The 144,179-nt window shown below is 42.4% G+C and overlaps 2 protein-coding genes across 2 annotated transcripts; one reads left to right on the top strand and one right to left on the bottom strand.

Annotated features, from left to right (window-relative positions):
• Positions 1-48,637: 48,637 nt before the first annotated feature.
• On the top strand, positions 48,638-121,592 carry LOC138358982 (neurofilament heavy polypeptide-like). The gene is made up of 11 exons (XM_069317471.1): positions 48,638-48,718; positions 69,442-69,616; positions 69,704-70,072; positions 70,232-70,336; positions 70,472-70,576; positions 70,880-71,008; positions 72,080-72,184; positions 72,416-72,707; positions 119,720-120,284; positions 120,387-121,301; positions 121,389-121,592. Exons 1-11 carry the CDS (start codon positions 48,638-48,640, stop codon positions 121,590-121,592), a joined length of 3,045 nt encoding a protein of 1,014 aa, XP_069173572.1.
• A 2,721-nt stretch (positions 121,593-124,313) lies between these two features.
• Positions 124,314-125,306, bottom strand: LOC138358981 (DNA-directed RNA polymerase subunit beta''-like). Its single transcript, XM_069317470.1, has one exon. The coding sequence runs from the start codon at positions 125,304-125,306 to the stop codon at positions 124,314-124,316; it is 993 nt and encodes a 330-aa protein (XP_069173571.1).
• Positions 125,307-144,179: the final 18,873 nt, after the last annotated feature.

The following is a 144,179-nucleotide window of genomic DNA, read 5'->3' as shown; positions in this document are numbered from 1 at the left end:
AAGTAAATAAAAAAATAAATAAATAAATAAAATAAATAGGGAAATAGGACCGGGGTCATTACTCTAAACAACCGATGACTCGAAAGGCGGGATCCAGGAGTCAATACTCGTTCCTGCAGACACATGAACACAGGTGAGTACACACACACACACACACACACACACACACAATCACACACACACACACACACACACACACACACACATACACACACACACACACACACACACACACACACTCAGACACACACACACATACACACACACACACACACACACACACACACACACATACACACACACACACACACACACACACACACACACACACACACACACACACACACACACACACACACACACACACGCACACGCAGACACACTAAACCTGTCTCCTGAAGCCCACATAAAAAGAATAACGTCTGCGGCATATGCGAGGCTGGCTAACATCAGAACAGCGTTCAGGAACCTGTGTAAGGAATCATTCAGAATCTTGTACACCACATATGTAAGACCAATCCTGGAGTATGCGGCCCCAGCATGGAGCCCGTACCTTGTCAAGCACAAGACGAAGCTGGAAAAAGTCCAAAGGTATGCCACTAGACTAGTCCCAGAACAAAGAGGCATGAGTTATGAGGAAAGGCTGCGGGAAATGCATCTTACAGCACTGGAAGACAGAAGAGTAAATGGAGACATGATCCCAACCTACAAAATCCTCAGGGGACTCGACCGGGTAAACAAGGATTAACTATTCAACACTGGTGGTAAGCGAACAATGGGACACAGGTGGAAACTGAGTACCCACATGAGCCACATGGACGTTAGAAGGAACTTTTTCAGTGTCAAAAGTAGTTAACGGATGGAATGCATTAGGCAGTGATGTGGTGGAGGCTGACTCCATACACAGTTTTAAATGTAGATATGATAGAGCCCAGCCCAGCAAACACAAATCATCTACACAACGTTCGCCTATCTGTTCCCATAGGTGTGGGAATGATTTGCATTGAGAATGGTGCAGGAGAGCCTTTGAGAAACTTTTACTCAAAAAATCCAAACACAAAGGTTTAATTATAAATTGTTTTTCTACAATTATTTTCTTCCAAATGTAAAACAAATAGTTTTTACATGTTTAAATATAAAATTTATGGTGTTTTTTTGTAAAATTCATTAATAAATTGTGAATGATATATATTGGCTGAGTGAAACCTTTAAAATCCATTTAGTTATAATATGAACAGAAAAAAGTAGTTTTGCAAATTTTCTAAAAATCGCTCTTTTTAACACAATTTGACTCCTTATGCATTCCACTAAACACTAATATCATGTTTAAATATATAATTTATGTATTATTCCCTAAGATAATTTATATAAATTTTAAAAGTTGCTGGAAAGTGGTGAGAAAGAATCTGAAAACGTTTTGTTGTCTTATATTGGCGTGTTCTTATTAACTAGAGTGAGTAAGAGTGAGCGAGAGTGGGTAAGAGTGAGTAAGAGTGACTGAAGGTGAGTGAGAGTGCCAGAGAGTGTGTAAGTGTGAGTAAGAGTGAGTATAAGTAAGAGTGACTGAGAGTGAGTAAGAGTGACAGAGTGAGTAAGAGTGAAAGTAAGAGTGACAGAATGAGTAAGAGTGAGAGTAAAGTGATTGAGAGTAAGGGTGAGTATGAGAGTAAGAGTGATTGAGAGTTAGAGTGAGAGTAAGAGTGATTGAGAGTTAGTGAGAGTAAGAGTGATTGAGAGTAAGAGTGATTGAGAGTAAGAGTGATTGAGAGTAAGAGTGATTGAGAGTAAGAGTGATTGGGAGTAAGAGTGATTGAGAGTAAGAGTGATTGGGAGTAAGAGTGATTGGGAGTAGGAGTTAGAGTGAGAGTAGGAGTAAGAATGAGAATAAGAGTGATTGAGAGTAAGAGTGAGTAAGAGTAAGAATGAGAGTAAGAGTGATTGAGAGTAAGAGTGATTGAGAGTAAGAGTGATTGGGAGTAAGAGTGATTGGGAGTAAGAGTAAGAGTGAGAGTAAGAATGAGAATAAGAGTGATTGAGAGTAAGAGTGATTGGGAGTAAGAGTAAGAGTAAGAATGAGAGTAGGAGTGATTGAGAGTAGGAGTGATTGGGAGTAGGAGTGATTGGGAGTAAGAGTGATTGAGAGTAAGAGTAATTGAGAGTAAGAGAATGAGAGTAAGAGTGAGAGAGTGAGTATGAATGGGTAAGGGTGACTGAGAGTGAGTAAGAATGACAGAGTAAGAGTGAGAGAGTGAGTATGAATGGGTAAGGGTGACTGAGAGTGAGTAAGAATGACAGAGTAAGAGTGACAGAGAGTAAGAGTGACAGAGAGTAAGAGTGACAGAGAGTAAGAGTGACAGAGAGTAAGAGTGACAGAGTAAGAGTGACAGAGAGTAAGAGTGACAGAGAGTAAGAGTGACAGAGAGTAAGAGTGACAGAGTAAGAGTGACAGAGTAAGAGTGACAGAGAGTAAGAGTGACAGAGTAAGAGTGACAGAGAGTAAGAGTGACAGAGAGTAAGAGTGACAGAGTAAGAGTGACAGAGAGTAAGAGTGACAGAGAGTAAGAGTGACAGAGAGTAAGAGTGACAGAGTAAGAGTGACAGAGAGTAAGAATGACAGAGAGTAAGAGTGACAGAGAGTAAGAGTGACAGAGAGTAAGAGTGACAGAGTAAGAGTGACAGAGTAAGAGTGACAGAGAGTAAGAGTGACAGAGAGTAAGAGTGACAGAGTAAGAGTGACAGAGAGTAAGAGTGACAGAGAGTAAGAGTGACAGAGTAAGAGTGACAGAGTGTAAGAGTGACAGAGTAAGAGTGACAGAGAGTAAGAGTGACAGAGAGTAAGAGTGACAGAGTAAGAGTGACAGAGAGTAAGAGTGACAGAGTAAGAGTGACAGAGTAAGAATGACAGAGAGTAAGAGTGACAGAGAGTAAGATTGAGAGAGAGTATGAGTGACAGAGAGTAAGAGTGACAGAGTAAGAGTGACAGAGTAAGAGTGACAGAGAGTAAGAGTGACAGAGAGTAAGAGTGAAAGAGAGTAAGAGTGACAGAGTAAGAGTGACAGAGAGTAGGAGTGACAGAGTGTAAGAGTGACAGTAAGAGTGACAGAGAAAGAGTGACAGAGAGTAAGAGTGACAGAGTGTAAGAGTGACAGAGAGTAAGAGTGACAGAGAGTAAGAGTGACAGAGAGTAAGAGTGACAGAGAGTAAGAGTGACAGAGTAAGAGAGTGAGAGTGATTATGAGAGAGTTAAGAATGTGAGGTGTGAGAGGGTAGCAGGCCAGGGAGGCAGGATGTGTGGTCACAGGCGAGGCCTAGGCCTCGTGATCTCTAATGTTGGTTTTTATATATATGTGGGATTTTTTGTCCTGTTTCAAATTATAATTATTTAGCAGGAATGTAATAAGATATTGCACAGTATTAATGTGACAATAATATATGCATTATTTCCTTGATAATCAAACTTGTTGTTCAAAGATAATATACAATCTTCGAAGGAAACATTTTGAGAGCGCAAGCTGGCAACACTGTTCTGGTGGGTGAGAGAGACATATGGTTAGTTGTACTCAGACCTACAGTGGAGAAGGGTGTGTCCCAGCTGGCCGCCACCAGCCGCCACCCGCCGCCCACCACCAGCCGCCACCACCCGCCACCACCCACCACCAGCCGCCACCCACCACCAGCCGCCACCCGCCGCCACCCGCCACCCACCACCAGCCGCCACCCGCCGCCACCCACCGCCACCCACCACCAGCCGCCACCTGCCACCACCCACCACCAGCCGCCACCCGCCGCCACCCGCCGCCACCCGCCACCACCCACCACCAGCCGCCACCCGCCACCACCCACCACCAGCCGCCACCCGCCACCACCCACCACCAGCCGCCACCCGCCACCAGCCACCGCCACCCACCACCGCCACTCACCACCCGCCGCCACCACCCACCACCAGCCGCCACCCGCCACCACCCACCACCAGCCGCCAGCCGCCACCCACCACCAGCCGCCACCCGCCGCCACCCGCCGCCACCCACCACCCGCCGCCACCCACCACCAGCCGCCACCCGCCGCCACCCACCACCCGCCGCCACCCACCACCAGCCGCCACCCGCCGCCACCCACCACCAGCCGCCACCCGCCACCACCCACCACCAGCCGCCACCCGCCACCACCCACCACCAGCCGCCACCCGCCACCACCCACCACCAGCCGCCACCCGCCACCCGCCACCACCCACCACCAGCCGCCACCACCCACCACCAGCCGCCACCCGCCACCAGCCACCGCCACCCGCCACCAGCCACCGCCACCCACCACCACCCGCCACCAGCCACCGCCACCCACCACCGCCACTCACCACCCGCCGCCACCACCCACCACCAGCCGCCACCCGCCACCCACCACCGCCACCCGCCGCCACCACCCACCACCACCACCCACCACCACCAGCCGCCGCCGCCACCACCACCCACCTCCACCGCCGCCACCACCCATCACCGCCGCCGCCACCACCACCCATCACCGCCGCCGCCGCCACCACCCACCACAGCCGCCGCCGACACCACCGCCACCACCCACCACAGCCGGCACCACCACCCACCGCCGCCACCACCAGCCGCCACAAGCCGCCACCACCAGCCGCCACAAGCCGCCACCGCCCGCCACCGCCCGCCACCAGCCGCCATCACCACCACCACCACCACCAGCCGCCATCACCGCCACCAGCTGCCACCACCACCAGCCGCCACCACCACCACCACCAGCCGCCATCACCGCCACCAGCTGCCACCACCACCAGCCGCCATCACCGCCACCAGCTGCCACCACCACCAGCCGCCACCACCAGCCGCCACCACCGCCACCACCACCTGCCACCAGCCGCCACCACCGCCCGCTATCAGCAGTCACCGCCCGTTGCCACAGTCGCCACCGCAAGCCGCCACCGCCAGCCGCCACCAGCCCCCCCCCACCGCCGATCGTCACCACCCACCACAGCCGCCGCCGCCCGCCACCGCCCGCCACCACCCACCACAGCCGCCACCACCCACCACCACCCGCCGCCACCACCCACCACCACCAGCCGCCGCCACCACCCGCCGCCGCCACCACCCACCACCACCAGCCGCCGCCGCCACCACCACCACCCACCACCACCGCCGCCACCACCAGCCGCCGCCACCGCCACCACCACCCACCACCACCGCCGCCACCACCCACCACCGCCAGCCGCCACCACTCATCACAGACCCCGCCACCGCCCGCCAGACACAGCCGCCAGTGTCCGCCACCGCCCGCCAGACACAGCCGCCAGTGTCCGCCACCGCCGCCACTGTCCGCCACCGCCGCCACTGTCCGCCACCGCCGCCACTGTCCGCCACCGCCGCCACTGTCCGCCACCGCCACCACTGTCCGCCCGCCGCCACCACTGTCCGCCCGCCGCCACCACTGTCCGCCCGCCGCCACCACTGTCCGCCCGCCGCCACTGTCCGCCCGCCGCCTCCACTGTCCGCCCGCCGCCTCCACTGTCCGCCCGCCGCCTCCACTGTCCGCCCGCCGCCGCCACTGTCCGCCCGCCGCCGCCACTGTCCGCCCGCCGCCGCCACTGTCCGCCCGCCGCCGCCACTGTCCGCCCGCCGCCTCCACTGTCCGCCCGCCGCCTCCACTGTCCGCCCGCCGCCTCCACTGTCCGCCCGCCGCCTTTACTGTCCGCCCGCCGCCTCCACTGTCCGCCCGCCGCCTCCACTGTCCGCCCGCCGCCGCCACTGTTCGCCCGCCGCCGCCACTGTCCGCCCGCCGCCGCCACTGTCCGCCCGCCGCCACTGTCCACCACCGCCGCCACGGTCCGCCCGCCGCCACTATCCGCCACAGCCGCCACTGTCCGCCCGCCGCCACTGTCCTCCCGCCGCCACTGTCCGCCCGCCGCCGCCCTGTCCGCCCGCCGCCACTATCCGCCACCGCCGCCACTGTCCGCCCGCCGCCACTGTCCGCCCGCCGCCACTATCCGCCACCGCCGCCACTGTCCGCCCGACGCCACTGTCCGCCACCGCCACCACTGTCCGCCCGCCGCCACCACTGTCCGCCCGCCGCCACCACTGTCCGCCCGCCGCCACCACTGTCCGCCCGCCGCCACCACTGTCCGCCCGCCGCCTCCACTGTCCGCCCGCCGCCTCCACTGTCCGCCCGCCGCCTCCACTGTCCGCCCGCCGCCTCCACTGTCCGCCCGCCGCCTCCACTGTCCGCCCGCCGCCGCCACTGTCAGCCCGCCGCCGCCACTGTCCGCCCGCCGCCGCCACTGTCCGCCCGCCGCCGCCACTGTCCGCCCGCCGCCTCCACTGTCCGCCCGCCGCCTCCACTGTCCGCCCGCCGCCTCCACTGTCCGCCCGCCGCCTCCACTGTCCGCCCGCCGCCTCCACTGTCCGCCCGCCGCCTCCACTGTCCGCCCGCCGCCGCCACTGTTCGCCCGCCGCCGCCACTGTCCGCCCGCCGCCGCCACTGTCCGCCCGCCGCCACTGTCCACCACCGCCGCCACGGTCCGCCCGCCGCCACTATCCGCCACAGCCGCCACTGTCCGCCCGCCGCCACTGTCCTCCCGCCGCCACTGTCCGCCCGCCGCCGCCCTGTCCGCCCGCCGCCACTATCCGCCACTGTCCGCCCGCCGCCACTGTCCGCCCGCCGCCACTATCCGCCACCGCCGCCACTGTCCGCCCGACGCCACTGTCCGCCCGCCGCCACTGTCTGCCCGCCGCCACTGTCCGCCCGCCGCCACTGTCCGCCCGCCGCCACTGTCCTCCCGCCGCCACTGTCCGCCCGCCGCCGCCCTGTCCGCCCGCCGCCACTATCCGCCACCGCCGCCACTGTCCGCCCGCCGCCACTGTCCGCCCGGCGCCACTATCCGCCACCGCCGCCACTGTCCGCCCGACGCCACTGTCCGCCCGCCGCCACTGTCCGCCCGCCGCCACTGTCCGCCCGCCGCCACTGTCAACCCGCCGCCACTGTCCGCCACCGCCGCCACTGTCCGCCACCGCCGCCAATGTCCGCCCGCCGCCACTGTCCGCCACCGCCGCTACTGTCCGCCCGCCGCCACTGTCCGCCCGCCGCCGCCACTGTCCGCCCGACGCCACTGTCCGCCACCGCCGCTACTGTCCGCCCGCCGCCACTGTCCGCCCGCCGCCACCGCCGCCACCGCCGCTACTGTCCGCCCGCCGCCACTGTCCGCCCGCCGCCACTGTCCGCCCGCCGCCACTATCCGCCACCGCCGCCACTGTCCGCCACAGCCGCCACTCTCTGCCGTACAGCCTCCCCTCTCTCCGATAGTAAATAATTATAATTGTTAGTAAATAATAAAAGAAATACAAATTATTAGATTTTTTTACCCTTAAATTGGTTTTAATATTTAAATTGAAAATAATAATATAATATAAAATATAATAACAATAATATAATATAAAATATAATTTAATTTCAAGAAATTTAACTTTAAACACAAAGATGTAAAAAGGGTTCAGATTATTGGCTCAAACCTTTCATAAGAGATTCATATTGGTATATGAATGGATTATGAATGACTCATGTTAGGAGTGTAAAGTTGCCACAACATCTCAAATTAGTGTTAGATACATATGTCTTGGTTATAAGTTTTGGAAACCTATTTAAGTCCACACACAATATCGTATCTGATACGATAAAACAAACGTTTCCAATACTTTCAAATACTTTCCAGATATGTTGTGGCAACCTAAAATTGTTTGCTGGGAGTAGGCTCAGGAATCTGTACACCAGTTGATTGACAGTGGAGAGGCGGAACCAAAGAGCCAAAGCTCAACCCCCGCAAGCACAAATAGGTAAGTACAAATAGGTAAGTACAAATAGCTGAGTACACACACACACACACACACACACACACACACACACACACAGCAAGGCCTTCAGAAACCTAAATGAGGAGGCTTTTAGGGCGCTTTACACTGCCTACGTGAGACCCGTCTTAGAGTATGCTGCGCCATCATGGAGCCCCCACCTGAAGAAACACATAAAGAAACTGGAGAAGGTTCAGAGGTTTGCGACGAGGCTGGTCCCAGAGTTACGAGGGATGGGATATGAAGAGCGTCTGAAGGAACTGAACCTTACGACACTAGAGAAAAGAAGGGAGAGAGGAGATATGATAGGGACATATAAAATACTCAGGGGAATTGACAAAGTGGAAATAGATGAAATGTTCACACGTAATAATAACAGAACGAGGGGACATGGGTGGAAACTGGAAACTCAGATGAGTCACGGAGATGTTAGGAAGTTTTCTTTTAGCGTGAGAGTAGTGGAAATATGGAATGCACTTGGGGAACAGGTTGTGGAAGCAAATACTATTCGTACTTTTAAAACTAGATATGATATGGAAATTGGACAGGAGTCATTGCTGTAAACAACCGATAGCTGGAAAGTCGGGATCCAAGAGTCAATGCTCGATCCTGCAAGCACAAATAGGTGAGTACAAATAGGTGAGTACAGCAAGGCCTACTTATCACCCACCTTTGATATTTAGTGTGACGCTCTGGGTCCAGGAGGGCGAGGCCTTGAAGTGCACCTTGCACCTGTAGGTACCTTCGTCCCGGCCTCCCACGTCCCTCACCAGTAGATGAGCTGGCGTGGTTGACGTGTCAAACCACGCCCTCTGCTCTACACCCCACGCCTCCTCGTCCCCCCACTGCTGAGGTCGACCTCCAGCCTTCATGTTCTCCCCCTCTCGCCCTCTCGAGTCGTAGCTGAGGAAGAAACATTATGGGTGAGTGTATCGGTGAGAGATATAATAATTGTATGTAATAATACGAAAAGTTGGTATAGAGAGTGAGAGAGAGAGAGAGAGAGAGAGAGAGAGAGAGAGAGAGAGAGAGAGAGAGAGAGAGAGAGAGAGAGAGAGAGAGAGAGAGAGAGAGAGAGAGAGAGAGAGAGAGAGAAAGAGAGAGAGATTTCGAATTATGAGCGAAATCCACTAGATCTGTTACACATGAATTTGTATGTGAAAATCTATGAAAAATGGTTTGAATAAAATCCTTCTAAACCATGAAATATTCCATGGCTTAGATGGAATAAAGACAGTCCCTCTTAAAGAATTGATATTACATAATGATAAAGATATTGGTTCGCCATTTCCTTTTAACATAAATCACAAGTAAAATTGTCCTCATACGATCAGTTTATACTAAATTACAAGAACATTAATTGTCATATATACATTATTTCTCTAGTTACATATATAAAGTTGAACAGTCTCTCTCTTAATTAGGACCTTTGTACTTAGGATCTTTTTATATTCTTATTATTGAGGTTTTAAATATTTTGAAAATGTTGACTTAATTGGATAGATGACTATATTACCCAGCCGAGCTTCGGAAGGCATGCCTCAGAAAAGTTCAATATTCGTTTTACAGGAAAATCAGCAGTGAAAATTCATGTTAAAACTGTATTTGGTTTGACATTTTTCTGACTTCAAAAATCATGTTAAATATTGGCAAAATTTGTATATACATTTTTAGTTTAACTATGAGAAAACTATTAGCAAATTTCAAGATAGTAACAGTCCGCATTGAGTTTAGTACGTCATTCGTAAACACAATGTAACGCTTGTCATACATATTGTATCGGACAAAAGTTTGATCAAATACGAGCAGGAAATAATATTTTTGGTTTTGCTAAAAGAATACCAACGTTTAGAGGGCTCACAAGGCCAGCATGAGAGTATAATGACCATCAAGCAGATATATTTTTGTGCAGAACATAGCTCTGGACTAAAGGTAAAACTCCATGTGTATATTCACATAGTATATTCAGTGTGTATATTCAACGGGGATGCCCCGGTTGGATATCCGGTCCTCAAGCAATAATGACTAAACATATGTTGAAGTAAATTTGCCAAAAAGAGTTAAATGTAATTTATTTACATTTTTAATTATATATAAAATTCCTTAAATAACGTTCTTCCACGTGTTACCATTTGCTAACAGTATGCGTTAATTCCACATAAATACCGATGTAAAATATAGCAGCTGACCATGATCATTAATTTCCTGGTAAATATTCAAGGAAGTTAAAGTTAAAATCAGTATTCCTTTCAAAATGTTTCAGAATAAGTAACTCGAAACATGAACTATTCCTCAAGAGGAGAAATTTGTAAATGAACCAATTAATAAAGTGAAGGTTTCTACTACAATTAGCTGCCACTCTAACAACCCAATTAACACCTCCCCATCACCTCCAATCAAAACTCACCTCCATCAAGGGTGGACGTATCACCGCTCCATATAGCATATCCTCCCAACGTCAACTACTTATTTTTAGCTCACTGTCTTAATAAAATATCTATTCTACATACACATATGTTCACAATGATTGCTGGGCACATAATCAAACACTAGTGGCTAAATTAACAACTGATTAAACTGGCTTACCACCAAAATCTCTGACGTTAGGACACTCACTTCCTGGAGCTTAAACATGGTGCTCACATAGGCCACTCATAAAAATGCTTCACAAGGCTTCCTCCAATCTACGACTTGAATTCACAACGTCGCCTGGCAGGCTCCACAACAGAAACGCCTGCTTCCTTCCTCTTGAAGGCACAACAATTAGAGTTTCACCAAGGTGCGACCAACACTCACTTGCAGGTCGCCCCTGATTTACCAAAATCACAGAGAAATCTGTGTACTTTGTCCCCCAACAGCCTCCTCACACTTGTAGCCAAGTAGTCTTCACTCCAGCACTAACACAGGGAACTATATTCTTCTTTTTTCCGGGAGAAACAACGAGGTGCAACCATCTCTGACGACAGTTGCGACCCAAGTGAGGTCACGACCTCCTGCTAGCTTCACTTCACGTCTCCAAAGTATCGACATCTCATTTCATGTCACTTATTACCAACGCCCATCCTCTGCTAGTATCACGAGATGACTCACTGACGTTTATTCAATTATTTATTATATACATCTTTTCTCTGACCCCTCAATCAGATCCGGAAGGCAGAATAACTCTCGCTGAACAATAACTCGTTCCACCCAGGCTACATGGGGGTCATAACACTTCTCACAGACAAAATAACATAGAATAAATACCCACACGGATGTATTTGAGAATTTTATGTAAACAATTACACTAAGACATTTGCTCTCTTCTGAGTGTTTTGTCAAGGTCTGAGTGTGGTTAGGACGAGACTTACATCTCAATGTCTAGTGAGGCTTCTATCTGTTTGTTGTTGTTGTTTAACATTCAGCTACTAGGAACAAAAAGTTCCAAGTAGAATGAATAAGCACCAAAGCAAGTTAAGTTAAAAGAACCTCGTTTAAATAAACCTATATATATAGTGGTATCTCGATACGTCCTATAATACTTTTCTTTCTGAAATACGGGTCATGTTAGTCACACCGCTATAAATCTTGATGTCACATATCTAGTCAACGAACTCCTTTCATCAGGTAAATGACAGGACAACAATCTTACGGTATTCCCCATTGTTCCAATGTTCAAGATGTCCCTGGGGTTGAATCCTGCATATTGAAGTAGATTTCAGCTTGCCTATAGTTAACACAGTGCTTTGACAATTAAATATTTATTCCCGCTAGCTTCCTACAGAACAGTTCCAGTAACGTGAACACTCTGGTGTTTATACTGGAGTAGTGATACCGTTGGAGTAGCTTATACCGTTGCTCATGGTTGCAACGAGAGCAGGACAGGATTGCACGTACACAAGTTATACAAGTAGCAGCCGTCTTGTACAAATCAATCAATACAGACGGAGAGGAAAGACCGTATTTACCTGCAATCACTTTAACTACTCAGGGAAAGAGACAGGAAGTGCCCCTCCAAACGGATACAGTTCCTAGTGAGCAAAAGACTGTACCTGTATACGGGGGTGACGGAAGCGTTCTTGTACCAGAGGACCAGGAGCACCGGGTCCTCGGGGTTGAGGGAGTTAATGTTGCAGGGAAGTTTGACTGTGGACCCTCTGACAGCTGTCACCGCCACCAGAGTACCTGCTGAATACACACACCACACAATTACCCTCTTGCCCAAACATCTGTAACTAATACACTCACACACATATTATTTATATTATATATATATATATATATATATATATATATATATATATATATATATATATATATATATATATATATATATATATATATATATATATATATATATATATATATATATATATATATATATATATATATATATATATATATATATATATATATATATATATATATATATATATGTCGTACCTAATAGCCAGAACGCACTTCTCAGCCTACTATGCAAGGCCCGATTTGCCTAATAAGCCAAGTTTTCATGAATTAATTGTTTTTCGTCTACCTAACCTACCTAACCTAACCTAACCTAACGTTTTCGGCTACCTAACCTAACCTAACCTATAAAGATAGGTTAGGTTAGGTTAGGTAGGGTTGGTTAGGTTCGGTCATATATCTACATTAATTTTACCTCCAATAAAAAGAAATTGACCTCATACATAATGAAATGGGTAGCTTTATCATTTCATAAGAAAAAAAATAGAGAAATATATTAATTCAGTAAAACTTGGCTTATTAGGCAAATCGGGCCTAGCATAGTAGGCTGAAAAGTGCGTTCTGGCTACTAGGTACGACATATATATATATATATATATATATATATATATATATATATATATATATATATATATATATATATATATATATATATATATATATATATATATATATATATATATATATATATATATATATATATATCCGGAAGTACCGGCACTTGATTCAATCGTGGGAAGAGTAACGTCATTTTAGAATAACGTAAATGTGGTGATTAGCGTCCTTAATCACCTGAATTGGTCTGAGTATGGAAGGCTCAGACGGAATCCATATCTTAATGTAAACTGCTGAGCCAGTGTCAAAGGTTGCATATTTAATTGTTTAATTATTGATCTTGAGGATAGTAATTAATTACTCTAAAAGTAATTATGAGTGATTACCTTTCTCTTAGCACTTTGGACATTGTAAAATCAGATTTTACCATCGTTGAGTGATAGTAACCGATAACGTAAATTAACGTAACTAGTAACGAGAATAATCAGCTGTCTGGCAGTACAGGAATTAATGGTATTTACTCACTGAATGCTCGACGGGTAGAGCGTGTTGTGTAATTTCCACGTTACTATTGACAGTTGTAAGAGTTATTAAATCAACGTAAATGTTACCTTGTTATCAACGTAAATGTTACTTTGTTATTATCGTAAATGTTACTTTGTTATTAACGTAAATCAATTGTTATTGATTGTTGATCATCCCTGGGACAGAGTGTTAACGTAAAGCTAAATTTGTGGAAGGGGTTGTTTGCCAGGTTTGGCCGTTTGGGGGCGTGTGTCTCTCTGCCCGCCTGTGCTGACGTGGAGTTCACGATGGGGGTCCCCCTCCCCCCGGTACTGCGGGCTCAGTCTGTGGGCCTCGAATTTTCCGGCCGGGCTGGGTACCCAGAGATAGCGCTGGTGTGTGAGTTGCTTCATATCCCTGTGATAAACATTTATGGAGTTGAGCTAGTGACGGCACGTCGAGCGATATTGAAGTTCATGGAGGAATTGGCGTATCGTGACTTTCTCCGTTGATACGTGGGGCAGACATTACCCCTGCCGGATGGTGCGGGCACTGTATCGCTCTCTGATCGGAGTGGTGCCCTCACTTACGTCAGTGTGCATGGGGCTCCATTGGAGTTTCCGGAGGGTCTGCTATGGCGGTACTTCGGCTGGTTTGGCGCAGTGGTTAGTGTGCGGGTGAACGTGGTGTCTTCCAGTCCACTTAAGGGTGTGAGGACTAACATTCGCACCCTGGGCATGAGGCTCCGGGAAGATATTCCATCCTCTGTGCGTCTTCTGGGTTACAACGTTCGGGTGTTTTACGCCCGCCAGCCTAGGACGTGTTATCGTTGTGGCCTCTTGGGCCATCAGGCTGCTGACTGTTCTGCGCCTGCCATTGCACCCATGAACCTCTTCTTCTTCTTCTTGAGAATAGGTGCAGTTTGCATGAAGGGGTAACCCTCCCGATGACTGCACCAGGACAGATGTAAGAAGACGCGTTGATGGTAAAGAGGAGAAGAAAGTCAAAAGCGGTAGACGTGATGGGCCGTAGAGAGAGGAGTGGCGACGAAAACAGAGGCGAACGTCAGAGGGAGACTCCCCGCACCGGGGGGCGGGGCGTCATGGTCACGGTGGCAGCTGATCCAGGCACGGCGTAGCTTTGCGCGCAAGACGGGAACTAATATTTCTCCGGAAACTTACGGTACGGAAAGCGCAAGCGGTACGCTTCCCAAACCACCCACAGGTCGGCGGGCAGCCGGCCATCAGGCTGTACCCTCGGCTGAGACATCCTATCCGGCACCCTATAAACAAACTCCTTCTTTGACGACACCCAGATGGTTGACGAGCACCACGGGATCGGAAGCACCCGGGCATCCCGATAAGGGCCCAACTCCGGACCCTCACAGGGCACGACCCCAGCAGACGGGACTAGGCAACCCCCAGACCGGGGCAAGGAAGGAGGGGGAACTGCAGGCGCGGCAGCGACCCCACCACAGGGCACAGGAGCCGAGGCTCCCTGGCGCACATCTTTCCGCAACTTCACGACGAGGTCCCGACCATCAGGGACAACCCCCCACTGCGGGGACCCAACAGCAGGAGACGCAGGAGGGGGGGCACAGGGAGCAACGTCGGAGCCCCTCACAGCACCATCATCCTCGGCGGGGGACGCCAGCTGAGCACCATACTCCCCCACCTCCTCCCAAGGCACACCACGAAGGGGGAAGACACTCCGAGCCCGCCGCGAACGCTTCGAGACAGGCCGCACCACACCACGCCCAGCAGGCCCCGCCGCAGGCACAGCCTCCACCGTCATATCCACACAGGCCACACCCGCACCGTCCGAAGAGTCCACAGAGGCCACATCACCCACACTGTCTACATCATCCACGGAAACAGTCTCAGAACACCGACGCGCGCACTTCTGCAAAGGAATGGGAAGAGCAGAACTACAGGAGGCAACACACTCAGGCACGGCAGGCACCTCACCACGAAGCACCCCCCTCCAAAACGGCAGAACCCGCGTCCCCGGGAGCCGGTAACACATCCACAGGCGGGGGCGGAACATGAACCTCCACCGGGACACCTTTCACTACACACAGCTCAGGCGACAGCCCGACACCCTCACACACCGGCGGAACAACCCCAGGGGCCACAGCTGGCACTAGACGTGTCGCACAGGCCGGAGAGCTCTCCTCAACAGGCGGAGCAGCAGACAGGCAGGCAGGCGCCTCAGGCACAGCACCCACACCGCCCGAACGCAACAGGGGCGGAAAATCCTCCGCACGAAGAACATGCACACGACCAGTCGCTCCCACGTCGCACGCAGCAGCCAGATGACCCTCGTGACCACACCGATAACAGGTGCGCGGTTGACCCCGGTACTGGCAGCGGAGCGTGTATCCCAACACGGACATCGACGACGGTACACTACCCTTCAGCGACATCGTCAGGGTGCGGGAGCCGTCAAGCATACCAACACAGTGCCCGGCAACGACCTTGTTCCAACGAACACTCAACACTGTCCCAAACCGTTCGAAACAGGAGGTTAAAAAGTCGTCCTGAAATTCGAAGGGGGCACCATGCACCGTCACAGACGTCAAGGTGACACTAAGATTCACTACCTTAACTGAGCCAGCTGAATCAGGGAGAGGGTAAACACGCCCCTCACACCGCTCGAGAAACGCCTGAAAGGCAGCCTGGAGGCGGAACTTGACCACAGCACGGTGGCCCTGAAGCAGCTGGATGCCCACCAGGTCAGACAGCTGCACATGCAGCACGTCCACTAGGGCGACACCAACCAATGGATGGTCCACCGGCACCGTAAACGCCAGACCAGCTGACAGCGTCCTCTGCAATGGAGGGCGAAACGTCCCCATGGCGAAGCAAACGTCACCCCGTCAGTGGCAAACCACCACCAGCAGGGCAAACAAACGATCACCCAACGTAAACACTAGCCAGTGCGGAGAGACCTCAGGAACGTCCGACCCGGCCGGCGGTCACCACGCAACCTGAACCTCTTCAGTGAGGAGGATTTTCCGCCGCTTCTTGTGGAGGAGGATTCGGTGGATGTGGACATCTCTTCAGCCGCGAATGTGCCCCCTGTGTCGCCTGGTGCGCCCCCTGTTGTTGTCGCCTCTCCTCCAGAGGTTGTGTCGTCACCTGGTGATCGTCCTGCTCCGTCTAGTGTCCCTGGGGTTCTTCAGACTACCTTCTGCTCGCATCCCTCTTCTTCCAGTTCGTCCTCTGCTGCGTCTGACCCTGTCCCTGCACCCTAGCCGTCTGTTCCGGCTGTGCTGGGTGATGGGGTGGATCCGGCACTTCCTTCTGCGTCTGGCCTGGTGCCCATGTGGTTGAGGATGCTGCCGTTCTGCGACGTGCATTGGTTCGCCCGGCTTGTGTTGCGCGTGTCTCTGAGTCAGCCTCCGGGTCTGATGATGTACGGCCAGAGCCTAAGCGTTCCCGCCGTTCGTCTTCAGCATGGGCAGAAGTTGGCGACTTCGACGCTTGTGGATCTGCCGGCGACGGAGGGGTGGCTCCGGTTGCGTTGCATACTACAGTGACGGCGCAGGTGCATTTGCCTGAGGATGCCAGTGCCGGTGTTTCGGCCTCCACTTCAGATATGGTGTCTGCGGTTCCTGCTTCGGGTGCGTCGCCTGCCTCGGATGGCTCCGGTTCTTCGTGGGGGGTGGTTCCCCCTGCTGAGGTTCGTGGTGAGCGGGGTGGCCTGGTGATGGTGTTGAAAAAGGTTGCTCGCTCTGGGGGTTCTGTAACCCCTTCCTCGGTTCCCGTTTCATCGACTGCGGTCTCGACGCCTCTTCCGTCTCCTGCCATCTCTTCAGTGTCTCCTGCGGTCTCGGTGGAAGCGTTACCATCTCGTCGATTGACCCCTGCTCCTGTGCGTACGGCGACGCGGCCGTCTCGGCAGTCCTCGTATGCTTCTTCGGTGTCGTCTGCTACCTCGAAGGATGTGGTTTGCACTCCCCAGCCTCATTATGCGACTTGCCTTGATGAGCTTAAGGAATGGCCGTTTCCACCTGATCTGGAGGTTCCTGAGTTTATGAGTGGCCCATGGCGGCAGGGGGATCGTCCCCCTACCGACAGGGAATATTTAATTTGGGAGGCCTACAAGCGAAGGTATCCTTGGGCTTCGGAGACGTTTGGTCCTGTCTCTCAGAAATGTATTCCTCTCACTCATGATTCCTTTGTGTATTGTGTGTTGTGGGTTGTTTCCATTTGTGTGCATGGTTGTGGGGTGCGGGTCGGGTGTGTGAGAGTGGGTGGGGCTGGTTTGTTTCCCGGTTCCTGCGTGCTCCAGTTTGGGGTTGTGGGTTTATTTGTGTGGTTTGTGTGTGTGTGTGTGTGTGTCCGGTTCCTGTGCGGTCCGGGGTTTGGTTATTGTGTGTGTCTGGTTGTGGGTGTCATGTTCTTATGTTATGCTTTGTGGTTCTATGGTTTTATGATGCTGTTTGTGCGCTCGTTTGTGTAGTGTTGAGTGCCCTTCAGGCTGTTGGCGTGACCCAGTCTGGGGTTATGATTTTTGTCTTATTTTGTCATTGTGATTTTCTTTTTGTTTGTTGTATGCTTGTATTCCTTTCTTGTTGTTGTTATTATTATTATTATTATTATTATTACTATTATTATTATTTTCGGTTTGTGTTGGTGCCTCTCCGTGTGTTTTTGCGGTGCTGGTAGCTTTGTTCTGTATATTTAATGTTTTGGTGTGTTATTTCTGTATCGTATTCCGCTTTGTTTAACTTAATTGTTGTATTTTGTTTGTAATTATTGTTGTTTTGTGGTCGGCCCTTCCGGAAGGCATTTTTGTGTTTAGTACATTTGTTCCTTTATATTTTTGCACGTTTGTGCTTTGTCATTTTGTTCTGTTCTATGTTGTATTTGTTTACTTTTATTGTACTTATAAGCATGCTTGCATGTAAAAATAAAAAAAAAAAAAAAATTGTGGAAGGGTTGCTGGAGTTGCCAGTGAACCCATTAGTCATTGATGTGTCATTGACAGACTACTGATTTGATTGCATTGCAACTGCTATTGCAGGTGTCGACTGCACAGAGGCGTAGAGCAGTTAGGAGGTTACTGGAGATGTGTTTCAGAACCTACTGTGTCATAGTTGCCAGTGTGACTATAGATCTTGCTTGCTTGTTGATTCCTCTGTGGTCACGCTTATGTTCGAGTTAGTTCATTATGCAGTCCGAGGGGCTGGTGTCTAGCTGTCATTGATAGTGTCACAGGAAGGATTTTGAGTAACGTCATTGATATTTGTTTTGTTTTGTTTTGTTGTAGTAGTTAGTATTTTATTGAATAAACCAAGTTGTTATGTTTAACACCGTTTTTCGTTACACCCAACACATTATTATTGCCCTGTAAGTTATTCTTCACACTCGACTATTAAATTGAGACTGATTCTTGAGTTTTGGACTAAACATACGGCACCACACAACAATAAATTATTGTTGCGAGAGCCCAGGACCTATTCACTAGATTCGCTTCGACGAATGACGAAGATTGATTGCCTAGTAGAAGGGATTTCAACTTTTTTGGGGGTCTCAGCATTTGCTCGCGCCTAGTCAATTGTTCATAAATGGTCCCAGAGTGAAGAATAAGCTGCTTACTACACTGGAGTGTTAGCTAAGCAAGTCCTTCCTCAGGCGACCTAATAGAATATCATGACAGGAATAAAGGTTAAAAGCATTAAAGAATTTTTTTAGAAATTTTCCGAGCTCAATTCCTCAACCATTCCATTATTCTATTCTCGAAACTCTCACAGCCTTACTGCTAGGTGTAAGATTGGCTCATTATCTGATCAAGGCCTTAAGCAACATCCACTTTGAAGAAACAGTGATATGGTCAGATAATGAGGCAGTGCTACAGTGGGATAAAACAATAATAGTAAAAATTCTTAATTGATAATTGAGTAACCGCGTTAAGGAAATACTAGAGTTGTCGGCAGGGTACAAATTGAGATATGTACTCACCAAAGAAAATCCAGCTGACTATCTCTCCCGAGGCCTGACTTTACGACAATTAACAAAGGCAGGGATGTGGTTCAATGGACCTCAGTGGCTAATCAGCGACCAGTGGCCTAAACAAAAGTCACAAGTCATTGTGACCAATGTCACTGTTCTCACTGAGAACCCGGAACTACCTCGGACTTTGGTAATTGATCCTACTCGGTACTCTGAACTGAACAAACTAATAGGTGTCACCCAAGTAGCGTTTGATTTTCTAAAGAAAATAGGAATGAAGCATAAATTCCTTAGTGCCCTAAGGTACTGGGTCAAAAAGAGCTCAGACAGACACATTCGGGACAGAATTTGACAATGTTCCAAAGAAGCTACAAAATGATCTGGGTCTCTGGTTAGACACCAACAATTATAACATAATCAGATGCGGAGGCTGCTTACAGCATGCTGACATAGATCTGGAATAAAAAAAATCCAATATTGCTTCCTCATCACCACATAGTAAGAAACTAATTGTGTTATGCATACACAAATACAACACTGCATGGTGAGGTATTAGATACTCTCACAGACTTAAGACAACAGTACTGGCTACCCCAAGGTAGGCAGACAGTAAAATCCATAATTAAATCTTGTGTTATTTGCCGGAGATACGATGCCAGAGTGTGTCCATATCCAAGCTCTCCTCCACTTCCAAAGGAACGAGTTGTACATATTCGTCCCTTTGAGACTACACGAGTCGATTTCAGAGGAACACTAACACTAACAGGCACCAAGGACAAAATAACAGTAAAGGCATATATCTGTCTTTTCACTTGTGCCACAACAAGGGCAGTCCATCTAGCAGTGACTTCCGATATGAGTTCCGAGGCATTCTTACAGGCTCTTCGCAGGTTTGCTTTGCATAGATCCTGTCCTAAGTTAATGATTTCAGATAATGGGTTCCACTTAGTGGCAGAAGAAGCATGTCTGAGGAAAATCTGGACACACCCGAAGGTGTGCACGGCCCTAAATCAACGGCAGTGCCACTGGAAATTCATACCTCCCAGAGCACCATGGCACGGAGGCTTCTATGAACGCATGATTGGTACGATGAAACGTTCTCTATGGAAAACCGCCAAAAGATTGACCTACAGGAGCTCCAAACCGAAGCTATAGAGATAGAAGCACGAGTTAATAACTGACCACTTATCTACCTTTCTGATAATGTTTTGTAGCGTGAACCATTAAGTCCAGCTCATCTGATGTATGGGAGACCTTTCAGCACCCTTGTGTCCCTTACAGACGAGGAACCAGAGGATCCTTCATATGTCCGAGAGAGTTATTTGGTTCAGCGTTTCAAACATCTATCAGGGGTGATAAGTCGGTGGAATGACGTATGGACTCGAGAATACCTTACAGCTCTGAGGGAGTATCATTATGGGGCAAACAACCCCTATAACAGAATTAACTTGAACCCTGGTGACATAGTTCTGGTGGACAGTGATGGGCCACACTCAGAGTGGCCTATAGGCCAAAGAGTCACTGTTCATCCAGACAGCCAGGGCATCTTGAGAATAGTGAAAGTAAAATGTCGAGGCAACACTAATCTCAAAACATTAGAGAAATTAGTTCCTCTTGAACTGGCAGGAAAAGAAGACGTTCAACGACTTCCAGCACCCGAAGAGCCAATAAGTGACGTCCGTCCCGAGTGGACTGCTGCACAATGATGGAAACTCAAATTATAGCAACACTATGATTCTGAAGGAGAGGAATAAAGTGTTTATAGTCCTTACCGGGACTACAACCTTTGTTCCTCCCTCCCTCCCTCCCGGAATTATGTCGAATATTCAACACACATAATAACATAAGTTACCCCATAAAGAAAAAGAGAATGGGTGTTCCGTGACGTCATCGACGCCACGTATTTATATCAACTCTAATTTCTGATAACAACAGTCTAGTGTTTAAACTTAATAAAAAAGTGTTCACTAGGACTGAATATAATTAAATACAACAGGAATATAGCTAAACTCACTATTCCTTAATCATAAATAGAACCACCAAATATTTTAGGACGTCTCCTCTAGAGGCGTCGGCACGTACACCACGACAGAATCATAACAAACAACACGCTGTAGAGGTGGCTATTTCCATACGAGTTGGTATAACTTGTTAGACACCCAGATTACATGTCAACAAGCGAGCAACAACCACTACAGCACCTCTACAACCACAGGAACACCAGTATCCGTCTTACGAAGTATTTTGTGTATATTTTGGCCATTTTATAACATAATAGGTTAGGCGGTCATGCTGTGAGATTTATATCCCAACAAAGTACGTACTCAGCTTTATACATTCCCTCTTATTACATGTCACACCTGTATCTCATAGGTTAATGTACAACCACTAATGTTAAACATTCCAAACAGGTAATTGTGAGGGAAGTTACTGAAGCAGACAGTTGCCCCCCCCCACAATATATCCGTGATTTTACCGTGTTGTACACCAACTTTGCAGGCCTCCAGATAGCCGCCATTTTATATACTCTGAGGCACAGGGCCACACCCTAATCTGATACTGAAGAACATGCCAGCTTTAGCAGGCCCCACCTACAGTATCAGATAAGGCCCCCCTTTTATTTGATACAGTAGATAGAGTAGTATACATAATTAAATTAAATATAAGATAGTAGATTAGACCACCGTATGTGGTATGATTTATAATTCATATATTAAAGATTAGGTAATCAATTTGTGGTTTATGAAAGATCCACTTCAAAGTGGTTTAAGCTACAAATTGTCCCCCCCCCCCCCAACTGTGTGTGATAAGTTCTAGCAACTGAATCAGAATATACAGTCCACTAAATAAGAACTAACTTAGAACTAAGAACAATAATTCAATATTGAGGTTTAACTTAAAAATAATCAAATAATAACAATATTTCAAGTAAGTATTTAGTTTTGTTTCAAGTAACAAAACTAAAAATTAAAGTAAATATTTGAGTATTTATATAAAGAAAAAGAATAAAACTGCTAGGATTTTCCCACCATTATTATTATTTATATTTTGACTTGAAATCTCTTATTATAATAGAGATATTAACAACTCAGGTTATTATTGCCATATGGTATTAAGATTATATTTTCAAAAAGAAACTGTTGGTCTTAGAAGACTACGAGAATTTCATATTTATGTCCTAGTGATTAAAAAAATAAATCCGTTAAGCCAGCATAATTATTATTTATGAAGTAATTGTCATATATAACATTTTATCATATATAACATTTTATCATATATAACAAGATATTGGTTGGGTACAAAGACTTATCTTCATTTGGTGACTAAATATTGTAGAAAATCTCTTTTGAGTAATTTGCTTTCTGTGCGTCAGGTGGGATGTAATGTATGTGTGTATGTGTGTGTGTGTGTGTGTACTTACCTAGCTGTGCTTGAGGGGGTTGGGCTCTGGCTCTTTGGTCTCGCCTCTCAACGAGTGTGTGTGTGTGTATACTTACCTAGTTGTGCTTGCGGGGGTTGAGCTTTGCCTCTTTGGTCTCGCCTCTCAACCATCAATCTACTGGTGTACAGATTCCTGAGCTTCTTGAGCTCTATCGTATATAAATTTGAAACTGTGTATGGGGTCAGCCTCCATCCACCACATCACTTCCTAATGCATTCCATTTACTAACTTCCATTTACTACTGAAAAGGCCTTTCTAATGTGTCTGTGGCTCATTTGGGTACTCAGCTTTCACCTGTGTCCCCTCGTCCGTGTACCACCAGTGTTACATAATTCACCAATGTCTACCCCTGTCAATTCCCCTGAGAACTTTGTATGTGGTGATCATGTTTTCCCGAGCTCTACTGTCTTCCAACGACATAAGGTTCAGTTCCATCAGCCGTTTTTCGTAGCTCATGCCTCTTAGTTCTGGGACTAGCCTAGAGGAATACCGCTGAACTTTTTGCCAGCTTTGTCTTGTGCTAGACAAGGTACGGGCTCCATGCTGGGGCTGCATACTCCAGGATTTGTCTTACATATGTGGAATACAAGGTTCTGAAAGATTCTTTATACAGGTTTCTGAAGGCAGTGTTGATGTTAGTCAGCCTTGCATACGCCACCGATGTTATTATTTTGATGTGGGCTTCAGAAGACAGGTTTGGAGTGATATCAACTCCCAGATATTTCTCTCTGTCCGTTTCGTGAAGGACTTCCTTTCCCATTCGGTATCCAGTGTCTGGTTTCCTATTTCCTCCCCCCTAGTTTCATTACCTTTCAATTACTTGGGTTGAACTTTAGTAGCCATTCGGTGCACCATTTCTTCAGTTTGGGTCATCTTGTAGCCTCATACTATCTTTCTCTGTCTTAATCCTTCTTATAATTTTTGAATCATCAGCAAAATTTGAGAGGATGTATGTCTTTGTTGTATGGCTGTGTGTTCTCACCTAGCTGTACTCCTCTAGTAGTGCTTGCGTGGGTTGTGTTTCATCTGTTTGATCTCGCTTCTGGTATATCAACTGATATACAGGATCCTGAGCCTGGTCTCTATCATATCTACAGTTGAAACGGTGTATTAAGTCTGCCTCCACTAAATCACTTCCTAATGCATTCCATTTGTTAACTACTCCCATACTGAAAAAAATCTTTCTGACGTCTCTAAGGATCGTTTGGGTAGTACGTTTACACATGTGTTTCGTTATTCGTGTACCACAAGTGTTAAATAGTCTATCTTTATCAACCTTGTTAATTCCTCTGAGAATTTTGAAGGTGGTAATCATGTGTCCCCTTACTCTTCGGTCATCCAGTCTTAGTTGAATGAACTGACTCCGTTTTCATCATGATGTACCTTGTAGGATTCTCGGCAGCACCCGGGTCTATCTCCCACCTCCTTTTTAAATTACCCTCTCCCACCACTATTCCCATCTCACCTCTCTTCTCCCATCTCTTATCTCCCTTTCTCAGTCAGGGTGAGTGAAAAAGGGAGATTGGAGATCGGAGAAGTGCCTTCTACTTTCTCTCTTCCGCTCTTCTTGCCTTTTCCTTCTTTCCCACTCAACCAACAAACCCCTCATCTTCTTCCCTTTATCCCCCCCTCTCTTTCTCTCTCTCTCTCTCCCTTTCTCTCTCTCCCTTTCTCTCTCTCTCTCTCTCTCTCTCTCTCTCTCTCTCTCTCTCTCTCTCTCTCTCTCTCTCTCTCTCTCTCTCTCTCTCTCTCTCTTTCTCTCTCTCTCTCTCTCTCTCTCTCTCTCTCTCTCTCTCTCTCTCTCTCTCTCTCTCTCTCTCTCTCTCTCTCTCTCTCTCTCTCTCTCTCTCTCTCTCTCTCTCTCTCTCTCTCTCTCTCTCTCTCTCTCTCTCTCTCTCTCTCTCTCTCTCTCTCTCTCTCAGAAGACGTAATACTGAATGTAAGTTTATCTTATATTCAGTCTCGGCCGCAACTGGATCTATCACCTTCCTCCCTTCTCTTGTCCACTCCCACCTCCCTCCTAATCATATCCCCTCCCCGCTCTCTTTTGTCCGATTTCCTTTCTCCTCCATATTCCCCCTCTCTCTTTCTATCTTCCATCGCCTCCCTTCTCGTTCTCTCGGCCCCCCCTCTCCCCTCTCTATCTCTGTCTTAGAAAAGAAAATTTGTACATATTTTTTTTATTAACACATTTAGGTACATCTGCATTTGTGCAACTGCCCTAGACTATATGAAGGGAAGTACAGTGTCACAACACTAGCTACGTGATGCTCCTAATCCCCATCACACAGGATGGTTAATCATACAGAGGCACGTGATAAGTAGTCTGCACTGGCAGACTCTGGGTGCAGAACGAGGATATCATCAACATAAGAGTGAATAAGGTAGCAGTGATACTAAAAGTCCCCATCTAGCAGGATAGCTAGTCATTCAGGGTCATGTGTTCAGTAGCCTACACTGGCAAATGTTGGGTACAATATGATGATATCTTCAAGAACACGAGAGTGAATAAAGTAATTGCAAAGCTACAGGAACCTCATGGCAACAGGTCCCTAGCTTAGAGTGAGCTAGGGAACGGTGATCATAAAGAAATGAGATTTAGCATAGAATGGAATAGATCTGTAGGGGAAAATTCTGTTAAAGTGCCTGATTTTCGAAAAGCTGATTTCAATAGTCTAAGATTTTTTTGGGGGTCAAATAGATTGGAATGTCTTAGGGATGCGGTGTGGGCTAGACGTGAACCCAGCGACAGGAGATGGAAAAGGGGATTTCGTTGTGGATTCAAAATATAACCTATATAAAAATATTCTATGCAAAGCCCAGGAATGTAGTATACCATATAAATTGAATAGATCGAATACTAATGATCCAAAGTGGATAACAAAGGACCTGAAGAACCTTATAGGTAAAAAGAGAGCTTGGTACAAAAGGATTAAGAATGGGGAAGTCAGTTTAGAACAGGAATTCGTACAACTGGTTAAAAATTTTAAAAAAGAGATAAGGAAAGCAAAAATGAACTACGAAGTTCGCATAGCAGGGTAAGCGAAGACAAAGCCTAAAGGGTTTTTTCAGTTATATCGAACTAAGACTAGGGAAAGGATAGGTCCATTAAAAACTGAGTCAGGTCAAATAACGGATAATGACGAGGAGATGAGTAGTATTTTTAATAAATATTTTATATCTGTATTTACTAAAGAGGAACTAAACAATATGCCTTCAGCTGAACAAATAAGTGTGGGTGGGGACGAGGACAGGTTGACTAGTTTAACAGTTACCAGGGAGTATGTAATTAAACAAATAGTAAAACTAAAACCAAACAAATCCCCAGGGCCGGATGAAGTGTTTGCTAGGGTGCTTAAAGAATGCAAAGAGGAGCTTTGTGACCCACTGTCAACCATATTTAATAAATCAATAGAGTCAGGCAGAGTGCCAGAGTTTTGGAAAGTTGCTAATGTGATACCAGTTTTTAAGAAAGGAGATAGATCACTTGCGTCTAACTATCGACCAATTAGCCTAACGTCTATTGTGGGAAAGTTACTCGAATCTATAATAGCAAATAAAATTCGTCTTCATCTTGAAAAACATAAATTAATAATTGAGTCGCAACATGGTTTTATAAATGGCCGTTCATGTTTAACAAATTTGTTATCTTTTTATTCTAGCATTGTTGAGGCAGTTGATAGTGGTAAGGATTGCGATGTTGTGGATATTTCCAACATCGAATACAGCATTGTTGTATTCTCATTACTTATTACTAACCATATTAATATTGTAGTAAGTAAAATTAACAACTCGTAGAATTCTCCTGTACTAATAATTCATCTGTGCATTAGGCTAGAATTCTCACGTCATCTGACGCCAGTATTGCGTCAGATTTCTTTACAGTAAAACACATTATATTCAATTTGTGTGAGAATTAAATACGATTCTCCATAATTAAAGCATTCTGTATGACAACTGATTGCAGACGAATTGTTCTCTAACTAAAAGCCGAATAGAGCGTTAGAATTATACCGTCTACCTCGCGATAGTGTTAACGTCATCAATGAATGCTATGGGGAGACATTAATTCCTCTCCCTTGTATCTTTACTATTCTTAAATAGTTAAATAATAATATTTCGTTCCTCTAAATAATAAACCCGTCCAGTCTTTAGAGTTTCAAGCGCGAATGCGAGAAATATTAATGTTCATGCCAATAATTTGTGTAATGAACGTCGACTCGGCGTGGGGGGAGGGACGCGACGCCATGCTCAGTCGGTGACGGTGTCGGGAAGCGGACACGTGCAAGCCAGAAGGAGGCAAACCACGCTTACCGTACTCACAAAAGACGCCATTGTCCAGCAAATAGGACACGTGTGTCTATCCACAGATGAAAGCCGCCACTGTGAGGCGTGAACGACCTTGCAGATAATATCTTCAACTAGTGCTGGTGTTAAATAAGGGACCCCTAGACTTGGTTCCTGACGACACGTGATCAGCCAGCTTGAAACGCATCAATCCAGGATAGGTTCACCGGAGCCTGGGATGCGAAATTACGGCAATCTTAATACTTACACAGTGCCCACAGCTAAGTACCTTTTATTTGATGCATCATTTACAGGTTTAATAATAGCGGGGTGATTGCGCGTCACGCGGCACGACAACACCTAATAACAGGTGATTAGAATTTCTCTGTAGATATCAATAATCTTGAATATGTATTGAGTAGTTAAATCAATTGCTACTGGTAGTTATTTATTTTGCAGCTCGAGAGACGAATTCCTCATGCTGTCTTCTCCATGTTAACCGTGTCAGACGTCGGTGTACCAGACTTGGAGATTAAGAGGACTGCCAGGGTTATCTAAAGGAATCTATTACCAGCTAAGGCTTATTTCTTTTACTCATAACATTGCAATTTGATACATTCAGAATGTTTTCAACATAATGTGTGATTTACTGTAATTCATTATTATGCTCATATTCATGTTCTTCTTTGTATGAATAATATTATATTCACATTAATTATAGGATTAGATTATTATTAATAGAATTAGTGAACGAACCACACTGATTCCTGGACGTACTGACCTCCAGTAATAACCCCCCAATGTAGGTGTTTGAGGTTTGGTTTTAATAATACAGCCCATTAATTATTCTTATGATCATACTTTCTAGTCATATCCATAGTCACTGGTTTTCTCTAGAATTTTATCTAATGATCTGAAATTCTCAGTTTCCCTCTTTACTTTAAAAGCGGGTGGTCCTTCGTAATTTAATTTACTACTTTAATTATTAATTAATCAGAATCAAACCCAAATATCCCACATTATGGTCCTTTCGAACCGGATAGGCATTAAATTTATAATTAAAATATTAACCATTAATAACTAATCCTTGTGTGATAGAAGCTAGACTAACTATTTAATTAATTGTGTCAACTAACAGTGTAACACATCAGTTAGCCTAGATCACACTAACAGCTACCTTATACATAGCTTTAGTGGGTCATAACCAATTACCCACAACATTTAGACCTACACTTCATACTGAAGTAGAACCCTTAGGTCACCAAGAGCAACAGCTCATAACCTTATATTAATCACTAACACCAATTAAGTGTTAACCATTTAGGCTATACCAATGTTTCAATATGGCTGTCAGCAGACTGTCCATTATAGCCTGAATCCATGTTAAATTACTGCTTCACTCAAGTCAGTGGATCATTAACATTTAGGGATCCAGTATACTAATATAAATTACTGATCTCATACTAGTTAATCATTACTAACCCTGATAACATTTTATTCCACAATTAGGAGTACATTCAGGAGTTAGATAATATTTACGGCAGTAGAATACTTGCCAAACACAATTAATTCCTTTGTGTTCATTTAATTTCTTATACACATAATTACACAAGTGTATATTATATAAAATACAAAAAACCCAAAAACACAGCACAATTATTTGCACATTACTGCACCATAATATAATCTTTGCCAACCTTTGTAGGTAGCAATTTAGGCTGTGATTGTGTTGAATTGGCACAAGCACAGACTAAATATAGTTGTAGTTTCTCAAGTAGAAATTCTCACGACTAGGCTTGAGCTAGTTAGTGACACATATATTATTCTTTTGTGCTGACCCTATCAAGGGTGGGATTAACCATTTATTGTGTAATTATTTTATTGCATATTTCTATGTATGTCTTTGAGTGTTACTGTAAGTCCACTACCCATCCGAGGCTGATTTAGAAGAGCTAAGCTGAGGAACACCTGTAGTGAGACCAAGGTACCACTCAAATCTTAGTTGCTTATTATTAGGTAGGTAGCTAACCTCTAAATGAGGTAAATTACAACCAGCCTCAAGAAATATTAGGCTGTCAATACTTATACCTGCTCTACATCAAGGAGCAGACACATAGCTATACCACTAGCTACATAAGCCCTATCAGGCTGTCAATATTATACCTGCTCTGCATCAAGGAGCAGACTATAGCTATACCACTAGCTACATAAGCCCTATCAGGCTCAATTTACCGCAAGAATGAATCCTTTAGAAAGGAATGCAAGATTCTTGACAGCTCTTCAAGCTCCTTTAGGAAAACTGCTTTGAAATGTCATTTCTGTGTCGAAACTGACCCAGGTGACGTCTACAGACTAGCAAGTTCCATAAGGATCGCCAGCCAAAAATATGACTATATCAAGACTGTAATCGAGACCCACAGGAATTTACTCCAAGCCGGTCATACTGTCTCAGACCACTTACGTCTAACAGAATCTGATCTCGATAACTATGAACATTCTGTTCAAACCAGTTTAGACCGATATAAGGAGGTGCTTGCGAAGCAAGATATTCCCGAGTGGGTGGATCAGATCATTAATAGACCTGTATCCAAGCTAACACTCAGCTCAGATGAAATACTTGAGCTAAATCAAGACGAGGAGAATCCTCTAATCAATGCTGATCACTATACAGGATCAACAACTGGAGATCAACCTTCATTTTCTAACCTTCATCTAATACAGCTTCATGTGATGATTTGTTTACAGAGTCTGATCAAATTTCAGACCACTCTTCTCAATGTTCCCTGGATTCTATAAGTTCAATACATAATGCTACTGAATTAACTAGCTTATCACCAGAACCCAGAGAAACAAGTGAAGCTGCAGATGAAACAAGTGAAGCTGCAATGATCAGTGAATCTGAACCAGAAAATGATAAAGCTAATGCTGCAGCAGCAGCCGAAGCTGTAATCAAAGCTGAGGCTAAGCAAGAAGCCTTAAGCAACACAAGTAATGGTCACAATTGCTCACAACAGCCTTCTAAAGTAAGTGCTACAATGAGAAGACTATTATAAACCTTGTACACCAATTATTAAATTTATCTTCACCAGAACAATCAGTGACTCTTTACAAGCTTTAGTTTTCAGCTTGAGTCACTGATAAATTCTTTCAGTAAAGAGGTGGATCACCCAACTACTGAGTGGATGACTAAAATTATCATCCAAAGAAAATTGTCTGGTGACACACTTAATAAATTATATGTATGCCAGAATGGTAATACCCTGTCAATGCAGGATATATTTACAGGTTTGCGTAATATGAGCAATCATACAGCAGACCAAGCAATTAATGCTAAATCTGAATGCACCAAAACTGTACCTACATCAGTTTCCTTGCCTGAAACTCCTAAAGTGACACTGTCACTAGGTAACCAAGGTGCTAATACTCAATGTAACAACAATCAGTCAAATACTGATTCATCAGTGAGGCCTAAGAGTCCCACAGGTGCTCCTAAGAGACCTAATAGTCCAAAGAGCACTCCCAAGAGCCTGTTAATGGTTCCCCAGAGTACACCAAGTACTCACAAGAGAATAAATAACAAGCAAATGCAAGCAGCAAAACCATCACCACCTGCAAATACTGTTTTACCTAAACCGGTAACCCTAAACGATCTGTAGGATGGGGAATGTGCTTGTTTTGCAATCAAAAACATTCTCTGTACAAATGTACTAATTATCCTAATAGAGACACAAGAGTCAGACGACTCAAACATTACACAAATGTACTAGGTGTCTCAAACCACATAATGTTAACAGCTGTGACACCCCACTGAACACCTGCAATAGGTGTAGAAGGGGCAAGCATCATGCTGCACTGTGCAAATTAGTTAGGACTAATTATGTCAATCCTAGAATAGGACGTAGAGAATCTACACCAGTACAGTGCTGCAAGGTGCGAGATGTGTACAGCGTAACTTCCCAAGCATCTCAAGTGGATGCTGCTTTGCCTACTGCCCAACTTCAAGTGAAGAACAGAGGAACCAAGATCACCATACGTGGACTATTTGATCAAGGTTCCCAGAGAACTTTCATTACTCAAAGGGCAGCAGAGGCACTTAATTTACAACCAATAGGACAGGTAAAATTAAACTTGTCAGGGTCCATGATAAATCGAGGAACCCATGAATACACAGTAGTTCAACCGCTTGTACGACTAGGTAGTCAAGCCAAGGCTGTCCAAGCCATTGTTGTAGATCAAATACCTTTAGACTTAAATATTAAGGGTCTGGGGTACACAGCCCACTTCCTGCAGGAACGTGAAATTAATTGGCTGACAACAAATTAATGTCTGACCGCCTTAATAATGTAGATGTACTAGTAGGAGCCGACTACTATTACCAGTTCATAACTGGACATGTTAAACGATTGGGAATGAATATGCTCCAATCTGCAGGAGGCTACTTACTTACTGGTAAAGTTCTGAATGTGAACAAGCCTAAGCCTGCCAATAATAAATTAGTCAGCAGTAAATCAATTCTCCAGCAGCAAGCTAAAAGGAGAAACACAGCTGAGTAATAAACTCAGATTGAATGTAGTGCAATTGATACTCGCCGAGATGTTTCATAGCTCTCAGTGAAAACAATGGTCCGTACTCAAACAAGTACAAGTCACAGCGACCAAACTATTGAATTCACTGCAGAGCTAGAATTATTCTCGACAAGTAGTAATTGACCACACTCAGTCTTCCTAGTTAAATTGTAATGTTAGGCTAGAGAAACTAGTACTCCCTAGGAATTAATCATGTTAGGCTAGAGAATCTAGCACTCAATGCCACTGGCATTTCCTGAATTTAATTATAAATTCACTAGGACCACTGGTCCACTATACTTGCGCTTAAAGGTTTGCCAAGAAAACCTTCTTAATACCATGTTTTCTGCACTAAGAGTTAGTGATAAATACTTGCATTAATTGTTTGAGTTGTTTTTCTTTCGTTTCTGCTTATTTAGTGTAGGAGCGCAACACGAACAAACTTGCACACTTACTAATAGGTAAGTGAATTTCAGAGAACTAATATGTTTAATGCATTACCGTTAAACATTAGCATTGTTAATTAACATGCTTCATGAGCTTAACATAGCTCACCTTAGAATTAACGTAATAATATGAGTGCTCGTTCACCATGCGCACGAGCTTAATATTGCTCGCCATGATAACTGAATGACAAAGCTCCACCTCGTTAATTCGAGTTCACTGAACTCACCCTGTTAACTGTTAACGAGCTCCATGTAGCTCACCCTGTCAGCACTGCTGACGAGATCACTGTATCTCACCCTGTCAACACTGTTGACGAGTTCACTGAACTCACCCTGTTAACTGTTAACGAGCTCATGTAGCTCACCTGTCAGCACTGCTGACGAGCTCAATGTAGCTCACCCTGTCAACACTGTTGACGAGTTCACTGTAACTCACCCTGTTAGCACTGCTAACGAGCTCACTGTAGCTCACCCTGTCAACACTGTTGACGAGTTCACTGCAACTCACCCTGTTAGCACTGCTAACGAGCTCACTGTAGCTCACCCTGTCAGCACTGCTGACGAGCTCACTGCAGCTCACCCTGTCAACACTGTTGACGAGTTCAATGTAACTCACCCTGTTAGCACTGCTACGAGCTCACTGTAGCTCACCCTGTCAACACTGTTGACGAGTTCATGTAACTCACCCTGTTAGCACTGCTAACGAGCTCACTGTAGCTCACCCTGTCAGCACTGCTGACGAGCTCACTGCAGCTCACCCTGTCAACACTGTTGACGAGTTCCATGTAACTCACCCTGTTAGCACTGCTAACGGCTCACTGTAGCTCACCCTGTCAGCACTGCTGACGAGCTCACTGCAGCTCACCCTGTCAACACTGTTGACGAGTTCCCTGTAACTCACCCTGTCAGCACTGCTGCACGAGCTCACTGTAGCTCACCATGTTCAAGAGTTTAATATAACTCGACCTGTTAATGAGCTTAATACTGCTCACCATGTTAATTCGAGTACATTTTTGCTCACAATTAGCTTAGTCCCTTACTTAGGTAGGTTAGAAATTCAAACCATTTATTTAGGTAGGCTTAGGGACTTTAGTTAGTGTCAACTGAGTACTAGCCTAATCTGTACTCACCATTATTACAGTTGACTATACTTATAGAGACTGATTTAATAAACTCAAATTCATGTAAAGGTGATTTCGTCCTAACCAGTTTACAGTGTCAAGCCTATGAGCTGCCATTTAATTGGCTCATAAGTCAGAATGACTAGGCTACTAATCTCACTGTCGACTCAGAATTTTCATTGATTTTAATGAATAAACTTTCAGTTCTCTACTTTCTATTATTTAGCTAGTTAGCAAATTATTTGTACCATCAGTCAGCATGACTACTGGCACGGCAGTGCACATTAAATTCAGCTTCCTCATTTGAATTTGAGGTGATCGTGATGCTGCGTGATGTTATTGTCTAGTAACTCAATAGTTACAAGTCACAGCGACCCTGGACAGTGACCTCATTGTAGTGTCATAGTCTCCTTGATCTTGAATGACTAATAATACTTTACTGTATAATCATACAATAGTGTTATCAGTTCTTAGGAACTTATTCTGAGTTTACCTACGATTCAGCAGCTACGTAATACACCATTACATGTCACTGCGACCCTAGTTGTTGAGTATATTGTGAGCTTTAGAGTGTTCCTGATTACCGATAACTTAATCATTTAATGTTTCAATATTTCATGCATGTTTCCACTAAGGGAAACTGCAAGCCTATTACAACTCTGGGGAAGAATAATTTCTTTCACATCCCACTGAGAGATACTTTGATGATGCTTCGATGTGATATCACGTAACGAAACCTTACACGTCACTATGACCCAGGATATCGCATCACCGTAGATTCTGTTAGTTTAAATTGGGAGAGTTAAATTCTATAATATTGTGTAGGCTACAAACAACATGTTTCATTTGACATGTAAATAGCAAGACTCAAATTCTTGTAAGGTCCTTGATAAATCCGGGACGTTCGTTATGTGTGTACTAACATACTAACCTACTAACATACTAATGTATTAATCTTAATATCACTTCGGATAAGTCAGTACAACACAGTACACTGCGACCCTGGGAACCCCCCCCCCCCCGGAGTTTATGTTGGATATTTCCAACATCGAATACAGCATTGTTGTATTCTCATTACTTATTACTAAACCATACTTAATACTGTAGTAAGTAAAATTAACAACTCGTAGAATTCTCCTGTACTAATAATTCATCTGTGCATTAGGCTAGAATTCTCACGTCAATCTGACGCCAGTATTGCGTCAGATTTCTTTACAGTAAAACACATTATATTCAATTGTGTGAGAATTAAATACGATTCTCCATAATTAAGGCATTCTGTATGACACATGATTGCAGACGAATTGTTCTCTAACTAAAAGCCGAATAGAGCGTTAGAATTATACCGTCTACCTCGCGATAGTGTTAACGTCATCAATGAATGCTATGGGGAGACATTAATTCCTCTCCCTTGTATCTTTACTATTCTTAAATAGTTAAATAATAATATTTCGTTCCTCTAAATAATAAACCCGTCCAGTCTTTAGAGTTTCAAGGCGCGAATGCGAGAAATATTAATGTTCATGCCAATAATTTGTGTAATGAACGTCGACTCGGCGTGGGGGGAGGGACGCGACGCCATGCTCAGTCGGTGACGGTGTCGGGAAGCGGACACGTGCAAAGCCAGAAGGAGGCAAAACCACGCTTACCGTACTCACAAAAAGACACCATTGTCCAGCAAATAGGACACGTGTGTCTATCCACAGATGAAAGCCGCCACTGTGAGGCGTGAACGACCTTGCAGATAATATCTTCAACTAGTGCTGGTGTTAAATAAGGGACCCCTAGACTTGGTTCCTGACGACACGTGATCAGCCAGCTTGAAACGCATCAATCCAGGATAGGTTCACCGGAGCCTGGGATGCGAAATTACGGCAATCTTAATACTTACACAGTGCCCACAGCTAAGTACCTTTTATTTGATGCATCATTTACAGGTTTAATAATAGCGGGGTGATTGCGCGTCACGCGGCACGACAACACCTAATAACAGGTGATTAGAAATTTCTCTGTAGATATCAATAATCTTGAATATGTATTGAGCAGTTAAATCAATTGCTACTGGTAGTTATTTATTTTGCAGCTCGAGAGACGAATTCCTCATGCTGTCTTCTCCATGTTAACCGTGTCAGACGTCGGTGTACCAGACTTGGAGATTAAGAGGACTGCCAGGTTATCTAAAGGAATCTATTACCAGCTAAGGCTTATTTCTTTTACTCATAACATTGCAATTTGATACATTCAGAATGTTTTCAACATAATGTGTGATTTACTGTAATTCATTATTATGCTCATATTCATGTTCTTCTTTGTATGAATAATATTATATTCTACATTAATTATAGGATTAGATTATTATTAATAGAATTAGTGAACGAACCACACTGATTCCTGGACGTACTGACCTCCAGTAATAACCCCCCAATGTAGGTGTTTGAGGTTTGGTTTTAATAATACAGCCCATTAATTATTCTTATGATCATACTTTCTAGTCATATCCATAGTCACTGGTTTTCTCTAGAATTTTATCTAATGATCTGAAATTCTCAGTTTCCCTCTTTACTTTAAAAGCGGGTGGTCCTTCGTAATTTAATTTACTACTTTAATTATTAATTAATCAGAAATCAAACCCAAATATCCCACATTATGGTCCTCTTCGAACCGGATAGGCATTAAATTTATAATTAAATATTAACCATTAATAACTAATCCTTGTGTGATAGTAGCTAGACTAACTATTTAATTAATCGTGTCAACTAACAGTGTAACACATCAGTTAGCCTAGATCACACTAACAGCTACCTTATACATAGCTTTAGTGGGTTATAACTAATTACCCACAACATTTAGACCTACACTTCATACTGAAGTAGAACCCTTAGGTCACCAAGAGCAACAGCTCATAACCTTATATTAATCACTAACACCAATTAAGTGTTAACCATTTAGGCTATACCAATGTTTCAATATATGGCTGTCAGCAGACTGTCCATTATAGCCTGAATCCATGTTATAATTATTGGTTCACTCAAGTCAGTGGATCATTAACATTTAGGGATCCAGTATACTAATATAAATTACTGATCTCATACTAGTTAATCATTACTAACCCTGATAACATTTTATTCCACAATTAGGAGTACATTCAGGAGTTAGGTAATATTTACGGCAGTAGAATACTTGCCAAACACAATTAATTCCTTTGTGTTCATTTAATTTCTTATGCACATAATTACACAAGTGTATATTATATAAAATACAAAAAACCCAAAAACACAGCACAATTATTTGCACATTACTGCACCATAATATAATCTTTGCCAACCTTTGTTAGGTAGCAATTTAGGCTGTGATTGTGTTGAATTTGGCACAAGCACAGACTAAATATAGTTGTAGTTTCTCAAGTAGAAATTCTCACGACTAGGCTTAAGCTAGATAGTGACACATATATTATTCTTTTGTGCTGACCCTAGCAAGGGTGGGATTAACCATTTATTGTGTAATTATTTTATTGCATATTTCTATGTATGTCTTTGAGTGTTACTGTAAGTCCACTACCCATCCGAGGCTGATTTGGAAGAGCTAAGCTGAGGAACACCTGTAGTGAGACCAAGGTACCACTCAAATCTTAGTTGCTTATTATTAGGTAGGTAGCTAACCTCCAAATGAGGTAAATTACAACCAGCCTCAAGAAACATTAGGCTGTCAATACTTATACCTGCTCTACATCAAGGAGCAGAGACTATAGCTATACCACTAGCTACATAAGCCCTATCAGGCTGTCAATACTTATACCTGCTCTACATCAAGGAGCAGATTATAGCTATACCACTAGCTACATAAGCCCTATCAGGCTCAATTTACCGCAAGAATGAATCCTTTAGAAAGGAATGCAAGATTCTTGACAGCTCTTCAAGCTCCTTTAGGAAAACTGCTTGTGAAATGTCATTTCTGTGTCGAAACTGACCCAGGTGACGTCTACAGACTAGCAAGTTCCATAAGGATCGCCAGCCAAAAATATGACTACATCAAGACTGTAATCGAGACCCACAGGAATTTACTCCAAGCCGGTCATACTGTCTCAGACCACTTACGTCTAACAGAATCTGATCTCGATAACTATGAACATTCTGTTCAAACCAGTTTAGACCGATATAAGGAGGTGCTTGCGAAGCAAGATATTCCCGAGTGGGTGGATCAGATCATTAATAGACCTGTATCCAAGCTAACACTCAGCTCAGATGAAAGACTTGAGCTAAATCAAGACGAGGAGAATCCTCTAATCAATGCTGATCACTATACAGGATCAACAACTGGAGATCAACCTTCATTTTCTAACCTTTCATCTAATACAGCTTCATGTGATGATTTGTTTACAGAGTCTGATCAAATTTCAGACCACTCTTCTCAATGTTCCCTGGATTCTATAAGTTCAATACATAATGCTACTGAATTAACTAGCTTATCACCAGAACCCAGAGAAACAAGTGAAGCTGCAGATGAAACAAGTGAAGCTGCAATGATCAGTGAATCTGAACCAGAAAATGATAAAGCTAATGCTGCAGCAGCAGCCGAAGCTGTAATCAAAGCTGAGGCTAAACAAGAAGCCTTAAGCAACACAAGTAATGGTCACAATTGCTCACAACAGCCTTCTAAAGTAAGTGCTAACAATGAGAAGACTATTATAAACCTTGTACACCAATTATTAAATTTATCTTCACCAGAGCAATCAGTTGACTCTTTACAAGCCTTTAGTTTTCAGCTTGAGTCACTGATAAATTCTTTCAGTAAAGAGGTGGATCACCCAACTACTGAGTGGATGACTAAAATTATCATCCAAAGAAAATTGTCTGGTGACACACTTAATAAATTATATGTATGCCAGAATGGTAATACCCTGTCAATGCAGGATATATTTACAGGTTTGCGTAATATGAGCAATCATACAGCAGACCAAGCAATTAATGCTGAATCTGAATGCACCAAAACTGTACCTACATCAGTTTCCTTGCCTGAAACTCCCAAAGTGACACTGTCACTAGGTAACAAAGGTGCTAATACTCAATGTAACAACAATCAGTTAAATACTGATTCATCAGTGAGACCTAAGAGTCCCACAGGTGCTCCTAAGAGACCTAATAGTCCAAAGAGCACTCCCAAGAGCCTGTTAATGGTTCCCCAGAGTACACCAAGTACTCACAAGAGAATAAATAACAAGCAAATGCAAGCAGCAAAACCATCACCACCTGCAAATACTGTTTTACCTAAACCGGTAACCCCTAAACGATCTGTAGGATGGGAATATGCTTGTTTTGCAATCAAAAACATTCTCTGTACAAATGTACTAATTATCCTAATAGAGACACAAGAGTCAGACGACTCAAACATTTACACAAATGTACTAGGTGTCTCAAACCACATAATGTTAACAGCTGTGACACCCCACTGAACACCTGCAATAGGTGTAGAAGGGGCAAGCATCATGCTGCACTGTGCAAATTAGTTAGGACTAATTATGTCAATCCTAGAATAGGACGTAGAGAATCTACACCAGTACAGTGCTGCAAGGTGCGAGATGTGTACAGCGTAACTTCCCAAGCATCTCAAGTGGATGCTGCTCTGCCTACTGCCCAACTTCAAGTGAAGAACAGAGGAACCAAGATCACCATACGTGGACTATTTGATCAAGGTTCCCAGAGAACTTTCATTACTCAAAGGGCAGCAGAGGCACTTAATTTACAACCAATAGGACAGGTAAAACTAAACTTGTCAGGGTCCATGATAAATCGAGGAACCCATGAATACACAGTAGTTCAACCGCTTGTACGACTAGGTAGTCAAGCCAAGGCTGTCCAAGCCATTGTTGTAGATCAAATACCTTTAGACTTAAATATTAAGGGTCTGGGGTACACAGCCCACTTCCTGCAGGAACGTGAAATTAAATTGGCTGACAACAAATTAATGTCTGACCGCCTTAATAATGTAGATGTACTAGTAGGAGCCGACTACTATTACCAGTTCATAACTGGACATGTTAAACGATTGGGAATGAATATGCTCCAATCTGCAGGAGGCTACTTACTTACTGGTAAAGTTCTGAATGTGAACAAGCCTAAGCCTGCCAATAATAAATTAGTCAGCAGAAAATCAATTCTCCAGCAGCAAGCTAAAAGGAGAAACACAGCTGAGTAATAAACTCAGATTGAATGTAGTGCAATTGATACTCGCTGAGATGTTTCATAGCTCTCAGTGAAAATCAATGGTCCGTACTCAAACAAGTACAAGTCACAGCGACCAAACTATTGAATTCACTGCAGAGCTAGAATTATTCTCGACAAGTAGTAGTTGACCACACTCAGTCTTCCTAGTTAAATTGTAATGTTAGGCTAGAGAAACTAGTACTCCCTAGGAATTAATCATGTTAGGCTAGAGAATCTAGCACTCAATGCCACTGGCATTTCCTGAATTTAATTATAAATTCACTAGGACCACTGGTCCACTATACTTGCGCTTAAAGGTTTGCCAAGAAAACCTTCTTAATACCATGTTTTCTGCACTAAGAGTTAGTGATAAATACTTGCATTAATTGTTTGAGTTGTTTTTCTTTCGTTTCTGCTTATTTAGTGTAGGAGCGCAGCACGAACAAACTTGCACACTTACTAATAGGTAAGTGAATTTTCAGAGAACTAATATGTTTAATGCATTACCGTTAAACATTAGCATTGTTAATTAACATGCTTCATGAGCTTAACATAGCTCACCTTAGAATTAACGTAATAATATGAGTGCTCGTTCACCATGCGCACGAGCTTAATATTGCTCGCCATGATAACTGAATGACAAAGCTCCACCTCGTTAATTCGAGTTCACTGAACTCACCCTGTTAACTGTTAACGAGCTCCATGTAGCTCAACCTGTCAGCACTGCTGACGAGATCACTGTATCTCACCCTGTCAACACTGTTGACGAGTTCACTGAACTCACCCTGTTAACTGTTAACGAGCTCAATGCAGCTCAACCTGTCAGCACTGCTGACGAGCTCAATGTAGCTCACCCTGTCAACACTGTTGACGAGTTCAATGCAACTCACCCTGTTAGCACTAGCTAACGAGCTCACTGTAGCTCACCCTGTCAACACTGTTGACGAGTTCACTGCAACTCACCCTGTTAGCACTGCTAACGAGCTCACTGTAGCTCACCCTGTCAGCACTGCTGACGAGCTCACTGCAGCTCACCCTGTCAACACTGTTGACGAGTTCAATGCAACTCACCCTGTTAGCACTAGCTAACGAGCTCACTGTAGCTCACCCTGTCAACACTGTTGACGAGTTCACTGCAACTCACCCTGTTAGCACTGCTAACGAGCTCACTGTAGCTCACCCTGTCAGCACTGCTGACGAGCTCACTGCAGCTCACCCTGTCAACACTGTTGACGAGTTCCATGTAACTCACCCTGTTAGCACTGCTAACGAGCTCACTGTAGCTCACCCTGTCAGCACTGCTGACGAGCTCACTGCAGCTCACCCTGTCAACACTGTTGACGAGTTCCCTGTAACTCACCCTGTCAGCACTGCTGACGAGCTCACTGTAGCTCACCATGTTCAAGAGTTTAATATAACTCGACCTGTTAATGAGCTTAATACTGCTCACCATGTTAATTCGAGTACATTTTTGCTCACAATTAGCTTAGTCCCTTACTTAGGTAGGTTAGAAATTCAAACCATTTATTTAGGTAGGCTTAGGGACTTTAGTTAGTGTCAACTGAGTACTAGCCTAATCTGTACTCACCATTAATTACAGTTGACTATACTTATAGAGACTGATTTAATAAACTCAAATTCATGTAAAGGTGATTTCGTCCTAACCAGTTTACAGTGTCAAGCCTATGAGCTGCCATTTAATTGGCTCATAAGTCAGAATGACTAGGCTACTAATCTCACTGTCGACTCAGAATTTTCATTGATTTTAATGAATAAACTTTTCAGTTCTCTACTTTCTATTATTTAGCTAGTTAGCAAATTATTTGTACCATCAGTCAGCATGACTACTGCACGGCAGTGCACATTAAATTCAACTTCCTCATTTGAATTTGAGGTGATCGTGATGCTGCGTGATGTTATTGTCTAGTAACTCAATAGTTACAAGTCACAGCGACCCTGGACAGTGACCTCATTGTAGTGTCATAGTCTCCTTGATCTTGAATGACTAATAATACTTTACTGTATAATCATACAATAGTGTTATCAGTTCTTAGGAACTTATTCTGAGTTTACCTACGATTCAGCAGCTACGTAATACACCATTACATGTCACTGCGACCCTAGTTGTTGAGTATATTGTGAGCTTTAGAGTGTTCCTGATTACCGATAACTTAATCATTTAATGTTTCAATATTTCATGCATGTTTCCACTAAGGGAAACTGCAAGCCTATTACAACTCTGGGGAAGAATAATTTCTTTCACATCCCACTGAGATAACTTTGATGATGCTTCGATGTGATATCACGTAACGAAACCTTACACGTCACTATGACCCAGGATATCGCATCACCGTAGATTCTGTTAGTTTAAATTGGGAGAGTTAAATTCTATAAATATTGTGTAGGCTACAAACAACATGTTTCATTTGACATGTAAATAGCAAGACTCAAATTCTTGTAAGTCCTTGATAAATCCGGGACGTTCGTTATGTGTGTACTAACATACTAACCTACTAACATACTAATGTATTAATCTTAATATCACTTCGGGATAAGTCAGTACAACACAGTACACTGCGACCCTGGGAACCCCCCCCCCCCGGAGTTATGTTGGATATTTCCAACATCGAATACAGCATTGTTGTATTCTCATTACTTATTACTAACCATACTTAATACTGTAGTAAGTAAAATTAACAACTCGTAGAATTCTCCTGTACTAATAATTCATCTGTGCATTAGGCTAGAATTCTCACGTCATCTGACGCCAGTATTGCGTCAGATTTCTTTACAGTAAAACACATTATATTCAATTTGTGTGAGAATTAAATACGATTCTCCATAATTAAGGCATTCTGTATGACAACTGATTGCAGACGAATTGTTCTCTAACTAAAAGCCGAATAGAGCGTTAGAATTATACCGTCTACCTCGCGATAGTGTTAACGTCATCAATGAATGCTATGGGGAGACATTAATTCCTCTCCCTTGTATCTTTACTATTCTTAAATAGTTAAATAATAATATTTCGTTCCTCTAAATAATAAACCCGTCCAGTCTTTAGAGTTTCAAGCGCGAATGCGAGAAATATTAATGTTCATGCCAATAATTTGTGTAATGAACGTCGACTCGGCGTGGGGGGAGGGACGCGACGCCATGCTCAGTCGGTGACGGTGTCGGGAAGCGGACACGTGCAAAGCCAGAAGGAGGCAAAACCACGCTTACCGTACTCACAAAAGACACCATTGTCCAGCAAATAGGACACGTGTGTCTATCCACAGATGAAAGCCGCCACTGTGAGGCGTGAACGACCTTGCAGATAATATCTTCAACTAGTGCTGGTGTTAAATAAGGGACCCCTAGACTTGGTTCCTGACGACACGTGATCAGCCAGCTTGAAACGCATCAATCCAGGATAGGTTCACCGGAGCCTGGGATGCGAAATTACGGCAATCTTAATACTTACACAGTGCCCACAGCTAAGTACCTTTTATTTGATGCATCATTTACAGGTTTAATAATAGCGGGGTGATTGCGCGTCACGCGGCACGACAACACCTAATAACAGGTGATTAGAAATTTCTCTGTAGATATCAATAATCTTGAATATGTATTGAGCAGTTAAATCAATTGCTACTGGTAGTTATTTATTTTGCAGCTCGAGAGACGAATTCCTCATGCTGTCTTCTCCATGTTAACCGTGTCAGACGTCGGTGTACCAGACTTGGAGATTAAGAGGACTGCCAGGGTTATCTAAAGGAATCTATTACCAGCTAAGGCTTATTTCTTTTACTCATAACATTGCAATTTGATACATTCAGAATGTTTTCAACATAATGTGTGATTTACTGTAATTCATTATTATGCTCATATTCATGTTCTTCTTTGTATGAATAATATTATATTCTACATTAATTATAGGATTAGATTATTATTAATAGAATTAGTGAACGAACCACACTGATTCCTGGACGTACTGACCTCCAGTAATAACCCCCCAATGTAGGTGTTTGAGGTTTGGTTTTAATAATACAGCCCATTAATTATTCTTATGATCATACTTTCTAGTCATATCCATAGTCACTGGTTTTCTCTAGAATTTTATCTAATGATCTGAAATTCTCAGTTTCCCTCTTTACTTTAAAAGCGGGTGGTCCTTCGTAATTTAATTTACTACTTTAATTATTAATTAATCAGAATCAAACCCAAATATCCCACATGTGATGTTGTGTACCTTGACTTTAGGAAAGCTTTTGATACAGTGCCACATGAGAGACTGATTAAAAAAATAGAGGCTCATGGTATTCGGGGTGCTATATGAAGTTGGATTAGGGCATAGCTATTCCAAAGGAAACAGAGAGTTAGTATAAATGGGGTTAAGTCAGAGTGGGATAATGTTGTTAGTGGAGTACCTCAGGGCTCTGTCCTGGGACCTCTATTGTTTATAATATATATAAATGATTTAGATTCAGGTTTTAGTAGCAACATTTGCAAAATTGCCGTTGATACAAAAATCGGTAGGGGAAATTAACACGGAAAAAGACTCACTATCACTTCAAGTTGATCTAAATAGGGTTTTGAAATGGTCAAAAGATTGGCAGATGCAGTTTAATGCTGAAAAATGTAAAGTTCCGATGCTAGATAATGATGATAGAGTTACAAGATACGAGCTAGATGGTGTTGAGATTGCGAAGTCGGATTGCGAAAGGGATCTGGGAGTTATGATTAGTAAGAATTTAAAGCAAAAGGATCAATGCATGAATGTTCGTAATAAGACAAATAGGACACTGGGATTTATTAATCGAAGCGTTAGTAAAAAGACACCTGGTGTGGTTCTTCAGCAATATCTTGCTCTGGTTAGGCCCCATTTAGATTATGCAGTCCAGTTTTGGTTGCCGTACAATAGAATGGATATAAATTCACTTAAGAACATAAGAACGAAGGCAACTGCAGAAGGCCTATTGGCCCATACGAGGCAGCTCCTATTTATAACCACCCAATCCCACTCATATACTTGTCCAACCCGAGCTTGAAACAATCGAGGGACCCCACCTCCACAATGTTACGCGGCAATTGGTTCCACAAATCAACAACCCTGTTACTGAACCAGTATTTACCCAAGTCTTTCCTAAATCTAAACTTATCCAATTTATACCCATTGTTTCGTGTTCTGTCTTGTGTTGATACTTTTAATACCCTATTAATATCCCCTTTGTTATGTCCATTCACCCACTTGTAAACCTCTATCATGTCACCCCTAACTCTTTGCCTTTCCAGTGAATGCAACTTAAGCTTTGTTAATCTTTCTTCATATGAAAGATTTCTAATTTGGGGAATTAACTTAGTCATCCTACGCTGGACACGTTCAAGTGAATTTATATCCATTCTATAATATGGCGACCAAAACTGAACTGCATAATCTAAATGGGGCCTAACTAGAGCAAGATATAGCTTGAGAACCACACCAGGTGTCTTGTTACTAACGCTGCGATTAATAAATCCAAGTGTCCGATTTGCCTTATTACGAACATTTATGCATTGATCCTTTTGTTTTAAATTCTTACTAATCATAACTCCCAGATCCCTTTCGCAATCCGACTTCGCAACCTCAACTCCATCTAGCTCGTATCTTGTAACTCTATCATCATTACCTAGCCTCAGAACTTTACATTTATCAGCATTAAACTGCATTTGCCAATCCTTTGACCATTTCAAAACCCTATCTAGATCAACTTGAAGTGATAGTGAGTCCTCCTCCGAATTAGTTTCCCTGCCGATTTTCGTATCATCGGCAAATTTGGAAATGTTGCTACTCAAACCTGAATCTAAATCATTTATATATATTATAAACAACAGAGGTCCCAGGGCAGAGCCCTGAGGTACTCCACTAACAACATTATCCTACTCTGACTTAACCCCATTTATACTAACTCTCTGTTTCCTTTGGAAGAGCCATGCCCTAATCCAAGTTAATATAGCACCCCCAATACCATGAGCTTCTATTTTTTTAATCAGTCTTTCATGTGGCACTGTATCAAAAGCTTTGCTAAAGTCAAGGTACACAACATCACAATCCTTACCACTATCAACTGCCTCAACTATGCTAGAATAAAAAGACAACAAATTTTTTAAACATGAACGGCCATTTATAAAACCATGTTGCGACTCAATTATTAATTTATGTTTTTCAAGATGAAGACGAATTTTATTTGCTATTATAGATTCGAGTAACTTTCCCACAATAGACGTTAGGCTAATTGGTCGATAGTTAGATGCAAGTGATCTATCTCCTTTCTTAAAAACTGGTATCACATTAGCAACTTTCCAAAACTCTGGCACTCTGCCTGACTCTATTGATTTATTAAATATGGTTGACAGTGGGTCACAAAGCTCCTCTTTGCATTCTTTAAGCACCCTGGCAAACACTTCATCCGGCCCTGGGGATTTGTTTGGTTTGAGTTTTACTATTTGTTTAAGAACATCCTCCCTGGTAACTGCAAAACTCGTCAACCTGTCCTCGTCCCCACCCACATAGACTTGTTCGGCTGAAGACATATTGTTAAGTTCCTCTTTAGTAAATTCAGATATAAAATATTTATTAAAAATACTATTCATCTCTTCATCACTATCTGTTATTTGACCTGTCTCAGTTTTTAATGGACCTATCCTTTCCCTAGTCTTAGTACGATATAACTGAAAAAAACCTTTAGGATTTGTCTTTGCTTGCCCTGCTATGCGAACTTCATAGTTTCTTTTTGCTTTCCTTATCTCTTTTTTAACATTTCTAACCAGTTGTACGAATTCCTGTTCTAAAGTGGCCTCTCCATTTTTAATCCTTTTGTACCAAGCTCTCTTTTTACCTATAAGGTTCTTCAAATTCTTTGTTATCCACTTTGGGTCATTAGTATTCGATCTATTCAATTTGTATGGTATACTACGTTCCTGTGCTTTGTTTAGAATATTCTTAAATAAGTTATATATTGAATCCACATCGAAATCCCCATTTAAGTCACCTATCGCTGGGTTCATGTCTCGCTCCAAGACCGGCCCACACCCCATACCCAAGACTTTCCAATCAATTTGTCTCAAAAAATTTCTTAGGCTATTAAAATCAGCTTTTCGAAAATCTGGCACTTTAACAGAATTTTCTCCTACAGGTCTATTCCATTCTATGCTAAATCTGATTTCTTTGTGATCACTGTTCCCTAGCTCACTCCCTATTTCGATGTCATTAATTTGTGTTTCCTTGTTAGTTAACACTAAATCTAAAATATTATATTCCCGTGTTGGTTCCTTAATGTGTTGCGTAAGAAAGCAATCGTCAATTAATTCTAGAAAATCTTCTTCTTTACTATTCCCTGTTTTGTTCAGCCAGTTTATTCCACTAAAATTAAAGTCACCCATGACATAAATACTGTTAGATCTAGATGCTCTAGATATTTCATCCCATAGATGCTTTGCTTCCCTTCTGTATAAATTTGGTGGCCTATATATAACTCCTATTATAATATGATTTGCTTTTTCGTTTAATTCTATCCAAATAGTTTCTGTGTGTGGCTCAGTTTTGATTCCCTCTTTGAGACTACATTTCAAATTGTCCCTAACATATATGGCTACTCCACCTCCTCGTCTAATATATCTGTCTGTGTGAAATAGTTTAAATCCATTTATTTGATATTCAGCTAATAGTTCTCTATTTTCTACATTCATCCACGTTTCGGTAAGTGCAATAATATCTATTTTTTCTGTGCAGACAAGAGCATTTAATTCGTTAATTTTATTTCTTAGACTTCTACTGTTAGTGTAATATACCCTAAGTGAATTGTTATTTTGAGGCCCTTCTCTTTCCCTGATCATTTTGCCAATTCCTTTCTCCCACAAACACATACTTTTATTACCTCCTTCCTCCAAATCAATTCCCATACCTCTATCTACTAACAGTTTAAACCCAAACAAACACCTCTAACCACTTCTTCCAACGAGTTCGCAACAGCAACAACCCCAGCCCTCGATAGATGCACCCCATCACGAGCATACATTTCATTTCTTCCATAGAAGTGTTCCCAGTTGTCTATGAAAGATATTGCATTTGATTTGCAATATCTTTCCAGCCGGCAATTGACACCAAGTGCCCTCGACATCCATTCATTTCCCACTCCTTTTCTTGGAAGAATGCCACATATGATCGGGATTCCTCCCTTGCTCCTAACTAATTCAATGGCTGTCCTGAATCTCTGTATTAGTTCCTTACTCCTAACTCGCCCAACATCATTACCCCCTGCACTAATACAAATAATGGGCTTGTTTCCATTTCCCGTCATAATATCATTCATGTTTCCAACAATATCACCAATTCCAGCTCCAGGATAGCAAACCCTTAATCTGTTCCCCCTATCTCTGGCACAAAACGACCTGTCTAAATACCTCACCTGGGAATCTCCCACAACCAAAATTCGCTTCGATTCTCCCTTTTCCTTTCAAGCAGTTTGAGGGACCTGCGCTTCAATGCTCCTCGTTGCTTTGCCTCCTCTTTGAACAACAGGTTCACCACAGCACTCGTCCTCTAATACGTCAAATGCGTTAAAAGTCCTTAGGTGTAGGCTATTAGTTGTCGGTTTTGCCAAGGTCTTCTTAAGACCCCTGTCTTTCACAACTTGCCAAGACGAGGTCTCCTTATTACTGGTCCTGTCAGTCCTACTTAATGAGGTCCCGTCAACACTGGCCTCCTCCTTCGTTTCCTCCCGAAGTCTCAGCCGTCGTACCTCCTCCCGCAGGGAATCCATCTCTGCTCTCAGAGCTCCAACCAGACTCACCAAATCCCTCACTAATCCTTCCATTATTGCAATAATAATGTTACTAGAATCGGAGCTCCAGCTAACACAATCTCTCACTGTGACTGCACCTGACTGGTGCATTCTACGCTGGTGCATCCTTCGCTGGTGCATCCTACGCTGGTGCATCCTACGCTGATGCATCCTACGCTGGACACTTGAACGTGTCCAGCGTAGGATGACTAAGTTAATTCCCCAAATTAGAAGTCTTTCATATGAAGAAAGATTAACAAAGCTTAAGTTGCATTCACTGGAAAGGCGAAGAGTTAGGGGTGACATGATAGAGGTTTATAAGTGGATGAATGGACACAACAAAGGGGATATTAATAGGGTATTAAAGTATCAACACAAGACAGAACACGAAACAATGGGTATAAATTGGATAAATTTAAATTTAGGAAAGACTTGGGTAAATACTGGTTTGGTAACAGGGTTGTTGATTTGTGGAACCAATTACCGCGTAACGTGGTGGAGGTGGGGTCCCTTGATTGTTTCAAACGCGGGTTGGACATGTATATGAGTGGGATTGGGTGGTTATAGATAGGAGCTGCCTCGTATGGGCCAATAGGCCTTCTGCAGTTTCCTTCGTTCTTATGTTCTTAGGTCTGAGTGGTCTAATAACTGGGCATTCGGTGATGTAGTGTGGGACATCATGCCGCAGTTCCTGCTCACCGAGTTTGCACCGGGAGTGCTCAGGATTGGGAGATCTGTCACCTGCAGCCACCTGCCACAGGTAACGGTAACCCAACCTGATCCTTGCAACCACTGTGTCGCACAGTCTGGTGGAAGTTTTGTGCTGCCCATAGATATAAGTTTTAGATCTGGACAAATCATAGCTTTTTATACTAGTGCTTTCAGGTCGTTGGGAGTCAGTAATTTATTTCCTATCAGACCTGAGTGTTTGGAACAATATAGTTTTGACAGTAGAGATGGGGATTCCTAGACCTAATTCAACTTTATCTTTATTACACGCTAATTTGGCTGCAGAATCTGTCTCATTATAATGTGTTATATTTATGTGTGATGGTATCCATACAAAGGAGATTCGAAACCATTTATTCTGTGCACCGATTAGCTCATTTATAATTGGTAGTATAAGGTTCTTGCGGTCGATCTTCCAGAAGTTTTTGACTGCTTGATGTTCCTACGTTACGTTCAAATGAAGTAATCTAGGAACTATGCCAGCCACATTTCAATATGTGTGGTGGGTCTTTATTAGGCCCCACCCAGTATTTAATAGGGCCAGTAGAACTGACCCTGACCAGCCTTTGTCCGTGCAATAACGCCAGACCAATCACCCTGCAAAGCTGGGTGAGACTAGTCTCTGGGCTTCAAATATGAATAAACAGAAAAACAGAAAGACATACTCAACGTAATGACAGACAATCCAGTCCACTCCATACAAGGTATCCCCCCCCCCCCTCACGTTCCATCACTACCACTTAGAGTACGTATTGTTATGTTTGTACATAACTGTACACCTTCCCTCTGCTTCTAAATATGCTGAAAGTACCTTGGCGAAATGCGTCAGCCTCATTATAAGTGAAGATGAATTTTAAAGAATAATATTGTCAATATTCCTCACAAGTAATTTATTCAACGAATATAGATATTAGTTATGCTAGAATTATTAATCAGAAATATTTGGAATGTGCATATCTCTTCTAATTTGGAATGTGCTAAAATCTCTTTCCAGGCAATTAACAATGCATAAGCAACAGGGCTCCATCAAGGAACATATAATCTCTTCCCACAACCAGACCATCACCAGAGAAGTCTTAACGAACAAAACAGAAATCATCGATAGATACAGCGATAGCAGGCGGCTTGACATCACCGAGGCACTACACATCAAAAAGTCAACACCAGCAAACAACAACCAATTAATGCACAACTATATTATACCCACTTCAAGATTCCGAACGAATATACAAGCATCAAGAGGAAGTATGGGCCAATAGACCCTTTGCAGTTACTTCCATTCTTCCCTCTCATTTATCCAATTAATACCCAATGTTCCGTGGTCTGTCTTTTGATGGTCAAAAGTTTGTTCACCTCATCCGAAACTGTTGCAACATATCACCTTACCCAAATGCGAGTAAATAAGACAAGCTGTTTAAGTATTAGAATAAGTAAAACTCTGTTTAGTGTTTTTAGGTTACAGTTGTGTGTGTGTGTAAACTGAAGTCTTTGAAAATGTAATAAGTTATTACGAAACGCGTTCAAGCGTCGCGTCAGACTAGAAATGAAATTGAATTTTGGAGAATTGATTTTTCAATTACCTTCGAAAGTAAAAAGAAACAAGAAATATTGAGAAAATTCGTATTAGAACTATTAATTTTACTTTTTCGGTCATATTTAACAACATGTTTTCAAGAAAGACAGCTACCAAAATATACTAATATATATATATATATATATATATATATATATATATATATATATATATATATATATATATATATATATATATATATATATATATATGTTTTGTAACCTTTAAATACTCAATAAAGGAAAAAAAAAAAAAAAAGGGCAGGGGGTGGTAGGAGAAAAGCACACAGAAACTGTATTGGAGGGGACCCACATTCCCTCCAATGCGTTATGTGTGGTTTCCTCCGAGGTTATGGGTCCCCCTTCTTCCAGCCAGAGGTGGTACTCCCTTCCCTATTAAAAAAAAAAAAAAAAAAAAATATATATATATATATATATTTATATCAACAACACCACTGTTGATTGCTGGTCAACACCAGCAATCAACAGCCAATTAATGCACAACTATATTCTACCCACCTCACGACTTCGCTCCAGTATAGAAGCATCAAGAAATATGGACCAATAGGCTTTCTACAAACACTTCTATTCAATACCCATTGTTTCGTGTTCTGTCTTGTGTTGATGAAATTAATACCCTATTAATGCCACCTCTTGTTCTGTCTTGTGTTGATGAAATTAATACCCTATATATATATATATATATATATATATATATTAGTATATTTTGGTAGCAGTCTTTCCTGTAGACATATTTTATTAAATATGACCGAAAAAGTAAGATTAATAATTCTAACACGAATTTTCTCAATCTTTCGTACATTATGCTTCACTGTTGGAGGTAAATCAAAAATCACTTCTCCAAAATTCATTTTTATTTCTAGTCTGACGCGACACGGGCGCGTTTCGTAAAACTTATTACATTTTCAAAGACTTCACAAATACACAACTGATTAGAACTTGCGTTTCCCTGATTTTATATCTACATTTGAGTGAGGTGGGAAGGGTGATGTGGCATTACATTTGAGTAAGGTGGGAAGGATGATGTGGCATTAGAGGATATTAATAGGGTATTAAAAGTATCAACACAAGACAGAACACGAAACAATGGATATTGAATAGAAGTGTTTGTAGAAAGCCTATTGGTCCATATTTCTTGATGCTTCTATATTGGAGCGGAGTCTTGAGGTGGGTAGAATATAGTTGTGCAATAATTGGCTGTTGATTGCTGGTGTTGACTTCTTGATGTGTAGTGCCTCGCAAACGTCGAGCCGCCTGCTATCGCTGTATCTATCGATGATTTCTGTGTTGTTTACTAGGATTTCTCTGGCGATGGTTTGGTTATGGGAAGAGATTACATGTTCCTTAATGGAGCCCTGTTGTTTATGCATCGTTAAACGCCTAGAAAGAGATGTTGTTGTCTTGCCTATATACTGGGTTTTTTGGAGCTTACAGTCCCCAAGTGGGCATTTGAAGGCATAGACGACGTTAGTCTCTTTTAAAGCGTTCTGTTTCGTGTCTGGAGAGTTTCTCATGAGTAGGCTGGCCGTTTTTCTGGTTTTATAGTAAATCGTCAGTTGTATCCTCTGATTTTTGTCTGTAGGGATAACGTTTCTATTAACAATATCTTTCAGGACCCTTTCCTCTGTTTTATGAGCTGTGGAAAAGAAGTTCCTGTAAAATAGTCTAATAGGGGGTATAGGTGTTGTGTTAGTTGTCTCTTCGGAGGTTGCATGGCTTTTCACTTTCCTTCTTATGATGTCTTCGATGAAACCATTGGAGAAGCCGTTATTGACTAGAACCTGCCTTACCCTACAGAGTTCTTGTCGAGGTGAACAACACCTCGACATCCTCACAGACCAACATCACCTCAGCACTGAAACAAGGATTATCAAGAAACTAACAACATTATATGGAGGACCTATGGCAATTCCACGACCAAGAGATGGCTTCCTGAACCTTGCAGGAATTAACCTCACTGAGGACCAAGTCACTCTCCTAAATCTGGGCATAAACTGTCATGTTATGTCCAGACCGAGTGAAATGGCCCGGAAAGTGGAGTTGGAAATTCTGTTGGACGACATATTCGACCTCGAGACACAAAAGAAGGTCACTACCAAAGATACCTTACAAGCAGAACTTATTGCAGAAGGAGGAAAGAATCGAGGCAACTACAGAAGCACCATACTGTCCCCCGAGCTTAGAGCGGCAGCTAAAAGCCTTCGTGAGAACAAGGAGATAGTTGTCAGGAGAGGTGACAAGTCGCCAATATATGTCATTCTTAAAAAAGACGAATATCTGGCGAAAATGAACATCATACTCTCTGACCAAACTAAGTTCCAAAGGGTAACGAAGGACACTACAGCCGAATTAAAAGCAAAGGTCAACAAACTGATCGAAACTGTGAACGCCAAGAAATCCGGACTCCACCTGCCAAAGATCATTGGGGAATATAAACCTGGATATGCGTATGGAAATGTCAAGACGCACAAGCCTGGAAACCCACTTCGGCCAATCATTAGCCAGATACCCACACCCACGTACAGATTGGCGAAGCGACTCAACGGCCTGCTGACTCCTTATGTTCCTTGCGCCTTCAGCCTGAAGTCTCCAAAGGAATTTGTGGACTTACTGCGGGGCGCACGGGCCACAGGGATAAGAGCCTCGTTGGACGTAGAATCGCTGTTTACCAACGTACCTGTGGACGAGACAATCGGAATGATAGCCGACAGAGTGTATCGTGATCCAGCCTGTACTCCTCTTGACATGCCAGAAAGTATTCTGAGGAAACTACTCCAAGCTTGTACTAAAGAGGCACCCTTCTTGAGCCCGGATGGGCACATGTATAAGCAAGTAGATGGGGTCGCTATGGGTTCTCCCCTAGGTGTCCTGTTTGCAAACTTCTACATGGGTACCATCGAGCAAAAAGTCTTAGTCGACATGAACTTGAAACCGGCCATATACTGCAGGTATGTTGACGACATTTTTACACAGGTACCTGATGTCAGACATCTGCAGGAGCTGAAGGAGGCATTTGAGCAGAGTTCCGTGCTGCGTTTCACTTACGAGACGGAAAAGGATGGGAAGCTGCCTTTTCTAGATGTAACAGTCATGGAAAAGGGCGGAGGTTTCCACACTGCAGTCTACACAAAGGAAACAAACATAGGAATGTGCCTAAATGCCAACAGCGACTGCCCTGACAGGTACAAGAGGAGTGTTGTTAACGCATACGTCGACCGTGCTCTCAGCCACAGCTCAGAATGGAAGCAAGTCGACGAAGAACTCTGTAGGGTAAGGCAGGTTCTAGTCAATAACGGCTTCTCCAATGGTTTCATCGAAGACATCATAAGAAGGAAAGTGAAAAGCCATGCAACCTCCGAAGAGACAACTAACACAACACCTATACCCCCTATTAGACTATTTTACAGGAACTTCTTTTCCACAGCTCATAAAACAGAGGAAAGGGTCCTGAAAGATATTGTTAATAGAAACGTTATCCCTACAGACAAAAATCAGAGGATACAACTGACGATTTACTATAAAACCAGAAAAACGGCCAGCCTACTCATGAGAAACTCTCCAGACACGAAACAGAACGCTTTAAAAGAGACTAACGCCGTCTATGCCTTCAAATGCCCACTTGGGGACTGTAAGCTCCAAAAAACCCAGTATATAGGCAAGACAACAACATCTCTTTCTAGGCGTTTAACGATGCATAAACAACAGGGCTCCATTAAGGAACATGTAATCTCTTCCCATAACCAAACCATCGCCAGAGAAATCCTAGTAAACAACACAGAAATCATCGATAGATACAGCGATAGCAGGCGGCTCGACGTTTGCGAGGCACTACACATCAAGAAGTCAACACCAGCAATCAACAGCCAATTATTGCACAACTATATTCTACCCACCTCAAGACTCCGCTCCAATATAGAAGCATCAAGAAATATGGACCAATAGGCTTTCTACAAACACTTCTATTCAATATCCATTGTTTCGTGTTCTGTCTTGTGTTGATACTTTTAATACCCTATTAATATCCTCTAATGCCACATCATCCTTCCCACCTTACTCAAATGTAATGCCACATCACCCTTCCCACCTCACTCAAATGTAGATATAAAATCAGGGAAACGCAAGTTCTAATCAGTTGTGTATTTGTGAAGTCTTTGAAAATGTAATAAGTTTTACGAAACGCGCCCGTGTCGCGTCAGACTAGAAATAAAAATGAATTTTGGAGAAGTGATTTTTGATTTACCTCCAACAGTGAAGCATAATGTACGAAAGATTGAGAAAATTCGTGTTAGAATTATTAATCTTACTTTTTCGGTCATATTTAATAAAATATATATATATATATATATATATATATATATATATATATATATATATATATATATATATATATATATATATATATATATATATATATATTAGTATATTTTGGTAGCAGTCTTTCCTGTAGTAGTTTCCTGTTTGGAAGCAGTCTTTCCTGTTTCGTGTTCTGTCTTGTGTTGATGAAATTAATACCCTATTAATACTCTTGTTCTGTCTTGTGTTGATGAAATTAATACCCTATTAATACCACATCTTGTTCTGTCTTGTGTTAAGGCCCCTCACTCCGGGAGGGGCCTCCGCCGTCGGGAGCTCTCAGTCACCTGCCAGCGCTCAGAGGGGACGGACGTCGCTCCATGTTTCTCCCTCTCCACTCTTATTTTAGGCTTTCTGCCTTATCAAAACATGTCTAACATATAAATAAACATTGCTACTGTCGCTGGGTCCATGACCAACTACAAGCAATCACTATGAACTGGCTTAAATCGTGCTTACCACAGATTGTCTAGTCGAGGGCGCTCCTCCCTCTGACGGAGCTTGCTCAGGGCGCTGCCACGGCCCACGATAATGCCTCTGGGCGGTTTAATAAACACTCCTCGTCGCCCAGGACTTGAGACCACACCTCCACAGCTGGTACGTCTGCACACTTCTCTTCTCTTCGAGATATATCACTAGGGTTTCCTTTCTGACGGGAGCTCAACAGAGCGCGGCTTTTCCCCTGCGATGTCTGGCCTCAAGTGAGGTCAAAGCCCTCCAGAGGCGAGCCTCACGCCTCCAGCAAAATGTCCACATCTCCTAGCCAGTCATTTATCTGTTTTCTTCTTCACTGCCCATAATCTTAAATTGTTCATCATATCCAACCAGCTATTTTACATCTGTGTTATCGCCTCTATATATCCTAGACCTTCTGGTTAGGTCAGGCTTGCTGAATAACTCTCAAGGGGGAAGACTCGTTTCTCCTGCAGGCTGAGATCATAACACTCCCCTCCCCTTATTTTTGAGAGTTATTCCAGTGGCAAAGCTCGGGATAATACATCCGCCACCACACTGTCTCGTTCTTCAACCAATATTTTCGACCGGTTGATCTGCTTATGTACTCCCTTAGGAGTCTACAATTAGTTCGTTGCTCCTTGTAACATCTGGCTCACAACTCGCCAGAAACATGATCCTCTCACAAACGATCTGGCTCCTCTTGCACCTCTTGGCTAGGCTGTCCTCCTTGGACGCCTGCACTCCATCGGTCCAATCTACTTACTGTTTCCACCCTCCGTTTCCTCGTCTTCTTCTCTTTACGTCCAGAGTCAGACATCTAGTTTCTGTACCTCCTCTGTCGTCTTCACACTACCATCTACTGCCATTATACTTCCGTCTCCTGTCATCATACTTCACTCCCTTGTCTTCACCGACGATCCTCCCTTTCGTCTTCTTATTTATCCGAGACCTCATCCTGTTTGACTTCCATCGAGTTCTCGGCTTTCGTCTACTCCTCCATGCTTGTATCATCATCCTCTTCCCACACTTCTCACTTCTATACAACTCCATTTCTTCTCCTTCAACTCTTCTTCGTTCCCTTAAAGTTTCTTCGAGCACTGTACTACATCCAACAGCACTCGACCGTACATGTCGCTTTACCTCTCCTAGAGTGCTCATAAGCCTCTCTCCACACATACTGACTCTTCTCCTTTCATTTTCTCGGCTATTACTCTTCTTCACTATCTCTCCTCCACGTTTTCCGTGAAACATGTCAACTCTTGACATCTCCCACAACTTAACTCCACTATCCATATGCCTCTGTGCTCGTTGACAACTTGACGCTCTACTCCCGTCCTCAGTCTGTCCACATCCTTTCTCATTTCTACTCAGCACAGTTGCATTCGCCTTCCGACTCTTAATTTCAGCGGACTGGGCTCTGTTCAGGTTCGCTCTCTTTACATGATTCTTCTTCGGCTGGGTCATCTTCACTTTTGACCTCACCGAGACTTCATTTTCCTGGGCTGGACCTTCATCAAACAGCCATGCTATATCTACATCGATATCTTCTACCGGTTTAATCGACACTGTCTCATCTTCTCCAGCGTCTTCCTTGTCGGCCACCTCTGTCTTCATCACTACCGAGACAGGGTACTCAATGGCTTGGTGGTCTCCTGACTCATCTCCTCGGATGTCAGTCAGGTTCACACTCTCAGGTGTCCCACCCGTGCCATGGCCTCCTGGGCACTCCTCTGGCACAGTCTCCACCATGACTCTTGGCAACACCTTTCTCCCGCACAAGTCATTCCCCAGGATCACTTGGACTCCTGGAACAGGTATGTCGGGGCATACCCCCAACATCATCTCTGCCGACACATATTCCGACCTTAGCTGGACAGTACAAACGGGCATGTCACTCTCAGACAACAACCCATATACTCTCATCTTACTCCTGCCAGCTAACCGTCGAACATTCCCAATCAGGCTTCTCGTAATCAAGCTCTGATTAGCTCCGGTATCTCTTAAGATACCAACTTCTACCTCAGGATGGCCTCCTATACTGATCCAACCTTTGCTCATGAACGGCCTATACCTCTCGTTCACTAAGTTCACCTTCTGTGGTTTGTCTTGGAACACATTAGTATATCTACTTCGGGGGTCACACATGGCCAGGGTCACAACTCTTTTGCCCTGCCGACAATCTCGCATCACGTGACCCAATCCGTTACAATTGTAACACCTCACCTGGGAAAAGTCTCTTCAATATGTACCAGAGTGGCTCTGACTTTGTCCACTCGCATGAGAGTTCCTCGGGCCAGGCACACTACCTGCACTCTGTGGGGCTTTACTGGGCTCTTGACTTCCTGGATAATGATCAGTTTCTCGTTTAGCTCCTCCATCTTCACTTTCAGACGAAGTGCGCGACCTACTCTTCTGAGTTTTAGGGTACTTACTTTTATCTGCCCATTTATAAAAATTCTTTTCACCCCAGACTCTTCTGGGTCTTTCATAATTTCTTCCTCCCCAGACTCCACTAGGTCTGCTATTGCTGCGTCTCACCTCATTCTTCACTCTGTTCTCCCTCAAGCTCTTATATGCTTCGGTAATCATATCCGCCCTATCTGCGGCATCTTTCACCTCCTTTATCCCTGCTTCTTGGATCTTGAACTTTGTTTCGGGATGCATCATCTCCAAGAACTTCTCCATGACCATCAGTTGCTTCAGGTCAGCGTAAGATCCAACTCCAGCAGCCTCAATCCACTTTTGGAATCGTCTTTCCAGATCCCTTGCTGTCTCAGCAAACGTACATGCTCCAACTTTGATCATTTCTCTGAAGCGCTTCCTATAAGCTTCTGGGGTTAACTGAAACGAGCGCAATATGCTGCTCTTTACCGTGGCATAATCCTGGCACTCTTCCAGTGACAATTGGGTGTATGCCTCCCTGGCTGCACCGGTCAATCTTAACTGGACCAACTGGGCCCATTCCTCCTGTGGCCACTCCTTGATGCTGGCTACTTTTTCAAAATGCTCGAAGAAGCTCTCTGCCTCTTCGGGAACAAACAAGGGAATGTCCTTCTCCCTAATCCTAACATCTGGTGAGTGTGATACCGGGGCGGTGCCCTCTGGCAACCCATGTTCAATCCTTTGCTCAGCCAAGGTTCTGTTCGCTTCATTTGTTTGGTTCTCTCTTTTTCTTTTTCGACCTGGGCTTTTTCTTTTTCCACCTCTAGTCTTGCTTTCTCCTTTTCTATTTCCAGTCTAGTTTTCTCTTTTTCTTTCTCGGCTTCATTTTTTATCTGGAGTTCTAATTTCAGCTTTTCCAGCTGGAACTGTCTCTCCTTGTCCTCTCGTTGTTGCTGCATCTGGAGCTCTAACTGGAATCTCTCCAAGCTCCTATTTCGGCTACTCCTGCTACTGCAGCTACTCTTGCTGCTCCTACTTGATCCCTGGGATCTCACTTCATCCAGCCCATCATCCTCCTTTCCACTTTCAGCTCCTTTCTGGGCTCCTTGTTCTACCACTTCATTTTTGGCTCTTAACTGCCTCAGGGTCTCATCCTTCATCCCAGCTACTTTAGATGCTTTCAACCTAATGCCACATTTTTCTGCTATTTGTTTCAATTGATCCCTCGTGCAACCTTCCAAGTCCTCAGGCTTGCCTGACTCCACAAACGCTTGCACCTTATCCATCTTGTCCTGTGAGTCTTCCCAAGAGAGAAAATATACACCTGCAGTCACACAGTGTATCTATTCCAGCAAGGGGTATACAAATCCACTCTTGGACAGGGTGTGGGTGTGTCAGTTCACTCTCCCGGACACAGGCCCCCAATTTATTATAGTGTAGGTTGGTGTTGTTGTCGTCGTTGATCCTTCTCTACGGACAACCCAACCCACAACTCGCTTATGAGTGCTTATACCTCTCTAGGAGATCACCCTTGGGCGCTTCTGGCTCTTGGAGAGGGGTTCAACGTCACACGTTTAGGGGATGCGGCTCCAACACTCAGCCTCGTTGTCACGTGCACACACCCACTCGAGCCGCTGTGACTCCCCACTCTCTCCTTATGTGATATGATCTCCTCAATCCCCTTTTGACTTATTAGTATTACCTTCAACCCTGTCCACAGCAGTGGTTCTTGGTTCTTTCTCTCTCTCTCTTCTTCTGTACTCAAGAGAATATATCTATAAACATGTACAAGGAAAATCAGCATTGAATGCAATAACATATATATATATATCAGTATAAATGTTCCTTGATACACAACAATGATCAATCGATCACTCTATCATTCCTAGAACACATACATCTGTAGGTAATCCAGCCTACGACTGGAACTCTAAACTTCAGTATAAAACACTCCTTGACATAAGAATGCAAACAATCACTCACCTCTCATTGCGTCTTGCACGCTAATGACAAACAAACACTATCACTTCCTTACAAGTAATCCACCAGATCTTCCCTTCCACCTCTAGAAGTTCACTACCCTGATCTTTTGGTTCTTCTGGGCTTAACTACCAGGATCCTCTGCAGCTCCTCCAGGCTGCTACCATGAAGTTTTCCTTGAGCAACTACGGTGCTTCACCCTTCTGCTAGGGTCCTCCACAGCTCTCCTGGCTGCTACACCATGAAGTTTCCTCGAGCAATTATGGTGCTTCACCACCTCTACAGAAGCACGTGACACTCCTCTTCACTGCTTCTCCTCACAGCTTGAGGTCCTCTGCTCCACTACCTTGGAGTCTCATTAATTCATCTGTTCTGGCTTCGAAGTTCTCAGCAACTTCTTCCCCAAAGACAAACCTGCAACCCATCGACACTCCAATAAAAATGTTTCCCCTTTAACACATAAACAAAAATAATCACACAATATGTTTGCCTCGAACCTCTATCTGTCCTCTACATACTGTGAGAGTGGACTCCCCCGTTGGGCGGGTCCATGCTCCATGTTGCCCGGTGGGTCTCACTCACTCCGGGAGGGGCCTCCGCCGTCGGGAGCTCTCAGTCACCTGCCAGCGCTCAGAGGGGACGGACGTCGCTCCATGTTTCTCCCTCTCCACTCTTATTTTAGGCTTTCTGCCTTATCAAAACATGTCTAACATATAAATAAACATTGCTACTGTCGCTGGGTACATGACCAACTACAAGCAATCACTATGAACTGGCTTAAATCGTGCTTACCACAGATTGTCTAGTCGAGGGCGCTCCTCCCTCTGACGGAGCTTGCTCAGGGCGCTGCCACGGCCCACGATAATGCCTCTGGGCGGTTTAATAAACACTCCTCGTCGCCCAGGACTTGAGACCACACCTCCACAGCTGGTACGTCTGCACACTTCTCTTCTCTTCGAGATATATCACTAGGGTTTCCTTTCTGACGGGAGCTCAACAGAGCGCGGCTTTTCCCCTGCGATGTCTGGCCTCAAGTGAGGTCAAAGCCCTCCAGAGGCGAGCCTCACGCCTCCAGCAAAATGTCCACATCTCCTAGCCAGTCATTTATCTGTTTTCTTCTTCACTGCCCATAATCTTAAATTGTTCATCATATCCAACCAGCTATTTTACATCTGTGTTATCGCCTCTATATATCCTAGACCTTCTGGTTAGGTCAGGCTTGCTGAATAACTCTCAAGGGGGAAGACTCGTTTCTCCTGCAGGCTGAGATCATAACACTCCCCTCCCCTTATTTTTGAGAGTTATTCCAGTGGCAAAGCTCGGGATAATACATCCGCCACCACACTGTCTCGTTCTTCAACCAATATTTTCGACCGGTTGATCTGCTTATGTACTCCCTTAGGAGTCTACAATTAGTTCGTTGCTCCTTGTAACATCTGGCTCACAACTCGCCAGAAACATGATCCTCTCACAAACGATCTGGCTCCTCTTGCACCTTTTGGCTAGGCTGTCCTCCTTGGACGCCTGCACTCCATCGGTCCAATCTACTTACTGTTTCCACCCTCCGTTTCCTCGTCTTCTTCTCTTTACGTCCAGAGTCAGACATCTAGTTTCTGTACCTCCTCTGTCGTCTTCACACTACCATCTACTGCCATTATACTTCCGTCTCCTGTCATCATACTTCACTCCCTTGTCTTCACCGACGATCCTCCCTTTCGTCTTCTTATTTATCCGAGACCTCATCCTGTTTGACTTCCATCGAGTTCTCGGCTTTCGTCTACTCCTCCATGCTTGTATCATCATCCTCTTCCCACACTTCTCACTTCTATACAACTCCATTTCTTCTCCTTCAACTCTTCTTCGTTCCCTTAAAGTTTCTTCGAGCACTGTACTACATCCAACAGCACTCGACCGTACATGTCGCTTTACCTCTCCTAGAGTGCTCATAAGCCTCTCTCCACACATACTGACTCTTCTCCTTTCATTTTCTCGGCTATTACTCTTCTTCACTATCTCTCCTCCACGTTTTCCGTGAAACATGTCAACTCTTGACATCTCCCACAACTTAACTCCACTACCCATATGCCTCTGTGCTCGTTGACAACTTGACGCTCTACTCCCGTCCTCAGTCTGTCCACATCCTTTCTCATTTCTACTCAGCACAGTTGCATTCGCCTTCCGACTCTTAATTTCAGCGGACTGGGCTCTGTTCAGGTTCGCTCTCTTTACATGATTCTTCTTCGGCTGGGTCATCTTCACTTTTGACCTCACCGAGACTTCATTTTCCTGGGCTGGACCTTCATCAAACAGCCATGCTATATCTACATCGATATCTTCTACCGGTTTAATCGACACTGTCTCATCTTCTCCAGCGTCTTCCTTGTCGGCCACCTCTGTCTTCATCACTACCGAGACAGGGTACTCAATGGCTTGGTGGTCTCCTGACTCATCTCCTCGGATGTCAGTCAGGTTCACACTCTCAGGTGTCCCACCCGTGCCATGGCCTCCTGGGCACTCCTCTGGCACAGTCTCCACCATGACTCTTGGCAACACCTTTCTCCCGCACAAGTCATTCCCCAGGATCACTTGGACTCCTGGAACAGGTATGTCGGGGCATACCCCCAACATCATCTCTGCCGACACATATTCCGACCTTAGCTGGACAGTACAAACGGGCATGTCACTCTCAGACAACAACCCATATACTCTCATCTTACTCCTGCCAGCTAACCGTCGAACATTCCCAATCAGGCTTCTCGTAATCAAGCTCTGATTAGCTCCGGTATCTCTTAAGATACCAACTTCTACCTCAGGATGGCCTCCTATACTGATCCAACCTTTGCTCATGAACGGCCTATACCTCTCGTTCACTAAGTTCACCTTCTGTGGTTTGTCTTTGAACACATTAGTATATCTACTTCGGGGGTCACACATGGCCAGGGTCACAACTCTTTTGCCCTGCCGACAATCTCGCATCACGTGACCCAATCCGTTACAATTGTAACACCTCACCTGGGAAAAGTCTCTTCAATATGTACCAGAGTGGCTCTGACTTTGTCCACTCGCATGAGAGTTCCTCGGGCCAGGCACACTACCTGCACTCTGTGGGGCTTTACTGGGCTCTTGACTTCCTGGATAATGATCAGTTTCTCGTTTAGCTCCTCCATCTTCACTTTCAGACGAAGTGCGCGATCTACTCTTCTGAGTTTTAGGGTACTTACTTTTATCTGCCCATTTATAAAAATTCTTTTCACCCCAGACTCTTCTGGGTCTTTCATAATTTCTTCCTCCCCAGACTCCACTAGGTCTGCTATTGCTGCGTCTCACCTCATTCTTCACTCTGTTCTCCCTCAAGCTCTTATATGCTTCGGTAATCATATCCGCCCTATCTGCGGCATCTTTCACCTCCTTTATCCCTGCTTCTTGGATCTTGAACTTTGTTTCGGGATGCATCATCTCCAAGAACTTCTCCATGACCATCAGTTGCTTCAGGTCAGCGTAAGATCCAACTCCAGCAGCCTCAATCCACTTTTGGAATCGTCTTTCCAGATCCCTTGCTGTCTCAGCAAACGTACATGCTCCAACTTTGATCATTTCTCTGAAGCGCTTCCTATAAGCTTCTGGGGTTAACTGAAACGAGCGCAATATGCTGCTCTTTACCGTGGCATAATCCTGGCACTCTTCCAGTGACAATTGGGTGTATGCCTCCCTGGCTGCACCGGTCAATCTTAACTGGACCAACTGGGCCCATTCCTCCTGTGGCCACTCCTTGATGCTGGCTACTTTTTCAAAATGCTCGAAGAAGCTCTCTGCCTCTTCGGGAACAAACAAGGGAATGTCCTTCTCCCTAATCCTAACATCTGGTGAGTGTGATACCGGGGCGGTGCCCTCTGGCAACCCATGTTCAATCCTTTGCTCAGCCAAGGTTCTGTTCGCTTCATTTGTTTGGTTCTCTCTTTTTCTTTTTCGACCTGGGCTTTTTCTTTTTCCACCTCTAGTCTTGCTTTCTCCTTTTCTATTTCCAGTCTAGTTTTCTCTTTTTCTTTCTCGGCTTCATTTTTTATCTGGAGTTCTAATTTCAGCTTTTCCAGCTGGAACTGTCTCTCCTTGTCCTCTCGTTGTTGCTGCATCTGGAGCTCTAACTGGAATCTCTCCAAGCTCCTATTTCGGCTACTCCTGCTACTGCAGCTACTCTTGCTGCTCCTACTTGATCCCTGGGATCTCACTTCATCCAGCCCATCATCCTCCTTTCCACTTTCAGCTCCTTTCTGGGCTCCTTGTTCTACCACTTCATTTTTGGCTCTTAACTGCCTCAGGGTCTCATCCTTCATCCCAGCTACTTTAGATGCTTTCAACCTAATGCCACATTTTTCTGCTATTTGTTTCAATTGATCCCTCGTGCAACCTTCCAAGTCCTCAGGCTTGCCTGACTCCACAAACGCTTGCACCTTATCCATCTTGTCCTGTGAGTCTTCCCAAGAGAGAAAATATACACCTGCAGTCACACAGTGTATCTATTCCAGCAAGGGGTATACAAATCCACTCTTGGACAGGGTGTGGGTGTGTCAGTTCACTCTCCCGGACACAGGCCCCCAATTTATTATAGTGTAGGTTGGTGTTGTTGTCGTCGTTGATCCTTCTCTACGGACAACCCAACCCACAACTCGCTTATGAGTGCTTATACCTCTCTAGGAGATCACCCTTGGGCGCTTCTGGCTCTTGGAGAGGGGTTCAACGTCACACGTTTAGGGGATGCGGCTCCAACACTCAGCCTCGTTGTCACGTGCACACACCCACTCAAGCCGCTGTGGCTCCCCTCTCTCTCCTTATGTGATATGATCTCCTCAATCCCCTTTTGACTTATTAGTATTACCTTCAACCCTGTCCACAGCAGTGGTTTTTGGTTCTTTCTCTCTCTCTCCTTCTGTACTATTTCATGGGAAGCCTCACTAGGACAAGGTCAAATGCCAGCAAATTGGAATACATTTACTGGACAGAGCACATACACAATACATATACACATATAATAATAATGAATCCTATACTCTATACTATTACCATCAGGGTGCACTCCAACACCATCAGAACTCTATTATCAGTTTATCAAGTGGTATCCTATCTTCTGATTCCCCACCTGATACTGTCTACCTCTTCAAGTAGATCAATATACATATTGATTATATATAGTATAAGACAATAGTAGATTGTCTTATACTACAATGTTGCACGATCAACAAGAGAATATATCTATAAACATGTACAAGGAAAATCAGCATTGAATGCAATAACATATATCAGTATAAATGTTCCTTGATACACAACAATGATCAATCGATCACTCTATCATTCCTAGAACACATACATCTGTAGGTAATCCAGCCTACGACTGGAACTCTAAACTTCAGTATAAAACACTCCTTGACATAAGAATGCAAACAATCACTCACCTCTCATTGCGTCTTGCACGCTAATGACAAACAAACACTATCACTTCCCTACAAGTAATCCACCAGAACTTCCCTTCCACCTCTGGAAGTTCACTACCCTGATCTTTAGGTTCTTCCGGGCTTCACTACCAGGATCCTCTGCAGCTCCTCCAGGCTGCTACCATGAAGTATCCTTGAGCAACTAGGGTGCTTCACCCTTCTGCTAGGGTCCTCCACAGCTCTCTTGGCTGCTACACCATGAAGTTTCCTCGAGCAATTATGGTGCTTCACCACCTCTACAGAAGCACGTGACACTCCTCTTCACTGCTTCTCCTCACAGCTTGAGGTCCTCTGCTCCACTACCTTGGAGTCTCATCAGTTCATCTGTGCTGGCTTCGAAGTTCTCAGCAACTTCTTCCCCAAAGACAAACCTGCAACCCATCGACACTCCAATAAAAATGTTTCCCCTTTAACACATAAACAAAAATAATCACACAATATGTTTGCCTCAAACCTCTATCTGTCCTCTACATACTGTGAGAGTGGACTCCCCCGTTGGGCGGGTCCATGCTCCACCTTGCCTGGTGGGCCTCACTCACTCCGGGAGGGGCCTCCGCCGTCGGGAGCTCTCAGTCACCTGCCAGCGCTCAGAGGGGACGGACGTCCCTCTGTGTTTCTCCCTCTCCACTCTCTTATTTTAGGCTTTCTGCCTTATCAAAACATGTCAAACTTATAAATAAACATTGCTACTGTCGCTGGGCACACGACCAACTACAAGCAATCACTATGAACTGGCTTAAATCGTGCTTACCACAGATTGTCTAGTCGAGCGCGCTCCTCCCTCTGACGGAGCTTGCTCAGGGCGCTGACATGGCCCACGATAATGCCTCTGGGCAGTTTAATAAACACTCCTCGTCGCCCAGGACTTGAGACCACACGTCCCCAGCTCAATTCCACAGCTGGTATGTCTGCACACTTCTCTTCTCTTCGAGATATATCACTAGGGGTTCCTTTCTGACAGGAGCTCAACGGAGCGCGGCTTTCCCCCTGTGATGTCTGGCCTCAAGTGAGGTCAAAGCCCTCCAGAAGCGAGACCTCACGCCTCCAGCAAAATGTCCACATCTCCTAGCCAGTCATTTATCTGTTTTCTTCTTCACTGCCCATAATCTTAAATTGTTCATCATATCCAACCAGCTATTTTACATCTGTGTTATCACCTCTATATATCCTAGACCTTCTGGTTAGGTCAGGCTTGCTGAATAACTCTCAAGGGGGAAGACTCGTTTCTCCTGCAGGCTGAGATCATAACAATATAAATATAGAAAATTCGTGTTAGAACTATTAATCTTACTTTTTCGGTCATATTAATTAATATATGTCTACAGGAAAGACTGCTACCAAAATATACTAATATATGTATATATATATATATATATATATATATATATATATATATATATATATATATATATATATATACTATCTTCTGATTTAGGGCTTCTGTCCCTTTAACTATTTTTCTAGCATCAGGCCTTAACTGAAAGAGGAGTTCTCCAAAACTCATTTTCGTTATTTCAAGGTGAAGAAAAATGTGAATTACTATAGAATGTATTACACTTATTTATACAATTTGCACAACGTTTCGAACTTCAATGGGTCATTCTCAAGTGAAAAGAAATTACAAAACTCGTTGATTTATACCCGTACGGGGTCAGGTGATAAGACAAGTACAATAAAGGTAAAAACAAGAGGGATACATAGGGGAAAATGCGGGATGAAGCACATAAGATCATAAGAACGTATGAATAAAGGAAACTGCAGAAGGCCTATTAGCCCATAAGAGGCAGCTCCTGCCTATGCAAATGGGAATAATAACACAAAAACCCATACTGCCGGAACACTCATTGCTTCTGGCAGTATGGGTTCGAGTCACTTCTGGGGTGTGAGTTTTCAGTGGCATATATACCTGGAGACCGTTCAGGATTGTTCGCATTTGTGTTCCTCACGTGTGCCCCAAAGAATGAAAATATTTGATAAAATACCATGCCCAAGATTACCAACCGAGTGCCTGGGGGGATGGGGGGGGGGATGGAAATTGCCTCGGTTACCATCCTCTTTTGTTCGGTCATGTTGGTCGAGTGGTTAAGGGATCCTGTACATCATTTGCATTGCTTCTGGCAGTATGAGTTCGAGTCACTTCTGGGGTGTGAGTTTTCAGTGATATATGTATATATATATATATATATATATATATATATATATATATATATATATATATATATATATATATATATATATATATATGTGTCGTACCTAGTAGCCAGAACGCACTTCTCAGCCTACTATGCAAGGCCTGATTTGCCTAATAAGCCAAGTTTTCCTGAATTAATTTATTTTCTCTAATTTTTTCTTATGAAATGATAAAGCAACCCATTTCATTATGTATTAGGTCAATTTTTTTTAATTGGAGTTAAAATTAACGTAGATATATGACCGAACCTAACCAACCCTACCTAACCTAACCTAACTTATCTTTATAGGTTAGGTTAGGTTAGGTAGCCGAAAAAGTTAGGTTAGGTCAGGTTAGGTAGGTTAGGTTGCCGAAAAAAATTAATTCATGAAAACTTGGCTTATTAGGCAAATCGGGCCTTGCATAGTAGGCTGAGAAGTGCATTCTGGCTACTAGGTACGACATATATATATATATAAATATATGTATATATATATATATATATATATATATATATATATATATATATATATATATATATATATATGTATATATATATATATATATGTCGTACCTAATAGCCAGAACTCACTTCTTGGCCTACTATGCAAGGCCCGATTTGCCTAATAAGCCAAGTTTTCATGAATTAATGTTTTTTCGACTACCTAACCTACCTAACCTAACCTAACCTAACTTTTTCTGCTACCTAACCCAACCTAACCTATAAAGATGGGTTAGGTTAGGTTAGGTAGGGTTGGTTAGGTTCGGTCATATATCTACGTTAATTTTAACTCTAATAAAAAAAAAAATGACCTCATACATAATGAAATGGGTAGCTTTATCATTTCATAAGAGAAAAATTAGAGAAAATATATTAATTCATGAAAACTTGGCTTATTAGGCAAATCGGGCCTTGCATAGTAGGCTGAGAATTGCGTTCTGGCTACTAGGTACGACATATATATATATATATATATATATATTCATGAATGTATTTATAATATGTTGTCAGTAGATATGCTATGTGTGTGTGTGGTGTTGTTTAATGATATTTTTTTGAACTAATTGTTGAGGTATAAGTATTGTAACAATAGCCATTTAGTGATTTTTATTTAATGAATGTCAAAAAGTATATATTTTAATGACGTTTCTCGATATTGATATGCGAGGACTTGGCGCCACAGGTAATATTTCTGTCATATTTTAACGTATAAGTTTAGAGTTACTAAAGAGTGAGTCTTTCAACCTCCCTCCCACATGGCGTTATTTTAGACACAGTTTTGTTTGTGTGTGTGAAAGGCCAGTGACTCTTTCTGAGAAACTTGTTCAAAAAGCTTAACCCTTACCTAATGATAAAAACATCCTTATGAGCGACTCAATTCATCATTATTCTTAAAACTATATGCCAGGCAGTGACCGACCCATCTGTGGTGGTTGGCCTTATGTTAAGTACCTAACTGATCACATCTCCACTGAACCCCGCCCATATCTACAGCATGCTCCACCCACCATCTCTACTGAACCCCGCCCATATCTACAGCATGCTCCACCCACCATCTCTACTGAACCACGCCCATATCTACAGCATGCTCCACCCACCATCTCTACTGAACCACGCCCATATCTACAGCATGCTCCACCCACTCTCTCAACTGAACCCCGCCCATATCTACAGCATGCTCCACCCACTCTCTCAACTGAACCCCGCCCATATCTACATCATGCTCCACCCACTCTCTCAACTGAACCCCGCCCATATCTACAGCATGCTCCACCCACTCTCTCAACTGAACCCCGCCCATATCTACAGCATGCTCCACCCACTCTCTCAACTGAACCCCGCCCATATCTACAACATGCTCCACCCACTCTCTCTACTGAACCCCGCCCATATCTACATCATGCTCCACCCACTCTCTCAACTGAACCCCGCCCATATCTACAACATGCTCCCCCACCCCCTCTGAACATTCGGCCAGACATAACAAACAACCAATGAGAATCAGTAGAGAAACCAGAACCAAATGGTCAACCAACACACGCTTCTCAATTACATTCACTAAAGAAGAGCAAATCTCTATATCAAGGGGTGAAGGGAAAGTGAGAGAGACTATGATGTTTTAACAGATGTGATAACTGTTGACTAGCTATCCCAGATGCAGTATATCCATGAAGCTTCGCACCTAATTACGAAAATAAAAGAGTAGCAGTTAACACAAAAAGAGAAAGTGAAAGAAAGATATAATAATTTGAGAAAGCCTGGAAGATCTAACCCTGGAGGAGTAAGAACACGAGGGAATATAATGGTTGTGGTCATGAACAACCATCCAACAGATGAGGCTGGAATGTGATGAATTGACGTGTAGGAATGATGGATCAGGGATGTATGGTAACGATGGATCAGGGAAGTATGGTAACGATGGATCAGGGAAGTATGATAATTGTGGATCAAGGAAGTGTGGTAATGATGGATCAGGGAAGTATGGTAATGATGGATCAGGGAAGTATGGTAATGATGGATCAGGGAAGTGTGGTAATGATGGATCAGGGGAGTATGGTAATGATGGATCAGGGAAGTGTGGTAATGATGGATCAGGGAAGTGTGGTAATGATGGATCAGGGAAGTGTGGTAATGATGGATCAGGGAAGTATGATAATTGTGGATCAAGGAAGTGTGGTAATGATGGATCAGGGAAGTATGGTAATGATGGATCAGGGAAGTATGGTAATGATGGATCAGGGAAGTGTGGTAATGATGGATCAGGGAAGTATGATAATTGTGGATCAAGGAAGTGTGGTAATGATGGATCAGGGAAGTGTGGTAATGATGGATCAGGGAAGTGTGGTAATGATGGATCAGGGGAGTATGGTAATGATGGATCAGGGATGTATGGTAATTGTGGATCAAGGAAGTGTGGTAATGATGGATCAGGGAAGTATGGTAACGATGGATCAGGGAAGTATGGTAATGATGGATCAGGGAAGTGTGGTAATGATGGATCAGGGGAGTATGGTAATGATGGATCAGGGAAGTGTGGTAATGATGGATCAGGGAAGTGTGGTAATGATGGATCAGGGAAGTGTGGTAATGGTGGATCAAGGAAGTGTGGTAATGATGGATCAGGAAAGTGTGGTAATGATGGATCAGGGGAGTATGGTAATGATGGATCAGGGATGTATGGTAATTGTGGATCAAGGAAGTGTGGTAATGATGGATCAGGGAAGTATGGTAACGATGGATCAGGGAAGTATGGTTATGATGGATCAGGGAAGTGTGGTAATGATGGATCAGGGGAGTATGGTAATGATGGATCAGGGAAGTGTGGTAATGATGGATCAGGGAAGTGTGGTAATGATGGATCAGGGAAGTGTGGTAATGATGGATCAGGGAAGTATGGTAATGATGGATCAGGGAAGTACGGTAATGGTGGATCAAGGAAGTGTGGTAATGATGGATCAGGGAATTGTGGTAATGATGGATCAGGGAATTGTGCTAATGATGGATCAGGGAAGTGTGGTAATGATGGATCAGCGAAGTGTGGTAATGATGGATCAGGGAATTGTGGTAATGATGGATCAGGGAAGTGTGGTAATGGTGGATCAAGGAAGTGTGGTAATGATGGATCAGGGAAGTGAGGAAATGATGGATCAGTGAAGTGTGGTAATGATGGATCAGTGAAGTATGGTAATGATGGATCAGGGAAGTGTGGTAATGATGGATCAGAGAAGTGTGGTAATGATGGATCAGTGAAGTATGGTAATGATGGATCAGGGAAGTGTGCTAATGATGGATCAGGGAAGTGTGGTAATGATGGATCAGGGGAGTATGGTAATGGTGGATCAAGGAAGTGTGGTAATGATGGATCAGGGAAGTATGGTAATGATGGATCAGGGAAGTGTGGTAATGATGGATCAGGGAAGTGTGGTAATGATGGATCAGGGGAGTATGGTAATGATGGATCAGGGAAGTGTGGTAATGATGGATCAGGGAAGTGTGGTAATGATGGATCAGGGAATTGTGGTAATGATGGATCAGGGAAGTGTGGTAATGGTGGATCAAGGAAGTGTGGTAATGATGGATCAGGGAAGTGTGGTAATGATGGATCAGTGAAGTGAGGTAATGATGGATCAGGGAAGTGTGGTAATGATGGATCAGGGAAGTGAGGTAATGATGGATCAGAGAAGTGTGGTAATGATGGATCAGTGAAGTATGGTAATGATGGATCAGGGAAGTGTGGTAATGATGGATCAGGGAATTGTGGTAATGATGGATCAGTGAAGTGAGGTAATGATGGATCAGGGAAGTATGGTAATGATGGATCAGGGAAGTGTGGTAATGATGGATCAGGGAAGTGTGGTAATGATGGATCAGGGAAGTGTGGTAATGATGGATCAGGGAAGTATGGTAATGATGGATCAGGGGAGTATGGTAATGGTGGATCAGGGAAGTATGGTAATGATGGATCAGGGAAGTGAGGTAATGATGGATCAGAGAAGTGTGGTAATGATGGATCAGGGGAGTATGGTAATGATGGATCAGGGAAGTGAGGTAATGATGGATCAGGGAAGTGTGGTAATGATGGATCAGGGGAGTACGGTAATGATGGATCAGTGAAATCAGGTAATGATGGATCAGGGAAGTGTGGTAATGATGGATCAGGGGAGTATGGTAATGATGGATCAGTGAAGTGTGGTAATGATGGATCAGGGGAGTACGGTAATGATGGATCAGTGAAATCAGGTAATGATGGATCAGGGAAGTGTGGCAATGATGGATCAGGGGAGTACGGTAATGATGGATCAGTGAAATCAGGTAATGATGGATCAGGGGAGTATGGTAATGATGGATCAGGGAAGTGAGGTAATGATGGATCAGGGAAGTGTGGTAATGATGGATCAGGGGAGTACGGTAATGATGGATCAGTGAAATCAGGTAATGATGGATCAGGGAAGTGTGGTAATGATGGATCAGGGGAGTATGGTAATGATGGATCAGTGAAGTGTGGTAATGATGGATCATGGAAGTATGGTAATGATGGATCGGGGGAGTACGGTAATGATGGATCAGTGAAATCAGGTAATGATGGATCAGGGAAGTGTGGTAATGATGGATCAGGGGAGTATGGTAATGATGGATCAGTGAAGTATGGTAATGATGGATCAGGGAAGTGAGGTAATGATGGATCAGGGAAGTGTGGTAATGGTGGATCAATGCAGTGTGGAAATGATGAATCAATGAAGTGTGGTAATGATGGATCAATGAAGTGTGGTAATGATGGATCAGGGAAGTGAGGTAATGATGGATCAGGGAAGTGTGGTAATGATGGATCAGGGAAGTGTGGTAATGATGGATCAGGGAAGTGTGGTAATGGTGGATCAATGAAGTGTGGAAATGATGGATCAATGAAGTGTGGTAATGGTGGATCAATGAAGTGTGGAAATGATGGATCAATGAAGTGTGGTAATGATGGATCAATGAAGTGTGGTAATGATGGATCAGGGAAGTGTGGTATTGCTGGATCACGGAAGTATGGTAATGGTGGATCAGGGAAGTGTGGTAATGATGGATCAGGGAAGTATGGTAATGATGGATCAGGGAAGTATGGTAATGGTGGATCAGGGAAGTGTGGTAATGATGGATCAGGGAAGTATGGTAATGATGGATCAGGGGAGTATGGTAATGATGGATCAGGGAAGTGTGGTAATGATGGATCAGGGAAGTATGGTAATGATGGATCAGGGAAGTATGGTAATGGTGGATCAGGGAAGTGTGGTAATGATGGATCAGGGAAGTATGGTAATGATGGATCAGGGAAGTGTGGTAATGATGGATCAGGGAAGTATGGTAATGATGGATCAGGGAAGTATGGTAATGATGGATCAGGGAAGTATGGTAATGGTGGATCAGGGAAGTGTGGTAATGATGGATCAGGGAAGTATGGTAATGATGGATCAGGGGAGTATGGTAATGATGGATCAGGGAAGTGTGGTAATGATGGATCAGGGAAGTATGGTAATGGTGGATCAGGGAAGTGTGGTAATGATGGATCAGGGAAGTATGGTAATGATGGATCAGGGAAGTGTGGTAATGATGGATCAGGGAAGTATGGTAATGATGGATCAGGGAAGTATGGTAATGATGGATCAGGGAAGTGTGGTAATGATGGATCAGGGAAGTATGGTAATGATGGATCAGGGAAGTATGGTAATGATGGATCAGGGAAGTGTGGTAATGATGGATCAGGGAAGTATGGTAATGATGGATCAGGGAAGTATGGTAATGATGGATCAGGGAAGTGTGGTAATGATGGATCAGGGAAGTATGGTAATGATGGATCAGGGAAGTGTGGTAATGATGGATCAGGGAAGTATGGTAATGATGGATCAGGGAAGTATGGTAATGATGGATCAGGGAAGTGTGGTAATGGTGGATCAGGGAAGTATGGTAATGATGACTCCTACTAGAATAATAGCGGTGACTGCTGGAGGAATAAGAGCGCTAACTGCAGGAAATAAATACGACGGCAAACAGCCAACATAGGAGGATGAACTAGAAAGAATATGACATAAACAAAGAGTGAGTTGTTGGGTCTTCTAATACGACCTCCACACAAAGTCAAAACATCAAGAATACGAGGAAGATTCTGCAAGGTTAATATTCTTGAATAATGTAATCCAAATAAAAAAACATTTATCTGGTAACAAAGAAATGTATAAAAAAATGAAGAATTGGTAATTCGTCAGCACTTGATGCAAATGATGCTCATAACGGTGTACTTAAATGTTAATGGACTGGCTCACATTAACAAGCTGAATGACAGTCCAAAAATTTACCAGTATATAAAAAAATTCTAATGAGACGTGAATGACGGTAGTCAGTATTTAGCGGGGTGCCAGTGACAACAGAGGAGGCAGACAGACTCTGACGGGCGTCAGTGACAGGAGAGAAGACAGACAGACAGACCATGCCAGATACCACAACTTGGAGAAGCATGAAGCCTCCGTCTCCCGTGATCATCACCTCGTGCCTATCCACAGCGTCTCTGTGAACCTGTCCCTCTCCCCGTGGTTGTGACCACAACTCCTGTCAGTGGCCAGCTCCGGCTCGGTGTTCACCCCGTCTCCTCAGGTATTGTTGGCTCACAATGGCGGCCGCCTTCCTCCACCTGTATACATATACATCTGACCAATAAACACCTTTGTGTACGGTCAGACCGCCAGCTTCACTTCCCTGCATGCCAGCGGTCCGCCTCAGTGCTTTCTTTCACCCTGCAGCGCAGTGCTGCTGCTCACCCAGTTACCTCAATCTGATGGTGTTTACAGCACCAGCAGTGTGCTTCACTCCACTGAGGTGTTGCAGGTTTTTGACAATTTCCCAATTTTCTCTCTCTCACGCGCGCGAAGTTGACTGAGACACGCGTCATTTTTTTCATATATTGGTATTTGGTGGAGAGTGGCGGCCGCCGCTTTTGGAGTTGGTAGACCCAGTCCAATACGCGGAATTATTTTTGCATGTAGTTGGCAAATGACGATGACTGAGCGGCCACAGCGGTCCCAGCCCTGGGAACTGTCCCGGCCCTGGGAACTGATGTTTTCTTTAACTTTTAAGTTATTTCTTTAAGTTTTCTTTAACTTCTATTATTTTGTTCACCATCATTAACTTTCTATAACTTTCATTTATAATTCTAAACTCATGTGCAACTTCAGTATCTTATCTTTTAACACTCCCTTCTATCTTGAATTTCTTCATTATAAATGTATTTCAACCAATGACTTCTCCTCAACGCTCTTAACATTCTTCTCCAGTAAAAGAAAAATTCCCATGTATGATGTTAAATTTATTACCCAGTCAACAACATCCTATAAGCCCCCTTAACTTTCTTCCTAAGCCAATAATATCCCCTCTTAGCCCCTAACGTTTCTCCTCAGACCTCAACAATCCGCCAAAACGTTCTGCATATCAACAATTTATTCCCTATCTCCACATTTTTATACTTTCAGTTTGCTTCCTCAACTCCTAATTTTCATCCTTAACCCTGAACATTCTCTCTTGATTCAGTAGCGTCTTGATAACGCATTAACTTTTTGTCTCTAATCTAAACTTTATTTTATTTTGCCATTTTTCCCAAAAACGTTTAACGATCACTCATAAAGATCAAGCTTTTTATCCCGTAATAATATTACAAATATGTTATCGCCATCCTTCAGTCATTAACTCTTTCACAGCTTTCAACATTTACTTCCTCGTAACTTTTAACATTTACTTTCTCTTAACTTTTAACATTTACTTTCTCTTATCTTTTAAAGTTTACTTTCTCTTAACTTTTAACATTTACTTTCTCTTAACTTTTAACATTTACTTTCTCTTAACTTTTAACATTTACTTTTTCTTAACTTTTAACATTTACTTTCTCTTATATTTTAAAGTTTACTTTCTCTTAACTTTTAACATTTACTTTCTCTTAACTTTTAACATTTACTTTCTCTTAACTTTTAGCATTCGCTTTCTCTTAATTTTTAACATTACCTTCTTTAACTTTTGCTTTCTCTAAACAATTAACTTTTACTCTCTCTTAACTTTTACCTCTAGGTCTCAACCCTTAACATTCCCTATCAGTCGTCATTGTATAGTCTCAACCCTCATCACTTTCTCCCACCACTTCACAACTTCTCCTGACTCTTAGCCCACTCTCCCAACCACTAGACCTTAACTCACTCTCCCAGCCACTAGACCTTAACTCACTCTCCCAACCACTAGACCTTAACTCACTCTCCCAACCAATAGACCTTAACTCACTCTCCCAACCACTAGACCTTAACTCACTCTCCCAGCCACTAGACCTTAACTCACTCTCCCAGCCACTAGACCTTAACTCACTCTCCCAACCACTAGACCTTAAGTCACTCTCCCAACCACTAGACCTTAACTCACTCTCCCAACCAATAGACCTTAACTCACTCTCCCAACCACTAGACCTTAACTCACTCTCCCAACCACTAGACCTTAACTCACTCTCCCAACCACTAGACCTTAACTCACTCTCCCAACTACTAGACCTTAACTCACTCTCCCAGCCACTAGACCTTAACTCACTCTCCCAGCCACTAGACCTTAACTCACTCTCCCAACCACTAGACCTTAACTCACTCTCCCAACCACTAGACCTTAACTCACTCTCCCAACCACTAGACCTTAACTCACTCTCCCAACCACTAGACCTTAACTCACTCTCCCAACCACTAGACCTTAACTCACTCTCCCAATAACTAGACCTTAACTCACTTTCCCAACCACTAGACCTTAACTCGCTCTCCCAACCACTAGACCTTAACTCACTCTCCCAACCACTAGACCTTAACTCACTCTCCCAACCACTAGACCTTAACTCACTCTCCCAACCACTAGACCTTAACTCACTCTCCCAACCACTAGACCTTAACTCACTCTCCCTACCACTAGACCTTAGCCCACTCTCCCAGCCACTAGACCTTAACTCACTCTCCCAACCACTAGACCTTAACTCACTCTCCCAACCACTAGACCTTAACTCACTCTCCCAACCACTAGACCTTAACTCACTCTCCCAACCACTAGACCTTAACTCACTCTCCCAACAACTAGACCTTTGCCCACTCTCCCAGCCACTAGACCTTAACTCACTCTCCCAACCACTAGACCTTAACTCACTCTCCCAACCACTAGACCTTAGCCCACTCTCCCAGCCACTAGACCTTAACTCACTCTCCCAACCACTAGACCTTAACTCACTCTCCCAACCACTAGACCTTAGCCCACTCTCCCAGCCACTAGACCTTAACTCACTCTCCCAACCACTAGACCTTAACTCACTCTCCCAACCACTAGACCTTAACTCACTCTCCCAACCACTAGACCTTAACTCACTCTCCCAACCACTAAACCTTAACTCACTCTCCCAACCACTAGACCTTAGCCCACACTCCCAGCCACTAGACCTTAACTCACTCTCCCAACCACTAGACCTTAACTCACTCTCCCAACCACTAGACCTTAACTCACTCTCCCAACCACTATAGACCTTAACTCACTCTCCCAACCACTAGACCTTAACTCACTCTCCCAACTACTAGACCTTCACTCACTCTCCCAACCACTAGACCTTAACTCACTTTCCCAACCACTAGACCTTAACTCACTCTCCCAACCACTAGACCTTAACTCACTCTCCCAACCACTAGACCTTAACTCACTCTCCCTACCACTAGACCTTAGCCCACTCTCCCAGCCACTAGAACTTAACTCACTCTCCCAATCACTAGACCTTAACTCACTCTCCCAACCACTAGACCTTAACTCACTCTCCCAACCACTAGACCTTAGCCCACTCTCCCAACCACTAGACCTTAACTTACTCTCCCAACCACTAGACCTTAACTCACTCTCCCAACCACTAGACCTTAGCCCACTCTCCCAACCACTAGACCTTAACTCACTCTCCCAACCACTAGACCTTAACTCACTCTCCCAACCACTAGACCTTAACTCACTCTCCCAACCACTAGACCTTAACTCACTCTCCCAACCACTAGACCTTAACTCACTCTCCCAACCACTAGACCTTAACTCACTCTCCCAGCCACTAGACCTTAACTCACTCTCCCAACCACTAGACCTTAACTCACTCTCCCAACCACTAGACCTTAACTCACTCTCCCAACCACTAGACCTTAACTCACTCTCCCAACCATTAGACCTTAACTCACTCTCCCAACCACTAGACCTTAACTCACTCTCCCTACCACTAGACCTTAGCCCACTCTCCCAGCCACTAGAACTTAACTCACTCTCCCAATCACTAGACCTTAACTCACTCTCCCAACCACTAGACCTTAACTCACTCTCCCAACCACTAGACCTTAACTCACTCTCCCAACCACTAGACCTTAACTCACTCTCCCAACCACTAGACCTTAACTCACTCTCCCAACCACTAGACCTTAGCCCACTCTCCCAGCCACTAGACCTTAACTCACTCTCCCAACTACTAGACCTTAGCTCACTCTCCCAACCACTAGACCTTAACTCACTCTCCCAGCCACTAGACCTTAACTCACTCTCCCAACCACTAGACCTTAACTCACTCTCCCAACCACTAGACCTTAGCCCACTGCCCCAGCCACTAGACCTTAACTCACTCTCCCAACCACTAGACCTTAACTCACTCTCCCAACCACTAGACCTTAGCCCACTGCCCCAGCCACTAGACCTTAACTCACTCTCCCAACCACTAGACCTTAACTCACTCTCCCAACCACTAGACCTTAGCCCACTCTCCCAGCCACTAGACCTTAACTCACTCTCCCAACCACTAGACCTTAACTCACTCTCCCAACCACTAGACCTTAACTCACTCTCCCAACCACTAGACCTTAACTCACTCTCCCTACCACTAGACCTTAGCCCACTCTCCCAGCCACTAGACCTTAACTCACTCTCCCAACCACTAGACCTTAACTCACTCTCCCAACCACTAGACCTTAACTCACTTTCCCAACCACTAGACCTTAGCCCACTCTCCCAGCCACTAGACCTTAACTCACTCTCCCAACCACTAGACCTTTACTCACTCTCCCAACCACTAGACCTTAACTCACTCTCCCAACCACTTGACCTTAACTCACTCTTCCAACCACTAGACCTTTGCCCACTCTCCCAGCCATTAGACCTTAACTCACTCTCCCAACCACTAGACCTTAACTCACTCTCCCAACCACTAGACCTTAACTCACTCTCCCAACCACTAGACCTTAACTCACTCTCCCTACCACTAGACCTTAACCCACTCTCCCAACCACTAGACCTTAACTCACTCTCCCAACCACTAGACCTTAACTCACTCTCCCAACCACTAGACCTTAACTCACTCTCCCAGCCACTAGACCTTAACTCACTCTCCCTACCACTAGACCTTAACTCACTCTCCCAACCATGAGACCTTAACTCACTCTCCCAACCACTAGACCTTAACTCACTCTCCCAACCACTAGACCTTAACTCACTCTCCCAACCACTAGACCTTAACTCACTCTCCCAACCACTAGACCTTAACTCACTCTCCCAACCACTAGACCTTAACTCACTCTCCCAGCCACTAGACCTTAACTCACTCTCCCAGCCACTAGACCTTAACTCACTCTCCCAACCACTAGACCTTAACTCACTCTCCCAACCACTAGACCTTAGCCCACTCTCCCAACCACTAGACCTTAACTCACTCTCCCAACCACTAGACCTTAACTCACTCTCCCCGCCACTAGACCTTAACTCACTCTCCCAACCACTAGACCTTAACTCACTCTCCCAACCACTAGACCTTAACTCACTCTCCCAACTACTAGACCTTAACTCACTCTCCCAACCATTAGACCTTAACTCACTCTCCCAACCACTAGACCTTAACTCACTCTCCCTACCACTAGACCTTAGCCCACTCTCCCAGCCACTAGAACTTAACTCACTCTCCCAATCACTAGACCTTAACTCACTCTCCCAACCACTAGACCTTAACTCACTCTCCCAACCACTAGACCTTAACTCACTCTCCCAACCACTAGACCTTAACTCACTCTCCCAACCACTAGACCTTAACTCACTCTCCCAACCACTAGACCTTAGCCCACTCTCCCAGCCACTAGACCTTAACTCACTCTCCCAACCACTAGACCTTAACTCACTCTCCCAACCACTAGACCTTAACTCACTCTCCCAACCACTAGACCTTAACTCACTCTCCCAACCACTAGACCTTAACTCACTCTCCCAACCACTAGACCTTAGCCCACTGCCCCAGCCACTAGACCTTAACTCACTCTCCCAACCACTAGACCTTAACTCACTCTCCCAACCACTAGACCTTAGCCCACTCTCCCAGCCACTAGACCTTAACTCACTCTCCCAACCACTAGACCTTAACTCACTCTCCCAACCACTAGACCTTAACTCACTCTCCCAACCACTAGACCTTAACTCACTCTCCCAACCACTAGACCTTAACTCACTCTCCCAACCACTAGACCTTAACTCACTCTCCCAACCACTAGACCTTAGCCCACTGCCCCAGCCACTAGACCTTAACTCACTCTCCCAACCACTAGACCTTAACTCACTCTCCCAACCACTAGACCTTAACTCACTCTCCCAACCACTAGACCTTAACTCACTCTCCCAACCACTAGACCTTAGCCCACTGCCCCAGCCACTAGACCTTAACTCACTCTCCCAACCACTAGACCTTAACTCACTCTCCCAACCACTAGACCTTAGCCCACTCTCCCAGCCACTAGACCTTAACTCACTCTCCCAACCACTAGACCTTAACTCACTCTCCCAACCACTAGACCTTAACTCACTCTCCCAACCACTAGACCTTAACTCACTCTCCCTACCACTAGACCTTAGCCCACTCTCCCAGCCAGTAGACCTTAACTCACTCTCCCAACCACTAGACCTTAACTCACTCTCCCAACCACTAGACCTTAACTCACTTTCCCAACCACTAGACCTTAGCCCACTCTCCCAGCCACTAGACCTTAACTCACTCTCCCAACCACTAGACCTTTACTCACTCTCCCAACCACTAGACCTTAACTCACTCTCCCAACCACTTGACCTTAACTCACTCTCCCAACCACTTGACCTTAACTCACTCTCCCAGCCACTAGACCTTAACTCACTCTCCCAACCACTAGACCTTAACTCACTCTCCCAACCACTAGACCTTAACTCACTTTCCCAACCACTAGACCTTAACTCACTCTCCCAGCCACTAGACCTTAACTCACTCTCCCAACCATTAGACCTTAACTCACTCTCCCAACCATTAGACCTTAACTCACTCTCCCAACCACTAGACCTTAACTCACTCTCCCAACCACTAGACCTTAACTCACTCTCCCAACCACTAGACCTTAACTCACTCTCCCAACCACTAGACCTTAACTCACTCTCCCAACCACTAGACCTTAACTCACTCTCCCAACCACTAGACCTTAACTCACTCTCCCAACCACTAGACCTTAACTCACTCTCCCAACCACTAGACCTTAACTCACTCTCCCAACTACTAGACCTTAACTCACTCTCCCAACCATTTAACCTTAACTCACTCTCCCAACCACTAGACCTTAACTCACTCTCCCTACCACTAGACCTTAGCCCACTCTCCCAGCCACTAGAACTTAACTCACTCTCCCAATCACTAGACCTTAACTCACTCTCCCAACCACTAGACCTTAACTCACTCTCCCAACCACTAGACCTTAACTCACTCTCCCAACCACTAGACCTTAACTCACTCTCCCAACCACTAGACCTTAACTCACTCTCCCAACCACTAGACCTTAGCCCACTCTCCCAGCCACTCGACCTTAACTCACTCTCCCAACCACTAGACCTTAACTCACTCTCCCAACCACTAGACCTTAACTCACTCTCCCAACCACTAGACCTTAACTCACTCTCCCAACCACTAGACCTTAACTCACTCTCCCAACCACTAGACCTTAGCCCACTGCCCCAGCCACTAGACCTTAACTCACTCTCCCAACCACTAGACCTTAACTCACTCTCCCAACCACTAGACCTTAGCCCACTCTCCCAGCCACTAGACCTTAACTCACTCTCCCAACCACTAGACCTTAACTCACTCTCCCAACCACTAGACCTTAACTCACTCTCCCAACCACTAGACCTTAACTCACTCTCCCAACCACTAGACCTTAACTCACTCTCCCAACCACTAGACCTTAACTCACTCTCCCAACCACTAGACCTTAGCCCACTGCCCCAGCCACTAGACCTTAACTCACTCTCCCAACCACTAGACCTTAACTCACTCTCCCAACCACTAGACCTTAACTCACTCTCCCAACCACTAGACCTTAACTCACTCTCCCAACCACTAGACCTTAGCCCACTGCCCCAGCCACTAGACCTTAACTCACTCTCCCAACCACTAGACCTTAACTCACTCTCCCAACCACTAGACCTTAGCCCACTCTCCCAGCCACTAGACCTTAACTCACTCTCCCAACCACTAGACCTTAACTCACTCTCCCAACCACTAGACCTTAACTCACTCTCCCAACCACTAGACCTTAACTCACTCTCCCTACCACTAGACCTTAACTCACTCTCCCAGCCACTAGACCTTAACTCACTCTCCCAACCACTAGACCTTAACTCACTCTCCCAACCACTAGACCTTAACTCACTTTCCCAACCACTAGACCTTAGCCCACTCTCCCAGCCACTAGACCTTAACTCACTTTCCCAACCACTAGACCTTAGCCCACTCTCCCAGCCACTAGACCTTAACTCACTCTCCCAACCACTAGACCTTTACTCACTCTCCCAACCACTAGACCTTAACTCACTCTCCCAACCACTTGACCTTAACTCACTCTCCCAACCACTTGACCTTAACTCACTCTCCCAGCCACTAGACCTTAACTCACTCTCCCAACCACTAGACCTTAACTCACTCTCCCAACCACTAGACCTTAACTCACTTTCCCAACCACTAGACCTTAACTCACTCTCCCAGCCACTAGACCTTAACTCACTCTCCCTACCACTAGACCTTAACTCACTCTCCCAACCATTAGACCTTAACTCACTCTCCCAACCATTAGACCTTAACTCACTCTCCCAACCACTAAACCTTAGCCCACTCTCCCAGCCACTAGAACTTAACTCACTCTCCCAATCACTAGACCTTAACTCACTCTCCCAATCACTAGACCTTAACTCACTCTCCCAACCACTAGACCTTTACTCACTCTCCCAACCACTAGACCTTAACTCACTCTCCCAACCACTAGACCTTAACTCACTCTCCCAACCACTAGACCTTAGCCTACTCTCCCAGCCACTAGACCTTAGCCTACTCTCCCAGCCACTAGACCTTAACTCACTCTCCCAACCACTAGACCTTAACTCACTCTCCCAACCACTAGACCTTAACTCACTCTCCCAACCACTAGACCTTAACTCACTCTCCCAACCACTAGACCTTAGCCCACTGCCCCAGCCACTAGACCTTAACTCACTCTTCCAACCACTAGACCTTAACTCACTCTCCCAACCACTAGACCTTAGCCCACTGCACCAGCCACTAGACCTTAACTCACTCTCCCAACCACTAGACCTTAACTCACTCTCCCAACCACTAGACCTTAGCCCACTCTCCCAGCCACTAGACCTTAACTCACTCTCCCAACCACTAGACCTTAACTCACTCTCCCAACCACTAGACCTTAACCCACTCTCCCAACCACTAGACCTTAACTCACTCTCCCTACCACTAGACCTTAGCCCACTCTCCCAGCCACTAGACCTTAACTCACTCTCCCAACCACTAGACCTTAACTCACTCTCCCAACCACTAGACCTTAACTCACTTTCCCAACCACTAGACCTTAGCCCACTCTCCCAGCCACTAGACCTTAACTCACTCTCCCAACCACTAGACCTTTACTCACTCTCCCAACCACTAGACCTTAACTCACTCTCCCAACCACTTGACCTTAACTCACTCTTCCAACCACTAGACCTTTGCCCACTCTCCCAGCCACTAGACCTTAACTCACTCTCCCAACCACTAGACCTTAACTCACTCTCCCAACCACTAGACCTTAACTCACTCTCCCAACCACTAGACCTTAACTCACTCTCCCAACCACTAGACCTTAACTCACTCTCCCAACCACTAGACCTTAGCCCACTGCCCCAGCCACTAGACCTTAACTCACTCTTCCAACCACTAGACCTTAACTCACTCTCCCAACCACTAGACCTTAGCCCACTGCACCAGCCACTAGACCTTAACTCACTCTCCCAACCACTAGACCTTAACTCACTCTCCCAACCACTAGACCTTAGCCCACTCTCCCAGCCACTAGACCTTAACTCACTCTCCCAACCACTAGACCTTAACTCACTCTCCAAACCACTAGACCTTAACTCACTCTCCCAACCACTAGACCTTAACTCACTCTCCCAACCACTAGACCTTAACTCACTCTCCCTACCACTAGACCTTAGCCCACTCTCCCAGCCACTAGACCTTAACTCACTCTCCCAACCACTAGACCTTAACTCACTCTCCCAACCACTAGACCTTAACTCACTTTCCCAACCACTAGTCCTTAGCCCACTCTCCCAGCCACTAGACCTTAACTCACTCTCCCAACCACTAGACCTTTACTCACTCTCCCAACCACTAGACCTTAACTCACTCTCCCAACCACTTGACCTTAACTCACTCTTCCAACCACTAGACCTTTGCCCACTCTCCCAGCCACTAGACCTTAACTCACTCTCCCAACCACTAGACCTTAACTCACTCTCCCAACCACTAGACCTTAACTCACTCTCCCAACCACTAGACCTTAACTCACTCTCCCTACCACTAGACCTTAGCCCACTCTCCCAGCCACTAGACCTTAACTCACTCTCCCAACCACTAGACCTTAACTCACTCTCCCAACCACTAGACCTTAACTCACTCTCCCAACCACTAGACCTTAACTCACTCTCCCAGCCACTAGACCTTAACTCACTCTCCCTACCACTAGACCTTAACTCACTCTCCCAACCATTAGACCTTAACTCACTCTCGCTACCACTAGACCTTAACTCACTCTCCCAACCATTAGACCTTAACTCACTCTCCCAACCACTAGACCTTAACTCACTCTCCCAACCACTAGACCTTAACTCACTCTCCCAACCACTAGACCTTAACTCACTCTCCCAACCACTAGACCTTAACTCACTCTCCCAACCACTAGACCTTAACTCACTCTCCCAACCACTAGACCTTAACTCACTCTCCCAACCACTAGACCTTAACTCACTCTCCCAGCCACTAGACCTTAACTCACTCTCCCAGCCACTAGACCTTAATTCACTGTCCTAACCACTAGACCTTAACTCACTCTCTCTACCACTAGACCTTAGCCCACTCTCCCAGCCACTAGAACTTAACTCACTCTCCCAATCACTAGACCTTAACACACTCTCCCAACCACTAGACCTTAACTCACTCTCCCAACCACTAGACCTTAACTCACTCTCCCAACCACTAGACCTTAACTCACTCTCCCAACCACTAGACCTTAACTCACTCTCCCAACCACTAGACCTTAGCCTACTCTCCCAGCCACTAGACCTTAACTCACTCTCCCAACCACTAGACCTTAACTCACTCTCCCAACCACTAGACCTTAACTCACTCTCCCAACCACTAGACCTTAACTCACTCTCCCAACCACTAGACCTTAACTCACTCTCCCAACCACTAGACCTTAGCCCACTGCCCCAGCCACTAGACCTTAACTCACTCTCCCAACCACTAGACCTTAGCCCACTGCCCCAGCCACTAGACCTTAACTCACTCTTCCAACCACTAGACCTTAACTCACTCTCCCAACCACTAGACCTTAGCCCACTGCACCAGCCACTAGACCTTAACTCACTCTCCCAACCACTAGACCTTAACTCACTCTCCCAACCACTAGACCTTAGCCCACTCTCCCAGCCACTAGACCTTAACTCACTCTCCCAACCACTAGACCTTAACTCACTCTCCCAACCACTAGACCTTAACTCACTCTCCCAACCACTAGACCTTAACTCACTCTCCCTACCACTAGACCTTAACTCACTCTCCCAACCACTAGACCTTAACTCACTCTCCCAACCACTAGACCTTAGCCCACTCTCCCAGCCACTAGACCTTAACTCACTCTCCCAACCACTAGACCTTAACTCACTCTCCCAACCACTAGACCTTAACTCACTCTCCCAACCACTAGACCTTAACTCACTCTCCCTACCACTAGACCTTAGCCCACTCTCCCAGCCACTAGACCTTAACTCACTCTCCCAACCACTAGACCTTAACTCACTCTCCCAACCACTAGACCTTAACTCACTTTCCCAACCACTAGACCTTAGCCCACTCTCCTAGCCACTAGACCTTAACTCACTCTCCCAACCACTAGACCTTTACTCACTCTCCCAACCACTAGACCTTAACTCACTCTCCCAACCACTTGACCTTAACTCACTCTTCCAACCACTAGACCTTTGCCCACTCTCCCAGCCACTAGACCTTAACTCACTCTCCCAACCACTAGACCTTAACTCACTCTCCCAACCACTAGACCTTAACTCACTCTCCCCACCACTAGACCTTAACTCACTCTCCCTACCACTAGACCTTAGCCAACTCTCCCAGCCACTAGACCTTAACTCACTCTCCCAACCACTAGACCTTAACTCACTCTCCCAACCACTAGACCTTAACTCACTCTCCCAACCACTAGTTCTTAACTCACTCTCCCTACCACTAGACCTTAACTCACTCTCCCTACCACTAGACCTTAACTCACTCTCCCAACCAGTAGACCTTAACTCACTCTCCCAACCACTAGACCTTAACTCACTCTCCCAGCCACTAGACCTTAACTCACTCTCCCTACCACTAGACCTTAACTCACTCTCCCATCCACTAGACCTTAACTCACTCTCCCAACCACTAGACCTTAACTCACTCTCCCAACCACTAGACCTTAACTCACTCTCCCAACCACTAGACCTTAACTCACTCTCCCTACCACTAGACCTTAGCCCACTCTCCCAGCCACTAGACCTTAACTCACTCTCCCAACCACTAGACCTTAACTCACTCTCCCAACCACTAGACCTTAACTCACTCTCCCAACCACTAGACCTTAACTCACTCTCCCTACCACTAGACCTTAACTCACTCTCCCAACCATTAGACCTTAACTCACTCTCCCAACCACTAGACCTTAACTCACTCTCCCAACCACTAGACCTTAACTCACTCTCCCAACCACTAGACCTTAACTCACTCTCCCAACCACTAGACCTTAATTCACTGTCCCAGCCACTAGACCTTAATTCACTGTCCTAACCACTAGACCTTAACTCACTCTCTCTACCACTAGACCTTAGCCCACTCTCCCAGCCACTAGAACTTAACTCACTCTCCCAATCACTAGACCTTAACTCTCTCTCCCTACCACTAGACCTTAACTCACTCTCCCAACCACTAGACCTTAGCCCACTCTCCCAGCCACTAGACCTTAACTCACTCTCCCAACCACTAGACCTTAACTCACTCTCCCAACCACTAGACCTTAACTCACTCTCCCAACCACTAGACCTTAACTCACTCTCACAACCACTAGACCTTAACTCACTCTCCCAACCACTAGACCTTAGCCCACTGCCCCAGCCACTAGACCTTAACTCACTCTTCCAACCGCTAGACCTTAACTCACTCTCCCAACCACTAGACCTTAGCCCACTGCCCCAGCCACTAGACCTTAACTCACTCTCCCAACCACTAGACCTTAACTCACTCTCCCAACCACTAGACCTTAGCCCACTCTCCCAGCCACTAGACCTTAACTCACTCTCCCAACCACTAGACCTTAACTCACTCTCCCAACCACTAGACCTTAACTCACTCTCCCAACCACTAGACCTTAACTCACTCTCCCTACCACTAGACCTTAGCCCACTCTCCCAGCCACTAGACCTTAACTCACTCTCCCAAACACTAGACCTTAACTCACTCTCCCAACCACTAGACCTTAACTCACTTTCCCAACCACTAGACCTTAGCCCACTCTCCCAGCCACTAGACCTTAACTCACTCTCCCAACCACTAGACCTTTACTCACTCTCCCAACCACTAGACCTTAACTCACTCTCCCAACCACTTGACCTTAACTCACTCTTCTAACCACCAGACCTTTGCCCACTCTCCCAGCCACTAGACCTTAACTCACTCTCCCAACCACTAGACCTTAACTCACTCTCCCAACCACTAGACCTTAACTCACTCTCCCAACCACTAGACCTTAACTCACTCTCCCTACCACTAGACCTTAGCCCACTCTCCCAGCCACTAGACCTTAACTCACTCTCCCAACCACTAGACCTTAACTCACTCTCCCAACCACTAGACCTTAACTCACTTTCCCAACCACTAGACCTTAGCCCACTCTCCCAGCCACTAGACCTTAACTCACTCTCCCAACCACTAGACCTTTACTCACTCTCCCAACCACTAGACCTTAACTCACTCTCCCAACCACTTGACCTTAACTCACTCTTCCAACCACTAGACCTTTGCCCACTCTCCCAGCCACTAGACCTTAACTCACTCTCCCAACCACTAGACCTTAACTCACTCTCCCTACCACTAGACCTTAACTCACTCTCCCAACCACTAGACCTTAACTCACTCTCCCTACCACTAGACCTTAGCCCACTCTCCCAGCCACTAGACCTTAACTCACTCTCCCAACCACTTGACCTTAACTCACTCTCCCAACCACTAGACCTTAACTCACTCTCCCAACCACTAGACCTTAACTCACTCTCCCAGCCACTAGACCTTAACTCACTCTCCCTACCACTAGACCTTAACTCACTCTCCCAACCATTAGACCTTAACTCACTCTCCCAACCACTAGACCTTAACTCACTCTCCCAGCCACTAGACCTTAACTCACTCTCCCTACCACTAGACCTTAACTCACTCTCCCAACCACTACACCTTAACTCACTCTCCCAACCACTAGACCTTAACTCACTCTCCCAACCACTAGACCTTAACTCACTCTCCCAACCACTAGACCTTAACTCACTCTCCCTACCACTAGACCTTAGCCCACTCTCCCAGCCACTAGACCTTAACTCACACTCCCAACCACTAGACCTTAACTCACTCTCCCAACCACTAGACCTTAACTCACTCTCCCAACCACTAGACCTTAACTCACTCTCCTAGCCACTAGACCTTAACTCACTCTCCCTACCACTAGACCTTAACTCACTCTCCCAACCATTAGACCTTAACTCACTCTCCCAACCACTAGACCTTAACTCACTCTCCCAACCACTAGACCTTAACTCACTCTCCCAACCACTAGACCTTAACTCACTCTCCCAACCACTAGACCTTAATTCACTGTCCCAGCCACTAGACCTTAATTCACTGTCCTAACCACTAGACCTTAACTCACTCTCTCTACCACTAGACCTTAGCCCACTCTCCCAGCCACTAGAACTTAACTCACTCTCCCAATCACTAGACCTTAACTCACTCTCCCAACCACTAGACCTTAACTCACTCTCCCAACCACTAGACCTTAACTCACTCTCCCAACCACTAGACCTTAACTCACTCTCCCAACCACTAGACCTTAACTCACTCTCCCAACCACTAGACCTTAGCCCACTCTCCCAGCCACTAGACCTTAACTCACTCTCCCAACCACTAGACCTTAACTCACTCTCCCAACCACTAGACCTTAACTCACTCTCCCAACCACTAGACCTTAACTCACTCTCCCAACCACTAGACCTTAACTCACTCTCCCAACCACTAGACCTTAGCCCACTGCCCCAGCCACTAGACCTTAACTCACTCTTCCAACCATTAGACCTTAACTCACTCTCCCAACCACTAGACCTTAGCCCACTGCCCCAGCCACTAGACCTTAACTCACTCTCCCAACCACTAGACCTTAACTCACTCTCCCAACCACTAGACCTTAGCCCACTCTCCCAGCCACTAGACCTTAACTCACTCTCCCAACCACTAGACCTTAACTCACTCTCCCAACCACTAGACCTTAACTCACTCTCCCAACCACTAGACCTTAACTCACTCTCCCTACCACTAGACCTTAGCCCACTCTCCCAGCCACTAGACCTTAACTCACTCTCCCAACCACTAGACCTTAACTCACTCTCCCAACCACTAGACCTTAACTCACTTTCCCAACCACTAGACCTTAACTCACTCTCCCAGCCACTAGACCTTAACTCACTCTCCCAACCACTAGACCTTTACTCACTCTCCCAACCACTAGACCTTAACTCACTCTCCCAACCACTTGACCTTAACTCACTCTTCCAACCACTAGACCTTTGCCCACTCTCCCAGCCACTAGACCTTAACTCACTCTCCCAACCACTAGACCTTAACTCACTCTCCCAACCACTAGACCTTAACTCACTCTCCCAACCACTTGTGGGAACCGACCTGTGAGATTTATATTTATTTAATTTATATGAATTTATATTTACGTTAATTTGTATACTTCGATAGCAATTTGTATAATGATAAGTGGACTGTATTTCTGCAATAATCTCATAATCTCACAAATCGATCCTCTACACATTAGGGGGGTTTATTAAATTAATATATATGCAGCCAATCAAACTACAGTAATAGCTACATACATTGATGAGGTTCCTTATCTTATAGTACAGCAGGCTAGTCCACCAGGTATAACTAGGGTGTAGACACCAAATTATCCTCCTTGAGGTAGCTTCCATATCACCCAGTAACTGGTGCACAAACTCTTCCTCGTCTTGACCTTTAGTTTGAGGCTTCCACGTGATCTAACCGGGTCACCCTATATCCTGACATTAATGGCCATAAATGAATGATAAACGGGTTTCGGATAGACTTAACTTGAATTGTAGACATCGTGTTGGAGATGGTACCTTTGGTTTCCATAACACTACGTCCAAGTAAAATTAACAGGAGCCGAATTTGCTCCCGTGTGAGCCTCTGGTCTCAATATAAACAATGACTGTTTAACACTCCATACTATTGACGTTACTGGCCGACATTGTCCAGAATGATAGGAGCCGAATTTGCTCCACACGTCTCGGAGGTGACACAACAATGCTCCCCCCTTCCTCCCTGACGCCTGGCCTACTTTGTCCAGATTTCAGAAAGTGATAGAAGGGTCACATTTACTCTACTTTAATATTGATAATTAAGTTAATTTATATAAGATGTTTTATGATGGTAAAGTCCAAAGACTAATGTATTTAAGAACAATTCCCAGCAGAATAGCTGGTGAATTATAATAGTATGTGGTGATGATATCCCGTTTTCTTTAGACGGTAATTCCACTACAAGTTACGTTTTCTATGGGTAACTTGTTGGTAATACAGCAGCAATTATCTGTCTGTATGATATTATTATTAAATGGTGTCGGATTTTCCGACATAATTCCCCAGGGGGCTGCTCACGGGTCGAAGTCCTGTTTAGAACAGACGAACACCGATACTCCTCCTTCGAATTATTACATTAATTTGATGTTAGTAGTTAGTAATCACACATTTGTGTGTCTGTTCGTACAGGACGGATGTCCCGTACTAGAGTTGCAGGGGTTAGAAGTCTAATGCAATTTCATTTCCCTGTCAACTCTTGAAAGGCTAATATTCAAGCCTTATTACATATTATTTAACCCAGAAGACTGGATGTGATCAAGTATTACAGTCAAGTATTATTCAGGGACTGCAGTGAGATCAGTGACATTAGATATAACTTGAAGTTTCTTCAGGTAACTGGTCACTGATATATAAACACTGAGGCCCATGGAATACATCTTGATTAAATAATAAATGTATCAAATCAGTCATCATATTTATTGGGGTTTAATTTAGTTAATTGTTTCAGAAGATTGAATAGCTCATCATTAAAGTAAAGTATGGTTCTGAGACTGCAGTGGGTTCAGTGACATTGGTCGCAGTGACTTGTAGCTGTTTTAGGCTACTGTTCACTGATTTGCCACTGAGGCCTCATGAACTCATCTTCAGCTTCAAATGATGATACTAACATCAACCTCTGTTACTATAGTCAGCTGTAATCTCCTTAGTATAATGCTACTGGAGAAATATAAGCAGCTGACAAATTTAGATTTCTATTGGTATTGTTTATCTGCAGGCATAGGTCTCCTCAGGCTTGATACTGGGCCTGAGAGTAATTTACCTCCTGCAGAGTTTAACATGGTTATGCCCTGATATTTAGTAGGGCTACCGATGAATCGATGACAATAGTCTGTCCCTACAAGGAGACCGAAGTCGGTGAGGTGATCAGACTTAATATTATCTGCCAATTTTATTCCTCTATTTCTCAGGAATTTGGCTGTTGCTCTCAGACCTTGAACTTGTAGGTCTACTGGTATTTTGTCCACCACAATGGCTTGTACTCGACAGATGTACCTGCCTAAACGTACTGATGGTTGTACCACCTGGTAGACTTCAGGTCCTGCATCTGTTACAAACCCTGAGATGTTGAATGACATCTGGGCTACAGGCCTTAATTGTAGTTCATCTGCCAACCTTTTAGTGATATATGTTCTCAGGGATCCTTGGTCAAACAACCCACGGGTATGGACCTTGGCCCTCTTATTCAGGATGGTAATTTGGGCAGTAGGCAAAGTCGTATTACCTTTAGACTTTGCCGATTGGACACTCTTTGTTTGTTGCACCTTGCAGTACTGTACTGTGGTGGGAATGCTATCTTCCACCTTGGGTCTTGAATACGTTAATTTCGTATATTTGCACAGTGCTGCATGGTGCCTACCCCTTCTACACCTGTTGCAGGTGTTGAATTGGGTATCACAATAGTCTATGTTGTGTGACTTGAGACACCTTGCACATCTCCCTAATTTCTGGAGTCGCTCAATACGAGTGTCTCTGGTTGGATAATTAGCACAACGGTATGTTGAATGTTTCTTTTTGCAGAACATACATGTCCCCCAGCCTACTGCACGCTTGGAAGTTACCGGTTTGGGTGAACTAGTAACAGAAGGCTTGGAGGTTGCTGCTGCATTGTCAGATTTTCTGCAACTTGATGTTAGAGTAATTGACTGATGTTTATTTGGGGTAGTTGTTTTACCCTTTAATTGATTGCAAGAGGCTTTAACTTCCTCATTTGCTCGTCGTTTGTTTATGATGGAATGTAAACCTTCAGTGATGTCCTGTACTGTCAGGATGGTGTTATGTTGATGTGCATATAATTCATCTAGTATATCGCTGGACAATTTTCGTTGAAGGACTACTTTGGTCATCCATTCACTAGTAGTTATATCAACCTTAAGACTGAATGTTCTTAGTAGTGACTCAAACTCCATGCTGAAGGATTGTAATGAGTCAGCAGTCTGATCAGGTTGAGGTAAATCCAGCAATTGTAGTACTAGATGTATGACAGTTTTCTCATTGCCAGCATTATTCCTAGGAAGCTGGACTGGGAAATTAGTGCTGTCGCTATTTTCATTTACATTTTCTACTACTGGTTCAGCTTCACCTCTAGCTTGGAGGCATGTTAACTTAGTAGCCTCAGGTATTGGGTTTTCAGAAACCACAGAGACTGTGGATAAATTGTCTGAGAACTGCTTAATTTCTGGTGGTATAATATTGGGTGAAGCTGTAGTGAGTGAAGCTTTCCTGGGTGAAGCTTTATCCTTGTTGATTAAAGGATCTAATCTGGCTTTACATTTATTCTCAAAAAGATCCAGATCATCCATAATATTATCTACTTTATTTGATGTACTTGCTATTTGTTCTGATTCAATTATCCTGTGTAAATGTTCCAACCTGGCTTGAGTTTCTTCTTCATATTGTGCTAGGTCAGACAGGAATGGTTCCACATCTTCAACTACTATGTCGTCGTCGTCGTGGACCTCCTGATTTTGGTAAGATTTCCTATTTGCTTTCAATATATGCAATTGGGTTTGAATCTGCAACAGTGGTATTTTCAACCGATGATAATTAATTACAGGCTCATATAACAACTGTTCATATTGGTCGAGATCTCTTGTCAGTTGACGTTTGCTTGATATTAAAGCACGCTTTGCTTTCTGTGGATTAGTCATGGTGACTTGTACTTGGGCTGCTCATAAATTGTGAGCAAGCACTGATGGTAGCCTAGGGTAAATTCTGCACTCACTAGGCAATAATCCTACCTCTACTAGAGGTTAGCACTTAAAATTAATACACATTATATATATACAATCATACACACTAATGATTTGAGTGATAAACCAGTGTCACTGGAAGTACCTTTAGGTTAGCTCTTCAATATCACCCTAGGATGGTATAGACACTAATTAATCACTCAAAGGTGTAATGATCATAAGTAAATTATTATATATACAACTCAATTCGAGTTGATAAAAATTACACCCAAAATAGGGTCTGGACCATTCATTAATGGTGTTAGGTTATTCAATATAGTACAACTGACTATGGTAATAATGGGACTAGGATGAACAATAATAGTTCAACTAGTCAATGGTTAATATCCTACCCTGTTGTGGGTTGGCAATTAGTAAATATTATACTATGATCACTAGTGCAATATATATTAAATAATTCTCTATTTTGGAGAAATAATATACACAATTATTGATAATAGCCTCTTAATTAGCCTCTATGAAACTTCTAATATTATCTAGAAGTATTAAATATTATTAGTGACCTCGCGAAATAAAGTCCACAAAATTCGTAGATAATCTCTCGCGAAATGTAACACCACGAAATCCGTGAACAATCTCGCGAAGACACAGTCACTAATTTGGCTGGATTCTATATTAGCGCTGTCATTTCACGAAATAACACGCCACCAAATATCTGTGGGTGTGCATGAAACCGCTGACGAAGCTGTACTGGGCTGAGGGAGGCTCCTGAGCTCCCTCGAGGCTACGCTGCCGTCTTGACTGCTGGCTTTGTTTAAATAACACTGCACTAGTATATTTAATGAATCCACTGGTTAACTGGTTCATCCGGTACTAAGATGACCAAATGTGGGTTCATAGGACCGAATATTCCGGTTCCGAAGGTCCAAATATTGTGGGAACCGACCTGTGAGATTTATATTTATTTAATTTATATGAATTTATATTTACGTTAATTTATATACTTCGATAGCAATTTGTATAATGATAAGTGGACTGTATTTCTGCAATAATCTCATAATCTCACAAATCGATCCTCTACACATTAGGGGGGTTTATTAAATTAATATATATGCAGCCAATCAAACTACAGTAATAGCTACATACATTGATGAGGTTCCTTATCTTATAGTACAGCAGGCTAGTCCACCAGGTATAACTAGGGTGTAGACACCAAATTATCCTCCTTGAGGTAGCTTCCATATCACCCAGTAACTGGTGCACAAACTCTTCCTCGTCTTGACCTTTAGTTTGAGGCTTCCACGTGATCTAACCGGGTCACCCTATATCCTGACATTAATGGCCATAAATGAATGATAAACGGGTTTCGGATAGACTTAACTTGAATTGTAGACATCGTGTTGGAGATGGTACCTTTGGTTTCCATAACACTACGTCCAAGTAAAATTAACAGGAGCCGAATTTGCTCCCGTGTGAGCCTCTGGTCTCAATATAAACAATGACTGTTTAACACTCCATACTATTGACGTTACTGGCCGACATTGTCCAGAATGATAGGAGCCGAATTTGCTCCACACGTCTCGGAGGTGACACAACAATGCTCCCCCCTTCCTCCCTGACGCCTGGCCTACTTTGTCCAGATTTCAGAAAGTGATAGAACAGGTCACATTTACTCTACTTTAATATTGATAATTAAGTTAATTTATATAAGATGTTTTATGATGGTAAAGTCCAAAGACTAATGTATTTAAGAACAATTCCCAGCAGAATAGCTGGTGAATTATAATAGTATGTGGTGATGATATCCCGTTTTTCTTTAGACGGTAATTCCACTACAAGTTACGTTTTCTATGGGTAACTTGTTGGTAATACAGCAGCAATTATCTGTCTGTATGATATTATTATTAAATGGTGTCGGATTTTCCGACACCACTAGACCTTAACTCACTCTCCCTCCCACTAGACCTTAGCCCACTCTCCCAGCCACTAGACCTTAACTCACTCTCCCAACCACTAGACCTTAACTCACTCTCCCAACCACTAGACCTTAACTCACTCTCCCAACCACTAGACCTTAACTCACTCTCCCAGCCACTAGACCTTAACTCACTCTCCCTACCACTAGACCTTAACTCACTCTCCCAACCATTAGACCTTAACTCACTCTCCCAACCACTAGACCTTAACTCACTCTCCCTACCACTAGACCTTAACTCACTCTCCCAACCACTAGACCTTAACTCACTCTCCCAACCACTAGACCTTAACTCACTCTCCCAACCACTAGACCTTAACTCACTCTCCCAGCCACTAGACCTTAACTCACTCTCCCAGCCACTAGACCTTAATTCACTGTCCCAGCCACTAGACCTTAATTCACTGTCCTAACCACTAGACCTTAACTCACTCTCCCAGCCTCTAGACCTTAATTCACTGTCCTAACCACTAGACCTTAACTCACTCTCCCGACCACTAGACCTTTCTTCCAGTCTGTTCAGTTTTATACCACTGCATCCTAAGCATTAACTTTCTCATCCTTTAACTTTCTATATCAATAAACTTTTTAAAATTAACTTTCTCCCAACTTTTGATGTTCTTAAGCAGTTCAGCCTTCAAAGTTCCTCAGGATCATTAACTGTGTTCATCCCCACCATTACTAGAATATGAGTTGGCCCAGTTAAATTTTGTTTTACTTATCGCTTTATTCGTAAAAAAAATTCCTGCACAACAGAAGTTTTTATAAATTATTTATATGGATAACTAGCATATCAATATATGAATGCATTTTTGTTGTTTGACTTATAATAAACCAGTATTGAAAATGTTCATTTATAATGTTTAGTTACTGACGTATATATTTCCAGATAGTGTATTTTTAGCATTTTTTTTAACTCCGCATTTCCGTTTTCTATAATACTGGAGGCAATCCTCCAAAAATGGCAGCCAGATCACACCTAACACTGCTAGACCTTTCCTATTCCGCCACCATACGCCAGCGGATCATCGATATGAACCCGTGGATCAGCTTCAGGCATCAACTTGGCCTTGAGTATGGCTCCAGAATCACTTAGATGGCGTCCAGGCAGATCATAGCCACTTGGCACGCACTTCGGCAAACATTTACGCTAAGCTCGACGTGACGAATGTGAGGATTGGTGCCGGCGTGTGCTGGCGTGTGACGGGGTGACGGGGTGACGGGTGCTCGGATGAACCATTCACGGAAAGACCTGGTTTCAATTGGATTATCATTGGCATTTATTTAAAAATTCTGATTTTTTTTGTTAAAAGCGGAGTTCTACGTTCAATCGACTGATGCGATTATTAAGGTCAGCCTCTATAACCTTTTTATATACACATGGGTAATTTAGTCTCAAATAGAAGTCAGGGAATAAGAGAAGCAATGTACATATAATGGTAATAATAATTAGAAAAACCTACTGGATCCTTCCTTCTGTCCAGAATGAGAGGAGCTCCAAGAGTTCCATAACGTTTAAACACTTATTGTATTAACCAATGTTTATCTTGTTACCTTTAAATATAATAAGGCACAACAAAACATAACAGGAAGGTGATTTGTCCAAAAGAACATGGTGACCAAAAGAACATGGTGACCAAAAGAACACGGTGACCAAAAGAACATGGTGACCAAAAGAACATGGTGACCAAAAGAACATGGTGACCAAAAGAACATGGTGACCAAAAGAACATGGTGACCAAAAGAACATGGTGACCAAAAGAACATGGTGATCAAAAGAACATGGTGACCAAAAGAACATGGTGACCAAAAGAACATGGTGACCAAAAGAACATGGTGACCAAAAGAACATGGTGACCAAAAGAACATGGAAGCTATATATATATATATATATATATATATATATATATATATATATATATATATATATATATATATATATATATATATATATATATATATATATATATGTCGTACCTAGTAGCCAGAACTCACTTCTCAGCCTACTATTCAAGGCCCGATTTGCCTAATAAGCCAAGTTTTCCTGAATTAATATATTTACTATAATTTTTTTCTTATGAAATGATAAAGCTACCCTTTTCACTATGTATGAGGTCAATTTTTTTTTATTGGAGTTAAAATTAACGTAGATATATGACCGAACCTAACCAACCCTACCTAACCTAACCTAACCTATATATATAGGTAAGGTTAGGTTAGGTAGCCAAAAAAGCTAGGTTAGGTTAGGTTAGGTAGGTTAGGTAGACGAAAAAACATTAATTCATGAAAACTTGGCTTATTAGGCAAATCGGGCCTTGCATAGTAGGCTGAGAAGTGAGTTCTGGCTACTAGGTACGACATATATATATATATATATATATGTCGTACCTAGTAGCCAGAACGCACTTCTCAGCCTACTATGCAAGGCCCGATTTGCCTAATAAGCCAAGTTTTTCTGAATTAATATATTTTCTCTAATTTATTTCTTACGAAATGATAAAGCTACCCATTTCATTATGTATGAGGTCAATTTTTTTTTATTGGAGTTAAAATTAACGTAGATATATGACCGAACCTAACCAACCCTACCTAACCTAACCTAACCTATCTTTATAGGTTAGGTTAGGTTAGGTAGCCGAAAAAGTTAGGTTAGGTTAGGTTAGGTTAGGTTAGGTAGGTTAGGTAGTCGAAAAACAATTAATTAATGAAAACTTGGCTTATTAGGCAAATCGGGCCTTGCATAGTAGGCTGAGAAGTGCGTTCTGGCTACTAGATACGACATATATATATATATATATATATATATATATATATATATATATATATATATATATATATATATATATATATATATATATATATTTATATATATATATATATATATATATATATATATATATATATATATATATATATATATATATATATATATGTCGTACCTAGTAGCCAGAACGCACTTCTCAGCCAACTATGCAAGGCCCAATTTGCCTAATAAGCCAAGTTTTCAAGAATTAATGTTTTTTCGACGACCTAACCTAACTAACCTAACCTAACCCACCTTTTTCGGTTACCTAACCCAACCTAACCAATAAAGATAGGTTAGGTTAGGTTAGGTAGGGTTGGTTAGGTTCGGTCACATATCTACGTTAATTTTAACTCCAATAAAACAAAATTGACCTCATACATAATGAAATGGGTAGCTTTATCATTTCATAAGAAAAAAAATTGAGAAAATATATTAATTCAGGAAAACTTGGCTTATTAGGCAAATCGGGCCTTGCATAGTAGGCTGAGAAGTGCGTTCTGGCTACTAGGTACGACATATATATATATATATATATATATATATATATATATATATATATATATATATATATATATATATATATATATATATATTTATATATATTTATATATATATATATATATATATATATATATATATATATATATATATATATATATATATATATATATTAGTATATTTTGGTAGCAGTCTTTCCTGTAGACATATATTATTAAATATGACCGAAAAAGTAAGATTAATAATTCTAACACGAATTTTCTCAATCTTTCGTACATTTCTTTTCACTGTTGGAGGTAAATCAAAAATCAATTCTCCAAAATTCATTTTTATTTCTAGTCTGACGCGACACGAGCGCGTTTCGTAAAACTTATTACATTTTCAAAGACTAGGGTAAGGCAGGTCCTAGTCAACAACGGCTTCTCCAATGGTTTCGTCGAAGACATCATAAGAAGGAAAGTGAAACGTCATGCAACCTCTGAAGAGACAACTAACACAACACCTATACCCCCTATTAGACTATTTTACAGGAACTTCTTTTCCACAGCTCATAAAACGAAGGAAAGGGTCCTGAAAGATATTGTTAATAGAAACGTTATCCCTACAGACAAAAATCAGAGGATACAACTGACGATTTACTATAAAACCAGAAAAACGGCCAGCCTACTCATGAGAAACTCTCCAGACACAAAACAGAATGCTTTAAAAGAGACTAACGTCGTCTATGCCTTCAAATGCCCTCTTGGGGACTGTAAGCTCCAAAAAACCCAGTATATAGCCAAGACAACAACATCTCTTTCTAGGCGTTTAACGATGCATAAGCAACAGGGCTCCATTAAGGAACATATAATCTCTTCCCACAACCAAACCATCGCCAGAGAAATCCTAGTAAACAACACAGAAATCATCGATAGATACAGCGATAGCAGGCGGCTTGACATTTGCGAGGCACTACACATCAAGAAGTCAACACCAGCAATCAACAGCCAATTAATGCACAACTATATTCTACCCACCTCAAGACTCCGCTCCAATGTAAAAGCATCAAGAAATATGGACCAATAGGCTTTCTACAATCACTTCTATTCAATACCCATTGTTTCGTGTTCTGTCTTGTGTTGATGAAATTAATACCCTATTAATGCCACCTCTTGTTCTGTCTTGTGTTGATGAAATTAATACCCTATTAATGCCACCTCACCCCATCCACCTCTCTCAAATATAGATATAAAATCGGGGATGCGTAAGTTCTATTCAGTTGTGTATTTGTAAACTAAAGTCTTTGAAAATGTAATAAATTTTACGAAACGCGCTCGTGTCGCGTCAGACTAGAAATAAAAATGAATTTTGGAATATTGATTTTTGATTTACCTCCAACAGTGAAAAGAAATGTACGAAAGATTGAGAAAATTTGTGTTAGAATTATTAATGTTACTTTTTCGGACATATTTAATAATATATATATATATATATATATATATATATATATATATATATATATATATATATATATATATATATATATATATATATATATATATATATATATATATATATATATATATATATATGTCGTACCTAGTAGCCAGAATGCACTTCTCGGCCTACTATGCAAGGCCCGATTTGCCTAATAAGCCAAGTTTTCCTGAATTAATATATATTCTCAAATTTTTTTCTTATGAAATGATAAAGCAACCTATTTCATTATGTATGAGGTCAATTTATTTTTATTGGAGTTAAAATTAACGTAGATATATGACCGAACCTAACCAACCCTACCTAACCTAATCTAACCTATCTTTATAGGTTAGGCTAGGTTAGGTAGCCGAAAAAGTTAGGTTAGGTTAGGTTTGGTAGGTTAGGTAGTCGAAAAACAATTAATTCATGAAAACTTGGCTTATTAGGCAAATCGGGCCTTGCATAGTAGGCAGAGAAGTGCGTTCTGGCTACTAGGTACGACATATATATATATATATATATATATATATATATATATATATATATATATATATATATATATATATATATCACGAAAGTTTATCACGAAAATAAACACGTGATTAAGAATGTGACAATGTCAGACCACGGAGGAAAATGAAACAGGAATTTCCTTAGGTACTTTCGTATATTAAATACATCTTCAGAAGGAATATTTCTTCCTTCTGAAGATGTATTTAATATACGAAAGTACTTAAGGAAATTCCTGCTTCATTTTTCCTCCGTGGTCTGACATTGTCATATATATATATTAGTATATTTTGGTAGCAGTCTTTCCTGTAGACATATATTATTAAATATGACCGAAAAAGTAAGATTAATAATTCTAACACGAATTTTCTCGATCTTTCTTACGTTTCTTTTCACTGTTGATGGTAATTCAAAGATCAATTCTCCAAAATTCATTTTTATTTCTAGTCTGACGCGACACTTGAGCGCGTTTCGTAAAACTTATTACATTTTCAAAGACTGTAGTTTACACAAACACACACAACTTTAACTGAATAGAGCTTAAACATCTTTCGAGTTTTTATACCTACATTTGGGTGAAGTGACATGTTGCAATAGTTTTGGATGAGGTGAAAATAAACTTTTAACACAAGACAGAACACGAAACAATGAAATACAAACAGGTATTAAAAGTAGGTAACTGCAGAAGGCCTATTTTTATTGGCCCATATTTCTTGATGCTTCTATATTGGAGCGGAGTCCTGAAGTGGGTAGAATATAGTTTTGCATTAATTGGCTGTTGATTGCTGGTGTTGACTTCTTGATGTGTAGTGCCTCGCAGACGTCGAGCCGCCGGCTATAGCTGTATCTATCGATGATTTCTGTGTTGTTTGCTAAGATTTCTCTGTTGATGGTTTGGTTGTGGGAAGAGGCTATATGTTCCTTAATGGAGCCCTGTTGCTTATGCATCGTTAAACGCCTGGAAAGAGATGTTGTTGTCTTGCCTATATACTGAGTTTTTTGAGGCTTACAATCCCCAAGAGGGCATTTGAAGGCATAGACGACGTTGGTCTCTTTTAAAGCGTTCTGCTTTGTGTCTGGAGAGTTTCTCATGAGTAGGCTGGCCGTTTTTTTGGTTTTATAGTAAATTGTAAGTTGTATCCTCTGATTTTTGTCTGTTGGGATAACGTTTCTACTGACAATATCTTTCAGGACCCTTTCCTCCGTTTTATGGGCTGTGGAAAAGAAGTTCCTGTAAAATAGTCTAATAGGGGGTATAGGTGTTGTGTTAGTTGTCTCTTCAGAGGTTGCATGGCGTTTCACTTTCCTTCTTATGATGTCTTCCACGAAACAATTGGAAACCATTTTATATATATATATATATATATATATATATATATATATATATATATATATATATATATATATATATATATATATATATATATATATATATATATATATATATATATATATATATATATATATATATATATATATATATATATATATATATGTCGTACCTAGTAGCCAGAACGCACTTCTCAGCCTACTATGCATGGCCCGATTTGCCTAATAAGCCAAGTTTTCCTGAAATAATATATTTTCTCTATTTTTTTCTTATGAAATGATAAAGCTACCCATTTCATTATGTATGAGGTAAATTTTTTTTATTGGAGTTAAAATTAACGTAGATATATGACCGAACCTAACCAACCCTACCTAACCTAACCTAACCTATCTTTATAGGTTAGGTTAGTTTAGGTAGCAGAAAATGTTAGGTTAGGTTAGGTTAGGTGGGTTAGATAGTCGAAAAAGCATTAGTTCATGAAAACTTGGCTTATTAGGCAAATCGGGCCTTGCATAGTAGACTGAGAAGTGCGTTCTTGCTACTAGGTACGACATATATATATATATATATATATATATATATATATATATATATATATATATATATATATATATATAAATATATATATATATATATATATATAACTGAAAACTCACACCCCAGAAGTGACTCGAACCCATACTCCCAGATGCCACGCAACTGGTATGTACAAGACGCCTTAATCCACTTGACCATCACGACCGGACATAATGAGGTGATAGCCGAGGCTATTTGAACCACCCCACCGCCGGCACTCGGATAGTAATCTTGGGCATAGCATTTTACCAAATCACCTCATTCTTTGGGGCAGACGTGAGGAACACAAATGCGAACAAGCCTGAATGGTCCCCAGGACAATATGCAACTGAAAACTCACACCCCAGAAGTGACTCGAACCCATACTCCCAGATGCCACGCAACTGGTATGTACAAGACGCCTTAATCCACTTGACCATCACGACCGGACATAATGAGGTGATAGCCGAGGCTATTTGAACCACCCCACCGCCGGCACTCGGATAGTAATCTTGGGCATAGCATTTTACCAAATCACCTCATTCTTTGGGGCACACGTGAGGAACACAAATGCGAACAAGCCTGAATGGTCCCCAGGACAATATGCAACTGAAAACTCACACCCCAGAAGTGACTCGAACCCATACTCCCAGATGCCACGCAACTGGTATGTACAAGACGCCTTAATCCACTTGACCATCACGACCGGACATAATGAGGTGATAGCCAAGGCTATTTGAACCACCCCACCGCCGGCACTCGGATAGTAATCTTGGGCATAGCATTTTACCAAATCACCTCATTCTTTGGGGCACACGTGAGGAACACAAATGCGAACAAGCCTGAATGGTCCCCAGGACAATATGCAACTGAAAACTCACACCCCAGAAGTGACTCGAACCCATACTCCCAGATGCCACGCAACTGGTATGTACAAGACGCCTTAATCCACTTGACCATCACGACCGGACATAATGAGGTGATAGCCGAGGCTATTTGAACCACCCCACCGCCGGCATTCGGATAGTAATCTTGGGCATAGCATTTTACCAAATCACCTCATTCTTTGGGGCACACGTGAGGAACACAAATGCGAACAAGCCTGAATGGTCCCCAGGACAATATGCAACTGAAAACTCACACCCCAGAAGTGACTCGAACCCATACTCCCAGATGCCACGCAACTGGTATGTACAAGACGCCTTAATCCACTTGACCATCACGACCGGACATAATGAGGTGATAGCCGAGGCTATTTGAACCACCCCACCGCCGGCACTCGGATAGTAATCTTGGGCATAGCATTTTACCAAATCACCTCATTCTTTGGGGCACACCTCATTATGTCCGGTCGTGATGGTCAAGTGGATTAAGGCGTCTTGTACATACCAGTTGCGTGGCATCTGGGAGTATGGGTTCGAGTCACTTCTGGGGTGTGAGTTTTCAGTTGCATATTGTCCTGGGGACCATTCAGGCTTGTTCGCATTTGTGTTCCTCACGTGTGCCCCAAAGAATGAGGTGATTTGGTAAAATGCTATGCCCAAGATTACTATCCGAGTGCCGGCGGTGGGGTGGTTCAAATAGCCTCGGCTATCACCTCATTATGTCCGGTCGTGATGGTCAAGTGGATTAAGGCGTCTTGTACATACCAGTTGCGTGGCATCTGGGAGTATGGGTTCGAGTCACTTCTGGGGTGTGAGTTTTCAGTTGCATATTGTCCTGGGGACCATTCAGGCTTGTTCGCATTTGTGTTCCTCACGTGTGCCCCAAAGAATGAGGTGATTTGGTAAAATGCTATGCCCAAGATTACTATCCGAGTGCCGGCGGTGGGGTGGTTCAAATAGCCTCGGCTATCACCTCATTATGTCCGGTCGTGATGGTCAAGTGGATTAAGGCGTCTTGTACATACCAGTTGCGTGGCATCTGGGAGTATGGGTTCGAGTCACTTCTGGGGTGTGAGTTTTCAGTTGCATATTGTCCTGGGGACCATTCAGGCTTGTTCGCATTTGTGTTCCTCACGTGTGCCCCAAAGAATGAGGTGATTTGGTAAAATGCTATGCCCAAGATTACTATCCGAGTGCCGGCGGTGGGGTGGTTCAAATAGCCTCGGCTATCACCTCATTATGTCCGGTCGTGATGGTCAAGTGGATTAAGGCGTCTTGTACATACCAGTTGCGTGGCATCTGGGAGTATAGGTTCGAGTCACTTCTGGGGTGTGAGTTTTCAGTTGCATATTGTCCTGGGGACCATTCAGGCTTGTTCGCATATATATATATATATATATATATATATATATATATATATATATATATATATATATATATATATATATATATGTCGTACCTAGTAGCCAGAACTCACTTCTCAGCCTACTATTCAAGGCCCGATTTGCCTAATAAGCCAAGTTTTCCTGAATTAATATATTTACTATAATTTTTTTCTTATGAAATGATAAAGCAACCCTTTTCTCTATGTATGAGGTCAATTTTTTTTTATTGGAGTTAAAATTAACGTAGATATATGACTGAACCTAACCAACCCTGCCTAACCTAACCTAACCTATATTTATAGGTAAGGTTAGGTTAGGTAGCCAAAAAAAGGTAGGTTAGGTTAGGTTAGGTTGGTTAGGTAGACGAAAAAACATTAATTCATGAAAACCTGGCTTATTAGGCAAATCGGGCCTTGAATAGTAGGCTGAGAAGTGCGTTCTGGCTACTAGGTACGACATATATATATATATATATATATATATATATATATATATATATATATATATATATATATATATATATATATATATATATATATATATATATATATATATATATATATATATATATGTCGTACCTAGTAGCCAGAACGCACTTCTCGGCCTACTATGCAAAGCCCGATTTGCCTAATAAGCCAAGTTTTCCTGAATTAATATATTTTCTCTAATTTTTTTCTAATGAAATGATAAAGCTACCCATTTCATTACGAATGAGGTCAATTTTTTTTATTGAAGTTAAAATTAACGTAGATATATGACCGAACCTAACCAACCCTACCTAACCTAACCTAACCTACCTTTATAGGTTAGGTTAGGTTAGGTAGCCGAAAAAGTTAGGTTAGGTTAGATTTAGTACGTTAGGTAGTCGAAAAAAACATTAATTCATGAAAACTTGGCTTATTAGGCAAATCGGGGCTTGCATAGTAGTCTGAGAAGTGCATTCTGGCTACTAGGTACGACATATATATATATATATATATATATATATATATATATATATATATATATATATATATATATATATATATATGTATGTATATATATATATATATATATATATATATATATATATGTATATATATATATGTATGTATATATATATATATATATATATATATATATATATATATATATATATATATATATATATATATATATATATCACGAAAGTTTATCACGAAAATAAACACGTGATTAAGAATGTGACAATGTCAGACCACGGAGGAAAATGAAACAGGAATTTCCTTAGGTACTTTCGTATATTAAATACATCTTCAGAAGGAATATTTCTTCCTTCTGAAGATGTATTTAATATACGAAAGTACTTAAGGAAATTCCTGCTTCATTTTTCCTCCGTGGTCTGACATTGTCATATATATATATTAGTATATTTTGGTAGCAGTCTTTCCTGTAGACATATATTATTAAATATGACCGAAAAAGTAAGATTAATAATTCTAACACGAATTTTCTCGATCTTTCTTACGTTTCTTTTCACTGTTGATGGTAATTCAAAGATCAATTCTCCAAAATTCATTTTTATTTCTAGTCTGACGCGACACTTGAGCGCGTTTCGTAAAACTTATTACATTTTCAAAGACTGTAGTTTACACAAACACACACAACTTTAACTGAATAGAGCTTAAACATCTTTCGAGTTTTTATACCTACATTTGGGTGAAGTGACATGTTGCAATAGTTTTGGATGAGGTGAAAATAAACTTTTAACACAAGACAGAACACGAAACAATGAAATACAAACAGGTATTAAAAGTAGGTAACTGCAGAAGGCCTATTCTTATTGGCCCATATTTCTTGATGCTTCTATATTGGAGCGGAGTCCTGAAGTGGGTAGAATATAGTTTTGCATTAATTGGCTGTTGATTGCTGGTGTTGACTTCTTGATGTGTAGTGCCTCGCAGACGTCGAGCCGCCGGCTATAGCTGTATCTATCGATGATTTCTGTGTTGTTTGCTAAGATTTCTCTGTTGATGGTTTGGTTGTGGGAAGAGGCTATATGTTCCTTAATGGAGCCCTGTTGCTTATGCATCGTTAAACGCCTGGAAAGAGATGTTGTTGTCTTGCCTATATACTGAGTTTTTTGAGGCTTACAATCCCCAAGAGGGCATTTGAAGGCATAGACGACGTTGGTCTCTTTTAAAGCGTTCTGCTTTATGTCTGGAGAGTTTCTCATGAGTAGGCTGGCCGTTTTTTTGGTTTTATAGTAAATTGTAAGTTGTATCCTCTGATTTTTGTCTGTTGGGATAACGTTTCTACTGACAATATCTTTCAGGACCCTTTCCTCCGTTTTATGGGCTGTGGAAAAGAAGTTCCTGTAAAATAGTCTAATAGGGGGTATAGGTGTTGTGTTAGTTGTCTCTTCAGAGGTTGCATGGCGTTTCACTTTCCTTCTTATGATGTCTTCCACGAAACAATTGGAAACCATTTTATATATATATATATATATATATATATATATATATATATATATATATATATATATATATATATATATATATATATATATATATATATATATATATATATATGTCGTACCTAGTAGCCAGAACGCACTTCTCAGCCTACTATGCATGGCCCGATTTGCCTAATAAGCCAAGTTTTCCTGAAATAATATATTTTCTCTATTTTTTTCTTATGAAATGATAAAGCTACCCATTTCATTATGTATGAGGTAAATTTTTTTTATTGGAGTTAAAATTAACGTAGATATATGACCGAACCTAACCAACCCTACCTAACCTAACCTAACCTATCTTTATAGGTTAGGTTAGTTTAGGTAGCAGAAAATGTTAGGTTAGGTTAGGTTAGGTGGGTTAGATAGTCGAAAAAGCATTAGTTCATGAAAACTTGGCTTATTAGGCAAATCGGGCCTTGCATAGTAGACTGAGAAGTGCGTTCTGGCTACTAGGTACGACATATATATATATATATATATATATATATATATATATATATATATATATATATATATATATATATATATATAAATATATATATATATATATATATATATATATATATATATATATATATATATATATATATATATATATATATATATATATATATATATATATATATATGTCGTACCTAGTAGCCAGAACTCACTTCTCAGCCTACTATTCAAGGCCCGATTTGCCTAATAAGCCAAGTTTTCCTGAATTAATATATTTACTATAATTTTTTTCTTATGAAATGATAAAGCAACCCTTTTCTCTATGTATGAGGTCAATTTTTTTTTATTGGAGTTAAAATTAACGTAGATATATGACTGAACCTAACCAACCCTGCCTAACCTAACCTAACCTATATTTATAGGTAAGGTTAGGTTAGGTAGCCAAAAAAAGCTAGGTTAGGTTAGGTTAGGTTGGTTAGGTAGACGAAAAAACATTAATTCATGAAAACCTGGCTTATTAGGCAAATCGGGCCTTGAATAGTAGGCTGAGAAGTGCGTTCTGGCTATTAGGTACGACATATATATATATATATATATATATATATATATATATATATATGTCGTACCTAGTAGCCAGAACGCACTTCTCAGCCTACTATGCAAGGCCCGATTTGCCTAATAAGCCAAGTTTTCATGAATTAATTGTTTTTCGACTACCTAACCTACTTAACCTAACCTAACCTAACTTTTTCAGCCACCTAACCTAACGTAACCTATAAAGATAGGTTAGGTTAGGTTAGGTAGGGTTGGTTAGGTTCGGTCATATATCTACGTTAATTTTAACAACAATAAAAAAAAATTGACCTAATACATAATGAAATGGTTAGCTTTATCATTTCATAAGAAAAAAATTAGAGAAAATATATTAATTCAGGAAAACTTGGCTTATTAGGCAAATTTGGCCTTGCATAGTAGGCCGAGAAGTGCGTTCTGGCTACTAGGTACGACATATATATATATATATATATATATATATATATATATATATATATATATATATATATATATATATATATATATATATATATATATATATATATGTCGTACCTAGTAGCCAGAACGCACTTCTCGGCCTACTATGCAAAGCCCGATTTGCCTAATAAGCCAAGTTTTCCTGAATTAATATATTTTCTCTAATTTTTTTCTAATGAAATGATAAAGCTACCCATTTCATTACGAATGAGGTCAATTTTTTTTATTGAAGTTAAAATTAACGTAGATATATGACCGAACCTAACCAACCCTACCTAACCTAACCTAACCTACCTTTATAGGTTAGGTTAGGTTAGGTAGCCGAAAAAGTTAGGTTAGGTTAGATTTAGTACGTTAGGTAGTCGAAAAAAACATTAATTCATGAAAACTTGGCTTATTAGGCAAATCGGGGCTTGCATAGTAGTCTGAGAAGTGCATTCTGGCTACTAGGTACGACATATATATATATATATATATATATATATATATATATATATATATATATATATATATATATATATGTATGTATATATATATATATATATATATATATATATATATATATATATATATATGTATATATATATATGTATGTATATATATATATATATATATATATATATATATATATATATATATATATATATATATATATATATGTATATATATATATATATATATATATATATATATATATATATATATATATATATATATATATATATATATGTCGTACCTAATAGCCAGAACGCACTTCTCAGCCTACTATTCAAGGCGCAATTTGCCTAATAAGCCAAGTTTTCATGAATTAATGTTTTTTCGTCTACCTAACCAACCTAACCTAACCTAACCTAGCTTTTTTTGGCTACCTAACCTAACCTTACCTATAAATATAGGTTAGGTTAGGTTAGGTAGGGTTGGTTAGGTTCGGTCATATATCTACGTTAATTTTAACTCCAATAAAAAAAAATTGACCTCATACATAATGAAATAGGTAGCTTTATCATTTCATAAGAAAAAAATTAGAAAAAATATATTAATTCAGGAAAACTTGGCTTATTAGGCAAATCGGGCCTTGAATAGTAGGCCAAAAAGTGAGTTCTGGCTACTAGGTACGACATATATATATATATATATATATATATATATGTCGTACCTAGTAGCCAGAACGCACTTCTCAGCCTACTATGCAAGGCCCGATTTGCCTAATAAGCCAAGTTTTCTAGAATTAATGTTTTTTCGACGACCTAACCTACCTAACCTAACCTAACCTAACTTTTTCGGCTACCTAACCTAACCTAACCTATAAAGATAGGTTAGGTTAGGTTAGGTAGGGTTGGTTAGGTTCGGGTCATATATCTACGTTAATTTTAACTAAAATAACAAAAAATTGACTTCATACATAATGAAATGGGTAGCTTTATCATTTCATAAGACAAAAATTTGAGAAAATATAATAATTCAGGAAAACTTGGCTTATTAGGCAAATCGGGCCTTGCATAGTAAGCCGAGAAGTGCGTTCTGGCTACTAGGTACGACATATATATATATATATATATATATATATATATATATATATATATATATATATATATATATATATATATATATATATATATATATATATATATATATATATATATATAACTGAAAACTCACACCCCAGAAGTGACTCGAACCCATACTCCCAGGAGCCACGCAACTGGTTTGTACAAGACGCCTTAATCCACTTGACCATCACGACCGGACATAATGAGGTGATAGCCGAGGCTATTTGAACCACCCCACCGCCGGCACTCGGATAGTAATCTTGGGCATAGCTTTTTACCAAATCACCTCATTCTTTGGGTAAAATGCTATGCCCAAGATTACTATCCGAGTGCCGGCGGTGGGGTGGTTCAAATAGCCTCGGCTATCACCTCATTATGTCCGGTCGTGATGGTCAAGTGGATTAAGGCGTCTTGTACATACCAGTTGCATGGCTCCTGGGAGTATGGGTTCGAGTCACTTCTGGGGTGTGAGTTTTCAGTTGCATATTTTCCTGGGGACCATTCAGGCTTGTTCGCATATATATATATATATATATATATATATATATATATATATATATATATATATATATATATATATATATATATATATATATATATATATATATATATATATATATATATGTTGTACCTAGTAGCCAGAACGTCGTACTCGGCCAACTATGCAAGGCCCGATTTGCCTAATAAGCCATGTTTTCCTGAATTAATATATTTTCTCTAATATTTTTCTTATGAAATGATAAAGCTACCCATTTCATTGTGAATGAGGTCAATTTTTTTTATTGGAGTTAAAATTAACGTAGATATATGACCGAACCTATCCAACCCTACCTAACCTAGCCTAACCTATCTTTATAGGTTAGGTTCATATATATATATATATATATATATATATATATATATATATATATATATATATATATATATATATATATATATATATATATATATATTTTTGCAGTTTTTGAGATTGATCATTAATAACGCTTTCAAACAAATAATTAATTTTAAGATTGGGTCCATTCCTTACATCTGAAAATTCAGTTCATTAAATTACTGAAAATTTTCAACCAAATAGATAAGGCACATCATCTATTTTTTTTCTTTCCTGTCTACAGTTTTACGACTTCAGGAATCTTCAGTAAGATAAATCTTCAGTAAGATAAAAAATAAATCGTCAGTAAGATAAAAAATAAATCTTCAGTAAGATAAAAAATAAATCTTCAGTAAGATAAAAAATAAATCTTCAGTAAGATAAAAAATAAATCTTCAGTAAGATAAAAAATAAATCTTCAGTAAGTAATTCTTCAGACTTCAGTAAGAAGCTTCAGTAATCCTGTGGTTCATTTCTTCGATCCTCCTATTGAATCCAGTTTCAATTTTTTGACCGCATTCCAATGACGTTCACAAAAGCTTTTGTTCATTTTTTTTAAGTTACGGATGCAAATGTTTCATCAATTTCTGTGGTTCATAGAGTCATGTGACGAAGCTTTGCTACATAATCACATTAAGGCCTTTTTTCTCCAGTGATGACGACGGATGTGAATCCATATTCAAAATATTAAAACATGCAGCCTCTTATTTTACACTCATGATGGCCTCCAAAATTTATAAATAAAAATATATAAAAAATGAAAATTTTATATTTCTATACATAAAAAGTTAAATATTTATCTGATTTTTTAATGTAATCAGTGGCATACAATAAAGTATGTTATCTTGTAGGTTATGTACAACCTGCAGAATTGTAGTTCACTGACAAATAAATACATGTTAAAGTTGGAGCCTATGGTCCCCGTGTCCCCACCCACTTCCCCCCACCCCCGCCAATTGAGACGCCATTCCCTCCCCATCCCAAGGAAGAATCTTCCATGGGATGGGGGTGAGTATTCAAATTCTCTGAATGATTAACGACTGGCTGCCTTCTTTATAACAGCAGACGATTTCCAGCTTAGTGTTAGTTGACTTCTGTTCCGTGGAAGTTGTAGGATATAATAATGTCAATAGATTTTGTGTTGCATTTTTGTCTTACTATTTGGTCTAAGGTAAGGGTTCATTAGTAATGTTAATGATGCTCGTGGGGAAGCTGTAAGCTGAGAGTTAAAGTCAGATCAAATGAAGCCTTAGCCTTGAAACTCTCACTCTCTATCTATCTGTCTATCTCTCTTTTTCCTCTTTCCTTCCTAAGCAATCTCCTCACCATCTCACTCTCACACGGTACGGATTTCACCATTTTCCCACTCACTGGCTCCCTCCTCCGCACAATTTCCATCAAAATACACACCAAAGAAACTTTAGAAAATTGAGAAGAAAATTTATTTTGGGTCCAAATAAACTGCTGGAACATGCCCAGCAGGATATACTGGTGGTTCTCGTTTTGGTATACATTCTCATTTATTTCTTCTCTGCAGTGTGAATGGAGAAACACAGTGAACATAGCATGATTGATGAAGAGGTTGGAAACATCACTCTGAGGCATAGACGGAGGACATGTTCCAATATGTCTTTCATCATCTGAAAAAAATATTATTTGAATATTTCTGGAATGAGGTTTCTACGACCCCCAAAAATAGTTTTGGAACGAATGTATTCGTGCTGTGTAAACATTGGCAATACTTCATAGGAAATAAAGAATATATTTCTTGAGTATATTGTGCCAAATTATAGTAATCATTCAGAGCGCTGGATAATTCATTATGTGATTCACTATTGTGATTCATTATTTTTTTGAACGTCAATATAGCATACATGCTTTGAATATGTAGTCAATATGCTGCTGTGATTTTTGTTAAGTAACTATATATATATATATATATATATATATATATATATATATATATATATATATATATATATATATATATATATATATATATATATATATTAGTATATTTTGGTAGCAGTCTTTCCTGTAGACATATATTATTAAATATGACCGAAAAAGTAAGATTAATAATTCTAACACGAATTTTCTCGATCTTTCTTACGTTTCTTTTCACTGTTGATGGTAATTCAAAAATCAATTCTCCAAAAGTCATTTTTATTTCTAGTCTGACGCGACACTTGAGCGCGTATGGTAAAACTTATTACATTTTCAAAGACTTTAGTTTACACAAACACACACAACTTTAACTGAATAGAGCTTAAACATCTTTCGAGTTTTTATACCTACATTTGGGTGAAGTGACATGTTACAATAGTTTTGGATGAGGTGAAAATAAACTTTTAACACAAGACAGAACACGAAACAATGAAATACAAACAGGTATTAAAAGTAACTGCAGAAAGCCCATTTTTATTGGCCCATATTTCTTGATGCTTTTATATTGGAGCGGAGTCTTGAAGTGGGTAGAATATAGTTGTGCATTAATTGGCTGTTGATTGCTGGTGTTGACTTCTTGATGTGTAGTGCCTCGCAGATGTCGAACCGCCTGCTATAGCTGTATCTATCGATGATTTCTGTGTTGTTTGCTAAGATTTCTCTGGTGATGGTTTGGTTGTGGGAAGAGGCTATATGTTCCTTAATGGAGCCCTGTTGCTTATGCATCGTTAAACGCCTGGAAAGAGATGTTGTTGTCTTGCCTATATACTGAGTTTTTTGAGACTTACAATCCCCAAGAGGGCATTTGAAGGCATTGACGACGTTGGTCTCTTTTAAAACGTTCTGCTTTGTGTCTGGAGAGTTTCTCATGAGTAGGCTGGCCGGTTTTTTGGTTTTATAGTAAATTGTCAGTTGTATTCTCTGCTTTTTGTCTGTAGGGATAACGTTTCTACTGACAATATCTTTCAGGACCCTTTCCTCCGTTTCATGGGCTGTGGAAAAGAAGTTCCTGTAAAATAGTCTAATAGGGGGTATAGGTGTTGTGTTAGTTGTCTCTTCAGAGGTTGCATGGCGTTTCACTTTCCTTCTTATGATGTCTTCCACGAAACCATTGGAGAAGCCGTTGTTGACTAGGACCTGCCTCGAAGCACAAAAGAAGGTCACCACCAAAGATACCTTACAAGCAGAACTTATTGTGGAAGGAGGAAAGAATCGAGGCAACTACAGAAGCACCATACTGTCCCCCGAGCTCAAAACGGTAGGCAAGAGCCTTCGTGAGAACAAGGAGATAGTTGTCAGGAGAGGCGACAAGTCGCCAATATATGTCATTCTTAAAAAAGACGAATATCTGGCGAAAATGAACCTCATACTCTCTGACCAAACTAAATTCCAAAGGGCAACGAAGGACACTACAGCCGAACTGAAAGCAAAGGTCAACAAATTGATCGAAACTGTGAACGCCAAGAAATCTGGACTCCACCTGCCAAAGATTATTGGGGAATATAAACCTGGATATGCGTATGAAAATGTCAAGAAACACAAGCCTGGAAACCCACTTTGGCCAATCATCAGCCAGATACCCACACCCACGTACAGATTGGCGAAACGACTCAACGGCTTGCTGACTCCTTATGTCCCTTGCGCCTTCAGCCTGAAGTCTCCAAAGGAATTTGTTGACTTGCTGCGGGGAACACGGGCCACAGGGATAAGAGCCTCGTTGGACGTAGAATCTCTGTTTACCAACGTACCTGTTGATGAAACAATCGGGATGATAGCCGACAGAGTGTACCGTGATCCGGCCTGTACTCCTCTTGACATACCAGAAAACAGTCTAAGGAAACTACTCCAAGCTTGTACTAAAGAGGCACCCTTCTTGAGCCCGGATGGACACATGTATAAGCAAGTAGATGGGGTCGCCATGGGTTCTCCCCTAGGTGTCCTGTTTGCAAACTTCTACATGGGTACCATCGAGCAAAAAGTCTTAGTCGACATGAACTAGAAACCGGTCATATACTGCAGGAATGTTGACGACATTTTTACACAGGTACCTGATGTCAGACATCTGCAGGAGCTGAAGGAGGCATTTGAGCAGAATTCTGTGTTGCGTTTCACTTACGAGATGGAGAAGGATGGGAAGCTGCCCTTTCTAGATGTAACAGTCATGGAAAGGAGCGGAGTTTTCCACACTGCAGTCTACACTAAGGAAACAAACATAGGAATGTGCCTGAATGCCAACAGTGACTGCCCGGACAGGTACAAGAGGAGTGTTGTTAACGCTTATGTTGACCGTGCCCTCAGCCACAGCTCAGAATGGAAGCAAGTCGACGAAGAACTCTGTAGGGTAAGGCAGGCCCTAGTCAACAACGGCTTTTACAATGGTTTCGTGGAAGACATCATAAGAAGGAAAGTGAAACGCCATGCAACCTCTGAAGAGACAACTAACACAACACCTATACCCCCTATTAGACTATTTTACAGGAACTTCTTTTCCACAGCCCATAAAACGGAGGAAAGGGTCCTGAAAGATATTGGCAGTAGGTACGTTATCCCTACAGACAAAAATCAGAAGATACAACTGACAATTTACTATAAAACCAAAAAAACGGCCAGCCTACTCATGAAAAACTCTCCAGACACAAAGCAGAACGTTTTAAAAGAGACCAACGTCGTCTATGCCTTCAAATGCCCTCTTGGGGATTGTAAGCCTCAAAAAACTCAGTATATAGGCAAGACAACAACATCTCTTTCCAGGCGTTTAACGATGCATAAGCAACAGGGCTCCATTAAAGAACATATAGCCTCTTCCCACACCCAAACCATCACCAGAGAAATCTTAGCAAACAACACAGAAATCATCGATAGATACAGCGATAGCAGGCGGCTCGACGTCTGCGAGGCACTACACATCAAGAAGTCAACACCAGCAATCAACAGCCATTTAATGCACAACTATATTCTACCTACTTCAAGACTCCGCTCCAATATAGAAGCATCAAGAAATATGGGCCAATAAAAATAGGCCTTCTGCAGTTACCTACTTTTAATACCTGTTTGTATTTCATTGTTTCGTGTTCTGTCTTGTGTTAAAAGTTTATTTTCACCTCATCCAAAACTATTGTAACATGTCACTTCACCCAAATGTAGGTATAAAAACTCGAAAGATGTTTAAGCTCTATTCAGTTAAAGTTGTGTGTGTTTGTGTAAACTAAAGTCTTTGAAAATGTAATAAGTTTTACGAAACGCGCTTAAGTGTCGCATCAGACTAGGAATAAAAATTAATTTTGGAGAATTGATCTTTGAATTACCATCAACAGGTAAAAGAAACGTAACAAAGATCGAGAAAATTCGTGTTAGAATTATTAATCTTACTTTTTCGGTCATATATATATATATATATATATATATATATATATATATATATATATATATATATATATATATATATATATATATATATATATATATATATATAGGGTTATATGTAGTTTTATATATAAATAAGAAAAATAGATTTATATTGTAGGTAAATATCTTCTTTCACGTATAAATTGTTTGACTTTCGTTATTTTCTTTGCAGAGAAATCTGAAAAAGAATTCAAATAAGACATTATATATATATATATATATATATATATATATATATATATATATATATATATATATATATATATATATATATATTTATATATATATATATATATATATGTATGTCGTACCTAATAGCCAGAACGCACTTCTCAGCCTACTATGCAAGGCCCGATTTGCCTAATAAGCCAAGTTTTCTTGAAATAATTGTTTTTCGACTACCTAACCTACCTAACCTAACCTAACCTAACTTTTTCGGCTACCTAACCTAACCTAACCTATAAAGATAGGTTAGGTTAGGTTAGGTAGGGTTGGTTAGGTTCGGTCATATATCTACGTTAATTTTAACTCCAATAAAAAAAAATTGACCTCATACATAATGAAATGGGTAGCTCTATCATTTCATAAGAAAAAAATTAGAGAAAATATATTAATTCATGAAAACTTGGCTTATTAGGCAAATTGGGCCTTGCATAGTAGGGTGAGAAGTGCATTCTGGCTACTAGGTACGACATATATATATATATATATATATATATATATATATATATATATATATATATATATATATATATATATATATATTTATATATATATATATATATATATATATATATATATATATGTATATATATATATATATATATATATATATATATATATATATATATATATATGTATATATATATATATATATATATATATATATATATATATATATATATATATATATATATATATATATATATATATATAACACAAATCAATGGGTACATTGCGTATTTTCTCTTCTTACTTCTGTGTTGGTTCGGGGTCATGAAGTGGGTATAATATAATTATGTGTTAATTAGCTGTTGACGGCTGGTGTTGACTTTTTGATGTGTAGTGCCTCGCTGATGTCGACTCTCCTGCTATCGCTGTATCTATCGATAATTTCTGTGTTGCTTGTTAAGATTTCTCTGGTGATGGTCTGGTTGTGTGAGGAGATTATATATTCCTTGAGGGAGCCCTGTTGTTCGTGCATTGTTAATCGCCTGGAAATAGATGGTGTTGTCTTGCCTATATACTGCGTTCTTTGGGGGTTACAGTCCCCAAGTGGGCATGTGAAAGCATAGACGACGTTGGTTTCTTGCAAGGCGTTCTGTTGGGTGTCTGGAGAATTCTTCATGAGTAGTTTGGCCGTTTTCTTGTTTTTGTACTAAATTGTCAATTGTATCTTCTGATTTGTGCCTGTGGGGATAACGTTCCTATTAATAATATATTTCAGGACACTTTCCTCTGTTTTATAAGCCGTCGAAAAGAAGATCCTGTACAACAGCTTAATTGGAGATACAAGTGTTGTGTTAGTTGACTCTTCAGAGGTTGCATGGCGTTTCACCTTTCTTTTAAGCACGTCTTCAACATAAGCTTTAGAGAAGCCGTTGTTGACTAGTACCTGCCTAACCCTACAGAGTCCTTCATCGACTTGCTTCCATCCTGAGCTGTGAGTGTTCAAATTGAGTGCGTTCATGAGTAAGTCATCAGTAAGATTTTTTCCGTGCGTAAATAACTTGCCACTGTCGTGACAAGATGAACTAGTTGTAATGGTTGTATTCATATGATTTACAATATTCTTCATATCTTCTGATTGAGTTGGTGCACAGTCAAATGCATAGTAACGGTCTATGTTATTTACTGTAGCATGTCATTGAAATAGATGTTCCACAGGAGTGTCCCCGTAACACTGGCCTGGAGTACACTTCATTCTGTGCTAAGTTCGCGGTTAGTGACTTGGCGCTTTCCTCTGATAATTGTCTTTCTCTCTCTCGCGGTAGGAAAGGTTGTTTACAAAAACCCAAAGGGTTCGTTTTCTTAAGAAGGTTTAATGAGGTACAAAATATTACCATCATCTCCGAGTTTTTTTAATCTGCACACCAGTTCTCTGTGACCTGAGCCACACTTTCTCATATGCTCAAGCATTTTCCAAAGCAATGACATATTTATCCTCTTCACAGTCAAGATTCTTGTTCCATTTTGCAGTCAACTGTTGTAAAATATCCGATGCTTCTGTTACCTACAGAACCAAATGTCTTGCTACTTAGAGAATATTTTTCTTCGAGGACTTTTCTAATATCTCATCACGAATTTTTCAAAGAGCTTTCCGATGAATGAGTGTGAGGATTTATGCCAATAGTTTTCTAAAGATGTCTTGCTTTACTGTGTGCAGACTTCTTGTGCAGACGTCTGCAACATTATCTTTCTTTCAGATCAGAGGCAAGGTTGTGTGGTCAGTGCAAGCGTGCAAAACCAGTGGTAAGTGAAAGTTAACATCACTGAAGGTTGTCAGGATCAGCCATAGGAACTTGCCGACATGCGCGTCAAGTAGACAGTTTGTAACGTTTTCATGCGTGATTTTACAGGAAGATAAGCGCGGATTTTCACACTGGAAAGTAGCTGAGAGAGAGCCTTCACTAGCTCAGTAATATGCATCCTTCTTGCGAAATTACAACCAACAGGTGCAGCTATCTCAGTAGAACTGTTACCTATAATGAGGAGGTCAAGCCAGAAGAGGTCAAGCCAGGGGAGGTCAAGCCAGAGGAGGTCAAGCCAGGGGAGGTCAAGCCGGAGGAGGTCAAGCCAGAGGAGGTCAAGCCAGAGGAGGTCAAGCCAGGGGAGGTCAAGCCGGAGGAGGTCAAGCCAGGGGAGGTCAAGCCAGAGGAGGTCAAGCCAGAGGAGGTCAAGCCAGAGGAGGTCAAGCCAGAGGAGGTCAAGCCAGGGGAGGTCAAGCCGGAGGAGGTCAAGCCAGGGGAGGTCAAGCCAGGGGAGGTCAAGCCAGAGGAGGTCAAGCCAGAGGAGGTCAAGCCAGAGGAGGTCAAGCCAGAGGAGGTCAAGCCAGGGGAGGTCAAGCCGGAGGAGGTCAAGCCAGAGGAGGTCAAGCCAGAGGAGGTCAAGCCAGAAGAGGTCAAGCCAGAGGAGGTCAAGCCAGAGGAGGTCAAGCCAGGGGAGGTCAAGCCGGAGGAGGTCAAGCCAGAGGAGGTCAAGCCAGGGGAGGTCAAGCCAGAGGAGGTCAAGCCAGAGGAGGTCAAGCCAGAGGAGGTCAAGCCAGAGGAGGTCAAGCCAGAGGAGGTCAAGCCAGGGGAGGTCAAGCCAGAGGAGGTCAAGCCAGAGGAGGTCAAGCCAGAGGAGGTCAAGCCAGAGGAGGTCAAGCCAGAGGAGGTCAAGCCAGAGGAGGTCAAGCCAGGGGAGGTCAAGCCGGAGGAGGTCAAGCCAGGGGAGGTCAAGCCAGAGGAGGTCAAGCCAGAGGAGGTCAAGCCAGAGGTCAAGCCAGGGGAGGTCAAGCCGGAGGAGGTCAAGCCAGAGGAGGTCAAGCCAGAGGAGGTCAAGCCAGGGGAGGTCAAGCCGGAGGAGGTCAAGCCAGAGGAGGTCAAGCCAGGGGAGGTCAAGCCAGGGGAGGTCAAGCCAGAGGAGGTCAAGCCAGGGGAGGTCAAGCCGGAAGAGGTCAAGCCAGAGTTGGTCAAGCCAGAGGAGGTCAAGCCAGGGGAGGTCAAGCCGGAGGAGGTCAAGCCAGAGGAGGTCAAGCCAGGGGAGGTCAAGCCAGGGGAGGTCAAGTTAGAGGAGGTCAAGCCAGGGGAAGTCAAGCCAGAGGAGGTCAAGCCAGAGGAGGTCAAGCCAGGGGAGGTCAAGCCGGAGGAGGTCAAGCCAGAGGAGGTCAAGCCAGAGGAGGTCAAGCCAGGGGAGGTCAAGCCGGAGGAGGTCAAGCCAGAGGAGGTCAAGCCAGGGGAGGTCAAGCCAGGGGAGGTCAAGCCAGAGGAGGTCAAGCCAGGGGAGGTCAAGCCAGAGGAGGTCAAGCCAGAGGAGGTCAAGCCAGGGGAGGTCAAGCCGGAGGAGGTAAAGCCAGAGGAGGTCAAGCCAGAGGAGGTCAAGCCAGGGGAGGTCAAGCCAGAGGAGGTCAAGCCAGGGGAGGTCAAGCCGGAGGAGGTCAAGCCAGAGGAGGTCAAGCCAGAGGAGGTCAAGCCAGGGGAGGTCAAGCCGGAGGAGGTCAAGCCAGAAGAGGTCAAGCCAGAGGAGGTCAAGCCAGAGGAGGTCAAGCCAGAAGAGGTCAAGCCAGAGGAGGTCAAGCCAGAGGAAGTCGAGCCAGAGGAGGTCAAGCCAGAAGAGGTCAAGCCAGAGGAGGTCAAGCCAGAGGAGGTCAAGCCAGAGGAGGTCAAGCCAGAGGAGGTCAAGCCAGGGGAGGTCAAGCCGGAGGTCAAGCCAGAAGAGGTCAAGCCAGAGGAGGTCAAGCCAGAGAAGATCAAGCCAGAAGAGGTCAAGCCAGAGGAGGTCAAGCCAGAGGAGGTCAAGCCACAGGAAGTCAAGCCAGAGGAGGTCAAGCCAGAGGAGATCAAGTAAGAGGTCAAGCCAGAGGAGGTCAAGCCAGAGGAGATCAAACCAGAAGGGGTCAAGCCAGAGGAGGTCAAGCCAGAGGAGGTCAAGCCAGAGGAGGTCAAGCTAGAGGAGGACAAGAACTTAGTTGGCATGAACTTGAAACCTGCCATATACTGCAGGTATGTTGACATTTTTACACACGTACCTGATGTCAGACATCTGCAGGAACTGAAGGAGGCATTCGAGCAGAATTCTGTGTTGAATTCCACTTACGAGATGGAGAAGGATGGGAAGCTGCCCTTTCTAGATGTAACAGTCATGGAAAGGTGCGGAGGTTTCCACACTGCAGTCTTCACTAAGGAAATAAATATAGGAATGTGCCTCAATGCCTTCAGTGACTGCACAGACAAGTACAAAAGAAGTGTTCTCAACGTTTATGTCGACCGTGCTTTCAGCCACAGCTCAGGATGGAAGCAAGTCGATGAAGAACTCTGTAGGGTAAGGCAGGTCCTAGTCAACAACGTCTTCTCCAATGGTTTCGTTGAAGACATCATAAGAAGGAAAGTGAAACGCCATGCAACCTCTGAAGAGACAACTAACACAACACCTATACCCCCTATTAGACTATTTTACAGGAACTTCTTTTCCACAGCCCATAAAACGGAGGAAAGGGTCCTGAAAGATATTGGCAGTAGGTACGTTATCCCTACAGACAAAAATCAGAAGATACAACTGACAATTTACTATAAAACCAAAAAAACGGCCAGCCTACTCATGAAAAACTCTCCAGACACAAAGCAGAACGCTTTAAAAGAGACCAACGTCGTCTATGCCTTCAAATGCCCTCATGGGGACTGTAAGCTCCAAAACACCCAGTATATAGGCAAGACAACAACTTCTCTTTCTAGGCGTTTAACGATGCATAAGCAACAGGGCTCCATTAAGGAACATATAATCTCTTCCCACAACCAAACCATCGCCAGAGAAATCCTAGTAAACAACACAGAAATCATCGATAGATACAGCGATAGCAGGCAGCTTGACGTTTGCGAGGCACTACACATTAAAAAGTCAACACCAGCAATCAACAGCCAATTAATGCACAACTATATTCTACCCACCTCAAGACTCTGCTCCAATATAGAAGCATCAAGAAATATGGACCAATAGGCTTTCTACAATCACTTCCATTCAATACCCATTGTTTCGTGTTCTGTCTTGTGTTGATGAAATTAATACCCTATTAATACCACCTCACCCCATCCACCTCACTCAAATGTAGATATAAACAAATCAGAGATGTGTAAGTTCTATTCAGTTGTGTATGTGTAAACTAAAGTCTTTGAAAATGTAATAAGTTTTACGAAACGCTCTCAAGTGTCGCGTCAGACTAGAAATAAAAATGAATTTTGGAGAATTGATTTTTGAATTACCACCAACAGTGAAAAGAAATGTACGAAAGATCGAGAAAATTCGTGTTAGAATTATTAATCTTACTTTTTCGGTCATATTTAATAATATATGTCTACAGGAAAGACTGCTACCAAAATATACTAATATATATATATATATATATATATATATATATATATATATATATATATATATATATATATATATATATATATATATATATATATATATATATGTCCACAAGTCCACAAGCTAGACTTGTGGACCTGGGTCTGAAACGAGTTGACCGGGATCCGAAATGAGTGGACCGGGATCCGAAACGGGTGGACCTGGGTTCGGTACGAGTTTATCTTGGTCCGAAACGAGATGATTTGGGTACGAAACGAGTGGATCTGGGTTCGAAACGAGTGGACCGGGATCCGAAACGAGTGGAACTTGGTCCGAAACGAGTGGACCTGGGTCCGAAACGAGTGTACCTGGGTCCGATACGAGTTTACCTTGGTCCGAAACGTGTTAATCTTGGTACGAAACGAGTGGACCTGGGTTTGAAACTGGTGGACCTGGGTCCGAAACGAGTGGACCAGGGGTTCGAGACGAGTAGACCTGGGTCCGAAACGAGTGGATCTGGGTTCGAAACGAGTGGACCTTGGTCCGAAACGAATGGACCTTGGTCCGAAACGAATGGACCTGGGTCCGAAACGAGTAAACTTGGGTCCGAAACGAGTGAATATTAGTCCGAAACGAGTGGACCAGAGTCCGAAACGAGTGGACCTGGGTCCAAAACGAGTGGACCTGGGTCCGAAACGAGTGAACCTGGGTCCGAAACGAGTGGACCAGTGTCCGAAACGAGTGGACCTGGGTCTGAAACGAGTGGACCTGGGTCTGAAACGAGTGGACCAGGGTCCGAAACGAATTTACCTTGGTTCGAAACGAGTGGATCTGGGTACGAAACTAGTGGACCTGGGTTCGAAATCCAAGGGAATGGTGAAGGGAATCGTTCCTACATTCCGTTTGTCACTAAATACACAAGAGTAAGCTGGAACGTACATATAAATCGAATTAGGTAAAACTCTCAGGGCATGAAATAAACCAATTGGTTTTAATACTTAACGATAAATGTAAATTCCAACATATATACGTCCCTGGTACGCCTCTGTGGGCTGTCCTCTGCACTCCTCCTGGACTCTTAGAACAATTACTCTATAACATTCTCTACCAATACGAGTGTTCTTGTTTATATATTGGTCATGTGAGAACATTTATAATCCTCTTGTTGTTCATCGTCCAGAGACACGCAACCTGCTTTGTGTATTGATAACTAGTGTTGGTGTATTATACAATCACAGCGTTGATGTAGTATATAATCACAGCGTTGGTGTTGTATATAATCACAGCGTTGATGTAGTATATAATCACAGCGTTGATGTAGTATATAATCACAGCGTTGGTGTTGTATATAATCACAGCGTTGATGTAGTATATAATCACAGCGTTGATGTAGTATATAATCACAGCGTTGATGTAGTATATAATCACAGCGTTGATGTAGTATATAATCACAGCGTTGGTGTTGTATATAATCACAGCGTTGGTGTTGTATATAATCACAGCGTTGATGTAGTATATAATCACAGCGTTGATGTAGTATATAATCACAGCGTTGATGTAGTATATAATCACAGCGTTGATGTAGTATATAATCACAGCGTTGATGTAGTATATAATCACAGCGTTGGTGTTGTATATAATCACAGCGTTGGTGTTGTATATAATCACAGCGTTGATGTAGTATATAATCACAGCGTTGATGTAGTATATAATCACAGCGTTGGTGTTGTATATAATCACAGCGTTGATGTAGTATATAATCACAGCGTTGGTGTTGTATATAATCACAGCGTTGGTGTAGTATATAATCACAGCGTTGATGTTGTATATCATGACAGCGTTGGTATTGTATATAATCACAGCGTTGGTATTGTATATAATCACAGCGTTGGTGTAGTATATAATCACAGCGTTGATGTAGTATATAATCACAGCGTTGGTGTTGTATATAATCACAGCGTTGGTGTTGTATATAATCACAGCGTTGGTGTTGTATATAATCACAGCGTTGGTGTAGTATATAATCACAGCGTTGGTATTGTATATAATCACAGCGTTGGTATTGTATATCATCACAGCGTTGGTGTTGTATATAATCACAGCGTTGGTGTAGTATATAATCACAGCGTTGGTGTTGTATATAATCACAGCGTTGATGTAGTATATAATCACAGCGTTGATGTAGTATATCATCACAGCGTTGGTGTTGTATATCATCACAGCGTTGGTGTTGTATATAATCACAGCGTTGGTGTAGTATATAATCACAGCGTTGGTGTAGTATATAATCACAGCGTTGGTGTAGTATATAATCACAGCGTTGATGTAGTATATAATCACAGCGTTGGTGTAGTATATAATCACAGCGTTGGTGTAGTATATAATCACAGCGTTGGTGTAGTATATAATCACAGCGTTGGTGTAGTATATAATCACAGCGTTCTTGAATTAAATATTCACAGCGTTTGTGTTTTATATAACGTATAGGATTTATAAATTTTTAATCACAACGTTGATGTATTGCATAGTCGCAGCGGTGGTGTATTTCACAGTCATTGGATTGATGTATTATATATGTACAGCATTGATGTATTATATAATGACAGCGGTGGTGTCGTACATAATCATAAGATTGGAGTAATATATAATCACAGCGGGGTTGTATTGCATAATCATAGGATTGGTGTAGTATATAAGCACAGCGTTTTTTAATTAAATAATCACAGCGTTGCAGTAATATTTAATCATGAAATTGGTGGTAATCAATAATCATAGGCTTAGAGTAGTGAATAACCACAGCGGTGGTGTATTGAATAATCACAGCATTGGAATATAATACAATTCAAGGGTTAAGGCTTTTCATAATCGCATCTTGAACATACTCGTAAATCACAGTGTTAGTGTGTTAATCTATAGCGTTTAGGAATTTCAGTAAGAAAATGTTAGTGAAAAAGTACCTAATTCCAGTGTTTTTTCAGTACGAACAACGAAGTCCTAAATATTAAATAACCACATAATTATGACCATTAAGAACAACAAAGATTGATTTTTTATTTAATTAAATTATTCGTATTGAAATAAGTTTCATAATTGGATAAACAAATGCTAATTACGTAAATATATTGATTTCATTCACACAGAAGACCTGCAATTACACCTTGCAGTTGCAACAGCTCAAGCTGAGTGAGGCAAAGATACTGGCACTCTTGGGGGCCGAAATAATAACACAATGTAATGATCTCCTGCACTGTGTGATGGTAATCTTGAGTTATGGGTCGTCGCTCTATCCAAACGACAATCGCTAGAGAGCTTAGAAAATTACGAGGGTTGATACACCACATTAGTAAGGTACAAGACTGTGAAGCCGCTCTACCCTTGAGATGGTGTACGGAACTATTTAGAGAGCCAGGGAGTCGAGTGGGACTCGAGGGAGAGCGTTGTACTGGGAAAAGTGGTATGACTGAAAGCGTATGTAACTAAATATTAGTAATATAAATTAACACTATTATACACGGTTTCTTGACCTTAATACAAAGTATCACTGCCAAAAGCTAAGCAAACCTTAGTAAGGCCGTCACATGTAAGACAACACAATGAGTTAACTTATCACTAGTAACTGCTCTCTTGGCTCGGCCAAAACCCGGGATAACTATTCGTGTACCAATGAGCACTTGACACTGTCACACAATAACGTAAGCGAGGGGGCGATAGAAAAGTTTCGGAAAAGTTGTTCAATGTCAACCAATATTTTTTGACTAGTTGTATATGAAAAGTGCTGAAATTGTCCCAAGTTTCAGTACTGCAGCGTAAATAGAGAGGGAGATTTTTTTTCAACGTTTTTTACACATTTTCAAGTCTACACTTCAGATTATAAAATCAATAAATGAACTTAGAGAAAAAAGCTCTCTAGCAAATGTAGAGACATGCCCTCCACATATACTGTGTAAGTTTCATGTAAATTGAATAAAAAATGAAACAGTTTTGTAAACGTTTATGTCAATTGATAAAAAACAGCAAATAATAAAGTCTAAGGTTCTAAAATCTGTGGCTGAGGTTGACATCAACCAATTTTCTCCAAAATTTGCATCCTTACGTGCAGTCAGGTGTGTAAGTTTTATGCAAATCGTCCGAAAAAAAAATTGAAAAAATAAATCAATTTTTTTTATCATAATTTTTTTTCGTATTAAACTAATTATAATATTTGTTTAATATATGCTATTGTGATAACAAAGAGTCATAGCAATGATTTCAGTAGACACTTTTGATTGATAATCGAAACTACTTCAATATTTTTTTCTCCCTTCTTGTTTATGCTACGATGCTGAAACTTGGACCAGATGAAACACTTTTCATATAGAACTTGTCAAAAAAGTTTGATTGAAATCGAACGAGTTTTCATTTATTGCATTTTTGGAACCAAACTCCCCCGCAAGGCTCAGTATATATCTCTGGCAGTGGGCTACCGTCAGAGTACACAAGAATGATATATCAACAATCACTGAAAGTGATTGTTGATATAACCTTCGCAGAGATCAGAGATTGTTGACTTAACATGTTTTGGCCGCATCTTAGCTAAGCCCATCTATTATATGGTAGTACGTCTAGTATGTGGTAGCACGTCCAGTATGTGGTAGCACGTCTAGTATGTGGTAGCACGTCCAGTATGTGCTGGCTCCATACACAGAACGACGAGCACACCACCAACACCGTGGCTGGAGAGCTCCATCTCATTGTCATCACGACATACCTAAGACAATATCGCGACAGCTCTCATAATGAGTCAGTCACAGAGCAGATTCCATTCCACATTGGAAGGGAGTCAGAGTTTTTCTAGAAGCTGGGAAGGCGTCTTATGACATCACGAAGGCGTCACATTGGCATCACGTATGACGTCAATGGTGACTTCACCTCTAACCTCAGGTAGTCCCCTGGGGAGAAAAGTGTTGTAGTACCACTCTTCACTACAACAAACAACTTCTCTTAAAATCCTGCTCTGTAGCCATGCTGAACAATGAGTGTTCATATAAGTGAGGTTCTGATCACGGTAGCACAGTACACAAGACTGTCATTGTAGTACCAATCGAATGTTCCTGTCGTGATCTAACCAATGAAAGCAAACACAAAGTTTCTTAGCTGCAGCAAAAAATATCAAAAGCATAAACAAAAACACTAAAAGGGTTTTGCACATGTGTGTATAAGATGACGAAATCCACTTAACTGCTCCAATGGTTCACAACCTTTTACACTATTAAGCCGTTGTCAATTCCTCAACTCTCACCAGTCTACTTGTTTATCTAAAATTCACTAATCATATCATAAACACACACACGCACGCAGATAAGCACAGATACAGATACACACATAAGCACAGATACAGATACAGTGGATAAGGGAGTACCTAAACAATAGGAAGCAGAGAGTTACAGTGAGGGGTGAGACCTTAGACTAGCGTGAAGTCACCAGTGGAGTCCCACAAGGCTCTATACTTGGACCTATTCTGTTTCTGATATACGTAAATGATCTCCCAGAGGGTATAGACTCATTCCTCTCAATGTTTGCTGACGACGCAAAAATTATGAGAAGGATTAAGACAGAGGAGGACAGCTTGAGGCTTCAAGAAGACCTGGACAAGCTGCAGGAATGGTCAAACAAATGGCTGTTAGAGTTTAATCCAAGCAAATGTAATGTAATGAAGATAAGGGTACGAAGCAGGAGACCAGATACAAAGAATCACTTGGGAGATGAAATACTTCAAGAGTCAGAGAGAGAGAAAGACCTGGGGGTTGATATCACGCCAGACCTGTCCCCTGAAGCTCATATCAAGAGGATAACAGCAGCAGCATATGCCAGGTTGGCTAACATAAGAACGGCCTTTAGAAACTTGTGTAAGGAATCTTTCAGAACATTATATACCACATATGTCAGACCAATCCTGGAGTATGCGGCACCAGCATGGAGTCCATATCTAGTCAAGAATAAGATTAAAATGGAAAAGGTTCAAAGGTTTGCCACCAGACTAGTACCCGAGCTGAGAGGTATGAGCTACGAGGAGAGACTACGGGAATTAAACCTCACTTCGTTGGAAGACAGAAGAGTTAGGGGGGACATGATCACCACATTCAAGATCCTCAAGGGAATCGACAGGGTTGATAAAGACAGGCTGTTTAACACAAGGGGAACACACACTAGGGGACACAGGTGGAAACTGAGTGCCCAAATTAGCCACAGAGATATTAGAAAGAACTTTTTTAGTGTCAGAGTGGTTGACAAATGGAATGCATTGGGAAGTGATGTGGTGGAGGCTGACTCCATACACAGTTTCAAGTGTAGATATGATAGAGCCCAATAGGCTCAGGAACCTGTACACCTGTTGATTAACAGTTGAGAGGCGGGACCAAAGAGCCAGAGCTCAACCCCCCGCAAGCACAACTAGGCGAGTACAACTAGATGAGTACACACACGTACCTTGTCAAACACAATACGAAGCTCGAAAAAGTTCAGAGGTATGCCACTAGACTAGTCCCAGAACTAAGAGGCATGAGTTACGAGGAAAGGCTGCGGGAAATGCACCTTACGACACTGGAAGACAGAAGAGTAAGGGGAGACATGATCACACCTACAAATTCTTCAGGGAAATTGACATGGTAGACAAGAATAAACTATTCAACACTGGTGGTACGCAAACAAAGGGACACAGCTGGAAACTGAGTACCCACATGAGCCACAGGGACGTTAGAAAGAAGTTTTTCAGTGTCAGAGTAGTTAACAGATAGAATGCATTAGGCAGTGATGCGGTGGAGGCTGACACATTTTTAAATGTAGATATGACATAGCCCAGTGATCTCAGGAATCTGTACACCAGTTGATTGACAGTTGAGAGGCGGGACCAAAGAGCCAAAACCCAACCCACGCAAGCAAAAATAGGTTGGTACACACACACACACACACACACACAAAAGGGGCCTGTGGCTAAGAGGACAGCTCTTAGGACTCATAACCTCAGGTCTAGGTTCGATCCCGGCGCCGGCGGAAACAGATAGGCAGAGTTTCTTCACCCTGATGCACCTGTTACCTAGCAGTAAATAGGTACCTGGGAGTTAGACAGCTGTTACGGGCTGCTTCCTGGAGTTGTGTGTGTGAGGAAAAGAAATTAGTAGTTAGTAAAAGTTGAACTGATTGACAGTTGAGAGGAGGCTGAAAGAGCTGAGCTCAACCCCCGTAAGCACAACTAGGTGAATACAACAAGGTGAATATACACACTAACTTCCTAAATCAGGCAAATACAAAGTTCGCACCAACTAGACTCAGAATATAAAGGTCGAGTTTCCCGGGAAGGTAACGAACTGGCTTTGGCTTTCCGCTTTCAGTCACGATAAAAGCCTTAAAGACTTGCTGGAGATAATATTTTCGCGCCCCATTAGGACTCTCTCAAGTGGAATTCCTGAGCTTAGAGAGTAGTGTTAGAGAGAGAGAGAGAGAGAGAGAGAGAGAGAGAGAGAGAGAGAGAGAGAGAGAGAGAGAGAGAGAGAGAGAGAGAGAGAGAGAGAGAGAGAGAGAGGGAGAGAGAGAGAGAGAGAGAGAGAAAGAGAGAGAGAGAGAGAGAGAGAGAGAGAGGGGGGGAGAGAGAGAGAGAGAGAGAGAGAGAGAGAGAGAGAGAGAGAGAGAGAGAGAGAGAGAGAGAGAGAGAGAGAGAGAGAGAGAGAGAGAGAGAGAGAGAGAGAGAGAGAGAGAGAGAGAAAGAGAGAGAGAGAGAGAGAGAGAGGGGAGAGAGAGAGAGAGAGAGAGAGAGAGAGAGAGAGAGAGAGAGAGAGAGAGAGAGAGAGAGAGAGAGAGAGAGAGAGAGAGAGAGAGAGAGAGAGAGAGAGAGGGGGGGGGAGAGAGAGAGAGAGAGAGAGAGAGAGAGAGAGAGAGAGAGAGAGAGAGAGAGAGAGAGAGAGAGAGAGAGAGAGAGAGAGAGAGAGGAGAGAGAGAGAGAGAGAGAGAGAGAGAGAGAGAGGAGAGAGAGAGAGGAGAGAGAGAGAGAGAGAGAGAGAGAGAGAGAGAGAGAGAGAGAGAGAGAGAGAGAGAGAGAGAGAGAGAGAGAGAGAGAGAGAGAGAGAGAGAGAGAGAGGGGGGGGGGAGAGAGAGAGAGAGAGAGAGAGAGAGAGAGAGAGAGAGAGAGAGAGAGAGAGAGAGAGAGAGAGAGAGAGAGAGAGAGAGAGAGAGAGAGAGAGAGAGAGAGAGAGAGAGAGAGAGAGAGAGAGAGAGAGAGAGAGAGAGAGAGAGATTTACTTCATTTATTATACCCCCATTTTCATCCTGTGGACGGTGATGGAAAGGGTTACAGAGGCACATAATGGGCTCAGGGACTGAACCCCACAATTCATTTAGCTACGCAATTTTCAATCTTGATGAGCTAGTTGCAAAATTCAATATACGTCGTCACTTCATCAATGGGTTCGAGATCGACCACGAGTACAGTTTCTAAATTAAGCAACTGACATATGTGGAGAGCTAGTGTCACAATTGATGTTTGTCCTGCACACCGCCCTCCCCCCCCCCATCCAGAACAGCCAATGTTTACCTAACTTTGTGGTCCAGACTGTGGCCTGTGTGGCTGGGTGATGCTGGTCACAGGGCTCGCGTGGAAATGTAATATTAAAAATAATTAAAATGCACAGATAAATCACATGAACGTGATGTATCAATGCGAAAACCTTTAGGAGTCGTGTAGAGGATACGAACATGCGCTGGGTGTTCCCAAGCATACGTCTTAGACAACTATGCCACCACGACATGGTCAAAAGGATTGCAAACCATGGATTCTACTGAGCTCACGAGAGATCCTGAGGCTTCTACTGAAGCCGGGCAGAGGTTCACACAACGAACCCCCCCCCCCCCCACCATAAATTCTGGCATGGTGGGGGGGGGGGGGAGATTGGACAACTTGGACAACTCTGTCGTCCAAGAGTTCTACTTCCGAGGCTTCCTCTCTCAATACAACCATAAATCATATTTCTTGTTGATACAACACGTTAGTGAGATTTATGTGTGAATTGAAAGAGAGGCGTCAGAGGTAGAATTTTTGGACGACACAGCCAGAGTGCATGTGGGGGGGGGGATTGTGTGAACCCCTGGTCCGGCTTCAGTGGAAGCCTCAGGAACCCTCATGGAATCAGTTAAATCCATAGTTGCAATCTTTTTTACCATGATTTGGTCCTAATTGTCTAAGGCGTGTGCTTGGGAAAACCCACAGCAAAAGTTCGAATCCTCATCACGGCTCCTAAGGAATTTCCCAGTAATTATATGAAAATATGTATTTCCCATCCTCTCTTTCAGATTTTAGAGGTGTATATATACAATTAAATACGTCAATATGTGACATACTAAACATACTAGTTTACCTTGAAAAGCTTCATAGAAACACCGACCTTACCTAACCTTCTTAGTATGTTAAGATAAGCACCTTATTGTTTCGTAATTACAATTTTTACTTAACCTATACCTATAATAGGTTAAGTAATAATTGTAATTATGAAGCAATAAGATGCTTATCTTAACTTTCTAAGAAGGTTAGGTAAGGTCGGTTTTTTCTATGAAGCTTTTCAAGGTAAACTAGTATGATTAGTATGTCACATATCCACGTATTTAATAAGTCAATATTGACTATACGAAAGTACGGGAACGGGAACTAGTATATATATATATATATATATATATATATATATATATATATATATATATATATATATATATATATATATATATATATATATATATATATATATATATATATGTCGTACCTAGTAGCAAGAACTCACTTCTCAGCCTACTATTCAAGGCCCGATTAGCCTAATAAGCCAAGTTTTCCTGAATTAATATATTTACTACAATTTTTTTCTTATGAAATGATAAAGCTACCCTTTTCACTATGTATGAGGTAAATTTTTTTTTATTGGAGTTAAAATTAACGTAATATGACCGAACCTAACCAACCCTACCTAACCTAACCTAACCTATATATATATGTAAGGTTAGGTTAGGTAGCCAAAAAAAGCTAGGTTAGGTTAGGTTAGGTAGGTTAGGTTGACGAAAAAACATTAATTCATGAAAACTTGGCTTATTAGGCAAATCAGTGTCAATAACATAATAATAATAACAGTGTCAAATAATATAACAGTGTCAGACCACGGAGGAAAATTGAAACAGGAATTTCTTTAAGTACTTTCGTATATTAATACATCTTCAGAAGGAGTGGTATTTTAGTAAAGGAGTTTCGTATATTAATATACGAAAGAACTTAAGGAAATTCCTGTTTCTTGTACCCTTCTTGAGCCCGGATGGGCACATGTATAAGCAAGTAGATGGGGTCGCAATGGGTTCTCCCCTAGGTGTCCTGTTTGCGAACTTCTACATGGGTACCATCGAACTTTAGGTCTTAGTCTACATTAACTTGAAACCGGCCATATACCTGGTTGATACCTGGTTGATGGGGTTCTGGGAGTTCTTCTACTCCCCAAGCCCGGCCCGAGGCCAGGCTCGACTTGTGAGAGTTTGGTCCAACAGGCTGTTGCTTGGAGCGGCCCGCAGGCCCACATACCCACCACAGCCCGGTTGGTCCGGCACTCCTTGGAGGAATAAATCTAGTTTCCTCTTGAAAATGTCCACGGTTGTTCCGGCAATATTTCTTATGCTTGCTGGGAGGACGTTGAACAACCGCGGACCTCTGATGTTTATACACTGTTCTCTGATTGTGCCTATGGCACCTCTGCTCTTCACTGGTTCTATTCTACATTTTCTTCCATGTCGTTCACTCCAGTATGTTGTTATTTTACTGTGTAGATTTGGTACTTGGCCCTCCAGTATCTTCCAGGTGTATATATGTATATATACTGCAGGCATGTTGACGACATTTTTACACAGGTACCTGATGTCAGACATTCTGCAGGAGCTGAAGGAGGCATTTGAGTGGAATTCTGTGTTGTTTCACTTACGAGATGGAGAAGGATGGGAAGCTGCCCTTTCTAGATGTAACAGTCATGGAAAGGAGCGGAGGTTTCCACACTGCAGTCTACACTAAGGAAACAAACATAGGAATGTGCCTCAATGCCAACAGTGACTGCCCAGACATGTACAAGAGGAGTGTTGTTAACGCTTATGTCGACCGTGCTCTCAGCCACAGCTCAGGATGGAAGCAAGTCGATGAAGAACTCTGTAGGGTATGGCAGGTCTTAGTCTACAACGGCTTCTTCAATGGTTTCGTTGAAGACCTCATAAGAAGGAAGGTGAAACGAATGCAACCTCTGAAGAGACAACTAACACAACACCTGTTCCCCCTATTAGACTATTTTACAGTAACTTCTTTTCCACAGCTCATAAAACGGAGGAAAGGGTCCTGAAAGATATTGCTAATAAGAACGTTATCCCTACAGACAAAAATCAGAAGATACAATTGACGATTTACTATAAAACCGAAAAAACGGCCAACCTATGCATGAGAAACTCTCCAGACACAAAGCAGAACGCTTTAAAAGAGACCAACGTCGTCTATGCCTTGAAATCCCCACTTGGGGACAATAAGCCTCAAACAACTCAGTATATAGGCAAGACAACAACATTTCTTTCCAGGCGATTAACGATGCATAAGCAACAGGGCTCCATTAAGGAACATATAATCTCTTCCCACAATAAGACAATCTCCAGAGAAGTCTTAACAAACAAAGAAATTATTGATAGATACAGCGATAGCAGGCGGCTTGACATCTGCGAGGCACTACACATCAAGAAGTCAACACCAGCAATCAACAGCAAATTAATGCACAACTATATTCTACCCACTTCATGACTCCGCACCAATATAGAAGCATCAAGAAATATGGGCCAATAGGCCCTTTGCAATTACTTCCATTCTTCCCGTTAATTTATCCAATTTATACCCAATGCACCATGTTCTGTCTTGTGTGGAAAGTTTGCTCTGTCTTGTGTTGAAAGTTTTAGTCACCTCACCCAGAACTGTTGTAACATATCTCCTAACCCAAATGCAAGTATATAAGATAAAAGCTGTTTAAATGATAGCATAGTATAACTCTGTTTAGTGTTTGCAGGTTATAGTTGTGTATGTGTAAACTAAAGTCTTTGAAAATGTAGTAAGTTATTACGAAACGTGTTCAAGTGTCGCGTCAGACTAGAAATAAAAATTAATTTTGGAGAATTGATTTTTCAAATACCATCGACAGTGAAAATAAACATAGGAAATATTGAGAAAATTCGTGTTAGAATTATTAATCTTACTTTTTCGGTCACATTTAACAACATGTTTACAAAAAAGACTGCTACCAAAATACACTAATATATATATATATATATATATATATATATATATATATATATATATATATATATATATTAGTATATTTATATACTAATATATATATTTATATATATATATATTAGTATATATATATATATATATATATATATATATATATATATATATATATATATATATATATATATATATATATATATATATATATGTCGTACCTAATAGCCAGAACGCACTTTTCATCCTACTATTCAAGGCCCGATTTGCCTAATAAGCCAAGTTTTCCTGAATTAATATATTTTCTCTAATTTTTTTCTTATGAAATGATAAAACTACCCATTTCATTATGTATGAGGTCAATTTTTTTTATTGGAGTTAAAATTAACGTAGATATATGACCGAACCTAACCATCCCTACCTAACCTAACCTAACCTATCTTTATAGGTTAGGTTGCCGAAAAAGTTAGGTTAGGTTAGGTTAGGTAGGTTAGGTAGCCGAAAAAGCATTAATTCATGAAAATTTGGCTTATTAGGCAAATCTGGCCTTGCATAGTAGGCTGAGAAGTGCGTTCTGGCTACTAGGTACGACATATATATATATATATATATATATATATATATATATATATATATATATATATATATATATATATATATATATATATACATACTTCTCGTGAAGTGAGAAAGCACTTCTCAGCCTACTATGCAAGGCCCGATTTGCCTAATAAGCCAAGTTTTCATGAATTAATGTTTTTCGACTACCTAACCTAACTTTATCGGCTACCTAACCTAACCTAACCTATAAAGATAGGTTAGGTTAAGTTAGGTATATATGAAACAGTATATATGAAAATATATATATACGGGACAGTATATATGAATACTTGGCTTATTAGGCAAATCGGGTCTTACATAGTAGGCTGAGAAGTGCGTTCTGGGTACTAGGTACGACATATATATATATATATATATATCGTACCTGGTAGCCAGAACGCACTTCTTGGCCTACTATGCAAGGCCCGGTTTCCCTAATAGGCCGAGAGATTTTCTTTATATTCAATAATTTTTTTTCAAATAGCTTGTTTGAATTATTATTATTTTTTTATATTAAAACCATAATTTATTGACTTATTTGTGTTATTTTAGGTTAGGTTAAGAAATTTGACCATCACGACCAGACAAAAGGAAGTGATAGCCGAAGCTATTTGAACCACTTCCCCGCCGGCACTTGGATGATAATCTTGGGCATAGCATTTTATCAAATCACCTCATTCTTTGGGGCACATGTGAGGAACACAAATGCGAACAAGCCTGAATGGTCCCCAGGACTATATACAACTGAAAACTCTCACCCCTGAAGTGACTCGAACCCATACTCCCAAGAGCAATGCAACTGGTATCAACACGTGATGGTCAAGCGGATTAAGGCGTCCTGTAGATACCAGTTGCATTGCTCCTGGGAGTATGCGTTTAATGAAAAACGCATGCACGCGAATGCGTTTTTCGCGCGCATTCGAGCGAAAAACGACGTTACTTTTAAGAGGACAGGTTGTTATCCGTAGGTTTCATCCACCTTTCTTTACTTGCATATGTCAATAGGCCTTTATTCTTACAAACTTGGTGGTCAGGTGACCTGCCCTGGCGGATATAAGGTTGCCATCTACGTTTCCTTCATTCTAAAATGCTCTGATGAAGGTAAATTGAGCCGAAAACGATTTTAGCATTCTCTCTATTTTTCACATATGGTTTTTCCGCATAATTGGATCAGTGTTTTTACTGTTGGCTGTAGAGTAATTGTAGTTCAACAACAAAATGTAAAACATATATTTATATGTATGAAGAGTGGAGGCATGAGAGAGGGAGCCGCGAGCATCCCACCGCCGCTACAATACTGACGGTGACTCCGGGTATTTAGGGACACCATTATATACTCGGCATGCGGAGCCTATCTGTGAACGCCCAGCGAAATATCAAGGAGAAAACGTATGAGTTTTTATAGAAGTCGATCACCTGTTGATGGATGTTGGCGTTGCAGGTGCTATTTCGCTTTTTTGGTGTTCATTTGCAGAATTAATTTCCAGCTGCGTTTTATATTTTTCCTCAAAGAATGTAATTCTAACCAAAAAATCATGGGAAATTGAATCGTCAGAGCGAGCCTCCATGTGTAATAATAATTAATATTATTGAAGCATTTTTGACATGTAGTACAATTATTATTTTTATTTCAACTTTTCATTCAAGACTGTATCAAGAAAAAATATTATTAATAATAATAAATTGTCATCCACACTTCCGTGGAAATAAACATTCCATTCACCTAACTCTAGGAGACTCGAACCGAGGACCCCACGTGTGTGAGGCGGAAGCTCTATCGACTGGGCTGAGGTTGTCTTGGTGCGGAGCCCAACAGCCTCCGCAGCTGGAGGCTCCTCTTGACCATATGACTAGCCTTTTCTCGAACTGGTTAGGCTTTTCAAAATAATATTTCTAGCCTTCTGTGGTTGAAATAGCTACAATTCTCCTCGTGATATTGAGTTCTCATCATAATATGGATCGGCTACACCTGGTGATTATGTAATAACTAGGTTTCTCTTTGTGATATGGTAGATAGGCTTCTCCTGCTGGTATGGCTAGGCTTCTCCTGCTGATATTGGCTGAGCTTCTCTTAATGATAAAATATATCATTAAGAGAAATTTCATCATATTTCATATGATGAAATATATCTAGGTTTCTCTTACTGATATGGCTAGGCTTCTCTTGCTGCTATGGCTAGGTTTCTCTTGCTGATATGGCTAGGCTTCTCTTGCTGGTATGGCTAGGTTTCTCTTGCTGATATGGCTAAACTTCTCTTGTTCATATGGCTAGGCTTCTTTTGCTGATATGGCTACGTTTTTTCTTGCTGATATGGCTAGGCTTCTCTTAATGATATGGCTGTTTATCTTGTTGATATGGCTAGGCTTCTCTTGCTGATATGGCTAGGCTTCTCTTGTTGATATGGCTTGGCTTCTCTTGCTGATATGGCTTGGCTTCTCTTGTAGATATGGCTAGGCTTCTGTTGCTGATATAGCTAGGCTTCTCTTGCTGATATGGCTAGGCTTCTCTTGCTGATATGGCTAAAATTCTCCTGTTGATATAGCTAGGCTTCTCTTGTTGATATGGGTAAGCTTCTCTTATTGATATGGCTTGGTTTATGATGATGTCACCTACCTCTTCATGTCTTTTCCTTGGAGGTACGACCAATCAGACTGTGGTGACTATATTGGTTTTCCAATCCCTGTAGCAGATACACAAATATAATAAGCATCACAGGTGAAGCTCGGAGTCGATAATAAACAAAATACAAACTTGAAGAGCATTTTCCAAGCGGAGGTTGGCTTATTTCACATGACTTTTAAAGCATGTTTAGTGCTATTTTGTCCATTACTGGAATTTGCCAGTTAACATGTCTGTGGTCATTTTCGATTTCTTGACGATATGTAATTAAATTCAACTGGCTGACACTCACTGAATATGGTATTGAGATCCCCAATCGAGTCTCTTATGTGCTCTGGTAAAATCCACTTCAATATGTAAAAACGTGTTTATCTTGAAAATGTTTTGGAAATAAGAGTTATTCGAATTTCTTTATTATATTCATATCCTCTATGAAGTGATGAACAGGTTTCAATAGAGCATAATGAGTTGGGGAACTTAACTAAAATATTCGTATAGCTAAACCACTTTCACCACAGATGACTGTTATATTAACGCAAACATTTTATTTACAGGTTTGAGGTTGTTTGATTTGCGTATTAAACTCTCATTCTCATTCCTGTTATGGTGTAGTTATGTTGGGCGTCTACTCATGTGGTGGTTAGTTTGACGTCTGAGTTCAGAGTGGTAACATTGCCAAACAATAGGTTCAGGAACTAGACCACAATGTTCTATAAGTTAAATCATTCACTCAGGTGTTGTATAATACACATTTGGTCATTATGCACTCTGCAGTTATCCAGTGAATATTTCATATCTGAATTAACTTTTCATACTAATCTCCACATATTAGATAGTAGTAAATTTATCAGTAACGTACTACACCATGTTCCTTCAGCTGGTATTTAATATGCTCAAGTAATGGAGTTGATAAATTTAGCAGCTTGGAGAATATACAATTTTATGCAGTAAACTGAAATAATTTTTTTTCATTAAAACAGTTTTGAGATTATTTTTTACATGAAGCCCAAACAAATATTCTCAGAGGAGCCACGAATGGACAATTAAAACAACTTAATTAAAATTTCCCACCAGATGCTGCACAATATAAAGCCGAAAATAAATTTGATTTTGTTTTAGAGTCAAATTAAGTTGCTTAATGACAAACACATTTTTACTTGCTGATGAAGATTTAGTCTCAGTCACTTTAAAAACACAAATTTGTTCAAAAAAGTTCAAGTGTGTGTGTTCATTATATTATCAGTAGCATAATTCATGATAATTATATAAGATCACCCTAGGTCACAGATAGAGCTGCGCCGGTCGGTACAGCGATGGCCTCCCCTCTTGCTGGGGTCGTCGTTCGAGACCCAACAGCAGAATGGTTTTGGTACTAGTTAATGCGGATATTTTTCCCCTCACTTTATCCTTATATTCCTTCTCCTTAACCTCATGTCTCGTGATACATAATTACCTTACATTAATATTTCCTACCGGCCTTAGTAATAGGAGTTTCTATCATATTTCCGCCTCACAATTCCTCTCTGTTCAGGAAACACGTCGAGGAAAACACGTAACACGTCCAGGAAAAGACGTAACACGTCCAGGGAAACATGTAAAACGTCCAGGAAAATACGTCACACATCCAGGAAAACACGTAACACGTCCAGAAAAAACACGTAACACGTCCAGGGAAGGCACAAGTGAAGGATTACGATCCGCGAATTAGTTCAATATTCTCGGGATATTTACGTACCAGTGAGCCCAAAACATAGTTTTTGGTCATATGAAGGGTACAGCAACGCAGTGATAACGCATCATAGTGAATTCCAATAACGTTGGATAAGATTTTTTTTTTTAAAGAACGCGCTTGTGGCAAGAGAGTGGCCCCAGCGGGCTGAGAAGGGAAGAATTTGGACCTCCACGTGGAGAGGAGCTCTGGCCTACAGGGACGACAACAATTAAAGTGGACATGCTTCATCAATGACCTAGTTGTGCTGTGGGATGCGTACTTGGAGGTGAGTGCCTCTCAAAGTCAGTCATACAAGATGTACAGTGTTTTTTATATAATAATTAGCTTTGATATAATTTTAAATTAAAATACGAAAAAGTAGTTCGAGAGTCTAAGCTTGGAACTAGTTTTTCACACCTGTGTGTTACATTACACTGCCACCGTCTAGCACCCCCCCCCCTAACCATAACATGCCAATGTAAACACACACACACACACACGCACACACACACACACACACACACACACACACACACACACAGAAAACAAGCATAGAAATCCCCCCTACCCCAAACCCTCCCTGCCCCCACTCAAATGTTCAGCCAAATCTCCCTCCCCTCACACCCAATCCCCACCCTTCTTCCCCTCCCCTCCTCCCGCCGAGTCTCCCCTCCCCCCCTTTCCTTCCTGTTCTCCCTCCCCTTTCACCCCATACCCTCCCTGTCCCTCCCCTTTCACTGGATTCCCCGCCCCTCATCCCAGTATCCTCTGAGACCCTGTTATCCACCTCACAGGTCCTCACACCCATGGATCCGCTTCCCCCACCAGCAAAATACTCACCAAGGAGGCGATTTGAAAAGAGACAGAAGTGAGCCTGAAAGCAATGTACACTAAAATAGATGGAATTACAAATAAAGCAAATGAGCTTGGAGAACGGGTACTAGAGGAAAACCCAGACATAATAGCCCTCACAGAAACAAAGCTAACGAAAACGATAACAAATGCAGTGTTCCCACAGGACTATTATGTTATGAGGAAAGAGAGGGAAGGAAGAGGTGGGGGTGGTGTAGCTCTGCTGGTAGGAAAAGGCTGGGATTTTGAGGAGATGGTTATTCAGGGCTGTGAAGGTTTCAGTGACTACATAGCAGGTACTGTAACAAATGGAGGGAAAAAATTATAGTCGTAGTCATATATAATCCACCACCAAATGACAGAAGACCCAGACAGGAATATGATAGAAACAACATGGCCACCATTAACATAATAGAAAGAGCAGCTTCTGTTGCTAGAAGGAATGGATCTGGACTACTAATTATGGGAGACTTCAACCATGGGAAGATAGATTGGGAGAACAGAGACCCGCATGGAGGACCAGAAACATGGAGAGTGAAGCTGCTGGACGTGGCAACAAGAAACTTTCTAAGCCAGCACATCAAGGAACCAACAAGAATGAGAGGAGAAGATGAACCAGCAATGCTTGATTTGATATTTACCCTAAATGAGTGGGATATAAGGGAAGTTAAGATGGAAGCGCCCTTGGGAATGAGTGACCACAGTGTATTGAACTTTGAGTACCTGGTAGAGCTAGGACTTATCTCCCCCCAAAAAAGAACTAGGAATCAAAAGGCTGGCATACCGAAAGGGGAATTATGAACAGATGAGAAGTTTCCTAAGGAAAATACCTTGGGACACAGACCTCAGAGACAAGTCTGTACAAGGTATGATGGACTATGTTACCCAAAAGTGTCAGGAGGCAGTAAACAGGTTCATCCCGGCCCAAAGGGAAAAATCCGAGAAGCAACAGAAGAATCCATGGTATAATAGGGCATGTATGGAAGCGAAGAAACTGAACAAAAAGGCGTGGAGGAACTTCCGGAATAACAGAACACCAGAAAGCAGAGAGAGATACCAGAGAACCAGGAATGAGTACGTCAGGGTGAGAAGAGAAGCAGAGAAAAGTTTTGAAAAAGATATAGCAAACAAAGCCAAGACCGAACCAAAGCTACTCCACAGTCACATCAGAAGGAAAACAACAGTGAAAGAAGAGGTATTGAAACTTAGAACACGCGAGGACAGATTTACAGAGAATGACAAAGAGGTGTGTGAAGAACTCAACAAGAGGTTCCAGGAGGTCTTCACAATAGAACAAGGTGAGGTCACTGTGCTTGGAGAAACGGAGGTAAACCAGGCGGCCTTGGAAGAGTTCGAAATTACGAGAGAGGAGGTCAAGAGACACCTGCTGGATCTGGATGTTAGAAAGGCTGTTGGTCCAGACGGTTGGTACTAGTTAATGCGGATATTTTTCCCCTCACTTTATCCTTATATTCCTTCTCCTTAACCTCATGTCTCGTGATACATAATTACCTTACATTAATATTTCCTACCGGCCTTAGTAATAGGAGTTTCTATCATATTTCCGCCTCACAATTCCTCTCTGTTCAGGAAACACGTCGAGGAAAACACGTAACACGTCCAGGAAAAGACGTAACACGTCCAGGGAAACATGTAAAACGTCCAGGAAAATACGTCACACATCCAGGAAAACACGTAACACGTCCAGAAAAACACGTAACACGTCCAGGGAAGGCACAAGTGAAGGATTACGATCCGCGAATTAGTTTAATATTCTCAATATTCTCGGGATATTTACGTACCAGTGAGCCCAAAACATAGTTTTTGGTCATATGAAGGGTACAGCAACGCAGTGATAACGCATCATAGTGAATTCCAATAACGTTGGATAAGATTTTTTTTTTTAAAGAACGCGCTTGTGGCAAGAGAGTGGCCCCAGCGGGCTGAGAAGGGAAGAATTTGGACCTCCACGTGGAGAGGAGCTCTGGCCTACAGGGACGACAACAATTAAAGTGGACATGCTTCATCAATCACCTAGTTGTGCTGTGGGATGCGTACTTGGAGGTGAGTGCCTCTCAAAGTCAGTCATACAAGATGTACAGTGTTTTTTATATAATAATTAGCTTTGATATAATTTTAACTTAAGTTAAAATACGAAAAAGTAGTTCGAGAGTCTAAGCTTGGAACTAGTTTTTCACACCTGTGTGTTACATTACACTGCCACCGTCTAGCACCCCCCCCCCTAACCATAACATGCCAATGTAAACACACACACACACACACGCACACACACACACACACACACACACACACACACACACAGAAAACAAGCATAGAAATCCCCCCTACCCCAAACCCTCCCTGCCCCCACTCAAATGTTCAGCCAAATCTCCCTCCCCTCACACCCAATCCCCACCCTTCTTCCCCTCCCCTCCTCCCGCCGAGTCTCCCCTCCCCCCCTTTCCTTCCTGTTCTCCCTCCCCTTTCACCCCATACCCTCCCTGTCCCTCCCCTTTCACTGGATTCCCCGCCCCTCATCCCAGTATCCTCTGAGACCCTGTTATCCACCTCACAGGTCCTCACACCCATGGATCCGCTTCCCCCACCAGCAAAATACTCACCAAGGAGGCGATTTGAAAAGAGACAGAAGTGAGCCTGAAAGCAATGTACACTAAAATAGATGGAATTACAAATAAAGCAAATGAGCTTGGAGAACGGGTACTAGAGGAAAACCCAGACATAATAGCCCTCACAGAAACAAAGCTAACGAAAACGATAACAAATGCAGTGTTCCCACAGGACTATTATGTTATGAGGAAAGAGAGGGAAGGAAGAGGTGGGGGTGGTGTAGCTCTGCTGGTAGGAAAAGGCTGGGATTTTGAGGAGATGGTTATTCAGGGCTGTGAAGGTTTCAGTGACTACATAGCAGGTACTGTAACAAATGGAGGGAAAAAATTATAGTCGTAGTCATATATAATCCACCACCAAATGACAGAAGACCCAGAC

Source organism: Procambarus clarkii, chromosome 88 (genome assembly GCF_040958095.1).
Source record: "Procambarus clarkii isolate CNS0578487 chromosome 88, FALCON_Pclarkii_2.0, whole genome shotgun sequence".
NCBI lineage: Eukaryota > Metazoa > Arthropoda > Malacostraca > Decapoda > Cambaridae > Procambarus > Procambarus clarkii.
Note: the sequence above shows the minus strand (reverse complement) of the source record. Positions and strands in the feature narration are given on the sequence as shown.

Bases quoted from the DNA above. Each gene is read 5' to 3' on its own strand.
- LOC138358981 (XM_069317470.1), bottom strand. From the start codon at position 125,306: ATGATATACAACACCAACGCTGTGATGATATACTACATCAACGCTGTG.
- LOC138358982 (XM_069317471.1), top strand. From the start codon at position 48,638: ATGCCGCAGTTCCTGCTCACCGAGTTTGCACCGGGAGTGCTCAGGATT. The intron at 70,577-70,879 runs GTAATGATGGAT...ATGATGGATCAG, and splicing joins TGATGGATCAGGGAATTGTG to GGAAGTGTGCTAATGATGGA. The intron at 121,302-121,388 runs GTCAAGCCAGAG...GTCAAGCCAGAG, and splicing joins AGGAGGTCAAGCCAGAAGAG to GAGGTCAAGCCAGAGGAGGT.